The 144,179-nt window shown below is 37.4% G+C and overlaps 2 protein-coding genes and 1 long non-coding RNA gene across 5 annotated transcripts; 2 read left to right on the top strand and 1 right to left on the bottom strand.

The window, feature by feature from the left end:
• Positions 1 to 32,278: 32,278 nt before the first annotated feature.
• On the bottom strand, positions 32,279 to 84,448 carry LOC122739867. Its single transcript, XR_006354686.1, has 4 exons — positions 84,192 to 84,448; positions 54,076 to 54,204; positions 51,315 to 51,520; positions 32,279 to 33,026 (listed from the first exon to the last, which is right to left on the bottom strand). It is a non-coding gene; the product is annotated as an uncharacterized LOC122739867 (long non-coding RNA).
• LOC122739865 (plasma serine protease inhibitor-like) lies at positions 47,610 to 69,004 on the top strand. Its single transcript, XM_043981575.1, has 5 exons — positions 47,610 to 47,649; positions 51,327 to 52,026; positions 53,253 to 53,523; positions 62,178 to 62,343; positions 68,684 to 69,004. Exons 2-5 carry the CDS (start codon positions 51,378 to 51,380, stop codon positions 68,909 to 68,911), a joined length of 1,314 nt encoding a protein of 437 aa, XP_043837510.1. The 5' UTR covers positions 47,610 to 47,649; positions 51,327 to 51,377; the 3' UTR covers positions 68,912 to 69,004.
• LOC122739866 (alpha-1-antichymotrypsin-like) lies at positions 81,891 to 134,049 on the top strand. Of its 3 annotated transcripts, none has more exons than XM_043981577.1 (5): positions 81,891 to 81,934; positions 88,494 to 89,149; positions 99,749 to 100,022; positions 105,668 to 105,812; positions 133,538 to 134,049. In XM_043981577.1, exons 1-5 carry the CDS (start codon positions 81,906 to 81,908, stop codon positions 133,733 to 133,735), a joined length of 1,302 nt encoding a protein of 433 aa, XP_043837512.1. In that variant the 5' UTR covers positions 81,891 to 81,905; the 3' UTR covers positions 133,736 to 134,049. The 3 variants fall into 3 exon arrangements, with proteins under 3 accessions (XP_043837512.1, XP_043837511.1, XP_043837513.1); XM_043981576.1 differs by lacking the exon at positions 133,538 to 134,049 and adding an exon at positions 130,171 to 130,553; XM_043981578.1 differs by lacking the exon at positions 81,891 to 81,934 and adding an exon at positions 84,573 to 84,730.
• Positions 134,050 to 144,179: the final 10,130 nt, after the last annotated feature.

The following is a 144,179-nucleotide window of genomic DNA, read 5'->3' as shown; positions in this document are numbered from 1 at the left end:
ATACTCTGACATCAGTGCACTGCTCTGGACCACCCTCAAATCCAGTAAACCAATAGATTTGAATAATGCTGGCCAATTAGCTTTGAGAAACATGTAAGGGTGGGCTCTTCTCCAGCCCACAGGAAGCTTACATAGTCATGAATTCTCTTGGCCCTGGAACCCATTAGAGGAGGCAGATGCAGCCCACTATGGCTCCTCACTATCTCTCTTTCTTAACTTTCTGAGCCATGTGCTCTTTTTACTAATATTTAATATGCTTTAATAAATGCTTAATGCTCCCAAACTGGTGCAGTATCCTTTAATTTCTAAGTAGCAATACATTAGAACCCCAGCTAATTTTCCCTAAACTTGGGACACAGTAATAGGGCAATCCCATATAATTTTAATTGCCACAATACATATACATATGTGCATATACAATTTCTCTTTATGAGTTTCATTAGAATTGTTAAATTGAAAATTCAAGATCCAATTAATTGTACCCAACCTTAGTAATACTCTCTTGCATAATTCTTAACTTTCTTTGGACTGATATCAGAAGTTTGTGTGTATATATGTACATACACATATACACATATGCTCTCTGTATGTTTATATAGGAAGAGATAAATATTTGTATTACATTCACATAAAATAAAGACTTTAATGAAAAAATTTTCTACTGTTTCTGGGATATATACTAAATCATGCAATGTTCTACATTTGGCTGTCTTATTTATTACATCTCTCTTTTTTTCCTTTCTTTTTCTTCTCCCTCTTTTAAAGAAAAATTGAATTTTCAGTATTTGACAGTTTGCTTGAACAACTCTGAAAAAGCTAACTTATTTTTTAAACAGACTGGGACATATATTATTTTTTTCCTTTGAACAGAACTAGTAGTTTAGTTTTTAGCTCCCTCCCACCCCCTGCCACCCCCAAGATTCTGTTAAGAAGGGAAAAAGTAACATTTCTGTGGTCCTGCAGAGAGACGGGCTGGAAGTAGTCAATTCCTCTAAAAGATGGCTTTGTCTCAGATGGTTTGTAGAGATCATCTCTTAAGTGTTTATTTTGGGCAGTCAAGACAGCTAACTTATAGGTGAGCTTCAGTCAGCCTGAAGTACTAAAAAAAACACCCCTCAAATGTTGCTCTTCTTGTCTTTCTTGGTATTTTCCGTTTTTAACAAATGTGGAAAAAATGAAGTGAAAGTCACTTTGGCAGCTGAGTGGAGGATGGGTTAGAATGGGGAAGAGATGAGAGAGAGAGAGAGAGAGAGAGAGAGAGAGAGAGACAGAGAGACAGAGAGACAGAGAGAGAGAGAGAGACAGAGAGAGAGAGAGAGAGAGAGAGAGAGAGAGAGAGAGAGAGAGAGACACCAAAATGCTATTGCAATAGTCAAGGCATAAGGTAACGACAGCTTGTGTCCTAGCATTAGTTGTGTGAGTGGAGAGAAGCGAATATATACCCCATCTCCCCAATCCTCTCACTCTCCAATCTTATTTACTCATTTCTTTTGCTGAAGAAACCCCCTTTATATAGGTCACACACAGATGCATTTCAGATCAGATCAATTTGTTCAAGACCTCTGAAATATGCTGTTTGAATTAATGAGGTCTTTCTGTGTATATGCATTTGTACTCCTAAATGTGAAATATCCACCTCCTAAGAGAAATATGCCATTACTCCTAGAAAATGGTTAAGGCAATATATTTAATTCCTTGACCCCCTTGAGTTCAAACCCAAGGATACTTTGGAGTAAAAGAGACAACATGATATAGTGGAAAAAACACTGGACAGGAGACATTAAGTCAAGAGAGATTGGTTTTAGCCTCAGTTCTACTATTAACTAACTTTGACCTTTGAAAAGACATTTTTCTTTTCTATGCCCCAGTTCCCTTTTCTATAAAACAAGAGGAGGTGTTTAGACCAGATGTTCTCTTAGGTTCCTTCCATCTCTAATGTTTTATGCTGGTTGGTTTCCCTGCTTCAAGTCTCTCCCCACTCCAAGCCTTCCTCCATTCAACTAACCAATTAATCTTCCTAAAGTACAGATCTGACCATGTCATCTTCCTATTCATTAAACACTAGTGGCTTCCTATCCTCTCCAGGATCAATTATAAAATCATCTGTTTGGTATTCAAAGCCCTTCACAACCTGGCTTTCTCCTACCTTTCCAGTCTTTTTACACATTTCTCCCCTCCTTGTTCTCTGTGATCTGGTGACACCAGCCTGCTTGCTGTTCCTTACATAAGACATTCCATCTCCCAACTCTGGACATTTTCACAGGATGTTTCCCATGCCCGGAACACTTTTCTTCCTCATTTCTGTCTCCTGGCTTTGTTGGCTTCCTTCAAGTCCCTGCTAAGATCCTATTTTCTACAAGAAATCTTTCCTGACCCTCCTTAATGGTGGTTGGCTTTCTCCAATTTATCCTGTATGTATCTTGTTTGTACATAGTTATTTTCATGCTGTCTCCCCTAATAGACTGTGAGTTCCTTGAGAGCAAGGACTATCTTTTTCCTTTCTTTGTATCTGCAGCACTTAGCACCATGCCTAGGACATAGTAGGCACTTAATAAGTGTTTATTAACTGTCCTAAATTTTTAAGATTATATGTTCTAATGGCCCTTCCAAATCTATTACAATTTGGTGGTTCTTCATTGTACCATTCTATATTCTAAAGTTCCTCCCAACTCTAACATTCTACAGTTCTATGGTGTGATATTCTGCATTTTCATATCCCTTTCAATTCTAATATTGTGTAACTATAAAATAGCCTAATCTTTTTGTTTCAATGTGTGGCTTTTGATTCTGCCTAATCAAAAGTTGGCTCCAGTGCTATTTATATACTCCTTTGGTGTTGAGACAGTTGGTGAATAGGGACAGAATTTAATAAGAAACTCCATGCAGATCAAACATGGAAACAAAATCTTCATACCCTCCACAATATTCATGGCATCACTTTTTGTAGCAATAAAGAACAGAAATCAAGGTACACACAAATTGATTTGAGAATGGACAAATAAATGAAAGCACATGAGTGTAATGGAATACTACTACTCTGCAAGCAATCATGAATAGAAAGAAGACAGAGAAGAATCAGAAGGCTTAGGTGAACTGATACAAACTGAATTAAGTGAAACTAGGAAAACAACATATACAATAACCATAACAATGGAAAAAGAAAGAAAAAACAACAAAACAAAATGTTGTATAACTATATTATGACTTGGCCATGGAAAAGAGGTAAAAAAAGTATACCTCTCTACTTTTTTTGCAGAAATGGATGGATTATAGGTGCAGAAGATTGAATATAGTGTTAGATATTGATATATTGACTAATTTTGCAGAACTACTTTATGGCTCTTTTTTCCTTCACTATAGGGGATAGTTTTCTGAATAGGGAAGGGGAAGGAAGGAGACAAGCATTGATTAAGCACCTACTCTATTCCAGGCATTGCACTAAGTACTTTACAAATATTATTTCATTTGATCCTTGCAACAACCATAGGAGGACATTTCTATTATTATTTCCAATTTACTGTTGAGAAAGCCAGGGTCAATAAAGGTTAAATATCTTGTCCAGGGTCACACAGACAGAAAATGTTTTGAAGTCAGATTTGAACTCAGGTCTTCCTGATTCCAAGCTGAATATTCCATCAATTGTGCCACCTCTAAAGGAAACAGGAAGGGGTATACACATACATGCACACACACACATATATAAATGAAATTGATATAAAATTAAAAGCTATTCAATACACTTAGGAACTACTATTATATGTCCAATTAGCAAATTATAAGTTCCCTTTAAATAGGAGAGATGAGATCATGGTTAAACTATAACATTCAGTTTGAATCTGGAAAAATAAGATAAATCTCTCCCTCTCTCCATTTGGAAAAAAACTAACAAATGATACGAGTCTGACAATATATGCAATGCTCCCCATCCCTTGCTTTCCACCTGTCTTCTCTCTTCTTTCTAGATCTTAAATATAGTAGGAACTGAATAAAGAAATGATGACATCTTGACATGAATGAATTGATGGATAAATCCTGCTCCAATTATTTTTGTATAGCTTTGCTTGGTGGGGAATGTTTCCCCTTGAGGTAGATTAGGGTTACAATCCTTATTATCATCAACCTCTCCTACTCCCTCTGCTTTGTCAGGAGTCTGTGATACTATGGGGCTGCAAAGGGAAAAAGAGGTCATATATGTGTTCCATCTTAATTTTTTCCCTCCCCTTCTCATGCTGTGTTAGTGGTGGTTGTAGGTACTTGCAATTACCTGAGAAGTGGGGGTTGAGGATATTATTTAGGGGCATCAGGAAATAGCCTCTGATTTGGGGTATTAATGACTTGTGAATCAGCCAGTAATTTCATTGAGAATGTGTTCCTTCTATGTGTTTGGGTAAAATTATTCAGTGAGAAAGTGGTTTGCTTTGGGAGAGAGCTTGTGTAAAAGAAGAAAGAAGAGAGTTTTAGTAAAGAGTGGGAACCCAGCAGCACATTTGAAATTTAACATAAGAATAGTGGAAATGGCCTGAGAATAAATTTGAACAGAGTGAGTATTGGGATCATAGGCTTAGATCTGAATTGGATAGTAGAGGGTATCCTAGCCCCACCCAATAATTTTTCAAGTTAAGATCTGAGGCCAAGAGAGAAGTGAATAACCCTAGGTCACACAGGTACTAAGTGTCAGAGCTGGGGTTTTAACCCAAGTCTAAGTTTGGGTTTCCCAAGTAATTGCTAAATAAGTGCTCTCTCTCTCTCTCTCTCTCTCTCTCTCTCTCTCTCTCTCTCTCTCTCTCTCTCTCTCTCATCTATCTGTCGTTCAGTTGTGTATGACTCTTCATGACTCCATTCTTGGCAAAGATACTGGAATAGTTTGCCATTTCCTTCTTCAGTTGATTTTATAGATGAAGAAATAGGCAAACAAGGTTAAGTGACTTACCCAGGGTCACACAGCTAGTAAGTATCTGAGGCTATATTTGAACTCAGATCTTTTTTACTCCAGGCCCAGTGCTCAATTCACTGTACTACCTAGCCGTCATATCTACCTACCTGTCTGTCTGTCTATCTATCTATCATCTCTCTTCCTTTCTTCCTTCCTTTCTTTCTTTCTATTTATCATCTATCATTTATCAATTTGTCTATCTTTATCTATCATCTATCTGCTATCTTTCTATAGCAAATAAAACACAAGGGAGGGAAAAATAAGTTTAGCAAAACTGGCCATGACATTAACTGTCTATAATTCACCCATCCATCCACCTCTACAATGAAGAGGAGATAGGTTTTCTCTGCTATGGCCAAACTTTATAATTCTCATTGCACAGCAATCAGATTTTATTTTGTTTATTGTTGTTCTTTCCATTTGTCTTTTTGTAGTCACATTGTTTTCCCATTTTTTCTTATTCATTTTATATCATGTCATATAAGTATTCCTGTCCTTGTTTTTTCATAACTATCATTTCTTTATTATAACATAGTAGTATTCCATCACATTCATGTACCCACAAATTATTTAGCATTCCCCAATCAGTCACCATTCATTCGGTTTCTAGGTCTATGAAAAATGTTGCTATAAATATTTTGGTATGTATGTGGCCTTTTTTTTCTATCTTTGACCTTCTTTGAGGTACATGTCTAGGTTTAGGATTTTTGAGTCAAACGGTAGGGATATTTAAACTCTTTTGGGGGGCATCATTCTGAATTGCTTTCCAGAATAGTTGAACCAACACATAGTACATTAATGTACCTGTCTTTCTGCAAGCCCTACAACATTGACTATTTCAATATTTTATCATGTTTGCCAATTTATTAGTAGGAAAAACCTCAACTTTGTTTTGATGCACATTTCTTATAGTAAAGATTTAGAGAAATCTTTCATATGGTTGGTTATACTATTCAGCTCCTTTAAAAAAAAAAACTGTTCATACTCTTTGACCACTTATCTATTCTGCTCTCTCCCTCCTCATTTTAAAAGATAAATTAATAACAAAAGCTGTAGTCTTTATCCAAATAGATGTCACATCTCCATTTTCCTGAGAACTATTGTTCTGACTGCAGCTGAGTAGGGCAAGAAACAATTGCGGTTTCAGGCCTCTAAAAAGTAACAGCATTAGTTGATAATTTTGTTATTTCCAAGGATGCTTAGTTAGTCACATTTCTATTAGTCATCCCTCTCAGGGGAAGCCAGTCTGAGAAGTATCAAATAGATGTCTAAAATGACAAGTTGCAAGGCAGAGAAATAAGTCCTGAATTTACAGGTTCCTAGACAAGCAGTATGGAATGTGTTGGAAGCATATGGCAATAGGAAGAGTATTGATCCATAGAAATGATATGGATTCTGGTTCTGCCTCAGTTACAAAGCAATTTTCTGATGTTTGACGAGTCTCTTCTTCTGTGGCTGTGAAATCACAGTGATAACCATTATTCTATGTAACTCCCAGGACTATTTGTGAGAATCAAAGTGACCATAGATTTGGCAAAGCTTTGGGATCTGCTAAATGCATTTTTCACATGTCAGAAGTTTGTATGAGTTTGTTTTAGCTGTGCTCATGTTCCTCTATTTGTAGAAAATTCAGTATCAACCCTTTCAGTAAACTTCAATGAACTACCTTTTTGGTACCAGTGCTCAACAGCAGCCATTTGCTTTAGTCTCTTTAATAATTACCCTGCCTGAATGGCTAATATGACAAAAATGGAAAATACTGGTTGTTGGAGGGGATGTGGAAAAACTGGGACACTAATCCACTGTTGGTGGAGTTGTGAACTGATCCAACCATTCTGGAGAGCAATTTGGAACCATACCCAAAGGGCTATAAAACTGCATATCCTTTAATTCAGGAATACCACTGTTGGGTTTATACCCCAAAGGCATACAAAAATGGGGAAAGGGCCTATTTGTACAAAAATATTTATAGCAGTTCTTTTTGTGGTGGCTCAGAAATGGAAATCAAAGTGATGCTCATCAGTTAGGGAATGGCTAAACTAGCTGTGGCATATGATTGTAATGAAATATTATTGCACTATAAAACCTGGAAAGATTTACATGAAATGATGTATAATGAAGTCAACAGAACCAGGAGAATGTTGTACACAATAATAGTAATATTATTTGATTAAGAACTGTGAATGACTTAGTTATTCTCAGCAATACAATGATCCAAGACAATTCCAAAGGACTAATGATGAAACATACATACTATCTGCCTCCAGGGGAAGAACTGATTTTGACTGAATACATACTGAAGCATGCTATTTTTCACTTTCTTTCATTTTTTTCTTTTGAGATACAAAATGACTAATATGGAAATGCTTTACATAACTGTACATGTATAACATATCTCATTGCTTACTGCCTCAGTGAGGGGGGAGGGGAGAGAATGAAGGAGGGATAGAATTTGCAATTTGAAATTTTTATTAAAAAATAAAATAATAATTACTCTGCCTGTGAGAGGGGAAAAGAGAAAGAAAAAGAAAAAGATAGAGGAAAGTTAATGCAAAAGGCTCCCCCTTTCTAATATTCCTTAAACAGGTAAATAATTTAGCAAAGGAACATTGCTAATCTCTCAAAGGCAGCAACAGACAGATTCTTTAGGATCACACAAAAGAATAATTCATATAATTTCATTAATACTGAAATGTTTCAATCATGTCTGCCCTATCTCTCATTTATTTTGTAAAATCATAGAATGTTAGAATATAAAATATAGATTAATAGAATAAGAAATGACTTTATGACATAGTATTAGATATGGAAGTGACCTTGGAACATGATAAAATGTGGAACATAGACTTTAGGAAAGGACCCTAGCCCATAAATTTTTAGAAGATAGAATACATAATGTTAGAACCAGAAACAACCTTACAACATGTTAGAATATATAATGTTAAAACTGGAAGAATCTTTAGAAAGTAAATTAGAATTTTAGAGCTGAAAGGGACCTCAGACCATAAGATGTTCAATTACAGGACATTAAAATTTATAACTAGAAGGCACCTTAGAACCCAGGATAAAGGGGAATTTGGAAAGATGACTCATTGATTGGTCAGGATAAACTCTACTCTATTCCATGACTTTAAAACAACAAGTGGATCAAATAAATTGAAAGAACAATAGCAACAAAAAGAGAGGAAAGAATTCTTCCCAGAGAAAATTGTCTAAAGCAAAAATGAAGAGTAACTGAAGATATAACTAGCCCTACTACACCCCCCCTCATAAATGCAAAAAAGAAAAGGCTCCAATACAATGAATCAATATGGAATAGAAGGAATTAAGAAGAGGTCTCCTGAAAAAAGGAACAATACTCCTTAAAGTGAAAATGAATTTATGACCGAAATATTCAGAAAGATTATCAATTAGAGAATTTAGGAAATCTAGCATTTATGAAGATGGAAATAAAATCAGTTGAAGGTTAGTAAAAGACAAATACAAGACTCAGCTTGCAATAGTTAGTAAGAAATCTTAATGAATTGGTTTGTTCTCTACAGGAAATGATGCCACCATGGAACATGAGAATGAAGAGGTATCAGAACAAATAGCAAAACAAATTTCTAAAAGCATATATTTGGGGGCAGCTAGGTGGCGCAGTGGATAGGGCACCGGCCCTGGATTCAGGAGGATCTGAGTTCAAATCTGGCCTCAGACATTTGACACTTACTTAGCTGTGTGACCCTGGGCAAGTCACTTAACCCCAAATGCCTCACGCACACACACAAAAATAATTAAAAGCATATATTTGGCAAGGGATTCAGAAGACAAAACTCAGTGAGAAACTTAGAATTATTAAGGATAAATAATGAAAGACTCATAGGATCATAGATATAGAAGTGGAAGGGACCTGAGAGTCCATTTAGTCCAATCTCCTCATTTTATCGATGAGGAACTGAGACCAGGGGAGGTTGAATGACTTGTCATGAGTCATACAGCAAATAAATGTCTGATATAGGATTTGAACCCAGGTCTTCGAGACTCCAAATCCCACTTGTGGATTACACCAAGGATTGAAAGAGATACACCAAAAACAAACAAACAACAAAAAACAACATACACACACAGAAGGGAAAGCAGCCTGTATCCCAAAATTACCTATCTAGTAAAAACAACAGATGTCCTCCAAAAGAAGGCAGCTCTGGGCAGGTATTTTAATCTTGGCAGGTATGTCAATCATGAAGAAAAATCCTAACAATATGAATGGAACTTTAAAGTGAGGAGTGAATATATGATACCTCATAATATAAGGCCATTTTCACTCTGACAATGAAGACTGAATGGCTAGGGATTGAGGGGAACATCCCATAGTAGGAGAACAGGCAGAAGTAGATGACCCATAGAACTGTGCATACCCTTTGATTCAGCAATACCAGTGCTAGGTTTATACCCCCAAAGACATCCCCAAAAGAGAAAAAGACCTATTTGTACAAAAATATTTATAGCAGCTCTTTGTGGTGGCTAAGAATTGGAAATCAAAGGCATGTCCATCAATTGGGGAATGGCTAAACAAACTGTGGTATATTGTGGTGATGAAATATTATTGTATTATAAGAAATAACAAGAAGGATGACTTCAGAAAGGCCTGGAAAGACATGTATGAAATGATGTATAGTGATGTGAGCAGAACCAAAAGAACATTGTACACAGAGACAGCAATATTGTTTGATGAAGAACTGTGAATGACTTGACTATTCTCTACAATACAAAGATTCAAGACAATCCCAAAGGACTATTGATGAAACATACTCTCCACCTCCAAAGAAAACTGATATTGTTGGAACAGACTGAAGCATGCTATTTTTCACTCTCTTTCATTTTTTTCTTCTAATCGTTTGCTTGTACAAAATGACAAATTATGTTTTACATAATCATACCTGTATCACCCAAGTTTGATTGTTTGCTGCCTCAGGAAGGGGGGAGTGGAGGAAGGGAAAGAGGGATAAAAATTGGAATCCAAAACTATAAATAAAACAATTTATTATTTAAAAAAAAGAAGTAGATGACTCAGAATAGGAAGGGCAAATGGCAAAGGAGAGTGCCTTGCATTAGGTAGCACAGGTAAAGGACAAACTAATGAAAAAGAGGTGATGGATGCAAGAGTGTGTTTCCTAAACTGTACTCTATCTTAGGGGTAAGGAAGGGAAATTTGCAAGAGATTACATAATAAAACTAGAATTCCTGGAACTGTGTTTTGGGTGAGTATGGGAAAGGGAGGGTGTATATGTGCCTATTTAGCCCTCTTGGGACTAGGATTAGATTATTGCAGTGGAACAAGATGCATTGTACTTTGTATTGATAGGATCAAGAAATATTACAGGATATGATAGAGGGAAGCCCAAGCTTAGTAACCATAACCTTGAAAACATGAATTGAACTCATCTAAAATAAAAATGAATAGAGTTGTAGTACAGATTAGAAAACAAAATCTAACAATATGTTTCCTTCACTGAGATAACTAACACATTGGGACACATACAGATGTAAAATGAGACTGGAATAAAACAGTGTGCTTCAGCCAAATACCAAAAAACAAAGGGTGCAATTATGATTTTAGATAAAGCAGGAGTCCTAGTAGATAGTATTAAGAGAGAGGAACAGGGAAACTATGCAATGCTTAAATATTTCATAAATAATGAAATGGTATTGTTATAAACTATATATGGACTACCCTGAATAGGAAAAATCAACTGAAATTCAATGTGACCTACAAATAAAATATGCAAATACAAATGGAGAATATAAAAACTATATCCCAAATTATGAGTGGATAAACAATAAGACTTATACACGATAAAAATTATAATACACACAATAGTTATGCTAACATATCCCATAATTACAAAAGTGAAAAAATATAGAATTTTATGGGATTCAGTTAAAGCAGTCTTGAGAAGCAAATTAATATCCTTCAATATTTGTATTAATGAATGAGGAAAATAAAGGCCTGGAGATCTTATTATGTAGTTTAAAAATAAGAAAATTGACAAATTAATAATCCCTAAGTACATAAGGAGATATTTAATATGAAGTAAGCACAATTTAAAAAAGACAATTGAGCATATAATCAAAACAAAAAGCTAATTTAAAGAATCAATTGATATCTGTTAATTATATATGTATATATGTATCAGATTTATATAGTTAGACAAACCAAATAACCAAAATGAAAAAGAAATGGAAACAAAAAAGTAGAGGGGAAATAAAATTCTCAATATCTACTATATTCAATTATATTTCCAGAAAACTCAAAATTTAAATAAAGTTGATAAATATTTATAAGAATTTAAAATATACAGATGAATAAAACTGGAAATTGATAAAATATTTTCTCTCAGAAAAAGAAATTAAGTAATTTTAGATGAGTTCCTCACAGAGGTAGGGTCAATGGAACAAATCTCTACAATTAACTCATAATTAAATTCTTTTAAACTTCCCCCTCAAAATTTATTACTATTTTATTGTTATCTCTCTTTTTTTTTGGTGAGGCAATTGGGGGTTAAGTGACTTGCCCAAGGTCACACAGCTAGTAAGTGTCAAGTGTCTGAGGTCGGATTTGAACTCAGGTCCTCCTGACTCCAGGGCCAGTGCTCTATCCACTGTGACACCTAGCTGCTTCAATTTATTACTATTTTAAACATTCTTTTCTTTTTAAATTTTTAGGTCCAAATTCTGCCCTTCTCAACACTCCCACATACATTGTGAAAATGATCAAAATGATGTCAATTGTATATTTGAAATCAAACATATTACAAAAAAGCAAAAAAAAAAGTGAGAAGATTATACTTCAATTTGCACTTATAGTTTATCACTTTTCTCTCTGGAGATGGATAGCATTTTTCCCATTATGACTATTTTGGAATTGTCTTGGATTATTGTATTGATCTGAGTAGACAAGTTTTTTATAGCTTATCATTATTACGATATTGCTGTTTTTGTACACAATGATCTCCTGGTTCTTCTCATTTCACTTTGCATCAGTTCATATAGATCTTGAAATTTTATTTTTATGAAACCACCCCCTCATTATTTCTTATAGCATAATAGTAATCCATCACAATCATATTGATATGCCTCAACTTGTTTAGCCATTGCCCAATTAATGAGCATTTTTTAATGTCCAATTCTTTGCTATCACAAAAAAAGAATTACTATAAATATATTAGTACATGTAGGTTCTTTTTCTTTTTCTTTGATCTTTTTGGGATATAGACCACTAGTAGTGTTATTGCTGGGTCAAAGGATAGGCACAATTTTACAGCCCTTTGGACATAATTCCCAACTATTCTCCAGAATGATTAGAATGGAGTTTATACTTCTACCAAGAGTTTATTAGTATACCAATTTTTTCATCATCCCCCCAGCACTTTTCATTTCTGATATATGGTTATCTTAGAGTTGTTTTAATTCATATTCCTCCAGTCAATGATTTAGAGTATTTTTATTTGCTTATAGATAACTTTAATTTCTTCTTCTGAAAACTGCCTCTTCATATATTTTGACCATTTATCAATTGGGGAATGATTGTTATTTTTATGAATTTGACTCAGTTTCCTATATATTTGAGAAATGAGATCTTTACCAGAGGAACTTGCTGTAAAATTTTTTGATATTACTTTGTTGTATATGGTATCCTTTAGCAAAATGGAGTTTCCCTGATTATCTCTTTTAATTAGGTCTATTTTTATTTTTACTTACCTGAGATCATGATTGCTACCCTTACCTTTTTTTCTTCAGCTGAAACATAAATTCTGCTTTAGTCCTTTATTTTAACTCTGTATGTCTTTCTGTTTCAAGTATGTCTTTTTAAAAAACATTTTGAATTCTGGTTTCTAATCCGTTTTGCTATCCACTTTTGTTTTATGGGTGAGCACATCCCATTCTCATTCAGTTTTGATTACTAACTGTACTTCTTTCCATCATATTTTCTTCTGTTTATGCTGCTTTCTCTCTTTCTTATCCTGTCCCTCCTCAAAAGCTTGTTTTCCTTCTAATTACTGGCTTCCTTAATAACTGCCCTCCCTTTTATCATTCTCTTCCCCTTCCCCTCTTATTTCCCTATTAGGTAAGCCATATTTCTATACCCAACTGAGTATGCATATGTATTCTTCCCCATTTGAATCAATTCTAGTGAGAGTGAGGTTCAAACATTTCCCATTTCCTTCTCCACTATAAAAGCTCTTCTTTGCAAGCCTCTTTTATGTGAGAAAAATTTCCTCATTCTATCTACCCTTTCCCCCTTCTCCCAGTATATCCTTCTTTATCACTTTCATTTTTTTTGGCTGATCATCCTAACTTAATCAACTCACACTCATGCCCTCTGTCTATGTAGACACCTGCTAACTGCCCTTCCCCTCTTATTTCCCTGTTGGGTAAGATAGATTTCTATGCCCAACTGAGTGGATGTATGTATATATGAATGTGTGTATATATACATCTACATCTACATCTACACATACACATACACATACACATACACATACACATACACATACACATACATATACATATACACAGGCACACATATATGAAAAAATATATATATTCCCTCTTTGAACTAATTCTGATGCAATTGAGGTTCAAGTATTACCTGTAATCCTTCACTTTCATTTTCTCTCTACTGTAAAAACTTTCTTGAATTAATTTTATGTGAGACAATCTTCCCCATTCTACCCCTCCCTTACCTTTTCTCCCAGTGTACCCCTCTTTTTTACCTTTTAATTTTTTTGAGATCATCACAACATAATAAACTTACACCCAGTCCCACTATATATGTAGACTTCTCCCAATTGCCATAATAATGATAAAGTTCTTAGGAGTTGCATGTATCATCTTTCCACTTAGGAATGTAAATTGTTTAACTTTATTGAGTCCCTAATGATTTCTCTTACATGTTTACCTTTTTATGCTTCTCTTGAGTCTTGTATTTGAATATCAAATTTTCTATCCAGCTCTGGTTTTTTAATCAGGAATGTTTGAAAGCTCTGTATTTCATTAAATGTTGATTCCCTCCCCTGCCCCCCTGAAGGATTATACTCAGTTTTGCTGGGTAGGTGATTTTTGGCTGTAATCCTAGCTCCTTTGTCTTTTGGAATATCAAGTTCCAAGCCCTTTAACATGGAAACTGCTAAATCTTGTGTGATCCTGAGTGTGGCTCCCTGATATTTTAATTGTTTCTCTCTGGATGCTTGCAATATTTTCTCCTTGACTCAGGAGCTCTGAAATTTGGCTATAATATTACTGAGAGTGTTCTTCTTGGGATCTCTTTAAGGAGGCAATGGATGGATTCTTTTAATTTCTATTTTACCCTTTGGATCTCAACATATTAAGATATTAAGGCAGTTTTCCTTGATGATTTTTTGAAATATGATGTCCTGGGTCTTTTATTGATCATAGCTTTCATGTAGTCCAATATTTCTTAGATAATCTCTCCTTAATTTATTTTCCAGATGAGTTATTTTTCTGATAAGATATTTCACATTTTCTCCTACTTTTTTTCATTTTGACCTTGTTTAATTGTTTCTTATGTCTCATGGATTCATTAGCTTTCATTTGTCCAATTTTAATTTTTAAGGTATTATTCTCCTCAGTGAATTTTGGATCTCTTTTTATATTTTACAAATTGTTTTTTTTACAGTTATTTTCTTCAATATTTTTCATCTTTTTTAAAACCAAGCTGTTAATTCTCTTTACAATTTTCTTGCATCACTCCCATTTTCCTCTATTTTTCTCTACACTCATTTCTTTCCTTAATCCTCCCAGGAATTCTTGTTGGGCTTGGGCCCACTTATCATTTTCTTTGAGGTTTTGGTTGTAGCTGTTTTCACATTGTTGTCTTCTTTTGAGTTTATGTCTTGGTCTTCCCTGTCACAGTGGTAGCTTTTTATGATAAAGTTCTCTTTTGTTGTTTGCTTATTTTTCCATCCTATTTCTTGACTTTGAAGTTAAACTTTATGTTAAAGTTGATCTCTGCTCACCTTGGAGTGGGAGGCACTCCCCAAACTTCAAGCTTTTTTTGTGTTGCTGTTTTCAGAACAAGTTCTTGAGATCTGAAAGTTTTGGGTTCTTCCAAGATGGTGTGACCTAGGGAGAGGTATAGTCATTGCTCTCCTGGTCTGTGCTATGGTCTTTACCCATGAAGGGTCCTGCTCCCTTGCAGTTCCAAGCACTAAAGTTCTTGGTCCTGGAATTGTTATCAGGTCCCTTATTCCCTTGCAGCTGCAAGAGTTGGTGTTCCTCTATACCTTATATCTTCAACCAAGGCCTCTATTCCCTTTTGATCAACCACAAGTGCTCATCCTTGAACTGTGATTCAGGACTGTGTATGGGCAATAGAGTTGCCAATCAGTGACAGCTGTACCCAGTTGTCTGACCCTCTTTCTGTTATCTCTGGGTTGAATGCTCCTGAAGCTGCTGCTGCCATTTCCCCTGTCACAGCCACCTCCAAGGCCTACTGCTTTTTGCCACCTTTTGTGTTCTGGGCTGGCCCCCACACCCCCATCTTCCACCTCTCCCACCATCCCTCTAATTTGTCTTAGGTTGGAAAAAATGTCTCACCCTGACCTTTTGTTGACTCTGTCATTAAAAAATTTGATTTGAGTAGTTATTTTAAAGTTGTTTGGAGGGGAATGTTGAAAGAGTTCAGCTGGATTGCTAACTGTACTTCACTATCTTGACTCTGCTCAGCCAAATCCCATACTCTCCTATTTTTAATGGGAGTAGGTGGTGGTGCAATTTGGATCTTTGATTTCATTGGTGTTAGGAACTCTTAGCATGGAAAATTTTTGCACAAAGGTAAGAAACTTGTCTGTAACGTAGAGTCTTAGAGAGTTGACTATGGAACATTTACTAACTTGTTCATAGTCACACAATTAGTAAGTGGCAGAGAAAGCACTCGAATCCATGTCTTCCTGACTGAGCCTTTTAAGTACTATGCCAGGGTCCCTTACCAAAAATTTAACAATAAATAGCCATTACATATGAACTGATTTCAAAAATACAAAAATATAGCATTCCTATGAGACAAATATGGTCCTGATACACAAATCAGGGAAGGATTAAGCAGTGAAATATAACTACAGTTCAGTACCACTAATGAATATTGATGCAAAAAATGTTAAAGAAAATACTGGCAAAGAAACTATAGTGATATCCAAAATGTTATTATGATTACCTAAAATATGTATTAGGAGTGAAAAGATAGTTTTGTGCTAGAAAACAACAATATATAAAATTAATAATAAACCCAAACCATTGGCTTATAGAAATACATAAATTAAAGGCTTTCAATAAAATTAATTTGTTAAAAACTTTCAAAAACACCAGAATGAAAAGATTTTTCTTTAACATAATAAAACCAACAGCTAACATTGCTTGATGAAGAATAACCAGAAATTTTATTACTGAGATAAATAAGTGAACCTTGGGATAAACTAGTGAACCACATTATCATTACTATTTTATAAAAAGAAATGTTATCCAAAGATATATGAAAAGAAAAAAAAGAATTGAGACCAAAATTATCTCTTTGCAGATAATATAATTTGAAGGTTGGCAGAGAAAACCTAAGGAATCAACAAAAAATTTAGATAATAAGCAGGTTTAATAAAGTAGCTGGATAAACCTTATTCCTGTATGCATTTTATTTCTTCTGCTAGTCTTTATATTTTGAGAGCTTTTTAATTTCATGTTGATTAGAAATTATGAATATTTCGTATGGAAAGATCTATTTAAATAAAAACAATGTTCATAAAATTTTAACCCTCTTTGCCTTAGTTTCCTCATCTATAAGATGGTCTGGAGAAGGAAATGACAAACTACTTCAGTATTTTTGCCAAGAAAGCCCCAAATGGGTCTTTTTGCTTCTGCATGACGATTGCAGAATGAGAAGGAGTGCTAAAAAAAACAAAACCACATTTATTTGGCAACTTTGCTTCATGGCCACAGAATCCATCATTCAATAGGAAAAATAAAGGTGACAAACTTACATGTCTCTGGTCCCTGGGCAGAAGCTACAAATTCTCTACTCAGTGGAATTGGTCGATGCTCATAGTCCACTGGTATGGCCTTCCAGAACCCAATGTTATTTTTATGCCATATGCAAGAATTTGAGTAGGACCTTCTTGGATCAAATATCATGGAAATACTTCATAGAATTTTATAAAATTATAACAAAGTTGATACGGAAGAAGTATGAATTCATAAATACGAGAGAAAATATATAAAATGGTCAAAGTCACTTAGTGGATTAGATTACAAAAGCAACATTTTAAACAAAAATGCACATCAAAATGATCTCTCAGTTCAATTCAATTTCACAAGCATTTATTAAGGACCTACTAAGTACCAGGCATTGTTAGGATCTGGGGATATGAGAAGAAAAATGAACCAAACCTTTGCCCTCATTCTACTGGCAGAGGACACATGTATACTATATATATATATATATATATATGTATATATATATATATACAGGTAAGTACATAGAAAACTAATAAAAAATTATTTGGAAGAGAAGGTAACACTAACAACTGGGAAGATTAGGGTGAGTCTCATATAGAAGGTAGCTAGTTATCATTACAGCTTTATTCTATATTACCCCCTTTCACACTCTCTGAAGTCTAACTGACCTTCATATTTGGTTCACACCATCTGTTTTCTCTATGCCTTTGCCTAGGCTATTGACCATACCTAGGATAGACTCCCTTTCCTTACTCCTGCCTCCCAGAATCTCTAGTTTCATTCATAGCTCAGTTCTACCTCTACCTCTTACCTACAAGAGGCCTTATCTCATCTCCCTAGCTGGTAATGTCTCCATCCAAAGATGTTAGTTTGTATATAATTGTGTGTGTGTGTGTGTGTGTGTGTACATTATGTCTCCCTACAATGGAATGTAATCTTGAGAGGAAGGAATAGTTTCAGTAATACTTTTATGTGCGTAGCAGCTAACACAGTTGGCACTCTATAAATGCTTGTTTGATTGTTGCCCATTCTATAAACCAGTTGTCTCCAAATATTTTTATTTCCCTACAAGTAAAAAGTATGAACATGTTAACCAAATGCATATATATTTACTTTTGTAAATTATACATAAGTATTATTTTACTACTAATAATGATGTACTATGTAAATTAAAAAAGATGTGATTAAGGTGAAATAATATTTAATTCCAGAATCAATGGAGAGCATAGTATTGGAATAGGGAATTGATATGATACATGAATGTAATGAAATATTAATCTATTGAAATAAAGAATGAATATGATTAAACATAGAGGGAAGCATGGAAAGGCATATAAATATGTAAAAATAAGTAAATGAAACATTAAAAATATGCACAAAACAATAGTGTAATTGTAAAGACTAATAACAACAAAACAATTAAAACTAAATCCTATGAGATTACAGTGGTTAAGCTTAGTTCCAGAGTTATAGAAAGATCTTTCCCCCTACTTCTTTGCACAGGTTAGGCTCAAAGGGTGTGGAATACTGCATAACAAATCAGACTTTTTCAGCATGTTAGTTTTGCTGAACCTTTTCCCCTTTATTTTATATTCTTCATGATAATGGATAGCCTTCTGGGATGGGTAGGTAGGAGGGATACATTTGGTGATTTAAAAAATATATATTTTGATAAAAATTCAGTTTTTAAAGTTTGATGGACAGCCATTTTATGCTCTAAAAGTGCTCAAAGGATGTAAGTAGGCAGTTTTCAAAAGAAAAGGCTAGTGATGACCATCTGATAAAGTGCTTAAAGTTACTACTAGAGAAAAGATTAGTAGAACTACTATGAAGTATCAACTTATTCCCACTGATTAGGCAAAAAAAGGGTAAAATATGGGAAAAATTAGTGTTGACAGGGCTGTGTTAAAGTGTGAATGATAATTCACTGCTGGTAGAACTATAAATTGGTCTGTTTTGGAAAACAATAGAGAATTATCCAAGAAAAGTTACAAAATTGTTCACTCTTGACCCAAAGATCCACAGTGTACTTTATAGTAAGAAAGGTCCCATTTGTCCAGAAATATTTACAGCAGTATTATTATCAAAGGCAAAGGATTGTAAACAAATGATGTGCCCAATAATTGGGGAAACATTGAATAAAATGTGCTATATGAATGCAATGAAACATTATTATGGCATGAACAACAAAGATAAATGTAACCCATGCCTTGCCCTCATTTCTTTTATCACCTTTGGGCTGGAGGTGTTGATGATTTGAGGAGAAAGAGACTGGTAAAGCAATTTCTGATGCTTTTGGCATACACAAAAGAATGATTGTCCCTTCAACTCCTCATCCCCACCAGGTTTCTCAGGAAGCATGTATCTTTAGTGGGCAGGAAGCCACATGGTGGGAGAGAAAGGGGTACAAAAATCTATATACTGCTTCTTCTAGGAGGGGATAGGAATAGACATTTGTGTAGCACCTACTATGTATCAGATACTGTGCTAAGTACTTTTACAAATATTATCTCATTTGATCCTTACAACAACTCTACAAGATAGGTGCTATTATCACTTACATTTTGCAGTTGAGGAAACTGGGGCATGAAGAGCTTGAGTGACTTGCCCAGGGTAATAGAGGTAGTAAGTGTCAGTTTGAGGATGTATTTGAACTCAGGTCTTCCTGACTTCAGGCACCATGCTCTATCCATTACCCTACCAGCTGCCTCTGGTAGGCTGCTTTTCCCTTCCTTCCACTGCCCTTGAAAGTCATAAGAATCATTTGATCTCTATGAGAACTATGAGAATGAGCAGTCACTACCATTGGGTTGGAATTACTGGACCTTCACGGAAAAGACAGGAGTAGCTGAGAAAAATGTCTATGGCTACCACTAATGTAATTTCTGGGGCTTTATTGGATGGGGATCAGGCATGCCAGAGACCAGAGATGCAGATCTGGGAACTGGTAGAAAGACAGGAGCTGTAATCAGGGATGGCTCCAAATTCTAAGACATTCAGATATTAAGAATTCCATTGGGTGGGTGAGCTGGAAGAAAGGACTGCTTTCTCTTGTTTAGAGCCTACAATTTCAAGGCAAAGTCCTGAACAACCCTTTGTTTATAACTTTCCTTGAGCTATTGGTACCCATGGTATAAGAATCCCCTCCAATCATAACTAAAGTTCTGGAAGGGCAGTTAGAAGATTTAGGTGATGGCTGGAGATAGATAACTCCATACGAAGACTCAATCTGTTTCTTTTCATTTTTCTCTGTCTTCAGTAAATTGTGAATCAATAAGTCTTTATTCAGCACTCACTGTGTGCTAGGTACAATGCTATGCATTATTAGTATTACAGTGGGTACTATACAATCACATTATGAAATAGTTTGCATCTTTAAATGTTGGGGGTCATGAATAGAGAGAAGAGAACCAAGAAGAGATTGGAGGCTCACGAGTTAACTGAGAGCTACAGAGAGGAACAATCTCCAAGGTCACACAGATAGTAAAAACCAGAGCCAAGACTCAAACTTAGATTGAATATCAGGAGTTACTATAATGAATACAAATAACTCTAAGAGAAAGGACTATGTCTTATCTGTTTCTTCCACAGTGCCTAGCATTAGACCTTGAAAATAGTAGGTATTTTTCCTTACAAAGTATTATTGTTGCCTTTCATTTTTATACAATTGTCCTTTCTCTTTACTTTCCACCCATCCCCAAGAATCTTTTTTGTTACAGACCAACCCAAGTTTCTGACTGAGTACAGTGAGCATTCTATTTCACAAGGCTATCTCTATATTGTGAGAACTGAGAAAGCATGAGGTGACCTTTCTGAGGTTTCAAAGGTCAGATTGGCATCCTGGAAGTTGCCTCTATTCATAGACTGCCTTTAAGTCATGTCAATCAATATACTTGAATTTGACCAGCCAATTAGCTTGGAGCTGTGTGTGGGGACCGTCCCTCTTCCTGTTCGACCAGGGGCTACCAGGGAAACTAAGTAGGACTCTTTCTCTCTTTGGAAGCATGAGCGGCTAGGTGAAGGAGTGTTTTCTCTCTCTCTCTCCAATGTAGGTCTGAGATAGGTTTTTTTTTCTATTCTTTCAGAGACATGTGCTCTATCTATACTAACTTCTAATATACTTTAATAAAAGCTTAAAGCCTAAACTGTTGCTGAAGTTCCTGAATTTGTAAGTAATTCCTAGCTAGTTTCCCCACCCACCCACACACACACACACACTGCAGGAGCAGGAAAGGACACACAAATTAGATTTTAACCATCACAATATGAAATGATAGGAAATGATCAAAAATACTACATTCAATTTAGCCAATGTTAACTAAATGCTTCCTATTATATGCAATATACTGTGATTAGGTAATAGTTATACAGAATTGAAAAATGACACAATCTTTTCCTTTAAAGAGATTATAATCTAATTTCAGGGGTGAGACATATACAATAAGTGAATGGACCACACTGTGGACCTCATTATCATGATGCATTGGAAAAACTAGAAGTCAGGAGATCAAGGTTTTAGAAACAACTGAACACAGTAGTATTTTGTTCAATAAACCGAGGAACAGCATTGGGATAAGGACCCTTTATCTGATGGAAAGTTGTCTCATAGAAAATAGTTTTAGACCAAGACATGCCATATATCTCAATAAATTCAAAGTAAATATGTGATCTAAATATAAAAGATTACATTATTTATAAAGTAGGAGAACAAAGGAAGTAGCCACCTCACAACTATGGTTGGGGGAAAATTCTTACCCTCAAACAGGGATAGAGAAGATCAGAAAAGATGAAACGAACAATTTTGATTACATAAAATTAAAAAGCTTTTGCATGAGCAACATCAATGTAGTTAGAATACAAAGGGAAATAATTAATTTGGGGGGGGGAAGTCTTCACAGAGAATTTCCCTAATATTGGCCTACAATCCAAGATATAAAGAAGAACTCATGCAAATTTATATGAATAAGAATCATTCTCCAATAGGTAAGGGGTCAAAGAATATGATCAAGTGACTCTCAGATGAAGAAATGCAAGCTATCAACAAACATGGGAAAATGTGTCAAGTTGTAATAATAAAAATTCAAATCAAAATCATTTTGAAGTTCTATCTCATACTGTTCAGTATGGCAAAGATGACACAAAAGGAAAATAAGAATTATTAGAGGATTGATGAGAGGATAGGCTCATTAATGTGCTGTTGGTGGAGCCCTCACAACTCTAATTGGGAATTACCCTTCTTGAGTAAGAGGTAACATATGCACTAAAACTCAAAGGAAGCTAGTCATTCTCAGAAGTGGAATCGAGGGGGCAGCTAGGTGGCACAGTCGATAAAGCACTGGCCCTGGATTCAGGAGTACCTGAGTTCAAATCTGGCATCAGACACATGACACTTACTAGCTGTGTGACCTTGGGCAAATCACTTAACCCTCATGGCCTCCCCCCCCAAAAAAAAAGTGGAATTGAGGAGGGAGCACATTTTGCAAAAGATTTAGTAAGCATTCTTAAGCACCTACCGTGTCCCTATACTGGTGAAATCAGACATCCAGGCTCTATTCCTATCCCCATGTGCCAAGTACTAGAGAAGGCACTAGGGAACACAAAAACAAATGAACCAGACTGAGTACAAGGAGGCTGTGTTCTATAATAGGAGAAGCAATAGGCAGGCACTTAAGTATATATAAGAAACATAAACGCAGATACAAGGTAACCTTAGATGAGGAGGCCTTAGAAACTGAAGACATCAAGAAAGATCTCTTGTAGAAGACGACATTTAAACAGTCTTGAAGGAAGAAACAGATTTCTAAGAAGAAGAGGTGAGGAGGGAGAGAATTACCTGCCTCCAGCAAGGTCCAGAGGTGAGAGATGCATGTCATCTTCCAGAAACCACAAGTGTTCTAGTTTGACCGGAATGTAGAGTGTGTGAAGGAGAATAATATTCAATAATCATTTAGAAATAGACTGGAGCTCTATTGTGAAGTACTGCTCAGGGGCAGACCAAATGAGGGGATGTGAAGGAAAGCTAACTGTCCTGGAAATCATGGCTGTCCATTCCAATAGGCCCTCTAGGAGGGGTAAGAAGAAGGTCTGTCACCATGCTTGGTGATAATACCTCCTCCTTTTAAGAAGCTGGGGGTGTGGGGCAGCTAGGTGTCGCAGTGGATAGAGTACCAGCCCTGGATTCAGGGGAACCTGAGTTCAAATCTGGCCTCAGACATTTGACATTTGCTAGCTGTGTGACTCTGAGCAAGTAACTTACCCTCATTGCCCCACAAAAAGAAGAAGAAGAAGAAGAAGAAGAAGAAGAAGAAGAAGAAGAAGAAGAAGAAGAAGAAGAAGAAGAAGAAGAAGCAGCTGGGGGCATGGAGCCTGACATATGGGGTTAATAAAGAGACAACTGATCATCATTCTTTGTACTTGTAAAACTATGTCAGTACATTCAGCATTGAGAAAATCTTAAAAGCCCCACTCCCCCAACCCCCATTCCATCCAGATATAAAGGGTTGCTAGACATTGGTAGCCATGTTACTTATCATAACAAGGGACTACCAATAAGTCTATTTGAACCCACTCCATCCCCACAGGGGTCTTTTAAGGAACAGACTATGAAGGGAAGGGGCATCATCAATGACATCCATTGGAATCAGTAATTAATGATTATAGCCTTTTAAATCTTTTGTTTTAGGTACATTTATTTTTATTGCATTTTATAGTTCACAAGTATTTCAATGAGTTCCAATATGTGACTTGAATTACTGGACTGACCTAAGCTAGGCCTAGCCAAGAACAGTCATGTAATATAAACTAACAAGGAAATATTTGAGAGATGAAGTGATTACTAAATTGCAAAAGAACCTTCCCTTTCAATAGGTTTTCCACCTCACCCTCAAAACACATGCTCTCAAGGCTCTTTTAAATCACAATGATTCCCTAAGATTGATAAAATTTTGTGTATCACACATCTATATACACATAAAAAATATATATATATACATCTCTGTATATATATATATATACATGTATACATATACACACACATATACATAACTATATCTATCATCCATCTATCTATCTATCTATCTATCTATCTATCTATCTATCTATCTATCTATCTATCTATCTATCTATCTATCTACCAATCTATCCCTCACAGGATTATTGAGATGTCTGTTGATAGGTAGATAACACAAATACTATCAACCTATTTTATAGATAAAGAAATTAAGGCACAGAGAAGTTAAATGTCTAGGCCCATAGATTATTTATTTTCTTTTTTTTTTAAGTGAGGCAATTGGGGTTAAGTGACTTGCCCAGGGTCACACAGCTAGTAAGTGTCAAGGATCTGAGGCCGGATTTGAACTCAGGTCCTTCTGAATCCAGGGTCAGTGCTTTATCCACTGCACCACCTAGCTGCCCCAAGGCTCATAGATCATAATAACAGATTCCTCTAGGACTGTGAGGTTTATTTAGCTATGTTTAGTAGAAAGGGGATATGGAATCAGACAATTGAGTTTCAATCCTGAGACTGTGCGGCTTTGAGCAAATCTCTTCACCTCTCACCTACCTTCTAGTGAGGTTATTTTGAGAATCCAATGAGGTAATATTTGTAAATCACTGAGTACAGTGTTTAACACATAGTGGGTACTTCATAAAGGCTTGTTTCCTTCCTCTTTCCTCTCTTGGCCTTGCTTTTTCCTCATTTGTCAAATGAGGTGGTTGGACCAGATGATCTCTAAGACCTCTTTCTGGTCTAACTCCTCAGATCCTAATAAAAATCTCCCTACAGATTCTGTTTTGACAGAAAAATTGAATTTCATTTCCCAAAGTTCTCCATTTCTGGTAACTGGAAAAGCCCCTTCCCAAACAAGGCTTTGTTGACATATTCTCTGACCACACTAATTTCTCTGGCATCGAACAACCCCAAAATGTAAAAATTTCCAGTGTCAGTCAGCAATGAACAGGGATTCATTTTTTTTTCTCATGGATGTAGCATTAAGGTATTTACTCCTTGTTTTAATTATTTTTTTTATTTTTATTCCTGTTGCCCCAGAAAATCAAAGAATGGCAGAATTTGATTTACGGGCTTTGTCTAGTCTAATCTTCAATTTCTTGAAGGATTCCCCTCCCCAGCATACATGATGGGGATAAAAGGATAGGCCTTCAAGCCAGTCCATTCCATTGTGGGGTAGCACTCATTAGAAAATCTAGTTAGCTCTAATTAAAAATTTGGGGCAGCTAGGTGGTGCAGTGGATAGAGCACTGGCCCTGGAGTCAGGAGTACCTGAGTTCAAATCCTGCCTCAGACACTTAACACACACTTACTAGCTGTGTGACCCTGGGCAAGTCACTTAACCCCAATTGCCTCACTTAAAAAAAAAAAAAGAAAAGAAAAGAAAAGAAAAGAAAAATTTGACTCTGTGTAGCTTCTATGCATCCTTTCTAGTTCTGCTCTCCAGATCATTATTAAATTCAACAGAAACAGAAGCTACTAAACCAGAAGAATGGATCATTGCAGGCTGCTGCAAATTGACTTCGAAAACCACATATGAACATTATCCACATTTTTTGCATTTTTATTTATTTTGTTAAATATTTCCTAATTACATTTTAATCTGGTTCAGCTGGAGTGTGTTGGTGAGCTCCTGGGCCATCTCTGCTCTAAACCTATGGAGAATTAGTCTGATTTCTCTTTTACATGACAATCCAAAACATGTCTGAAGAAAACTCTAGTGAGAGACCTACCACCAGCTTGATGTGTAAACTTTCTCTGGAAAGTTTTTTCAGTCAGTTAATCTCAGTTCAACTCAGTTTCCTCAATGGAAAAATGGGGATAACAGCACCTACCTTGAATGGTTGCTGTGAAGATCAAATGACAACATTTGTAAAGCATTTACCTCAGTGTCTGGCACATAGCAGGCATTACTATCTTTTTAGTTACCTTGCTTTTCAACCTTGGAATCATCTGTGACTCTTCCAATTCCCACTCTCTCTCCTCCAATATCCATATCCAATCACTTACTAAGTCTTGTTGATTTTACCTCTAAAATGTCTTTTGCATCTCCTATTTCGGGTCCTTACTAACTCTTCCTTGGACTACAACAATGACTTACCAATTGTATTCCCAGATTCTAGTCTGGTCATTTTCAAATCTGTTTTTTGCCAAAGTAATCCAAAAAGAACAAGTGTGGTTATTAACAAGACTATTGTAAATACCCAAATTAACTACAAAGGACATATGAAAGAAGATGCCATTTGCATCCAGAAAAATAACTGATAAACAGAAATATGTATAGAATTATTTTTACATGCACAACTCTGTATGTATATGTTTGTGTGTGTATATATATGTATATGTATATATATATGTGTGTGTGTATATATACATATAAAATTTGTGCCTAATGGTAGTCTGGGGTAGAGGAGGACAATTGGAAAAATGTAAAAGACAAATTTATTATATATTTCATAAAAATGGCAAGGTGTACATAATAGATTTGCAGTTCCATGCGCAATTATATTTTATTATATGGAAATTATTATATTAAATTATATATTACATAATTTATATATCAAAGATATATAAATACACATCATATAATATATTTTATGATATACATTATATAACTTATGTATAATAATTCCATGATATAATTAAATTATATTATGGAAATTCTTGTTTTATTCCATACATTTTTTTTTTTTAATTTAAAAAGAAGTGTGATCATTCTTAGGAACCTTGAATGGCTTCTATTCCCTCTAGGCTGAAATACAAATTCCTCAGCTTAGCCTTTTTAGCCCTTCACATCTGACTCCAGCCTGCTTTTCTTTGTTCAATTAAAAAAAATAAACATTTTTATTTATAGTTTTGGGTTCTAATTTTTATCCCTCTTCCCCTCCCTCCTCTCCCCTCTCCCTGAGGTGGTAAGCAATCAGATATGGGTTATTCATTTGAAATTATGCAAAACATTACCATATTTGTCATTTTGGACAAGAAAACTTGAATTAAAAAAATGAAAGAAAGCGAAAAATAGCATGCTTCAGTCTGTGTTCAATCAATATCAGTTCTTTCTTTGGAAGTGGGTAGTATGTTTCATCATTAGTCTTTTCGGATGTCTTGGATAATTGTATTACTGAGAAAACTTTAGTCATTCACAGTTCTTCATCAAACAATATTGCTGTCTCTGTGCACAACATTCTCTTGGTTCTGCTCACTTCACTATACATCAGTTCATACAAGTCTTTCAAGGCCTTTCTGAAATCATCCTGCTTCTCATTTCTTAAAGCACAATAATATTCCATCACCATCATATACCACATCTTGTTTAGCCATTCCTCCAATTAGTGGGCATTCCTTTGATTTTCAATTCTTAGCCATCACAAAAAGAGGTACTATGAATATTTTTGTACAAATAGGTCTTTTTTCTCTTTTTTATGATGTCTTTGGGATATAAACCTAGCAGTGATATTGCTGGATCAAATGGTATACACAATTCTGTAGCTATTTGGGCATAGTTCCAAATTATTCTCAAGAATGGTTGATTCTTTTCACAACTCCACCAACAATGGATTAGCATCCCAGTTTTGCCCTCCAACATCCAATATTTTCCTTTTTTGATATATTTGTCACTCTGATAGGTGTGAGGTGATACCTCAGAGTTGTTTTAATTTGCAAGTCTCTGATCAATGGTGATGTAAAGCATTTTTTCAAATGATTATAGATAGCTTTGATTTCCTTGTCTGAAAACTGCCTGTTCAGACCTTTGAGCATTTATCAATTGGGAAATGACTTGTATTTTTATAAATTTGACTTCGTTTTTTGTATAATTGATAAATGAGGCCTTTATCAGAGATATTTGTTTCAAAAAAATTTCCCAGTTTTCTACTTCCCTTGTAATCTTGATTACATTAGTTTTGTTTGTGCAACCCCTTTTTAATTTTATATAATCAAAGTTATCTATTTTACATTTTGTTTTTCTTTCTGTATCTTCTGTGGTCCTAAATTCTTTTGCTACTCATAAATCTGACAGATAAAAAATTCTATGCTCTCTTAATTCGCCTATGCTATCATCCTTTATGTGTAAATCACGTACCCATTTGGACCTTATTTTAGTATATGGTGTGAGATGTTGGTCCATACTTAGTTTCAGCCATACTGTTATCTAGTTCCCCCTGCAGTTTTTGTCAAATAATGAGTTTTTGTTCCAAAAGCTTGGATCTTTGGGTTTATCATATGCTAGATTACTATAGTCATCTACTATAGTGTAATTTCTATGTATTCTATTCCATTGATCCACCTCTCTGTTTCTTAGCCAGTACCAGGTTGTTTTGAGAATTACCACTTTATAATATAGTCAGAGATCTGGTACTGGTAGAACACCTTCTTTCATATTTTTGTTTTCATTGATTCCCATGATATCCTTGAGCTTTTGTATTTCCAGATGAATTTTGTTATTGTTGTTTCTAGAGCTATAAAATAGTTTTTGATAGTTTGATTGGCATAGTACTAAATTAATAAATTAACTTAAGTAGGATTGTCATTTACATTATAATGTTTTGGCCTGCTCATGAACAATTAATATTTTTCCAATTCTTTAGATCTGACTTTATTTATGTGAAAAGCGTTTTATAGTTCTGGTCAAATAGTTTGGGTTTGTCTTGGCAGGTAGACACCCAAGTGTTTTATATCATGCACAGTTATTTTAAATGGAATTTCTCTTTCTATCTATTGTTGCTGGATTTTATTGGTAATATATAGAAATGCTGATGATTTATGTGTGTTTATTTTGTATCCTGCAACTTTGCTGAAGTTGCTAATAATTTCACGTAGTTTTTTAGTTGATTCTCTAGGATTTCTAAATATAACATGATATCATCTGCAAAGAGTGCTAATTTTGTTTCCTCATTACCTATTCTATTTTTTTTTTGGTGAGGCAATTGGGGTTAAGTGACTTGTCCAGGGTCACATAGCTAGTAAGTGTAAAGTGTCTGAGGTCGGATTTGAACTCAGGTCCTCCTGACTCCAGTGCCAGTGCTCTATCCACTGCACCACCTAGCCGCCCCCCTATTCTATTTTTAAAATTTCTTTTTCTTCTCTTACTGCTTTAGCTAATATTTCTAGTACAATATTAAATAATAGAGGTGATGATGGGCATCCTTGCTTCACCCCTGATGGTATTGGGAATACTTTTAACTTATCCCCATTACAAATAATGCTTGCTGATGGTTTTAGTTAAATATTACTTGTTATTTTAAGGTAAGCTCCTTTTATTCCTATTCTTTCTACTATTTTTAACAGGAATGGGTTCCAGCCTACTTTTCAAGATATTTCACATTATTATCCTTTATACAATTTATATTCCAGCCAAAATGTCCCTCTTGCTGTTTCCCCAATTTCATATCCTACCTCTTTCCTCAGCAACATTGTATTAGAATGCAGTTGCTCCCTATAGAATTCCTAGCTTTGTTCTAGGCTCAATTTCTGTGCTGTCTCTCAGAGGATGCCTTTGCTTATCTTCTGATCGTTAGTACTTTTTCCTCACTTATAATATGTTTACACTTATTTGTTTGATTTGATCATTTCAATGTTTTTCTTTTATCATTGTAAAACCAAGGATGATTTTATCACTTTTTTGTACATAGCTCTTACATGTAGGGCAATCTCTGTCTCTCAGTAGGGATAAATTACTATAGAGAAATTGATCCTAGATATTTTTCCCTTCAAGTCAAATATCTTGTTGTTTAAATAAACTTCTTGCCTAAAATAAAAAAGAGAGAGAGAAGGAAGAAGAACATCCTTCTTTACCTAGCAATTTCTTTCCTCCATCAATATCAATATCTTGTCCCTCCCACCAAAGTGACTCTCCTCATCCATCTCACCATCTTTGCTCTGATGTTGAGCCAGGAATTGGGGTCTTCAGGGAGGTAGGATAGTGATGGACGCTTATCATCAAGCAGTACCTCCATAGGGGGCTCCAGGGCATCTGTCTCCTTCACTACATTCCAGGAGACCAGTTGAAGGAGAACAGGAGTAGAAATAGCTGTAACAGTTTGCAAGTAGGTGATGGAAACTTGAGGCAGTTGAGTCTCAATGCTGATCAATTGCATACTTTTCTGCCCTGACCCTCAGTGGTCAGGAGCAAGAATTGCTGTTCTGAGGGTGCTACAGTCCTTATCCTTTCTTTTTTTTTCTAAGTCTCCCTTATCAGGTAAATTTAATGATTAGTAACCATTCCACCCTTCTCCCACTAGAACCTTAGTTCTCTTCAATCCACCTACACCATTTTCTCACCCTGTTCTTTCAGTTGAAGATCTTACTTCATATTTAACTAAGAATACTGAATCCATTTGCCATGAGCTCCTTCTTTTTCTTCTCTTCATCTCAAAACCTCTTGAAACCATACCCATTCTTTCCTCCTTTACCCTAGTGTCTGATGAAGAGATTGTTCCTCTCTTTATTAAGGCCAACCCCTTTCTATGTGCCCTTGATCGCAACCCCTTCTTCGTTCTCCTGCTGATTGTCCCTACTTCCCTTTCTATTGGCCCCTTCCCTGAAACTCCCCTTCGAAAAATACCCCAAAATACCCTTACAAGGCCCTACCCTCCCCACAAACTATGGTTCTTTATCTCACATCTTTTTCACAGCTAAACTCTAGAAAAACCATTTATATCCATTGCCTCCATTTCTTTTTTTCACTCAGTTCTCAAACTTATGCAATATGGCTTACAATCTTATCAATCAATTGAAATGACTCCTCAAAATTACTTTTCAGCTTTTAATCACCAATTCTGATGGACTTTTCTCTAATACTCAACCTTTTCAATATGTCTACAGTATTTAATAATGTTGATTATCCTCCTGCATACTCTTTCCACTCTGGTTTTTCATTGTAATGATCTCTTTTGGTTTTCCTCCTACCTGTCTTCAGATCAGACCTTCTCTGTCTTTTCTATTGATTTATCTTCCATACCAATTCCTTTAATTGTTGATACCCCAAAGTTCTTAATGGGACTGTCACTTGGTGATCTGATTAGCTTGCATGGATCTAGTTATCTTCTTTTACATATAACTACTAAATCTATATATCCAACCCTAGTCTTGTTTCCTGAGTTTCAGTTATATATCTTCATTAGCTTATTGGACATTTTAAACTGGGTGTTCCATAGGTAGCAGGCAGTCGGAATTTCCTGGAAGAGTAATTTTTGATAGTCCTAACCTGCCTAAAATCATTATCCTAGGTTTGGACCTGTATTATAGGGGAGAGTGACTTTGTATTTTGGCCCAAACCTCCTAGATTCAGTACCAATTTGATGTGGAAACACATAGGTCAAAGTCATTTTGATTTTCCCTCGCTAGAACTCTGGTCCATAAAATAACTACATTGAAAAGATTGTGGATCCATCAAAATATGAGGAATCTGCATTATTATGATGCATAAAATTAGGGCTCCATTCTTTTCCTCACTCAGTCAAGGTACACCCTCAGAGGAAGATGTTGTGAGATTTAAAATTGGATATACAAGCATTAAACTCCCCCTTTTAACTTTTCCCTTATATATCTCCCAGACCACTAAGAAAAAGAAGCCTCTGAGCTTTAATCAGTGAGGGATTAGTTTTTATTGTTTGGGAATTAATTAGACAACAAAAGGTGATACCAATTAGGGAAATAGGAAAGTAGAAATACAAATGAATAATCTTAGATCTAAGCTTAGTCTATATTCCTTTATAAAACTCACCGAATCCCAAACTGCCTGCCAGGTTGAGAACCAGCACAAGCGCGCCGCCACGGCTAAGTTTAAAAAACCAGAGAGAGAGCCCCACTTCCGTTCCTTCTCAGTTTTTAAACTGCCATCCCGAAAGTTGGTGCCCTCGGACACAGCATGCTTGGCCAGATCTCTGGGCAGCAGCAGGCGTAAGGCCGTTCATCGCGGTCTCCTCCCCAAAAGGATGGTCCTTCAAAAACCGCTTCAGTAGCATGCGCTCAACTCTCAAATGATTCAGCTAAAACTTCCATTTTTTACCACAATGTCAACATCAGGTACCCTAAATCTAAAGCTTCCAAGAAAAATATGAATTGGTCTCAGGCCATAGAGGCTCTCAAAAAGGACTTTGAAGAATAGTTGAAGAGAGGGCAGCTAGGTGGCATAGTGGATAAAGCACCGGCCCTGGATTCAGGAAGACCTGAGTTCAAATCCGGCCTCAGACACTTGACACTTACTAGCTGTGTGAGCCTGGACAAGTCACTTAACTCATTGCCCCTGCAAAAAAAAAAGAAAGAAAGAAAGAAAGAAAGAAAGAAAGAAAGAAAGAAAGAAAGAAAGAAAGAAAGAAAGAAGAATAGCTGAAGAAAACCAAAAGAATGGAGATTCTGCCTCAATGTACACTGAGTTCTGGCAACAATGCATGTTGTACATAGGATCTTTTCTGCCTATAGTGATGACTCAGAACTTTGAGCAGGAGCTCTGTCTTCCCTTCAGAGCCTGTAGCTAGGGAGGTTTCAGATTTGGTTTGTAAACACTTCAAGTAATTCTGGCAAAAACATTTTCATCAAGCTGAGTTCTGTTAGGTTTTTATAAACACATGAGTCAGCAGAAAGAAAAAGACAAGAACTGGTCTTGTCTTTTCTAGGGTCCTGTGCTCTGGTTTCTGGGTAGTCACACAAGGGAGAAGGACACAAGCTCTTGATGGTAATTGAAACAAAGACACTAATCAAAAAGGAGGGATTCAGGGTGGGGGTAGGTGGGAAGATGAGGAGTAGGGGAGGAGGGATTTGTATTTCACTTCCATAATCCCCACCCCAACTCCCACCAGAGAGAAGTCCTTCCTAAGAGTCAGGTTGTGCCCTAGGCTTTGACCCCATTGACCATGAAGTGTGGTATACAATGGAAAGAACCCTGAATTACAAGTAGGAAGACTTAGGATCAGGTCCCAGCTCTACCTCTTATTTGTTATGTAAACTTAAGAAAAATGACTTCTCCTTTTTGAGTCTTATTTTCCTCATTTGTAAAATGAAATAGTTGTTTACTTCCCTTCTCTGGGCTTCTGTGCCTTTCAGCTCTGTGAATTTCCAGAATGACCCAACTTTAGCCTTCATGTTCTAGAAAGTCAGGAGAAAGTAGAAAGGAGGTCAGGAGAAGTAGGTTATACTGAATATATACTTATACTTATTTTATATACAAATATATGTATGTATACACACACATATACATATATATATATATATATATATGTTTTTGCTTTTATTTTTTACCCAAATTTTTAAAAGTATGAATGAGTGGAATAATATTACAGATTTCTCTGAGCAGGACTGGGGGATCCTTGGGACAAGAAGTTGCTCACTAGAGGAGTTCTTCTAGGCTTCAATTTCCCCAAATGTAGGGAAAAAATAATGGACTATATTATATCTAAGAGCCCTTCTAGCTCTATCCCACTACTCTAGATTTCCAGAGTTTTCACAGTCCTTCTTGATAGGGAGGAGGGTTAATCTGAGGGGAGTGGGGGTGGGGAAGGTCCTGCTCAAGTAGCTAGGCACATCCATTTCAGGAACTTTCAACACCCTAATCTGAGAGTCAACAGCTATTTTTAAATGTCTCCTGGTCTTCATGTTCCTGTCTTCTGAAAAACAAGAGTTTAGGGTTGAACAAAAGGAGTAGAAACTGATGGTTGAGTCAATTGGTCAAAATGATTAGTGATTACCCAAGAGTCTTTAAACTAGAGGGAGAAGCATTTGGGGTGATATCATAGAATCATCAAATGTAAAGTTGGAAGGGATCTCAGGGTCTTGTCCAAATTGTACTTGAAAAGAATCCTCATTGCAGTCCTCACTGTACCTGACAAATAGGCAGTCATTAGCTGCTTGAATATATCCACAAAAGGGAACCTATTGTATTTCAAAGTTTCCCCCAACCCACTTTTGGATAGCTCTAAAAGACAGGACGTTTTTCCTGATATCAAGCTTAAGAGAACCTCTTTGAAACTTCCACTATGAGTATAAGAGGCCCAATTCCCCTTCCACATGAAAACTTTTCAAGAGATCATGTCTCCTGAGTCTTCGCTTCTCTGTCATTCAACTAGTATTTATCAAAAGCCTATTATGTTCCAGGAACTGTGTTAAGCCCTGGGGCAAAAAAATCAAAACCCCAAACCAAAGAAACAAACAAACAGACAGCCCCTACTATCAAGGAGCTCATAGTCTAAAGGGGAAGACAACATATAAATGATTATGCACAAACAAGATATAGACAGGACAAATTGGAAATAATATCAGAGGGAAGTAACTATGGTTAAGGAGGACTAGGAAAAGGCTTCTTGAAGAACATGGAATTCTAGCTGAAGGAAGTCAGGGAAGCTAGAAAGTGGAAATGAGAAAGAAGACTATTCCAGGCTGGGGGGTATGGGGTGAGGAGAGCCAGGAGTCTCAGGAATAGCAAGGAGGATAGATTCACTGGATCAAAGAGTACTTGAGGAAAGTACAGTGTAAAAAGACTGGAAAGGTAAGAAAGGGCCAGGTTATGAAGGGCTTTAAAAACCCAAACAGATTATATTTGGTCTTGGATGTAATAGGGAGCCATAGGAGATCATTGAATAATAGGGTTGGTGGTGGTGGTAGAGAATGCTATGGTCAGGAAGGCCACTTTGACAACTAAGTGGAGGATATACTGGAATGGGAAGAGATTTTAAACAGGGAGGCTGACCAGCAGACTATTGAGAAAGTCCAAGTTAAAAACATCCAGTTTTTTTTCAACTGATCCTCATATGGCATGTACTGAAGACCTTTAATTATCCTGGTCACTCCCCTCTTTATGCACTCGAGCTTATCAATGTCCTCCCTAAATGATTGTGCCCAGAAGTGAACACAATATTCCAAATGTGATCCATTGAGCAAAGAGCTTTGTAAACTTTGGGGGAAAAATATGAGGAGAACTAGTCCAACATATATTCAAAGAGAGAACTGTGGGATCATTACTTATTCAATACTTCAAAAAATACATGATTTAATGGGTGTGGATCTCCTCTTCTGATGAAATGGCATCCTTTCTACAACTTGGTAGATAATTTCACAAGTTGTACCACATATAGGTGTAAATACACATACATATACATATACACATGCATACATACATATATACATACTCCAGGTATGTGTGTGTGTATATATATATATTCATATTCACTATATCTCTTGTATGTACCTGGTTGTTTGCATATTTGTCTCCTCATTAGAATGAGTTCCTGACTTTCTTTGTATAATTTAACTTTTTAAGATTAAACATAAACTTCTCTGTGTTCAGAACTCCTTGGACCTTCTAGTGAAGGCTGTGGGCTCCTCAGAATAATATTTTTTTAAATGCAAAAAATAAAATACATACGAATCCAAAGGAAACAAATTATGTTGAAATAGGGTTATCAAGATTGAGGGAAAAAAATCCAATTCATGGGCTCCAGGTAAAGAACACTTGTCACATGCATACACACACTATAGATATAGACATGATTTCCATCTTCCACATATATGTATGTATGTGTATATATATGCTCTCTAAATGAGGAAACTCTGATGAAGGCTGATTGAATTGAATTTTTAAAAAATCAATAAGGAGGTAGTTATTATTGTTATTATTGTATAATAATACCTCACATTTATGTAGTTCTTTAAGATTTATGTATTGTGCACATGCATGTGTGCACATGTGTGTGTGTGTGTATGTAAGGAAAGAGAAGTCAGTACTTGATTCCCAGTCTCAATCTGTCTTTTCAGCCATGGGACTTTGGATTAGCCAGTTTTCCCATTTATATAACAGATAGAATGATATTTATACAATTGACCTCACAAGGTGGTTCTCAGGAAGGGATTTTAAAAAATGTAAATGACAATATAAATTTAGACCCTAATAAATGTTATTATAGCATTATTTTTGTTTCACTTTTCTCTCACCTTTCTTTTCTTTTTAGGGTAGCATATTTTATTGAGTGACATTTCTGATGTTTTCAACATTTATTTTCATAATATTTAGCATTCCAAATTTTTCTCCCTCCCTCCCTTTCCTCCCCACTCCATAAGACAGCAACCAATCTGATATAGGTTATATATGTACAATCCACAAGTGCTCTTTTTATCATTCCTTTCTATGGGAGTGGATAGTATGCTTCATCATTAGTCCCTTGGGATTGTCTTGGATCATTGTATTGCTGAGAATAGTTAAGTCATTCACAATTGCTCAACCAACAATACTGCTGTCACTATGCACAATGTCCTCCCAGTTCTGCTCCTTTCACTATACATCAGTTCATATGAGTCTTTCCAGGTTTTTCTGGGATTACCCTGTTTGTCATTTCCTATAGCACAATACCATTCCACTACAGTCATATATAACAGCTTCTTCGGTCATTACTCAATTGATGGACATTATCTTGGTTCCCAATTCTTAGCCACCACAAAGAATTGCTATAAATATTTTGTATAGAATTTCCCCCCTTTTCTCTTTTTCACAATTACTATTGTTAAATGTTTCCCTCCATCCTATTCCCTTCCCCATGATATTTACTCTATTCAAAAGGGATTTACTATTGCCTGTCCCCTCCCCCAATCTGCCCTCCCTTCTTTTCCCCCCCTCTCTTTATCCCCTTCCCCTTCTATTTTCCTGCAAGGTTAAATAGATTACTCCACCCAAATGAATGTGTATGTTATTCCTTCCTTGAGCCAATTCTGATGAGATTGAGGTCTTTGAGCCAATTCTGTTGAGTATTAGGCTCATTTAATGCCTATCTTAAATAGATTACTCCACCCTATTGGGTGGGTGTGTTAATCCCTCCTTGAGGCAACTCTGATGAGATTAAGAACTTTGAGCCTATTCTGGTGAGTTCATTTACTGCCCTGCTCCTCCTCATTCTCTTCCCCCACTCTAAAAGCCCTTTCCTTTTTCTTTCATGCGGGATTACACCCCATGCTACTTCTGCCCTTCCCCCTCCCCTAGTATATTACTCTCACCCCTCAATTTTTCCCTAAAGATGTCATCATGGGGAAGATAGGTGACACAGTGGACAAAGCATCCACCCCAGACCCAGAGGGACCCTAGCCAAAACCCGGCCTCAGACACAAGACAGTCACCCACTACATGACCCCAGGTATGTCCCCCAACTCCAATTTTTTATGATTCTCTAAGGGTCTTGTATTTGAAAGTCAAATTTTCCATTCATTTCAGGTCTTTTCATCATGAATACCTGAAAGTCCTCTTTTTCTTTGAAGTTCCATTTTATCCTCTGAAAGATTATACTCAGTTTTGGTGGATATGTGATTCTTGGTTGTAATCCCAATTCCTTTGCTCTCTGGAAAACCATATTCCATGCCCTCTGGTCCTTTAATGTAGAGGCTGCTAGATCTTGTGCTATCCTGACTGGGGCTCCACAGTACTTGAATTCTTTCTTTTTGGCAGCTTGCAATATTTTCTCCTTGACCTGGGAGCTCTGGAATTTGGTTATAATATTCCTGGGCGTTTTCCTTTTGGGATCTCTTTCAGGAGGTGATTGGTGGATTCTTTCAATTTCTATTTTACCTTCTGCTTCTAGAATATCAGGGCAATTTTACCTGACAATTTCTTGGAAGATGATGTCTAAGCTCTTTCCTTGATCATGGTTTTCAGGCAGACCAACAATTTTCAAATTATCTCTCCTGGACCAATTTTCCAGGTCAGCAGTTTTTCCAAGAAGATATTTCACATTTCCCTCTATATTTTCATGCATTTGGATTTGCTTTATTGTGCCTTGGTTTCTCATAAAGTCACTAGCTTCCATTTGTTCAATCCTCATTCTTAGGCAATTATTTTCTCCAGAGAGCTTTTCCATTTGGCTTTTCAAGCTGTTGACTTTTTTCTCATGTCTTTCCTGCAATCACCCTCATTTCTCTTTCCATTTTTCCCTCTACCTCTCTAACTTTATCTTCAAAGTCCTTTTTGAGCCCCTCTATGGCCTGAGACCAATTCATATTTTTCTTGGAAACTTTTGATATAGGGGTCCTGATGTTGACATCTTCCTCTGAGGGTGTACCTCAATCTTCCTTGTCACTAAAGAAACTTTTTATGGTCCTCACCTTTCTCTGTCTGCTTATCTTGCCTTTCTTTTACTGGACTTTTAGCTCCTTAAAGTGAGGCAATGTTTCTAGGCTGCACTATCCCAAGCTTCAGGAGGTCCTAGGTGGTGTGATTTAAGGAGGATCGGGTTCTTTACTCACTTGGTCTGTTCCCTGGTCCATAGATGACCCCAGACTAACTTGCTAATCAACCAGCTTTGTGTGCTGTGGTTGTCAGCTCTGATGAGCCTGTGCCCCTCCCCAACCTGGGCCACTGCTACTCAAGCCTACCTCCTGGTTCTCAGCAAGGGTTCAGCCTCAGTACCAGCTGAGACCTCTGTAATCTTCCCCTAGCCTTCTCACCAGATTGTGAGCTTAGTTCCAGATGACACTGAAACTACAGCTGATTCAGAGGTTCTCGGGGTCTCTTTTTCTGGTGAGGCCTTCCTGGGACTGGATCTGTCAGTGTGACTATGGGGTTGGCCTCCACTTCTGTCTCAGCACAGCAGATCCCTCCTTCTGCCCTTCCAAGCCATCCTTGGTTGGAAAATGATCTCAGCAATTCTTCTGTGGATTTTGCTTCTCTAGGAGTTGTCCTATGGCATTATTTCAATGTTTTTTGGAGCAATCATGTCATGAGTTCTAGAGCTCAATGCCTGTCCTCTGCCATCTTGGCTTTGCCCTGGAAGTCTCTATTATAGCATTATTATCACTTTCACTATCAACTATTCTTTATGTACGTAATACCACTTCCTTTTTATTGAGTACTGTAGGACAGTGGTATCAACCTCAAATACAAATGGATCCTGGAAGGTCATATATTGACTTTAGAGAACTACAAATTAACATTACCTGTGTTTTACTGTATTTTTATTTATTTTGCTAAACATTTGTCAATTGCATTTTAATCTGGTTGGGGTGGGGAATGTTTCTGCTTGATGCCTCTGCTGTCCCAAACTACAAAAAATGGTTAACACAATCATAAAATTCAGAAGTGTCCTTAAAGATTATCTAGTCAACCTTTCTCATTTGACAGATGAGGACACTGATTCCTAGGGAGATAAAGTGAATGTTCAAAGTCACACAACATTTTAGGAGTAGAACTTGGTCTTCCAATTTCTAATCTATTGCTCCTTCCCTTTATCACATTATATACCATCTGGTACCTTGCCTTCAAGGACAAAAAGTAGATCTGGGGAAGGAAACTAGTGCCTTATCTCTTCCCTCTTTTTCCTGTTATGCTTTGAAAATGAATACTTACAAAGCCACAGATCTAATTTAGGCAAAGTCCGGGAAGCAAATGTAGGCCAGGAGGTTTCAGGAGGGGACTTGGGACCCTGGACAACAAGTTCAAATCACCAGTCTAGGAAATCAATTTCTTCATTATTTGTACTGTCTCACTCCCACACAGCTACCTAAAATGAGTCAAATAAATATTTACACTTGTTTCTCCAATTTCAAAATTCCCTGAGTCATTTTCCCCACTATCCTAGAATCAAAGAATCTCAAAATATCAGAATGGAAAAGTCAGTTGTTTTGCCCAACTCCTTATGCTTTTTCATTTGACTTAGAGTCTGGAGACATTGATTTTGATTATGATTATGTCACTTAGTAGGTGGGTCAAGTGACTATACCTCTCTGAGATTTTTGTACCCCACCCCTGCCCCAATAAAAGGAAAATTATAGGCAAAGCTTGCATTCCCTAGATAACAAGACTCCTATAAGCCAATCACTTATAAGCTCTTCAAGGTACCATAGAAGTGTGATCAATTTTCCCTTCCTTGGCTTTGGGCCTCACTCAGATAATTTGGGAACATCACAGTCTGGTATCATCACTAACTTAGAAGTATATGGTTCACAAAACTCAAACCCTTTTATTCAAAGGTTTATGATTATGACTATTACTATTATTACAGTTCTACAAAAACAAATACTACTCACAGTAGAGCTCATGGAAAACAATGGCAGCCACCCACAAATAGCCCTTTCCCTGAAGTCTGTAAAGTCTCAGTTACTTAGGGATCTTGGGTTTCATTCTCAGAGAGTGTTGTCTATAGTTTGGATCATGGAAATGTGTTTCCTGTCCAAGGTATCTGCATTCCCAGAATCATCCTTTGAAAATTCCCTTTATTGGGACATGGACCTATCTATACAATATTTACATCAACTCTTTTTGTGGCAGCAAGGAATTGGACATTGAGGGAATGCCCATCAATTGGGGAATGGTTAAACAAGTTGTGGTATATGATTGTGATGGAATACTTCTGTGCAATAAAAAATGAAGAGGAGAAAAAAACGAAGAGGAGGATAGCTTCAGAAAACACTGGTAAGTCTTATGTGGACTAATACAAATTGAAGTGAGCAGAACCAGTAGTACATCATACACAGTAACAGCAATACTGCAAGGATGATCAACTGACTTAGTTACTTTGATCAAGACAATGATCCAAGACAATTCCGAAGGACCCATGATAAAAAATACTATTCACTTCCAGAGAGAGAACTGATGAACTCTGAGTGGAGATTGAAGTATACTTTGAAAACTTCCCTTACTTTTCTTGTTAGTTTTTTTCAGGTATTCTCTTTTGCAAGAGGATATGGAAATAAATTTTGCATGATTTTATTGCTTGCCTTCTCTAGTCACTTCTCATTCTCACTCACCCCACTTATCTAATTTGTTGCCAAATTTTGCATTTCTACTTCTACAAAATTTCTCATGTCTTCTCTGTGCTCACATCAGACCTCATCACTTCTCACCTCTATTGTTGCAATTATTCCCCTGCCTTGAGTCTCTCACCACTCTAGTCCATTACACACTGTTGCCAAAGTGATTTTCCTTAAGCACGGATCTAACTCATTCTCTAATTAACTCTAATAACTCCCTACTGAACTGGGCTGGAGGAAATTGTACAAGTGTGCTGGGTCCACTAGAAATCTAATGAAATAATATATGTACAGAACTTTACAAATCTTACCTCAAAGGGCTCAAAAATTTTACCTATTATTATCATCTAATTTCAACTGGGCCCTCCCTAATCTATTTGCTATCTTCCTCACCATAACAGCTATTCTAAACCTTTCTTATCTCCTCATACCTCCCATAAAACATTTCTCCAGCCCTCTCAAGTAAAGACTTTACTATTTTACTCAAAAAATTCGGCCATTTGTAACGAGTTTACTCTTTTCCCTTCTTCCTCCCAGAACCCTTCAAGAACAGTTCTCACTGTTTCCTTCTTTACTGTGGCCTTTGGTGATGGGATGTCCCTTCTCTTTACAAAGGCCATGTGCCAATACCCCATCCCTTCCCATCTCCTCTGGCAGATTGCCCCCATTATTATTCCTCTTCTAATATTCAAGATACTTTTTCCTTATCTTGTTGGTTCCTGACTTGCTGCCTACAAATATGTCCAAGTCTCTACTATCCTTAAAAAAATATATCATTCACTGGATCAAAAGATCTCCACTATCATTCTTTACCTCTCATCCTTTTTTCAGTCATACTCCTTTAAAAAGCATCTATACTTGGTGACTCCACTTTCTCTCTTCCTTTCATTCTTAATCCTTTGCAATCTGGTTCATGACTTCATCTCTTAAATGAAACTGCTTTCTTTAAAGTTACCAATGATGTCCTAATTGCTGGGTTCATTGACCTCTTATTAATCATCCTTCTGTATCTCCTCTTCTGATCATTCCATCCCAATCTTATTTGTTGATTCATGACATTCATGTTATGCCCACAAACTGTGGTTGTCTCCCCAAGGCTCTGTCTTTTATTTCTTCTGAAAGGGAATAGTCACTTCTCAATCTTTCCATGCTAACAACCAATTTTTTTCTTACTGATCAGAGTCAGGTCCAAAATATAAGTACCTCTCATTGGTTCTTGCACTTTTTGAATGATAAAATTATTATTAAAGCAACTGAAAAATTATTATATGGGGGTTTTTTTAGTAGAAAAAGAGCTATAACAGCCATCTATGTAATTGAAATCCTTTATCACTGCTATATTTGGTCTCTTTGCCAGACTTCAGATTTCCTCTTTCTATCAAATCATCTGTAAAATAATCCAGTGCTAATATCACTTAAATATCTGTGTCATTGTTATTTACATAAATCTTAACTGCCATGTTTATCCCTTTTGCTTCTTTGATTTGAATATTTCCTTAACTTGAGTATTATGGGTACTTGACAAATGGTACCAATCTAACCCCTCTCTTACCTATCCTTTTTCTTTTGAATAAGGTATACCCAGGAAATTCAGTCAGTTTGTTTTTCAAAGATCCCTTCCAACCTTGAAATTCCATTATATATTTTTTCCAACTAAGTCCTAGGAAGTGGTAGCTCTGTAAAGTCAATGACTCACTGTAGAGATATGGATATAGAATCTTGCCTTGGGTTTAGGAATCTTTAAATATTAAGGTCTGCATATCCTTTATCTGTGAGTCTGAATCTGAATTTAGGGTCCCCAAAATCAAGGTTAAAAGGGAGGCACAGAAGTTAGAGGCCAAGTTATACTCCCCTCTCTGTGGTATGATAGAGGTCCCAGTAACACTAAACAAAGGACTATAGAAAAGGAGAGTGAGAATTTTGCCTAGGGAACCAACTCCCTAACTCTAGCCTTAGATTCTTTTCTGGCTAAAACTTATCTTATCTCCTTCACATACACAGTGTGTGCCCCATTGGTCAAAATGTAACTACAGAGATTTTATGCCTAAGGCATTTCTTACAGTATATAAAGGAGATGCTAGCTAGATCATCAAGGGTGGGGTTGTGGCTGGAGTTTGCTTTGGTTGGGTCTGTTATTGTGCCTTTGAATAAGACCTGCTGTGGCCACAAACCAAAGACAAAAATCAACACTCTGCTGGGAGGTGGGGACAAGCTCCTCCTGGGCATCCAGGTTAACCCAGGGCCCAGAGAGAACTGGTGCTGTGGGATTTCTGGCATCAGGGTGCATCTCCACAATACCTCAAAACCATCAACCATCATCCAACTCCATCATCTACAAGGACTGTGTAAGTACAGATTCTTGATACTCATTCAAGGGACTGAAGTAGATTAATGGAATTTAAAAGGAGGGTCTGTGAGGTTTAGGTTTTCCTGCGTAAGTCTTCTTAAAAATGTATTAGCAGGGGCAGCTAGATGGCGCAGTGGATAGAGCACCGGCCCTGGATTCAGGAGTACCTGAGTTCAAATCCGGCCTCAGACACTTAACACTTAACACTTACTAGCTGTGTGACCCTGGGCAAGTCACTTAACCCCAATTGCCTTACTAAAAAAACAAAAAAAAATGTATTAGCAATTGACTTTGAATAGGTGGGAAGTGAGTACATTACAACTGGGCCAATAATTTCTGTCTTGCTCATGTCTCAGTACCTACCCCATGCCTAACAAACACATTATATAGCATAAAAGAGAAAATATCCAAGGCCTAAGTATACTAGTATATGTGTGAATGTGCATATTCCCCAACGATATCTGTAAGCATCTGTATTTCAAGATACTAGTTTCTGTTAGCCTTACATTCAACAGCTATTCCTATCAGATTAATTGATCTGTAAGTCTATGCAACTAACACTTTGCATCTTGAGAACGAAAATGAAGGCCAGACTGTTTTCTATGTGTAGGTACATTTCCAGGACATTGGATTTGATGGTGAACAGTAGAAAACCTAAACTTTTGTCTTGACTTTGGTATTTCTAGAGAAGCTCATTGACGAGGTTTTGATTCCTTTTTTTGCCTTTTCATCACACCAATTCACTATATAAATTCAAGCAAGTCACTCTTTACTCCTTGGGTTACTTATCTGTAAGATGAAGAAGGGTCTGAAGTAGACTGTCTCTAACATTCCATGTTCTGACATTCTATGCTGCAAAGACCCTTCCTGCTTTAACATTCTATGATCATGTGCACGCATTTGCAGTAAGACTAATCTTTGGTATTTGTGTGACTAAGCTTCTGGACAAAATCAATTTAATCAATTTAAATAATCATTTAAATAATTAATAATATTTGCACTGGTTCATATAACAATTAACAAATTCTGAATATCTGCTCTGTAGAAGCATCCAGATAGTGCTGTGGATGGATAGAGTGCTGGACTTGGAGTCAGAAAGGCCTGAGTTCAAATCCAGTCTCATAGACTTACTAGCTCCATGACATGGGGAAAATAACAACTTTCCTCATCTTCAGTTTCTTCATACTGGGTACATAAAAAAAGGTTAACACCTCGCCCCCCCTAAAAAAAACCCCAACATAGCCCCTACTCTCAAGTAACTTACATTCTAATGGATTATATATTTAATTTTTCTGGGTAAGTTATTATCAATTGTAATATATTTTGCCTTTTGTAATATAATCCTCCATGCTCTCCACTCTTTTATAGTAATAGTTGCTAAATCTTGTGCAATTCTTACTGTAGATCCATCTTCTTCTTTCCTTCCTTCCTGGCATATTAAGGTATTTCCTTTCCCTTTGGCTTGGGAGTTCTGGATTTTTACATTCCTAGGAGTTTTAATTTTGGGGTTCTTTCAGGTAACCAGTGGATTCCTTCTATTTTCATTTTGCCTTCTTGTTCTAAGAGATCTGAGCAGTTTTCTTTCATGATTTATTGAAATAAGAATCTTGAAAACGATCTATTTTTTTTGCCCATGGCTTTCACGTTGTCCAATGATTCTTAAGTTATCTCTCCTTGATCTATTTTCTAGGTTAGTTGTTTTTAGTATGAGATACTTCATATTTTCTTCTATTTTCCAATCTTTTGACTTAGTTTTAATATTTCTTGTATCATGGAATCATTAACTTCTGCATTCTAATTTTCAGGGAGTCTGTTATGTGGTTAATGTTTTGTACCTCTTTTGCCAAGCTGCTAATTTTCTTTCCAAGTCTCCCCTTCATAGCTTTCAACTGTTTTCCAATTATTTCCTTCATCATTTTAATTTCATTCATAATACCATTTAAATTTTTTAAAAAGCTTTCACATTACATAGTCCCTCCTCACTTAAACCCAAATCATTGAAAGTCATGACACTTATCGTGGTCCTCTTCAAGAAAGAAGGACAAACAACAACAGCTACATCTATACTTCTGCCTGAGTTTCTCTACTAGCTCTGAATTCTAGGCAAAGAGTCCCTGATCCCAGTCTATTCCTGTTATACATTAGAATCCTGGATCAGATACTAGTTATATTTAAATATTAGTATGATCTTTTCATCTCTCTGAGTCTTAGTTTATCCATCTGTCAAATGGGGATAATGATAGGACCCACCTCATAGATTTGCTATGAGAACCAAGCAACAATGTACACAAAGCGCTTTGAAAATATTACAGTGGTAATGTAAATGTAAGCTCTTTTGAATTGAAATCTCTTACCCTTCTCTATATATGTGTATGGTTAGTTACTGAACTGGTCCAGGATAGAATTTTCAATGATATTTATTGAATATGATCAGCATGTAAACCTTAACACAAGTGAAATTTGGCAAATTACACACCTAAAACAAGAAAACCTCTGACTTCTTGAACACTATCCTAATCCTGGGCAGTCCTAATGACATAAAAATTACTATACTACATGTGCTATACTCTGTGTCCAGTTTTATTCCTTGAATATAAGTAGATGCTATGTATAGGGATCATATTTCCCATCCAAAAACCAAGGCACATGGTCTTGAAAAAGGTTATCCTTTTATAAAGCCATGTTATTGGGGCAGCTAGGTGGTGCAGTGGATAAAGCACTGACCCTGGATTCAGGAGGACCTGAGTTCAAATCCAGCCTCAGACACTTGACGTTACCATCTTCTGGTGATTCATGTAAATAAGCCTTCACAAAGGGCCTGAGAGAGTTGCTAAAAATTATGAAGTTCTTGGGGGAAAATAATCCTAGAGACAGATGTAGTCAAGAGGAGTCAGCAAGCATTTGTTAAATATCTACTATGTGCTAGGCACTGTACTAAGTGCTGAGAATACAAAGAAAGGCTAAAAAAGGTCCTATTCTCAAGGCGATTAAAGAGGACTGGGAAAGGCTTCCTACAGAAGTCAAGATTTTGGCTAAGACTTAAAGGAATTCAGGAAAGCTAGGAAGAAGAGATGAAGAGGAAGAGTTCCAGGCATGAGAGACAGCCAGTGAAAAGCCATAAATGCAAAATATGGCATGTCATATAGAAAGAACAGAAAGGTCAGTGTCACTGCATAGTAGAATAAAGAAAATGAAAGTATTTATGTATCATTTCAACATTTATAAAATGCGTGGAATAAAGTGTAGGAAGACAAGAAGGAGCCATGTTGTGAAGGGCTTTAAAAGTCAAACCCTGGGGACAGCTAGGTGGCACAATGGATAAAGCACCAACCCTGGATTCAGGATGACCTGAGTTCAAATCTAGCCTCAGACACTTGACACTTCCTAGCTGTGTGACCCTAGGCAAGTCACTTAACCCTCATTGCCCCACCAAAAAAAAAAAGTCAAACCTGATATTTGATTCTGGAGGTAATAGGGAGATGCTAGAGTTAATTGAATAGAGTAGTTATGTGGTTACTGCACTTTAGGAAGATTACTTTAATAGCTGAGTAAGTATGGATTGGAGAGAGAGGAGACTTGAAGTAGGGAGGCCAATTTTAGAAGGCCATTCCAATAGCTCAAGTGTGAGGTGATGAGGACCTGCACTAGAGTGGGTGGTGGCACTATTAGAGAAGAGAAGGATGTCATAAAGGATTTAAACTTGACTGTGAGGCAAAGAGGATTCCAGGTGTCAGGGTATTGTGATACATTGGAAGTAGGGAAAGGACAGTTCATAGCCTGCTAGCACACATTGGACAGTAAGCCACAGATGTCTGTGGGGAGACTAGCTTGGGCCCCCCTTCCCCAGAAAAGAAAAGATATATTCTCTTTTAATCCACCTTCATCTGTGTCCTATTTTTTTACCCTTTTCCCAGTAGAGAATGAAGGGAAACCAAGCCACAATTCTCCTTCGCCTTCTGACATTGAGGATCAGGACCTCTTTAGAATTGTTGCCTCTTTAAATGATCTTTTTTGACTTTCATGTTCTAGTTATTACACTGTATTAAAGCCAGATATCTATTCAGATCAGTGTTAATTCTGTTTGCTTGCATGCATGCAGCAAAATTGGGAAGGAAAGGAGGAAACTTAAGTGTGGGTTCTAATTTATTGAAGATTTGTATATCCAACTTGGAGCTTCCCAGAGCAGTTCATTGGGGCCAGGGTTTGAGAGCTACACATTTAATAGGGAGAAGAGTGTGTGTGTGTGTGTGTGTGTGTGTGTGTGTGTGTGTGTGTGTGTGTGTGTGTGTGAGACAAAGACAGAGACAGGGAGACAGAGACAGGGAGACACAGAGAGAGAGATAGAAGGAGGCAGATAAAGAGACAGAGACATAGAGACAGAGACAATAGAGGCAGAGACAGAGACACATAAAGAGAGACACACAGAGAGATAGAGGCAGAATCAGAGTCAGAGAGACAAAGATAGGAGACAGACAGACAGAGACAGAGACAGAGACAAGAGTACAATTTTTGGGATCAGATACTTCTGCCACATGCTTACCAGTAACTTTGGTGGTTAAACAAGGAAGGGGTGGGGATATCAATTTCACATTTCCTGATAAGGACAAAATCTGCACTGGACTGGAAAAAATCATTCCAGAGAAGGTAATGTACTGCTAGGGATGTCCTCTGTCCACATAAAGGGAAGAGGAGTGAGTTCCTTGCACATACAGCCCCTATTGCCTTGCTGAGCAGCATAACCTAGTGGTTATATACAAATGTAGAAAGTGTGGGTAATAAACAAGATGATCTAAAAATCCTAATATGAAGAGGCAATTTTGACTTCATAGGTATCACTTAGACTTGATGGGATGGGATTTGTGACTGAAATGCGAAAAGGAAATTATAAGTTAAAAATTATGGTAGATTTGCATTATATATTAAATGGTATAATCACATAAGGAAAAGGAATAACCAGAGAGAATCTGGCATGGGGATAGTGATCAATGCAGGAAGAAGGAGAGGTGATATGTATACAGATTATCTGAACAAAATTAGATGGGAAGTTTGGGTGACCAAATAGAATTACAAAACTGGCAATGAAGTAAAATACTGTCATGAAAGGGAAATTCTGCTGCTGTTCTCTTTTCTGCCAAAAGCAGAGAAACTGAAAAAAAAAATGTGGCTTTCCTTAATTTTAACTTGATCCTTCAATGGTACAGAGAGCTTCTGACCAACAAAGAGGAATTTGTTGAAGTAGAAATGGCAGGAATCTTAGGGGATGTGCTCACTGTTAGAGCTGATGGTATAAAAGAACGGGAAACCTGGACATTGTGGGTCATGTACCCTAGATTCTGAAAGCTTAGATTTCCAAGAGCTCAGGGAAAGGACAAATAGGATCCAAAGGCTTCATGTATTGCAAGGGAAATTAGCTCAATTCTGAAAATAAAAGCAGAAATGGTTTCCATATGGAGGAAAAGGAGAGGTGCCTAAAGAGCTAGGTGGTGCAGTGGATTAGAGCACTAAACTTGGAGATAGGAAGATTCGAGTTCAAATCTTGCCTCAGATACTTACTAACTCTGTGACCTTGAGCAAGTCACTTAATCTTTGTTTGCCTCAGTTTCTTCAACCTACCTCCTGGGGTTATTATGAGGATGAAATGAGAAAACATTTGTAAAGTTCACAGCACAGTATCGGGCACACAGTTAATACTGTGCAAATATTATTGTTGCTGTTATTACATTGATCGAACAAATTGAATTTTTTAAAGGTGTGTGTAGAAGATGGAAGGAAGGGCAAGTAAATGAAGATGAATACAATGTTTTATAAGAATAGAGTCAGAAGTGTTAAAGTCCAGAGTGAACTTAAGTTAATGATAAATCCAAAGGAAAATAAAGAGGTGTTTGTTGTTGTTGCTGTTATATTGGGAACAGCATGAAGATCAAAGAAGGGCTGGGATGGCTATTCAGTATAGATGGGATAGTGATTATGGCTGACCTTGGAAAGATGAAGAAGTCAAGTATTATTTTGCTTCTGTTTTCTCTTTTTTCTCTGCTATCTTTTCTCTTTCTTTGTATGCCCAGCATTTAGCACAGTCCTTGGTGCATAGTAAGTATTTAATAAATGTTTATTGTCTGACTGATTTACTAGCTATGTAATTATCAGCATTCACTTCAAACTTTTGAACCTCAATTTCCTCATCTATAAAGTGAAGGTATTGAACAAGATGATCTATAAAATCCTTGCCAACTTTAAAATTCTGTGTTGTAACATTCCAGGTTAATAGATCCCTTTTAACTCTAATATTCAATGTTTTAAAGTCCCTAAAATGGTTTTATGATACCTTACAGCTGTTATTCTGTCCAACGCTTACTTCGATCTTTAAGAAATACTCAAAGAATATGTGGTCTCCCACCCAACCTCAGACTTCATTTGGTTTAGGATTCTATAGAGCTATTTTTGCTCTCTGTCACACTTTTCCTTTAAGCTGAATCCATTTACTGGGGGAAAGGGACCTCAAGGCAAAGTGAGAAGGAAGGACTAGGGGAGGAAGGATAATTGGAATAAAACTTCTTCTATTTGCCCTCCTTCCCTGGCCTAGAGAAGAACAAAGTTTTTGACAGAGATCAAATTGTTCCTCACAAGAGAAAGAGACAATTCTGCCTTGAGAATTATTTCCTTATCTCTAGCAGAAGTTCATTTTGGATGCTGCCATAAGACACTGTCCTGACCTCCTACACTCCAAAAAATCATCTCACCATTACAAAAAAAAAAAATCCTTCTGTTGATCTTGCTGCTCCTTCTGTCCATTCTCAATCAATGAAAAAATTTATTAAGCACCTACTATATGCTAGGCACTGTGTTAAGTGTGGATACAAAAAGAAGCAAAAGCTACATCCTGTCCTCATGGAGCTTACAATCTAATGGATTTTTCTCTCCTATTTTTCCACTTTACTTCACAGCCAAACTTTAAAATAATTAGTTGCTACCCACTGTTTCCACATCCTCGTTACTCACTGACTCCTTGAGATTATCTGTCCTGGTTTGCCAATGACCTCCTTACAGCCAAATCCATCAGATATTTCAGTTTTCATCTTCCCTAGAACCAGAGGTTCAAAAAACTTTTAGCCTGGAAGAGATCTTAGAATCAAAGAACAAAGATGTTTGTAGTAGAAAAGACCTAATCTGATGCCATCCTTTTCTCTTTCTTTGCTTGCTTTCTTTCTTTCCTTCTTCCTTCCTTCCTTCCTTTCTTTCTTCCTTCCTTCCTTCTATTTTATTTATTTATTTATTTATTTTTGTGGGGCAATGGGGGTTAAGTGACTTGCCCAGGGTCACACAGTTAGTAAGTGTCAAGTGTCTGAGGCTGGATTTGAACTCAGGTGCTCCTGAATCCAAGGCCAGTGCTTTACCCACTGTGCCACCTAGCTGCCCCCCTTCCTTTTATTTTTGAGGGAAATGAGGTATAGAAATGAGAAGTGACTTACCTCAGGTTATATAGTAAGGAACAAACCCAGAACTAAATTACACGTCTTCTGATACCAGGGCCAAGTCCATGGCATTTGATACTTTTATGTACTGCCTCCTTCTTGAGTATAGAACTTTAATGTTAATCCCTATTAAATAGAATTTTATTCAACTTGGTCCATGATTCTAGCCTTCTAAAACTTCTTGGCTTCTGGGATACTGCAAACTATTCACTGTCTGCTTCTTTCCTTACCTCCTCTTTCTCAACCCATCTCCCATATGTGAACCTCCCCCAGAAGTCAGTCACTGGCTACATGTTCTTTGATATCTCCTCCCTTCTCATGGCTTTGATTATTATTACTGCAGGAATGACTCTCACATCCCTGTTTCCAGCCCTAACCTTTCCCAGGGTGTCAAGTTCATTCATTTTTTTCTTATAAGGCTAATTTTCTGAGATGTCACACTGAAATCCATACTCAATTCAATTCATTGAATATATGATATATCTACATTGTAGAAGATATTATTGAAGGTGCTGGGAGAAATGTGAGTTTTATTTATTTTATAAGATATAAAGTTTAAATAAAGCATGTTCTTTGCCTCCATAAGGCTCATAGTCTAGTAGGATAATATTATACAATAGAATTTTAAAAATAAATTTGAATTCCTTCACTTCCAAATGCATTAGAGAAATGCAAAATAAAGTTTTAGATGAGATCTGAGAAGGAATTATCATTAGTATGGGGTGAGATTAGGGAAGGCTTTTGGGGGAAAGTGGTGTTTGGATTTTAAAGGGTGGGAATAAATCCAACATATAATGGGAGAGGTGGGGAAAGGTATTCTAGGAATTATCTCTCATTTACCTTCTCTCTCAGGTTTTTCTACTCTTCTGGTCCCTGTTCTTTACAGAATAAGAAAAAGAAGCAATGCGATTCAAGTTTTTCCTCTCTGTGTTGCTCATCAGCCTCCAGGCTGCTGGGACATGTCATGTTTCCCCGCATCGATTAGGGAAAAGTGGCTCTGATTTTGCTTTCCGAGGGACTCACAATGCCAAAGATGCCTCACTCAACTGCAAAATAATAGAAAAAAACACCGACTTTGCATTCACTCTGTATAAGCAGTTGGTCTCTCAAGCCCCTGACTTGAATGTTTTCTTTTCCCCATTGAGTGTCTCCATGATCCTGTCCCTGCTGACCCTTGGGGCCCACTCTACTACCCGCAGTCAGATCCTTGTGGGTTTGGGTTTCAATCTCAAGGAAATCCAGGAGGATGCAATCCACAAATTCTTCCAGAATCTTATTCTCAACCTCAACGTGCCTAATCCTGCACTCCAGCTAAGCATGGGGAGTGCACTGTTTGTTGAGGAGAGGCTCAGGCTGCTGGAAGAGTTCTCACAAAATGTGAAGACCATGTACCTGTCAGAAGCTCTCTCAATTGACTTCCAATACCCTGTCAGGGCTCAGAAGCGTATTAATGACTACATAACAGAGCAAAGCCAAAAGAAAATTGCGGGTTTGGTTAAAGATGTTGACACCAAAACTATGATGATTCTAGTGAATTACATCTTCTTTAAAGGTAAGAGCTTTGGGTCTGGGATGGTGGTTGGGTAGGTTGGGGGAAAGGATAGAGTGTTAATAACCTTAAAATTAATTGCTAAAGAAATTTAAAAAGAAAATTTGAATTTCTTCAAATCTATATGCATATGAATATGTTTTAATAGCTTGATACACATTTTTTTAAAAGGAAATTTGCTAGTCTTACACAATATTTATCCACATATTTTAGCATCTTATAGTAGAAAGAACATTGCAGTTTATTTCAAAAGACAAAGGTTAGAATCCATGCTCTGGCATTTATTAGTTCCCTAGCTATGTGACCATGGACAACTTACTTTACTTATATACACCTCAATCTCTTCATCTATTAAAGGAGAATGAATGACAGAGTTGTCCTGGGGAAGGTGCTTTGTAAAACTTACCTCTGGAAATAAATTGAGTTCTTTCATGCTATTTTTATGGATAAGTAGAAAGATAGGAACTAGCCAGTGACACAATTAGGTAGATTTAGAACTAGACTCAACATATGCATCATTAATTAGTCACATTGTAGGAATGTCCCTAATGGAGTGCCTCTGGGATATCCCCTTTGATCTGCTCTTTGTAATTATTTATCATTCTTGTCAAAATGGCAGATAAAACAAAGCATGGAGGTATAGCTAGTACACTGAATGGCAGACTTTGAATCCAAAGGGACTTCAGAAGGCTAGAACTGTGGACTAAGTTGAATAAAATTCTATTTGATAGGGATTAACATTAAAGTTCTTATACTCAAAATATGATGCCTATAAAAAATAGTCTCAAAATGCCCATTTTCCCAATACAGGGAAGGGGTGATATGTTTAGATAAGAGTTCCTATTTTAAAAAATGGCTTCATGGACTGTAAACTTAAGATGAGTCAACAATGTGACACAACAGTAAAAAAAGAGTTAATCCATCCTGAGCTTCTTTAGGAGAGTGATAACATCCAGAAAAAAGAGGAAGCAGGCCTGCAAAGCTCTGTACCCTGGTCAGGTCACATTTGAAGTACTATGTTCAGTGCTAGATGGCACATTTTAGGAAAGACTGTATGACAGCCTTAATGTATTAATGTTTTTGTAAAGATGTTGCTCAGATTAAAACAAAAACATAAACACCTTAATGAGAAACTCTGCTCTGACTCAGACTTTCTTTTTTACAGAAGAAAAATTTTTTGACTCTTGGCCAAAGTTCTCCCTTTTACTTTTTTGTGGTTTTATCTTTAGCTTCATGGGAGAGAAATTTTGATCCTAAAAGGACTAGAGAAGACAACTTCATTGTGTCAGAAAAGACAATGGTGAAGGTTCCCATGATGATCCATGAAGATATACACTATTACTTCCGGGATAGGAGCCTCTCCTGTAGTGTGCTGCAAATAGCTTATGCATCAAATGAGACAGCCTTGTTTGTTCTTCCTGACCAAGGACAGATGAAACGTGTGGAGGCTGCCCTAACTCAAAAAGTTATGAAACGGTGGCTCAAGGGACTCAAGAAGAGGTACTGTTCAGATCAATATCAAATCAGCAATTGCAAAATTCTACTTCAATTCATGCTTGTTCATTGAGTCTTTATTCCCTTGCTGACATCTATCACATGGAGGTTCAGCCATAAAATTATGAATGGGTTGGGAGGAACTTTAGGATGTAGAATGTTACAGTTATAAAAGAACTTAGAATATGAAATTCCACAAATCATAGAATATTAAATCTGTGGGATACATTAGACCATAGAATGTCAGATTACAGGTGGATAAGGTCCTAGAGATCATTTAGTCTCAAGCTTTGGTTTTGTGGGCAGGATATCTGATATTTCCCTGGCAGGAAGAGGAAAAGGATTTGCCAAAGTTTATGATTTTTACCAATGGATCAGACTTTGATGAAATAATCATGTTAATTTTTACTCATTTTTTGTCCAAAAAAATTAAGACTTCCCAAATACCTTCGTGTTTATGCCTCATTAAGATGAACTTTGATTTGAGAATCTCAAAACTCAGAGAGATAAGATGGGGTAATGGCAAAGAGAAAAGGATGAATATAGATGAAAACTTACATGATACATATGAAGTATTGCTAGTATTGTCATCATTGTAGTTTTTATTAATAATGTATCAGTAAACATGGGCCAACACCAATTTTGCCACCAGCGTCAAGTCATTTTACTTCTCTCAGTCTCAGTTATCTGCAAAATGAGGAGAAAAATACTGATGTATCTCAAATAATAATAATAATTATTGACCTTTATTTTACAGTTTGCAAAGCATTTTACATATATTATCTCATGTGAATCTCACAATAATCTCTCAGGTAATTAATGTAGATTTTATGCTGATGTTTAGTGGATGAGTAAACAGAGGCCTAGAGTGGTTAAATGAGTTGTCCTTCACCACCCAGATAGTGTCAGAGACAGAATTTGAAACCAGGATTTTCAGTCAATCACATTATCTACTACTACAGGCTGTTTCTCCAAGGGAAGTTGTGCTGAATAAAGGAGATAAAAGCTAATAGAAGTTTTAAACAATTATGAGTTAATATTATTATCATATCTTCCATCAATTTGTCATCAAAGATTTACTAAGTGCCTACTATGTGCAGGAGCTGTGCCAAGAGTTGAGAATACAAAGATAACAAATAACAAAAACAGTATCTGCTCTCTGGGAATTCACAAATGAAAATGTACAAAACACTTTAAAAAAGTATTTCATTTGGGGCAGCTAGGTGGCGCAGTGGATCTATCACAGGCCCTGGATTCATGAGGACCTGAGTTCAAATATGACCTCAGACACTTAACACTTACTAGCTGTGTGACCCTGGGCAAGTCACTTAACCCCAATTGCCTCACACACACACACAAAAAGTATTTCATTTGCCTTAGAATCTTTCATTCTTATTATCTTGCTAATAGATGCTAATTCTGAGGAAGACAGAATTCAGTACATATGAATGTAAAAAGAGTGAACAATGGCTGTGAAAGCTGAAATTTAATGACTTGCTGATTATTCATCCATTTCTTTTGGTCAATGAATATGAAGTTTTAGGTCTTCTGCTTTGCTATAAACATAGAAAGTGGAAAACTTGACCTCACACAAAGCCATTTGATCAGTACAGAGTTAGGTTCACAAGGGTATATAAGACTAAGTGAAGTGAAAGACAAATATGGCAAATTGGAGACTTTGGAGGGACCAGAGGCATTAAAAGTGGGAGAGAATAATCTGGGAAATCTTTTAGAGAATATGGGTCATTGATGAGTATGGATGAGAAGCAAATTTCTGGATACTCCTTTGGAAGTGGGGAAGAGAGATATGTGTAATGATCTGCCTGGAGTTAAAGAACCTCTTTACTGAGAAATAAGTAAATAAAAATGAATAGACTAGAATGATCATTCACCCAGACTTCACTAAGGCTCCCTATTCTTTTCAGTTTGATATTCATCCTTCCTTATTGATGAGAAATTCCTCTCATTGTTTACCTTTTGAATAATGAAATTATTATCAAGGCAGGTGAAAATTGTTTTAGCTATTCTACTTCTAGTGGAGAGAGAGAGTTCCAGCAGAAGTCTCTCTTTAATCCTATATGATACTTTCAATTCTTCATTACCACTTTTTTCTTGGTCTTTGCAATCTTAGGTCCTCCCAGTTTCCCACTAAAACCATGTTTTTGTCACCAATGACTTTATAACCAAACACAATAGCCTTTCTTTCAGTCTTTGTGTTCCTTGTCTTCTCTGTAGCTTTTGACATTTTTGAGCATCCCCTTCTACTGGATACTTTTCCTCCTGTGGACTCAGAGTGACCACACCATCATGTTTTGTTTTGTTTTTTCGGGGCAATGGGGGTTAAGTGACTTGCCCCGGGTCACACAACTAGTAAGTGTCAAGTGTCTGAGGCCGGATTTGAACTCAGGTACTCCTGAATCCAGGGCTGGTGCTTTATCTACTGCGCCACCTAGCCACCCCCACCATCCTGTTTTTAGTCTTGCCTCACTATATGGTCTTCATTGTCTCTCACTCTTTTTTTTTAATGTGGAAGCTACCCAAGTATTTATCCTTAGTTCACTTTTCTTCTCTTGAAATATGTTCTCTCAGTGATTTCATTGAAAAACTGGTAAGTTTCACTCCTTCAGGTACCACCATAGCTTCAGTGTTATTTTGCTTTCTGGATGGTGTATATGCATCCAGTCATCTTCTTTAGCAAGTATTATAAGCTGAATTTGTAATTAGCTAGTCCTACCACCCATCTGTTGAAAACACTATCCAATTTGGCACTGGCAAGAATGTAAATCAGTGGATTATTGTTAGCACATACATAAATTTCTCCAAACACATAGTCTAGATTTCTCAGTGACCTCTCACTTCAAACCTAGGAACTCCAGCTTGTGAATAGGATAATGCGTCTTGCTGTCACTAAGGCCTCTACTGGAAAATATGGCTGATTTCATGTGTTCATCACTTACCTGGTACAAGACTGTTCCCAATCGTACTAAGATGAAATCTATATGCAAGATAAGAGGCTTTGGGGGTCTGTGTTGCCCAATACTGATACATATAGGTGTAAAAAGATATTTAGTTTACCTTCTGCCTACATAAAAGACTTTTCAGTGATTTACAGGTGACCTAGTCCTATTTTGCTGGTAGAGTATCTCTGTTTACTATAGTGGAGTAATCTTTGGGCTTTCTACCTAAAGTCATACTACTATCTGAGTTGGTTGAAAATTCCTTCCATATTTATATAAGCATGGATAGAAGAAATATCCTTGACCTATAGAATGTGAACTCAGAATCACTCATGCATCATTTTGCTAGGAAAGGTCTTTCCCCAAATGTGTTTTCAGACCTAAATCTCATTTTATTCTGTTGAATCATCCTTTCTACTCATGAATGCCACAAATTTATTGCATAATTCCTCCTTTTCAGATCGAGGATTGTGAGCCAATTTCCTGGTAGTTCTCATTCTCTAGATTTTGTTCAGGTATTTTTGAATGCTTGAATAACTCTGGTAATTCACAGAATATATCCCAAATGGGATGCTATTGCCTTTGTTCCCATATCTATTTTTTCTATAGTCCCCAAACTTTCACTTTGATCTTCAAGAATGCTCCAATAGGGGCAGCTAGGTGGTGCAGTGGATAGAGCATCAGCCCTGGATTCAGGAGGACCTGAGTTCAAATTTGACCTCAGACACTTAACACTTAATAGCTGTGTGACCCTGGGCAACTCACTTAACTCCAATTGCCTCACCAAAAAAAAAAAATGCTCCAATAGCCTTCTTTTTACATGTAGGATCTACTGTATTTATCAGTAGTCCCTTATGAATATAAACTTTCATAATTTGACAATATTTTTCAAATACTGTACTCATGTTCAGTGTTGATCCATAATGCTAATATATACCCAATAACCAGAGGTGAATAATTTATTGACCAAATAAGCTGATCAACTTCAACAATGCAAATTAGAAACAATAATAACTGTGCTAGCACAGTTATCATCAAATTATCAGCAGCACAACATGAAAACAACAGCAAAAAAATGGTTATTATAAAGTAATTGCTATTCTCTTAGGCCTAGGTCAAAATTAAGATTCTTGTAATACTGTTAAAATAAATAAATACAAGAGTTCAAGAAATTCTGCTTGAACAAAATTGAGAACAAGAAGAAGTAAAACAGTAAACTCTGAATCAGAGAAAAGGCAAAATTAAAAAAAAAAAAGTTGTTCCAGATAAGACTACCATTTTTTTTAATACCAAAAAGTGTCTCTGTGGAGGGTGGAGTTAGCCTTCCAGTACTAAATCCCCTTTTATTCCCTCTTCCCTTCAGAAAAGAAATGGAGCTAAACTATTCCCAAGATCTGCCTATCTCCTCCCTAGGGTGTGGTTTACAGTATGATCTTTTATTCAGTCAGGACCTTCTCCTCCATACTCTCATCTCTGGAGATTTAACCAGCTATACCATTTTGAAAATTATCTTGCTTTTTAGCTGAAGGGCAATTTAATGGCCTTTGGGTCAATGTGGTACCTCTCTCTGCTATTTTATGTATTTAATAACAGACAGAAAGTTATCAACACAAGCACAATAACTCACAGCTCCTAGTTGGGAAAATCCCTAACCTTTAGACAAATGTCTTGCTCTGTTCTCATTTAAATTTTGCGTATTTTCAGCTAATCCCTGATTTCTATAAATTTGAAGTAAAATAAAGGAATAGGAACTACTTAGTTAAAAAAAAAAAAGTTAGCACGATATATTGTTGTGCCTATAACTAGCCAGATTTGGGGAGAGGATGTTAGAGAAGCAGTAGAATTTTTGGTCCTTTCAGAGGCCTTCAATCCTTGAAGAGGTGAGTACAAGTTGTAGCTTCAGTGTGAGTTCTCTGTTCCAAAAAAGAACTCAAATCCCTTGCCTGCTGGGATCTGTTGACCCACTTTAATAATTTCCTTCTAAGTCACAGCTCAATTCTCCTTTCAGTTTCTTCTTTCACTTATCACACTTTTGTTGTGACAGTATAGTTGAATATGGAGTGATATGAGATAATATTGGGAACGTAGGGTGGTACCATTTTATAAGAGGCTAGAATTGTGTTAAATATGTTTGCTTAACTTTATAAGCAACAGAGAACCAATGAACATTTTTGTTGTGTATTCTTTCCAGCTCAGCTTATGACTCCCAGCATAGGGCTGGCAGTACTGTCTTCCCTAATGTGGCTGCTGCTTAGCTCATGCAATCCCTGTACCTCCCTTTTATTCCACCCCACTGTGTGTGTCCCTTTAAAATTTCTTGGACATAACCTAAATCCACCTTCCAGTTCAGAGATTTCAATAATTCACATTGTTCTCCGGACTGAGAGGGAATGCTTGTTCCTGCGAACTACAAATCTCAAGATTCTAGTTAATTTCCAAGCCCCTTTTATGTTGTTCATTTCCATTGTTACAGCTACCAATAAAATTTTATCTGCATTCATGACCTCTCTTCTGAGCTCCAGACCTCAAGCTTCAATTGCCTTTAGAACATTTCTCCCCAGATATCTCACCCTCACCTTCAACTCAACATGTCCAAGATTGAACTCATTATTCCTCCCTCACTCCATCCTGCTTATGTTTTGCTACTTCTATTTATATTACCGTCACTCAGTCTTTTATATTTGTAACCTTGTAATCATCATCATCTTTCACTTATCCCCTCTCTTCTTCTCTCATATTCAATGTAATGAATTATCAAGTTCTATTGGATCCAACTCTACCATAGCTCTTAGATCCATCTCCTCCTTTCTATTCTTATTTCAATTCCTCTGGTATAGGTCCTCATTATTACCTATTCATACTATTATAATGGCCATTATCCTGGTCTTCTCACTGCTAGTCTCTTCCCTCTCTAATCTATCCTTCATATTACTTCCTGAATAATCTTTCATCAGCATAGATCTTATCATGTCACTTCTTTAAAAATTTTCATTGGTTCTCTGTTGCTTACAAAGTAAAGCAAACTTCTTTGACACATTCCTAGCTTCATATAAAATGGTAGCACCCTACCTTCCCAATATTATCTCATATAACTCCATTCTACACACTCTATATATCCAAACTAGATAACTCTCTACCTCCCTCCACTCCCGAAGAAACATTATGTATTCATGCCTTGTGGCTTTCCTCAGGTTATTTTTTTTTTTTTTGCGGGGCAATGGGGGTTAAGTGATTTGCCCAGGGTCACACAACTAGTAAGTGTGTAAGAGTACTAGTACTAGTAAGTAGTAAGAGGCCGGATTTGAACTCAGGTACTCCTGAATCCAGGGCCAGTGCTTTATACACTGTGCCACCTAGATGCCCCCAGGTTAATCTTTATGCCCAGAATATCCTCCCTCCTTATCCAACTGTTAGCCAGGTTCACAGATAACCATTTTGGTACACCTATAGGAAGCCCCTTTTTCTACTAAGTGGATGGCCTTTTTCTTTATGGCATCCCTGTATCCTCATCATTCCTTGGTAGAGAATCTGTGTCATTCTCCTTAGAGATGCCAGCTCCAACTGCACTACAAAAAATTTAAAATTATTACATAGCCCCATAAGCTCAGTGGTTCTTTTTAACCTTCCTCTTTATGTTGGATTCTTTCCTTCTCAAACCACCTGAGAAATGTTAATACTCTCATTCCCCCCTCAAGTTCTTTTCATGACATTCTGTTTTCTTTTATTCCTTCTGGTTGCTCTTGAAGCAAAATGCTGTAGAATTCTGTGTTATCCCTGTTTTCTGTACCAGGAACTCAGTTGCTGGGGACTCCTGCATGAGGCTTTATACCTATCTAGTAAGAAGCACTGCCTGGAGGTCTTGGACCAGGACACCAGGCCTACTTCCTTTCCCTCAAAGTGCCTTTTCTCACCATAGGAGGTGATTTGTTCCTTTGCTATCTATCTAAAATTAGGAGATTCTTGCATAAGTGAAATGAAAGCAGAAGTTTCCTTAATCTGCTGTGTGGAAGGAGGTCTTATGTAGAAATCTGCTGCCATCCACTTTTTTCATTTCACAGTTGATCACACTTCAGATACATTTAGCTTCTGTCATGCCTCTCTCCTGTCTCAGCACCTCCATTTCTCTGAGCCTCAGTTTTTCCATAGGAATAGGGAAATAACTATTTCTAATTATAAATTGATGGGATAAACTGAACTCATTATCCTTTCCCCCAAAACTCTCACATTTTCCTAACTTTCCTATTATGTGGAAGGTATTACTATCCTCAAAGTCACACAGCCTCTCAATTTAGGTGTCATTCTTAACTCCTCACTCTCTCTTACCTCCTTTTATCCATATACCTGGGCTATTACAATAGGATAATGGCTGGTCTCATCCTTTCAAGTCTCTCACCACTCTAGCTCATCCCCTTTTCAGCTGTCAAATTTATCTTCCTAAAGCACAAGTATGACCATGTCACCATCCCCCATTTAATTAATTCCAGTGGCTCCCTATTGCCTCCAGGATCAAATATAAAATCTTTGGTTTGGCTTTTAAAGTCTTTCATAACCTGTCTCCATCATACTTTTCTAGTCTACTTAAACCATATTCTCATACTCTCACCCCCAATTACTCTGTGATCCAGTGACACTGGTCTCCTCATTTTTCCTCACATATTATATCCCATCTCCCAAATCTGACCATTTTCCCTGGTTCTCCCCTTTGTTTTGACATCTCTCCCTCCTCATCTTGGCCTCCTGGGCTTCCTTCAAGTCTCAGCTAAAGACCCACTATCTAAAAGAAGACTTTCCCATTCATCCTTAATCTTAGTGCTTATGCTCTGAAAGGATCTCCAATTTACTACATATATAAATATATCTATTATAATTATATTAATAATGAATAAATTAAAATTAATATATCATTATATTAGGGAATCTAGCTATATCTTTAATGTTTTAACATAATTATTTGTCATTGTTTGTTGTCTCTTTTCTTAGACAGTGAGCTCCTTGAGAACAGGGAGTGTCTTTTGCTTTTCTTTGTATTACCAGAACTTAGCACAATGCCTGGCACAGAGTAAGCACTTAGGAGATGCTTCTTGACTTGACTTCCAGTTCTAACATTCTATGTCCCAAAGACCCCTCTGGTTTTCATGTTCTTTAGGTCTTGAAGTTAAGACTATGAAGTAGAATATTTGGAACATTTAGAAGGGACTGCTGTATTTAGGGAATTTTTTTTAAAAGAACAGGAGTGTCCAGTTGTGAAGCAATGAGAAGTAGAGTTTAGAGGGAGAGTTGACTGAGTCAAGACATTTAAGTCTTAGAAAACATGATTCCTAGGGCATAGTTTAAGGGAGAGATTTTGGTGAGAACACAATTGTAACAGTCAAGAGGGATTTATAAATGCTTTGTGAGTGTAATAAGGCAGACAAGGCCATTATATCATCCATAAACAAACAGTTACCTTATGCCAAGAATAGTGAACTAGAAGTTTAAAAACTTAGATTCTAATCTTTTATATGCCATCAATTGGTGGCACTAACTTTGAGCAAATTATTTAATCTTTCTGGGCCTTTGTTTGCACATGTGAAATGATAGGGTTGAATTGGAAGACCTCTAAGGCTCTTCTGGTTTTCAATTTTATGTATGAATATATATATATATATATATATATATATATATATATGTATGTATATTTGTATATGATTTCTCTCTTCCCAGAGCTATGGAATTACATATTCCAAAGTTGTACCTTTCTGGCAAGTATGAGCTGCAGAAGATACTTCCAGCACTGAAGATTACAAGTGTCTTCTCTAAAGAGTCTGATCTCTCTGGCATCATTGACCTAAGCAACAAACCCAGCCATCTGACCCCTCTGATTTCTCAAGTATGTTTATAATTGTTAAGATTTCCATAATCATGACAGAGTTTCCTTTTGACACCTGTGACTACAGGTAGGTTAAGCAATCACTTCAGACATGTAATGATTAGGTAATGATTAGGCAAAATTTGTGATCTATAAAAATAATAACAAAAATTCTAACATGACCATAGGCTTCATTAAAGGGAAGCCTGATGCCTTGGGTCAAAGCAAAGATTCTGAATATTATTACATAAAGTTGGGAGGATAACTAATATTTTGTGGATGACAGTCATAATGCAAAAGGTTCTTGGAAGGCTAGTGCTATGGACCTATATATGACATTTAATAGGAATGTAAAACCAAATGTAGGGGGAAATATTGTGGATGTGGAAAAGAATTAGAAGATTTAGTGGCATTTAATCTTTTTTTTTTTTTTTGGGGGGGGGGGCAATGAGGGTTAAGTGACTTGCCCAAGGTCACACAGCTAGTAAGTGTCAAGTGTCTGAGGCTGGATTTGAACTCAGGTCCTCCTGAATCCAAGGCCAGTGCTTTATCCACTGCGCCACCTAGCTGCCCCGGCATTTAATCTTAATATGAATCAGTAGTGCAACATGATGGCCCAAAAAAGCCACAATTATCTGAGTCTACAATGTATGTGGTGTATAGAAAGCAAGATATGATTATCCTGCTGTGTTTTATCCTGGGCAGACCACATCTGAAGTATTTTGCTCATTTCTGAATGACAAATTTTAGCCATTTGACAATGAGAAACTGAAATTCATCAAAAAGACAACAATGAGAGTGGTAAGGGGATTGAAGACCATTATCATATAAGTAAAAGGCAATTATTTAGCTTGAAGAAGAGAATGTATAATGAAATATGAAAATTGTACTCAAGTATTTGAAGGCTTACCAAATAGAATAAACATCAAACTTACTCTGGTTGGACCCAAAGGCAAGAACTGGAAACAAAGCATGGAAGTTACAAGGAGGTAGAAATAGCAATAACAACAACAACAACAACAACAACAATAATAATAATAAACAGCTAACACTTATATAGTGCTTTAAGGTTTGCAAAGCATTGTACATATGATATCTCATTGGATCCTAACAACAAACTTGTGAGGCAGGAGCTATTATTATCCCCATTATACAGATTAGAAAACTGTGGCTGAGAGAGGTTAAGTGACTTGCCCAGGTTCACACAATTAGTAAGTATCTGAGGTCAGATTTGAACTCAAGTCTTCCTGATGTCAAACCCAATGTCCTTACAGCACAATTTAGCTAAAAATTAGAGTTATTCAAAAGTTGAATGGATATTAAGCTCTCCATCACTAGAAGTCTTCGAAGAATGGCTAGATAGACATTTGTGTGTTATCTCATGGAGGGGATTGCTACCTAGATATGTGTTGAATTAAGTGACTTTTGAAGATACTTCCAGATGAGTCTGAATTTGTATGGAATGCATGTATTTGAGGACCAGAATGCCAGAAAATTCTACTTTCTGCTACATTTTTCTATTGTGATATGAAGTTGCCTCTGACACAGCGAAGGCTCAAAGCCTCTGGTGGACAGTAAAAATGAGGGGTGTAATTTTTAAACACCAGCTGGTTCCAGTTTTGCTTAGATCATTCCCTGACCACACTAGCCAAATGAATATTTCCAGTACTTTGGTTCTGTCATTTCAAGAGCTATGTGGTTACTTTTATTGTTGCAAAGGCACATGCAGGTAAATGTCACAATGAAAGCTGTGGCCACCTACATATTCTCTATAAGTGACAGACAAACTGCTCCTCAATCTATAAGTATCAATAATTAAGCCAAGTGATCCTTTAGGTCCCCGAGGAAGGCAATGTGGTGAAGTCAAAAGAGAACTAAAAGGGGCAGCTAGGTGGCACAGTGGATAGAGGACCGTCCCTGGGTTCAGAAAGACCTGAGTTCAAATCCGGCCTCAGACCCTTGACACTTACTAGCTGTGTGACCCTGGGCAAGTCACTTAACCCCAATTGCCTCACCAAAAAAAAAAAAAAAAAAAGAGAACTAAATCCCAAATCAGAAGACCTAATTCTAAATCCTGGTTTTGCCACTTACTGTGTGACCTTAAGCAAATATTTTTCCCTCTCCTGGGCTTCAATTTAAAATGACTGATTAGATTAGATGAAACTGAGGCTCAGATGAGGGAAAATGACTTTTATTTTTATAATGAACAAAAATCCATTTTTCTTTTCCTCCCACTCCCCATCTCATTGAAAAAAAGAAAAAGAAAAAATAAATTCCTTATAACATGCATAGTCAAGCAAAACAAATCACTTCATTGAGTATGTGTGAATATACACATATATATGAATATATACATTGTGTATATATGTGTGTGCAAACATTATATATGCTGAATCTCAGTGGCTATCAGGATGTCTTTTTCAATGCATATAGGACACTTAGGAAAAGGGGATGACTTGAGAGGAAACATAAACTCTGATTTGGACATTCATTTAATTGATTCATACAAATCCACATATATGTGTATATTTATACATACACACATACATAATTCATACATATGTATTTCTGTGCCCCGACTCTGTACAGGGCTAAAATTCTAGCTATACTATCTAAAATCTAATGAGTGGTCGCCAATAAATTATAAACTTTAGCACGAGTATTTAAGTGTTTAAGTATTTAGTAAAGAGCATTAGGATCAGAGAGAAAGGTAAAAATCTAACTATTTCTAAGAGACCCCATCATCCAACCCACCATGGTGAGGTCAGGAACCAAAAAGAGGAAAAAGCCCTCTGCCAGCGTCCACTTCCTACTTTGTGTCCTCCTCCCAGAAATGGGAGGCTCCTCAAGTTGATTGGCTGGTAGCCTTTATAGACAGTACCCATGAGCAAACGTCACTTCCTGATGCCAAGGACCTTGACCACATGGCTTGCCCTCAGATGCTGTCTCCTCATGGGGGAGCTTTCCTACAGTAGTTCTCCAGCAGGTGGCATCATTTCAATCGTTACAACTCTGTTGCCTCTCTTTCAGGAGGTGGATAGCATGCTTCATCACTGGTCTTCTAGAATTCTGGATGGTCATTGTATTATCAGACTTCTTACAGCTTTTAGAGTTGTTTTTACATTTTTTATTATATAAATTGTTCTTCTGGTTTGGTTTATTTCATTCTCCATCATTTTATACAATCCTTCAAAACTCTTAATTTTTATAATACTGATGTAATAGCATAAATTTTTTTCTGTTTCTTCTTACTTTACCCTTCATCAGTTTACACAAGTCTTTCTATGTCTCTTTGAAATTACCTATTTCCTCTTTTCCTATACATTCTACAAATAGTACATTCATATACCACAATTCACAGTGTCATACATTGAAATAGTAGCAAAACTGGAACTAGGATCTGAGTCTTCTTAGCAGTGATTTGCTTTTCTATTACAATACACTAGAAAGACAACTTCTTCCCTGATGTCCATATTCAAAAACGTTGGTTTAATATAAATTATTTTGTATAAAGAATTAGAGAACCTTATTGAAAAGGACCTTGGAAGCTATCTAATCCAAACCAAACTTCAACTAAAATAAGGGAATGAAGGCGAGCCTTAGTTCTCACAGAAGATTATGTCACCAGAGCATAAGCTCTGTGTGGTTTTCCAGAATATAAACCCAACAAAGATTGGATCTATTGTCTAAGGACCAATCTGGTTAAGCATGGAAAGAGTCATCTCCAGAATGCCAGCCACCAGGTGAGACTTTTTTTTTCATTCCCAGAAATTAATGAAATCATCTATTAAGGTAGGTAGAGATTTTCATTCATTTATTTATTCAGTATTGATTAAACACTTATTATGCTAGGTTCTGGGTACAAAGACAAATAATGAAACCATGTTCCCTGTCGAGACATACTATTGGGGTGAGAGAGAAAGAATATAGCACAGATAAGTAAATATAATATCATATAATTTCCTGGGGCAGGAGTAGGACATTAACAATAAGAGGGATCAGTAGAGACCTCCTGCAAGAGGTGACATTTGAAATAAGACTTCAAGGAGCTAGGAAATCTACCAGGTAGAAATGAAGAGGGAGTGAATTCCAGGATTCAGAAGTGGTCTAGGCATAGGCACAGAGATAAGAGATGGAATGAAATGTAGTGGTGGGGTTGTTGTAGCAAGTAGGACAGTTGGACTGGAACTTTAAGTAAATGAAGGAGAACAATACAGAATGAACTTGCAAAGCTTCCTGTTTGGAACCAGATAATGAAGAGACTTGAATGCCAAACTGTAAAGACTTTTTTATCCTAGAAGGAATTTGGAAACATTGGAGATTTTTGAGCAGAGTAATGGCATAGGATGATATTTTTAGTGCTAAAAGTGCCCCCTGAATCATAAAGTTCCAATACATTAACTTTACAGCTGAGGAAACTGAGCCCCCAGAGAGGTTAAGGCCCAGACTTGCACAGGTTTGCAGAGCCAGCAAGTGACTAATGTATTATTCAAACTAGAGTCTCCTTTAACTTCAAGACTTGGAATGTACTCACCATACCATGACTCCCCTTGTATTTTAGAAATATTGATTTGGCAGCTATGAGGAGAATGGATCAGAAAGGGGAGAGACTGGAGTCATAGTAACAAATTAGGAGAATATTACATTAGTCCAGGTGAAAGGTGAGGGCCTGAAGTGACTGGAATAGTGACCATGTGGAGAAAAGACGGTTGATATTTTGAAGGTAGAATTGACAACACTTGACAACTCATTGGCTATGGGGAGGGAAAAGGAAAGGGAGCAGTCAAGTATTATTCTTTGTAAATCTCAGTGGATGGCTCTTTAAGTTTCAATAGGATGATGGTTCTTTCAATTGCTATAAGATAATTAGAGGGAATAACTTGAAGGAAAGATAAACTCTGGTCTAGATATGTTCAGTTTGAGATCATAGGATCATAGATTTAGAGCCAGAAGGGGCTTCAGAGGCTATCCAGGTCCAACCTCTTTATTTGTCAGAGAGAACCTAGTCCAGGGAGCTTCCCAAAAATCACATAGATAGTGTCAGAAGTGAGATTTGAACTCAGGTCCTCTGACTCCAGACTTCTCCACTATCCCAAAATGTTTATGTGACATCCATTTGGAAAGATCCAATAGGTAGTTGATGATATGGGACTGGTACTTAGGAGATATAATAAATATTGACATATAAATATAATAGGGATAGCTAGAGCATTGGCCTGGAGTCAGAAAGACTCATCTTTATGAGCTCAAATCTGACCTCAGACATTTACTAGGTGTTTGACCCTATGAAAGTCACTTAACCTTGTTTGTCTCAGTTTCTTCATCTATAAAAGGAGCTGGAGAAGCAAATGGCAAACCACTGCAGTATCTTTGCCAATAAAACCCAAAATGTGGTCATGATGAGTCAGACACAACTGAAAAATGAACTGAACAATAGATATGGGAATCATTTGCAGAGAGATGATATTTGAATTCATTGATTTTGATGTTATCACTAGTTAGAAAGGGTAGAGAAGAGGGCCAAGCTATCCCTGATGTAAATCTATGCATAGAGGGCAAAACATGGGTGATGATCTCAGAAAGAAGACTTGGAAGCAGCCAGATAGGTGGGAAGGAAGCAGAGAAAAGCAGTGTCATGAGAGCCCAAAGAGCAGAAAGTTTCCCAAAAGGGGATCAATTGTGTCAAATGCTGAAGAGGGAAAAAACCGAAATGCTACAGAGGGAACAAAGAGGAAAACTAAGAAGAGCTCATGGGATTTGGCAATTAAGTGATCACTGGTCAACTTGGAGAAAGTAGTTGAGTGATGAGGTTGGAAGCCAGACTCAGAGACTGAGAGAGAATGAGAGGATTAAATGCATAGGCTAAATAGCCATTAGTTCCATGCACAAGTGTGTTTTTAACTAGCAAAACTGGGTTGAAAGGCAATATAATAACAGCAAAACAGTTGAGTTTTTTTCTTTCCAAACTGCTAATAAGAACTCACATTTTCATCATGATTTGTTGTTTCCCGATGGAAATAATTGTCAATAACCCTCTGAGTTAGATAATGTGGCTACTATTATCTCTATTTTACAGATATAGAAACTGATGATTATCCAAAGTTATGTAGCTTGTAAAGGATGGATCTAGATTTCAGAATTAGGTTCTTTGACTCCTCCATGTCTAATGAAATCTCATATACCATCTTGTCCTTTCTTTTGATCTATTTGTTTAAAAAAAGAAAAATCCATTTTTGATCCTATCTTTTGATGAGAGTTCTGCAATCTTCTGGCATTTTCTCTTCAAAGGGACATGACTTCCTTTGAAGGTTCTGTTGTTTTCTCTTCCATAATGTCATTACATGTGTGTTTCTCTTTGCAGATTGTCCACCAGACTGGATTCGAGATGGATGAGTCAGGCCCACAATCTCTTATGACTACCAAGAGCCACATCAAGATCAGGATGTCAACTGCTCGACACCACATGATGGAATTCAACAGATCTTTTCTGGTTATGATCCTTGCTCAACCTAACCAGAGCATCCTTTTGCTTGGCAAAGTGGTGAACCCCAGGGAAGCAGAAGGGCTATCTGCTTCCTCTGCATCTTAAGCCTTTCCTCTACAATGAAGGGGCAGCCACCTACTCACATCCACCTCCTGGGGGAAGGGGCAGCAAGGTAGCCTGAGGGTGGATCATTGTGTAGCTTGCTATAAATAAAGAGCAATGTGCAAATGCAAGATATTGGTGAATGACTGCTTTTCTATTAATCCATCAATTTCTTTTAACAATTGGTGTACTCTTTCTCAGCAACATGTGGGAAATAGCAACAGACCTCTTTTCTACATGTTTTTTAAGAACCATTAAACACTTCCTCATGACAACCCCATGAGGTAGGTGTTGCACAAATTATTATTCTCATCATCCAGATGAATGAAGAAATTCTAGATCAGAGAGGTGTAGGGGACTTGCCAGAGGTTGTGAGCCAAAATTCCTACAGATATTCTGATTGAGCTCTGATGCTCCTTCTGCTATACCCTATTACTTCTCTGAAGGTCACAGTTCATAGTTTCACAGACTAACAAATCTGGAAGGGACCTTAGAAAGGTTCTAGTGAAATCTACTCATTTGACAGATGAAGAAGTTGAGATTCAGAGGGGAAAAGTGACTTGCCCAAGGTTATATAATAAAACAGGGATGAGTTTCAAGTCATTCCATACTTACTGTGTCTCTATCATTTAATCACTAAAGGTTCCTTAAAGATAGAAATAAACACTCAGATGGAGAAGGTAAATTTTAAAGAAAAAGCATGTGTAGAAGATGGTCTAACAGCTTATTTTACACCTTGCAAAGCATTTTGCAAAAATTGTCTAATTTGATTTCCATAACAACCACTAGATTAAGTGGAGTAAGCAGGTATTGTGTTATCCATTTTACAGATAAGACAATTGAGGTTGTGACTAATTGAAAAAGACAAATCTAGTAAGTGGTAGTGTAAGGATTTGAACTCCAGGTCTTTTAACTCTTCTCTTATATCACAGTTGTCCCTTATCCTATTGAATTAAGAAGTTACCAATATTAAAAACTATCATCGTTCCTTAAGTACACAACACAACATCCTGTACCTAGTGGGCATGTTTTATTTTTTTAAGTTCAATAACCTGTGATACCTGGAATCACCTCTACAACCTCAAGAGGTAGGGGAGGATATTAAAAATAATGAAAAAGGGTAAGTTTTAGGAAAAAAATAGTTTAATATAAAAAATAATAACTCCTACAGCAAGCACTGAGCAAAAGTGTCTTTGTGGAATTAGTTCTTTCTAAGCAGGCAGTCTCCTCAGGGCCTGATTCTCTCATTTACCCTCTGAGTGTTAATCTGGCCATCTGCCCAGAAGTCAGCTCCCAAAGAGATCCTCTAGTACTGACACCTCATAGACTGGTGCTTCTGTCTATGGACTGTAGGGGTGTGGAGGGAAGCTATGTATCTCTAAAGGAGGTGCTAAGAATTTATTAGCAGCTTATTAAAAAAATTCCCTCTCTTCCTCAAGGCCAGTTTGCAGGGAAACCTTGGGGCCGTTTGCCAAGCAATTTTGAGAAATGAGACCCAATTTCCTCAGTGTAGGACTGACTAGGAATTCCATACAATGGAAGAAATAGAAAGGATCCAAAAGGACATTGTGCATGTGTGTGTGTGTGTGCTGTGCAGTGATGGTGGTGGTAGAGGGAAAGCTGAAAGAACAAAGTGTGTAGTACTTTGGTAATGGATGGTAATGTAAAAGGTGTCAGTCAAGTAGTCTCCTCTAAGAAATTCCTCAGAAAAGGTTACCAGCTGTAAAAAAAAAAGGGTTCCAGATGAAGTAATGATCTATAAAACCAAAGGGAATCACTAGTAAGTTCCTCCATTCTGTTCAGTACTGAACAATAAGACGTCTAGAAGCCTAAGGATGCTCTGGCTAGGGGCCAGAGAGAAGTTGAAGCAGTTGCCAAGCAACAGTTAGTAAGTCACAGCACAAGAAGATGTCCTAAAACTAGCATAGTCTTTATTATCCTGTGGGAGCCACAGGCAATGACACAGCAAGCTCTGAATGGGGAGATGAGATGTGGCAGAGACACTCAGAAAACCAGTGCTAGGAACGCCAATATTCACAGAAGAAGAAAATAATACTAGAAACTAAGATGATGATCCCTGAGGTCCTTGTGATTTCTAATATCCAACTGGAGGATAATAAAGGCTGAAACAGATAGGAAAGCCCAGTTGGTGATTAAAGTGAAGAGAGAGACAGGCCGTAGAGCAGTGCCTATACTGAGTCACTAGGAGGTTGAGAGGCAAAATCCAGGGATGGAAGTAGAAGGTAGGACCTGGCTTCAGGTTTGAGACCAGTTCCCCGTCTCAGGCCAGTGATCTGGAAGAGGTAAATTGAGACCAGAAACTTACTACTTACTACTCACTTGGAACTGAGACAAAACAATGGAAAGACTGCAGTGGGGACAAGACTGCCTCATCAAGAAGAAGTAAAATCTGTCCTGGGCATTAAATAATAGTACAGAAACTAAGTTGGGAGACATAAAGAAACATACTCAATTTACTCATTTCCCATGACCTACTCCTCCACTTTACCTCAATCACACACAAAGATGATCAGACCTTTGTCTTGTCATCATCTCATTCATAAACTTTTCAATCCCCTTATCTGATCACAATCATTCTGTCTTCTCCCTTTGCCTTGTTACCCTACATCATATTCTTCACCCTCACGAGACCCTCTGACCCCCTCCCAATTCTCTCTCAGATAATTATCCTTGCACTAGTTACACTCTCCTCCTTCAATTCTACACTGTTCTCTTCTCCTAAGTCCTTTGCCCCCTTACCACATTGCCAACCTTGCCCTGCTAAGCCTCAACCTTGGATCACTCCCACCAACCCCTGGCTTTCGCTCCTGACCAAAACTGGAGAAAATTGTGCTGACTAGGTCCACTATGAATTTACTTTACATAATCTCACTGGGGTCCTTATTGATTTAAGGACCTCCTTTTACATCCCCCTAATTAAATCACTGTCCCACTTATCACAGTGGTTCTTCCAAATCCTTTCTTCCCTGTTCAACACACTCCACCTCACCCCAACCCACCCTGCCCCCATGGATCCCTATCCCATATCTCTGAACTGAGAACTTTGCCTCATATTTTACTGAAATAATTGAGACCATTCTCTGAGAGCTTTCTCTTCATCTCAGTTCATGCCGCTCAAATGTCTTGTGCCACTGTCTCATCAACCTCTATTTCACATAATGACGTGGCCCTTCTCACCAAAGCAAGACCCTCCACATGCACAGCTGTGCAATCGCCATCCCCGGCCGCTCCCCATGCACTACCCCAAGGGTCCCTTTGGGCCTGAGTCTGTCAGTGGACACTGTCAGTGTTCCCAAAACCCGGGGGCTGTCCACGCCTCCATTGTCTCCTCTTGAGCTGTTGGAGCCAAGACCAAGTATGGCTGGCGCTAGTGGCCCAGCAAGGGGACGGCCATGCACACCTGCAGCTACATGGACTGCGGAAAAACATACCAAGAGCTCGCACTTCAAGGCTCACCCACACACGCACACAGGTGAGAAATCCTATCACTGTAATTGGGATGGCTGTGGTTGGAAATTTGCCCAATCAGATGAGCTAACCTGGCACCACAGAAAACCCATGGGGCACTGGCCCTTCAGTGTCGCCTCTGAGACAGGTTTCACCACCTGGTCCTGCAAATGAAGAGGCATATGTAACCGGGCTCCACCCCAGACAAGCCTGTAGCTACATGCTGAGCCTGGAGGCTGGCACCTCTCTGAACTCCTCCCAGAATATGACTGGTATTTACTGAACTTTTGTGAAAGGCTAGCGTTCAGCAGGACAGTCCTTGTACATAGGGCATTTCCCCTAATTGGCCCTTGAGCACAGACTTAACAAGAGGTTTCTGCATTAGAACGAACCCCTTACTCTTATGCCAGTGGGACTGAGTTACAGTCGAATCAGACAGTTTTGTTGCCAATATCACCTAAAAGGCACAGGAAGATTCCCTACTTCTTGATGAATTTTGTATTCAAGATGGTGCAATAGCATTCTCACACTCTCAGCCATGGTGTACACTAGTACAGGGCTTGATGGCCTGTAAGAAACATAGCCTTAACTTTATTGCCTAAGTTGTTAGATACCATAAATATTTGGTAAGTATTGTAATAATGTAAATATAAGGACAAATGGGAATTGTGCCTGTTTCTATTTTATATGAAATTAATTTCTCAATTAAAAAAAGAAAAACAAATGTTTTGCATCTTTTGGGGGGGGGGGCAATGGGGATTAAGTGACTTGCCCAGGGTCACACAGCCAGTAAGTATCAAGTGTCTGAGGCTGGACCTGAACTCAGGTCCTCCTGAATCCAGGGCCCATGCTTCATCCACTGCCCCAACTAGTTGCCCCTGTTTTGCATCTTTTTTTTTTTTTTTAAAGCAGCTAGGTTGCTTACTGGTTAGAACACCAGCCATGAAATTGAAGGACCTGATCTTTCCATTCCTTCTTAGCCTCCTTTGCTGAAGCTTCATCTATATCCCTTAACCACGAGTGTCTTCTCTCTAGGACCTACTTCCCTTCTCCCGATATACCTTTTCATTTGTTGATTCGTTAGCACCCATAGATTCTAATACCTCTATGTGGATGGGTTTCAAATCTACTTATCCAGCTCTAAACTTTCTGCTGACCTCCTTTTTCCCATCTCTAATTGCTTACTGAACTTCTCTAACTGGATATCCTGTAGATATCTTAAACTCATTATCCTTCCTCCTAAACCATCCCCCTTTCAGACTTCACTGTTACTGCTGAAAGTCCCACCACCCTCCCAGTCACTCATGCTCACAACCTAGATGTCATCCTTGACTCTACACTGTCTTGAGCCCCATATTCAATCTGTTATCAAGGCCTGTCAGTTTTGCCTTTACAAAATCTCTTGTATATGCCCCCTTCTCTCCTTTTGACACTTACCACCCTAGTGCGGGCCCTCATCATCTATTACCTGTACTATTTCAAAAGCCTGTGGGATGGTCTGCATGCCACAAATCTCTCCTCACTCCAGTCCACCCTTCAATCAGCGGTCAAAATGATCTTCCTAAAAGTCTTGACCTTGTCACTTAATAAATTCAAATGGCTCTCGGTCACTTCCAGGATCAAATGTAAAATCCTCTGTTTGAAGTTCAAAGCCTTTCAAAATCTACCCCTCCTTCCAGTCTGCTTACGCCTCACACCCTTCTCCCCAACACACATATTCTGCAATCTGATGACACTGACCTCCTTCCTATTTCTTAAAAAAGACACCCCAGGGGGAGCTAGGTGGTGCAGTGGATAGAGCAGTGGCCCTGGATTCAGGAGTACCTGAGTTCAAATTCAGCCTCAGACACTTAACACACAAGCTGTGTGACCTTGGGCAAGTCACTTAACCCTCATTGCCCAACCAAAAAAACCAAAAAAACAAAACCAAGACACCCCATCTCCAGACTTTGGGCATTTTCATTTGCCATTCCTCATGTTTGGAACACTCTCCTTCCTTGTCTCTGCCTCCTGGCTTCTTTCAAGTCTGCAGAAATCTCAGTTTCTATAGGAAGTCTCTCTATTCTAGTGCCTTCCCTCTGTTGATTATTTCCAATTTATCATGTTTATAGCTTGCTTGTAAATAGTTATTTGCATGTTGTTTGCCCCATAATTACTGTGACCTCCTTCAGGGCAGAGATTGTCTTTTTGTTGTTATTATCAACTTCACTCAATACAGTGCATGGTACATAGATGATTAGAAAATATTGATTGACTGTTCATAGTTGCACTGTGACAATATCATAAATTTATTTACATATTTAGAACTATTTTAATCATATTATCAAGGAACTCTTTTGTAGAACTAGACAAAATGATGTCAAAATTCATCTGGAGAAAGAAAAAGTCAAGAAAATCAAGCAAAAGGATGAAAAATGTAAGATTGAAGGGATCCTACCAACACTGTCTCAAAGAAAAGAAATAATTGAACTGAATAACTGAAAAGAAATAATCATTGAAATTATTTGATGTTGGTTAAAAAATAGAAAAGTTAAACAGTGACACAGTTTAAGTAAAGAAGAACCAGAAACAATTTATTGTAGCATAGTATTTGATAAACCCAAGGACACCAATTAGTGTGTTAAATACTCTATATTAGTCAAACTGCTGGGAAAACTGAAATGACATATAGAACAAATTTGTTTTACATCAATATCACCGTCTATACACCACTACATATACATACACACATGCATGAATACATACATACATACATATACACATACACATTCTCTCTCTCTTTCTTTCTGCATGATCAGTTAATGTAGGTCTTTCCAGGTTTTTCTGATAGCATCCTGCTCATTATTTTTTTGTTTGTTTCCAATAAGTAACAAAAAAATTATGTTTCAATCTGAATTCAGATACCATTAGTTCTCTCTCTGTAGATGGATTGCATTTTTTATAAGACCTTCAGAGTTGTCTTAGATCATTGCATTGCTGAAAATAACTGACTCATTCACAGCAGATCATCTCACAATATTGCTGTTATTTTGTATACAGTAGATTTCACTCTGCATCAGCTCATGCAGGTCCCTCCCGGTCTTTCTGATAGTATCCTGCTCATATTTTTTAAAATAGTAAACTACATTTATAGAGTACTTTAAAGAAATATTTCCTTACAATTAACCCATGAGGTTATTATAACAACAGTAATAGATAACTTTTATATAGTACCTTAAACTTGACAAAGAATTTTCTTCACAATAGCTCAGCAAAGTACCATGTTTTGCAATCATCATCTTTGATCAATCATCAAACATCACCAATAATCCTCATCATCATCTTCAGTCAATCCTCCTCCTCATCAATCAGTCCTTATCAATCAATCCTCATCTTCCTCCAGTCATCATCAGTCCATCAATCAATCAATCCACCATCAACCAATCAATCACCATCTTACATTACTCTTGCCTCTGCTTTAAAATTTGCTTCTGACTTCCCCCTCCTCTGCTCTGCCCTCCCTTCTTTCACCCCTCCCTTCTTATCCCCTTCCACTTTTACTTTCCTTCAGGGTTAGATACATTACTCCACCCAATTGAGTGTGTATGTTATTCCCTCCTTGATCCAACTTTGATGAGATTAAGGTCTTTGAGCTAATTCTGATAAGTGTAAGATTCATTCACTTCCCCACTCATCCCCCATCTTTCTCCCCACTCCATAAGCCCTTTCCTGTTTCTTTCATGTGGTATTTCACCCCTTGTACCTCTCCCTTTTTCCCCTCTCCCAGTGAATTTCTCTCCCCCCTCACTTTTACCCTAAAGAAGTCATCATGGGGCAGCTAGGTGACACAGTGGACAAAGTACCTGCCCTGGATCCAGGAGGACTGGAGCCCAAATCCAGCCTCAGACACAAGACACTCACCAACCCCAACTGCTCCCTCCCCCCCCCCCAAAAAAAAGATGAGCAAAAAATAAATGCTTTACAGATATCATCCCTTCATAATCAATTCCTACCTGTGCCCTCTGTCTAAATTTATTCCTATCATCTTCCCTAATAATCAGAAAGGTCTTATGATTTAGATATATCATCTTCCCATATAGGAATGTAAACGGTTTAACCTTTTAACATCTCTCATGAATTCTTTTTCCTGTTTACTTTTTATGCTTCTCTAGGGTCTTGCATTTGAAAGTCAAATTTTGTATGCAGTTTAGGTCTTTTCATCATAAATTCCTGAAAGCCCTCTTTTTCATTGAAGTCCCATTTTCTCCCCTGAAAGGTTATACACAGTTTTTCTGGGTAGGTGATTTTTGGTTGTAGTCCCAAATCCTTTGCCCTCCAGAATATCATATTCCATGCCCTCTGATCCTTTAATGTAGAAGTTGCTAGATCATATGCTATCCTGACTGTGGCTCCACAGTATTTGAATTGTTTCTTTCTGGCTGCTTGCAATATTTTCTCCTTGACCTGAGAGCTCTGAAATTTGGCTATAATATTCCTGGAAGTTTTCATTTTGGGATCTCTTTCAGGGGGTGATCAGTGGATTCTTTCAATTTCTATTTTACTTTCTGCTTCTAGAATATCAGGGCAATTTTCCCTGACAGTCTCTTGGAAGATGATATGCAAGCTCTTATTTTGACCACAGTTTTCAGGTAGTCCAATAATTTTCAAATTATCTCTCCTGGATCTATTTTCCAGGTCAACAGTTTTTCCAAGAAGATATTTCACATTGCTCTCTCTCTCTTTTTTATTCATTTGGATTTGCTTCATTGTGTCTTGATTTCTCATAACTTCACTACCTTCCATTTGTTCAATCCTAATTCTTAGGCAATTATTTTATTCAGAGAGCTTTTGTATCTCCTTTTCCATTTGGCTTTTCAAGCTGTTGACTTTTTTCTCATGACTTTCCTGCATCACTCTCATTTCTCTTTTTTCCTCTACCTCTCTTACTTTATCCTCAAAGTCCTTTTTGAGCACCTCTATGGCCTGAGACCAGTTCATATTTTTCTTGGAAGCTTTGGATACAGGAGCCCTGACCATTCTCATCCTTCCCTGAGGGTACACCTTGATCCTCCCTGTCGCCAAAGAAACTTTCTATGGTTCACAACTTTCTATGCTTGCTCATCTTGCCTGTCTTTAACTTGACTTCCAACTCCTTCCCAATGTGAGGCCCTGCTTCCAGGCTATACTGTCCCAAGCCTCAGGGGTTCCCAGGTGACTGGATGAAACCTGCAGACTGGATGAGGCTCAGAGGGATTAAGTGATTTGCCTAAGGTCACAAGTCTAGTAAATGTTGGAGCCACAAATATAGAGCTGGAAGGGACTTCAGAGACAAACTAATCAATCCCCCCTTATTTATGAGAAAACTGAGTCCCAGAGGAGTTAAGTGACTTGTCTCTGGATAGATAGTAAGAGATCTAGGATTTTAATCCAATTCCTCTAGCTCCAGAGTCACACTCTTTCTAGTGCACCATACTGCCTCATTAATCTCACTATATCAGGTGAAATTGATCAAGTTAATGGAGAATCTCTCTTTATCTCTGCCTGTCTCTCTGTCTCTGTGCCCCTCTGTCTCAGTTGAATCAGTAATGGGTCAACAGGTAACACTTACTAATAGTTAAAATTGGCTGTTTTATTGGGAAAAGTAATTTATAAGAGTCCCAGCAGTCATTACATTTGGGAAACACAGCAGCAGGGATATGATTCAGTGTCTACCAACTGGGAAATATTTGCACTTACAGGCCTAGGTTAATGCTTCCAAGAGGAGTTATTACAGGTACAAGCTTTTTACTCAGTAAGCATTCTGAGTCAGAACAAATATAATCAATCCCCAAATCAGGTATTAATTAATAAATCCCCAATAGAATTGAAAGGACATGGTTTAACCAATCATAGAAAAGGAATTAGTTACTAGTTTGTTGATATCATGTAAGCAAAGGAACTACAATGTAAATCACAAAATAGGATTAATTCCTTCTATTGAGATCTCCACAACCCTTTGAACCAGTGCAAAACCTTAGAGATGATCATGCATAAACCCTTCATTTTATCAAAGATGAAATATGGAAATCTAGAAGGAATGGAGCCAGGGTTCAAACCTATAGCAGTGCACCTGTGCCAGCTCACCTGAATTCATCAGGAACAACTAGATGCTCTCTTACTATTTCCTTTTTTAACCTGTGTGTCAACTACATCAGCCACTTTTGTTTGGTCATTTCCATTGCTAAGATTGTTTTTCATGTCAGAGAAATAAATCCAAAATAAGAATGGAAAGCACTTCTCTTTGTTGTCAGTTTTCATTATCCCAGCTACCCCAACATGTAAAGTGGCCTAGTCTTGGGGGGGGGAGTAATTCTGCTTTTTTGTTGCTACAGGGATTTTTTCTTTTTCTTTTTGTTTTTTGTTGCGGCAATTGGGGTTAAATGACTTGCCCAGGGTCACACATCTAGTAAGTGTCAAGTGTCTGAGGCCATATTTGAACTCAGCTCCTCCTGACTCCAGGGCCAGTGCTCTATTCACTGAACCACCTAGCTGCCCCTGTAGCTACAGTTTTAAACTCACTTCCCTCCCCATCCATTTTTTTGTCCTTCACTTCCCTCCTCATCCTCCACTCATTCTAAACTTTGACACTTGCTAACAATATTTTTATGGGACTCTGGCATGCTCTTATATCTATTTTGTGATATAGTGCCTTGTATATTTACAGTCTTTTCTCTCATAGTTTTCTTTAAAAAAAATAGCCCCTTTCCTTAGAATAACAAGACATCTGGCCATTAGATTTTTATGAGTTTTCGTTAGGTGTGATTCTTGGCCATCTGAGAGCATGAATCTGTCATCTCTATATTTTAAACCATAGTGTCCAGATATCCAAATTTCATTCTCAGATACCAACTTCTTAAACAGCTGTTCACCTCCCTGATCAATTCTTCTTTTCTTCATCCTTTGTGTTCAAAGGGGAACAATGAAGAAAACACAACTTACCTTGTTATGGTCTTTTGTTCATAATCTTTGATAATACAACTTAGTTTCCTTCTGCCAATACAGTTTATGCCCATATGAATCACCCAAAGTAGGGAGAAGACATTGGTTTTGATAAGTCTTAAGATATTCTCTTATATTTTGTACATATAATCCAGGAAGACAGTGGAGTTCTTTCTTGTTATTAAGTTAAAAAGTCACTGTCTTAGTATTTCAACCAACACCCCTGTTCTAATTATCCTCTGATCCAAATGGATAGTCTCTCACTTGGTAGTTTTTTTTGGTTCTACTACTTCATTCTTTGCAGAACTAGTAGCTTTCTTTCCCTCAAAGGATATATGTCCCTCAGCTCCAGGAAAAGAGAGCCTTCAGGCTTGTTTGTAAGTTTTAAGTGTATAGCTATCCTTGTCCTTGGTATCTTTTTCTGTATTACACTGGACGTGGTCAAGGGACCATAGATCAAATAGAATCTGAGTAAAAGAGATTTTTTGTCATTGCAGTTCATGCTCAATAGAAAAGAGACAGTAGAGATAGAACAGTTTGTAAAGACTCATTCTTTGGGGTGCTCCTTTAACTCTGGCTCATGTTCTATTTACAATACAAACTTATTTTAATGAAGAAATGTCCATTGCTACAAAGAACCTAAAACAGCTACAATGAGTACCTCTGCATTTCCCTCCATTTTAGGTGACTGTTGATATGGAGGGCACCACTGTTTAGTCTGGGTCATTACTCAATATGGAACACAGAGCACAGTCCAAGGAATGTTTGCAGAAGGAAAAGTCTTGCATAATATTCTCTAGCAGGACAAATACCAACAGAAAGGGCTGTGCAATCCTGCTGATGTCCAAAAATTCTTTTTGAAGCTAATGTAAATAATCACTTTTATTGCAAAAATGATGCCTTATGTTACCTCTATGTTTCACTGGAATGAAACTGCTCATTAATAGTTGAGAGACTAAAAATTAAAAGAAATAAACAAAAAACCTAAATCTAGTGACAAACATGAAATATTCATAATTTGCATTTAAATCTTTTCCTATGTTCCTAGGCCAATGATTGTACTTGTCCTGTGTTCTGTATCAATTCTGCTACCAAGTCATGGAAATTCCATAGTCGTAAGACTCCATAACTGGGAGGAAGCTAGGTGATATAGTGGATAGAATGGATAGAGTGCTAGAATCGGAAAGACCTGAGTTCAAATTCATTCTGAGACACTTCCTATCTGTGTGACTCTGGGCAAGTCACTTAACCTTGGTCTACCTTAGTTCCTTTAGCTATAAAAAAATAAGGACAATAAAAGTACCTTCCTCCTATGGTTGTGAAGATAAAATGAGATATTTTTAAGGTTTGTTTTACAAGCCATAAAACACTATTATAAATACTATTATTATTAATAATAAAATGTTAGAACACATAGTAAAAGAACCTGAAAAGAGTTTATGGATCATCTGTAACAAAAAAATGGAGCATTTATTGATGATGTGTATATTCCCTTTTATCACTAACTGCTATAATATCATGAAAAAAATGTGATGGAAGGTGAGATTGGGAGACAGTAGAAAAGGTCCTAGGATGGGAAGTGCAATGGAGTAGAAAGCAGTTGAATGGGAATTAATTCTTCAAAGCTGAAAAGTGTGACTTTTGGAAGTGAGGGAAAGGGAGGGAAGTTGGGAAATGAACAAAGAAAGGAGCCAGTAAACTTTGTAAGCATAGAGCTGGAAGAAACTTTAGAAAATAGAATTTTAGAACACAAAATCCTAGACTGCTAGACTTGGAAGGGACCTTAGAATCTAGAATGTAAGTGATAGAGGTATCACTTACCCCCAGCTTCATTTTAAGTGAAAAAATTCCATGGCAAGAAACATGAAACATAATTCTTTTGTAGCCCATATAATACCTGGTCCCAAGTAGGACTTTACTAAACACTAGTATTATTTGATGTCCTCTCTTGATTTGAATTTGGCCTCTCTACTTTGAGGTTTTCAAAAATTCATTCTTCCAATGGACCACTTTTGATGACTGTGGTACAATGGGAAAAGGACTCAGCTGAAGGATCAATCCCTGGAATGCCTACTCTGTGTATTATGCCTTCTTATTAATGTGATCATGCCTTTACTGGACAGAATCACCACATTGGGAAGCAGATAATGTCCCTGGAGCTATCATCTTAAAGTGACATTTATTTATATTATTGTAGCAGTTGAATTAGATTTGTCCTAACCCCAATGGGCAAAATGAAGAGTAGTGAGTGGAAGTTACAGAGAGGCAGAATTTGGCAGAATGCAAAGAAAAAAATAAACAAAAATCACCTCACAAATAGTGCTTTCTTTTTTTTTGTGAGGCAATTGGGGTTAAGTGACTTACCTAGGGTCACACAGCTAGTAAGTGTTAAGTGTTTGAGGACGGATTTAAACTCAGGTCCTTCTGACTTCGGGGCCAGTGCTCTATCCACTGTGCCACCTAGCTGCCCTACAAATAGTGCTTTCTAAAGGGTAAATTTACTGCAGCATCAGTATTTACATGTAGCAATGGACAAAGGAGGCCAGTGTCACCGGATTTCAGAGTACGTGGAATGGAGTACAGTATAAGAAGATTGGAAAGGTAAGAAGGGACCACTAGTCCTGAATGGCCAAACAGAGGATTTTATATTTGAACCTAGAATAATGGGAAATCATTGGAGTTTATTGAATGTCGTAGGAGTGACAGTGGTCAGACCTATAATTTAGAAAGACTGCTTTGTTAACAGTTAAGTTGAGGATGCACTGGTGTGGAGGAGAGACTTGGGTTAGGGAGAATAACAGAAGACGACTGCAATTATCCAGGGATGAGGTTATGATGGCTTGTACCCAATAGCTGCTGTGTCAGAGGAGATGAAATAAATAGGAGAAATGATGAGACTTGACCACAGACTGGATACATGAGGTGAATGCTGGTGAGGAGTTGAGGATAACACCAAGTTTGTGAGCCTGGATGACTGGGAGTAAGCTGGTAACCTTGACAGTGATAAGGAAATTGATATAGATGAAGTAATTTACCTTATATGGACAATTAAAGAGTGGCTTAATATGAATATTCGAATGAGCATATGAATACACGAATGTAATACAATAATGTTGTGTCATAAGGAATTATGAGAAGCAATTTCAGAGATTCCTGCATAATGTGAACTGATATAGAGTTAAATCCACAGAATTAGGAGAACAATTTTTAAAAAGATGGCAACTGTAAAGTAAAAGACTTTTGAAAGAATTAAGAAAGGGGCATAAAAAGGTTGTATATTTTAATTTTCTTTTGTATAGTCTTTTCAGTCATGTCTCATCATGACCCCATTTGGGGTTTTCTTGGCAAAGATACTGGAGTGGTTTGTCATTTCCTTCTCTAGTTCATTTTACAGATGAGGAAACTGAGGCAAATAGGACTAAGTGACTTGCCCAAGGCCACACAGCTAGTACGCATCTGAAGCTAGATTTGAACTCAGGAAGATGAGTCTCCCTAACTTCAGGCCTAGCATGCTATCCATTGTACCACCTAGCTGCCCCTTAGTTTTCTTTACATATATATATAAAAGAAATATATATATATATATATATATATATATATATACACACACATGCACACCTACATATATGTATATATATATATATGAGTGCATATAACATACTTTAAATATTATATACTTCATTTAAAAAGTAGTTTGAAGTAGAGATTCATGGTTTCCGATGGAGTCCTCTTGTGGGTTATTTCTTTTTGTATTTATTTCTTTTTAGTATTTATATTCAGAATAAAAAATATTTATAAAAATAGCTTACTATTAACCTGGTTGACTGTTAATGGGAAACAAACCATGTGGAGTTTTTAAGTACAGTGCTTGGAGATACAGACACACAGAATTAATGGCAGTAGCAGTTATCCTCTATGACAACATGTAAATGAATGAATGTTTGGGTTGTCCAAAGTAGGTATTACATTTACATTTACTTGAAAACTACCCTTCTGTTCCTTCCACCTCTCTGTTATCATTTATCCTTCTGATACCAATGAGAATAATTTTGAATTTCTTTCATAGAACATCTCTTCCAATATTTGGAGACACAAATTATGTTCTAGGTTAAACATTCATAGTTCTTTTAGCTGATCCACATTTGGTACCATCTTCTGTCCTCTCCTTATCTTAATTGCTGTCCTCTGCTTATGACCCAACTTATCAATGTTCTTTCCGAATCTTGGTACATAGAACTTGTTATACTATGTTAGATATCATATGATCAGAGCAAAGAATAGCGGGGTTAATTCTTCTCATGTCTTGGATACTATATCTAGTTGTCAGCGCACAGGGTTCTAAACTTAGATTCAGGAGACTTGAGTACAAATTCTAGTTCAGACAATTATTAGCTGTGTGACCCTGGGCAATTCACATAGTCTGTATCTGCCTCAGTTACTTCATCTATAAAATGGGGAAAATAGTAGTACCTACTTTTCAGGGTTGTTTTGAGGATCAAATGGAATGACATGTAAAGCCTATATAATACCAGCTAGCATTTATATAGTGATGGAAAGTTTGCAAGAGCAACTCAGTGTAACAGATAGAGTCCTGGATTTCTCAGGGGACAGAGGGCCTGGGTTTGAGTGTCATCTCTAACTCAGACAAGTCATTTCCCCTTTCTTGGTTTCGATTCCTTCATCTTTAAAATGAAAGAATTGAAGTAGGTGATTTCCAGTGTTCCTTTTGAGTCTGATTTTCTATGATTTTTTTAAAGTATTCTGATCCTGTTATCTCATAAATTTACTGTTAGACATTGAACACATCAAAATCAAACTTTAAAAAAATGAACTACAAAATCCTTTATGAATCAAATACCTTCACATAAATTCAATTAAGTCTTCACATGACCTCTTGATGTCATCTTCCTCTTGGAGAATGAAAGACAAACAATAACACTCCAATAATAGTAGCATAGTTTCAGTAATTTTCCTGGAAGCACTCTGTTGAGAAGTAAGCAGTCCTGAATGTTCAGCTACTCTGGCCAAGAAAACACACGTAACAATCTTAAGTTTATGATTGCCTATAGAGATTAGGTAACAACAGATTTCAGCATCCCACCTGTTGCTCTCTGACTAAAGTCTTCCTTCTGGCTGAGATCAAACACAGGAAAATGCATTAAGTAACACATGGTTTAAAAACATTGCCTTAATTTCTATGTGGGGAATAGTCAAGTAAATGGAAGAATCAAGTTATTGGAAATTGTCATTTTGCCTGTGTCAATCTGGGAAAACAGGGCCCTGGATTTTTCCATTTTCTGTTTACTGAACTGGGGGAGGAGCTCTTTCCAGGGGCAAATAAGAGTAAAGTTCGACAGTGAGCAAAGTGAGCAGCTCAGTGTACTTTGGGAGTGAGTGGTAAGTAATGTTTTTCTCTTCCAATGCTCTCTGCTCAGATAAATAAATCTCTTTGCTCTTTGAATCAGAGAAAAATAAGAGCTGAAAGGGACCTTAGTCCAACTCATATATTTTATAGATGAAGAAACTGAGGCCAAAAGCTGGAAAGTGACCTGCCTAAATTTACACAGATTTAAGCATCAGAGTCATGATTCAAATTCAAGGTCCTTTGATTAACTCCAGAGCTCTTTCCAGTACATCCCAGGAGTTCATTCAATAACAATAAAAACCCCATTTTCTCATTTCAGCTATGCCACTAATTGGAGAGAAGCCACTATGGCAGAAAAACAAGATCATTTTTTAGCTATGTGACTCTATGCCTCCATTTCCTCATCTGTAAAATGTGTGTACTAATCGTTGCTTTGCCTACCTCACAGGGTTGTGTTGAGGAAAATGCTTTGTAAACCACACAGTGATATGGAAATAAGAATAAGTATAATGATCTAAGGGCCTACCCAGCCCTAGCCATTTTGGTTCTGACATTATATAGAATACACACACACACACACACATATATGTGTGTGTGTGTGTGTGTGTGTGTATGTGGGTATATATATATATATATATATATACCCACATATACACATGTGGGTGTGGGTATGGGTGTGAATATATTTCTATCTATCTATCTATCTATCTATCTATCTATCTATCTATCTATCTATCTATCTATCTATACAGAGGGTATACTCCACCATCTTATCCAATTCTGACATTCTTTGTTTTAAGGTACCTTCAATTTCTAAGTCTGTGTTTAATTTTCTAACATTCTATATTCTAAAACTACTTCCTATTCTGACTTCTTTGGCATCTATGAATTACTGAAGGCTAGCCTATTACCAAAGTAACCTGATTTTGTAAGCACAGAATAGCAAAATGATTTTCAATAACTTGATTTTTTTTTTATTATAGCAGCCCCCTATAGATGACTTGGGAGGGGCTGGAAGGGGGGAACTGAAAGCTCTTTATGATATAAACAGGTTTATTTTTTTAATAAATGTTTCATGTTTAAGAGTTAATGGCGGGGCGGGGGGGGGGCGGCAGCAGCAAGGTGGTGCAGTAGATGGAGCACCAGCCCTGGATTCAGGAGGACCTGAGTTCAAATCCGGCCTCAGAAACTTGACGCTTACTAGCTGTGTGACCCTAGGCAAGTCACTTAACCCCAATTGCCTCACCAAAAAGAAAAAAAAAAAAGAATTTTCATTGTCATTAGCCTGGAGGTGAAGACAAGGTTTTCTCGTAGTTCCTTACAGCAGGTGCCTTACATTAATGATAACATAAGGATAGAATACTTTGCTGATATTTGAGAAGCAAAACAGTTGCATTTTTACTTTTTTCGTCCCCAGAAACTAACACAGTGCCTGAAACAGTAGGCATTTAATCCAGGTGTGCCATGAGTTTGGGAATACCAATTGTTAAATTTTCAGTATGAGCATTTACACCTTGGAAATCTGCACGAGCTACAAATCAGGGCTTGATTTATTGTTTTGTCAATTGTCTAAACTAAAGAAGGTGATAGAGAAAATGGTAATGATGCAGATTAAACTTAAAAGTGTGTCCTGAAAGCAAGTTTTATCTTTGGGGAGAGCTGGTTGTTAAAAACATTTACCAGCACACCCTTGTACTTAATAGATGCTTGTTGATTTATTGTTTCTTTGGATAGGGAGCTCTGAGTTGCATTGCCATGATCTTTGTTCTCATGGGAAATGATCATTTTCTTGGGAACAAATGGATCAAAGGCAATTTCCCAAGATGAGGGGGTATTTAAAAGAAATAACAAGTAATCCAAAGACCTGGGTTTTAATTCTTGCTCTTTCACTAACTGTGTGAACTTGGGTAAGTCTTCTCCTCTCTCTATGCCCTAGTTTTGTCTACTGTTAAATGAAAGGAATGGATTAGATCATATCTAAGATCCCTTTGTCCCTTTTAGGCAGCTGAGTGGCTCAGAGAAAGCACTGGGCCTGGAGTCAAGAAGACCTGAGTTCAAATTCAGTCTCAGGGACTTACTAGTTGTATGACCTTGGGCAAGTCACTTAACCTCTGTTTGCCTTAATCCACTGGAGAAGGAAATGCAAATTACTTCAGTATTTTTGCTAAGAAAATCCCTATGGTCCATGGGGTCACAAAGAGTCAGACATGACCAAGCAATAACAACAAGGTCCCTTTCAGGATTAAAGTAGAATTAAAGACTAAATTAGATTAAAGAGCCTTCTAGTCCTAGGTGTATAATGAAGTATCTGTGTGATCTAGGTCAAGTCATAACTTTCCTGAGCTTCAGTTTCCTTCTTATCCATAACATAAGAAGATGAGATGACCTTAGTTCTAAGGTCCCCTCTGGCTCTACACAATCTTCTATGTATTTTTAGGAATAGACCGTGATTTGAAATATTCCATCATTGTCCTAACCTACTCCATCAATCCTAAGGAATTATCAATTCCTTTGAGTCTGCAAAGGCTTTTGGTTTTTGAGTAACCCTTATTTAAATGGAAATATCCCAGTGGAGTAAGGTCATTCACTAAACCAAGTTTCAGTTATCAATTAATATCTTAGTAGATATTATCAGCAATAAGATATTCTATAGGGGAATGAGGGAGAGTTTCAGGTGTATGGGGAAATGAGAGGATTGAAAAGGGAATAAGGAAGGAGTATGGGGATTAAAATTTTCCAACCTACAATAAAAGAGACTGAGGCAGAGCTCTGAGCCAATAGCATTTTATTAAAGGGCCCATGGTCCCCTATAATGAAGTGGATCTCAGATCTTCCTTGTGATTTGAGATGCCCCCTTATTCCAGGACCTTGTTTTTTATAGGGTTCAATACCCAAATATGCAAAAGAGGCCTCATAAAATACAGAATCTCACTGGTTGATAGACCTTGCTCCTGAGGGCCAAAAATGACTTATCAGCAAGGGGCTCATAGATTGGGTGAAGCATGGGGCATCTCCACCTGACTTAGGGGTCATAAGATGGTCATTTGCTCATGTTGGACAAGAGAGAGAGGTCCAGAGGTACAAAAATGAGTGGCAGACTTTCTGTATAATTGAGTCACCTCTGTCATACTGGGCTTGGTCACCATGACAAGTCAAAACAAGAGTGGAGGACCTCTAATTAGCTTCCTATTATTAATCAAATGGACTTACAACCTGTAGTTCACAGCTCTAGGGCTGAATATACAGAGCTTATAATCATTACCCCTATGGAACCGTATCAAATTGATTAATACTTATTGGAATAGAATAGGGATCCAAATAAATTATTCTTCCCAGGAGGAAAAGGAGTTCGTGGGGAAGGACAAAAGACAAACTTCATAGTCTTTTCTACAGCTATCTCTGAACCTGAGAGTAAATAAAGGACTCATGATAGCAAGAGCCCCACAGTTTAAAAGTAAGAAGTCAAGGAAAGGTGTTGTTGTTGTTGTAGTTGTTGTTCAGTTGTGTCTGACTCTTCATGACCCCATTTGGGGTTTTCTTGGCAAAGGCATTTGGATGGTTTGCCATTTCCTTATCCAGATTATTTTACAGATGAAGAAACTGAGGCAAACAGTGTTAAATGACTTGCCTAAAGTCACACAGCTAGTAAGTATCTGAGGCCAGATTTGAACTCAGGAAGATGAGTTTTCCTGACTCCATGCTCAACATTCTATCCACTGTGCCACCTGGCTCCTCAAGTTTAGTCCTGCTTAGCATTTTACCTGCAATAATTTCAGTGACCTTTCCTTTCCACAGAGTAGAGGTTGGAAAAATGCAGTCTACCTACCTTCTGGGGTTGTTCATTGCTGTATTCTGTGCAACTGGACTGGGTCACCCCGACTCAGAGAAAGCTCCTACTGATGATCTGATCCAGGAGGAGCAACGAGATGTGATAAATCGAGCTTTCTCTGTAATGTCCACCAGCAATGCTGAGTTTGCATTCCATCTATACAAGAAGCTTGCTTCAGAAAACCCCATGGGAAATGTCCTTTTCTCTCCCCTGAGTTTATCAATTGCCTTTGCCCTCCTGTCTCTTGGGGCTGGAGGAACCACCAAAACTCAGATCTTAGAGGGTTTGAGATTCAACTTGACAGAGATCCCAGAGGCTGAAATTCACAGAGGCTTTCAGGAACTCATACAATCCTTCAATATCTCAAACAACGGGTTCAAACTAAACACAGGCAATGCTTTGTTCATCGGCAAAAATTTGGAATTACTAGAGAAGTTCCAGGGAGACAGCAAGTCTCTATATTCAACAGAAGCTTTCTCTACTGATTTCCTTAACCCTGAATTGGCAAAAAAGCAGATCAATGATTATGTAAAGAATCAAACCCAAGGGAAAATCCCACAATTGTTTGACAGTCTTGAGGAAAACACAGTAATGGTCCTTGTGAATTACATTTTCTTTAAAGGTAAGAATTGTGGGTACATCTGGATGGCTTACTCTATTCTCAAGGGAAAAAAATTCTTTTATAAGATTATTGGGCCCATGATCTCAGATTTTTTCTCACAGGCAGAGCCCCAAATTTTGTTCCACTATAGTCTCCTACTAGCTTCTTTTTTTTCCCTTTCCCCTCCACTTTTTTTCCTACTAGCTTCTTGCTTGTACCATCTTTCCTCTTGGCCTGGGGTCCTCATAATCAAAACTACTGGATTTGAATTTATAGGACCTGGATTTGAATCTATCAATGACTCTGGGCTAGTCACTTACCTCACTGAGCCTGTTTTTTTTTTCCTTTAAACCAAGTGAGTTGGACTACATGAGCTCTCAGAACTATGGTTGATTTGAAGGGAAAAAAAGAGGATTTAGACTTCCTTCCATTTCTGTGTTATGTTTTGACAATTAATATACAGCTATTCTTATAGATTCTCATTTTGGTTTTTTGTTATTGTAACCATGGGGTCATAGAATGTTAAATCTGAAAGAGGGGCAGCTAGGTAGTGAAGTGGATAGAGCACCCAGCTCTGGAGTCAGGAGGACCTGAGTTCAAATCCAGCCTCAGATACTTGATACTTACTAGCTGTGTGACCCTGGGCAAGTCACTTAACCCCAATTGCCTCACCAAAAAAAAAAAAATCTGAAAGAGACCTTATAGATAGACCATCTACAAATTCTCAGTAAGGTAAAGGGACTTGTCCAAGGTGACACATGAAATAAGTGCCAGAGTTGAGACTCAAACCTTCATTCAATGCTTCCTATTCCAGGCTATCAGTCAGTTGGTCAACAAGAGTTCATTAAACACTTATTATATTCTGAACATTGTGTTAAGCACTGGGGTTACAAAGGAAGTCCAAAATAATCCTTGTCCTCAAGGAACTTACCTTGGAATGGAGGAAATGGCATGAAAAAACCCCTATGTGCATAAAAGATTTATACAGAATAAATGAAAGATGAGCTGAGAGAGAAAGTCATTAACAGGAGGGAGAACTGAGAAAGGCCTCTTGCAAAAGGTGGAATTTGAGCTGAGTCTTGGAGGAAGACAGGGAAACTAAAAGAAAGAGGTGATGAGTGAGAGGATTCCATGAATGTGCAAAGACAATGCAAAGACATGGAATGGGTAATGAGAAATTAAATAAGAGACAGCAAGAAGGCCAGTAGAAATGGATTATAGCGTGCAGAAGGGAGTAAATTGCAGGAAGGGACCAGGTTGTGAAAAGCTTTAGATGCCAAACATAGGACTTTAGATTTGATTCTAGGAGTGAGAGGGAGTAAACACAGACAGGGTCATGCGAATGTTTGTTAGTTGTCCAGTTATGTGTTAGTTCTGGTTCTTGACAAAAATGTACAAAGAAATAGTCTTTCTTAGTTTGCTTCCCCTTAACATACTGAAGTCTTCTCCAGATCTTGTCCTCCCAGGCAGCTGGTTAAGTCCAATCTTTATTGGGTTTTGGATCAAGTTCTAGGTTCCCAGCGAATTTAGGCTCCATTTGGTAAGGCTAATCTGTGTTGCCAACCTGTGTTACAAGTATTGGAGACACAGAATTCTGTCAAGGCATTTTTTTTCTTTCCTCTCTCACTTTCCAGGAATTCAGGTCATTTGTAAAACGTTTGAAGTCATCTTCCTCAACCTTAAGCCTCTGTGACTATGAGTCCACAGAAGTCTTTATATCTCTCACTATCCAGCTTTAAAAGATTGGTCCTCTTTATTTTAGACTTCCTATACCACCCTGGAGTTTTGTGTGGCTCCAGTCTCTTCAAATTCTCTCTTGTTTTTGACCTGTCCTATTCCGGTGGGTTTTCTTGAAGTAAACCTATCACTTGTTGTTTAGGACAATTGGTTCTGTCCTATAAGTGAAGTTTTGACTTCTCCACCTACTGCCATAGAATGAAATCAGAACAACTTTCTGTCTGGAGGTGTATGACAAAAACCCATGAAGCCTAGACCACAATGATCATCTTCCATTAGCCAATGGTGCTTCCAGTAAAAGGCCAAATAGACTTTCTAATTCAAAATCCCTCCCACCAACTTCCTGTTTCACTGGAAGCATTGAGATGATTGGCCACTGGTATTTCACTTTTATTTACTTTCTTGGTAATAATTACAACTCACAATTATGTATAATTTTAAGTATTCAATTCATTTTTCACATTATAGTCCTATACCATAAATTCCACTTCTGGATTCAGGATGTAGGACATGGTACTTCCTCACTGGTACAGATCGCAACCCACCCAAATTTCTTCATCCTATGCAATTCGTGTTTATGTCTTTCCATAAATCTTCCATAAAGAAACCATTCTATTTTTCTATTGCTATACTGTGGCTATTAGAGTAATATTTGGCTTTTCCCTCTATTAATCCTCCCTCTCACAACATGACAATCTCACTTCCTTTTCTGGTAGTGCATGTACTCATTCAAGTATTTCATGTCCTCTCTCAGGTACAAATCATGCTGCAGCTTACTTCTGGTCTACTGTTTGGGTCACCTGAAATAGTGATTCTTGGGGATCATGATTATCCATTATTCATATGTGCTATCATCAGTATGATATAAGTGGGGTTTAAGAGTTGGGGTTTTAGGCCAAAGAGGGCTTTGGATCATTGGAAGCTTGGAAGAATTTCCCAAATGTGATTCAATAATATCTTCTATTCGATCTTGTTTTCAGCTCTTTGTCCATCTATAGTATCTGCTCAAGGTGTGTCTGTGTAGATATTATCACTCCCTTTTTTCTTGCAATTGAGGGTTTAAGTGACTTGTTTATTGTGACACTCAGACTCATATCTCCTTACATGAAATCCAGCAGCCTTTCTTTATACCATACCATTGATCTACAATGATTCCTCCTTGGGGTTTTCTAGAATCTGGATTCACAAAAGATAAATATTTTAACATTCAGTACATACTGCCAATTCCTCACCAATAATGGGTAGGGTCCAGTACCACAAGCTATTTGTATATTGGCTTAGCCAACCATATGATTATGCAAACCACTGTAAAGGCCAGTATGCCTTCTTCAGTTAGTTGTTAGAATTTGGGGATGGAAAAATGGACCACACCCAAATAGGAAGAATTGTTTTCTTTCTTGATTTAACAAATTATAGCTTGTTCTTCCTAGTTTAGTTTAATTCCAAGATTGTTCACAGTATAGCTACATTAGCATCAATCAGCATTTCTTAAGCATCTGTTCTGTCCTAGGAACTGTAGCTGCTAGCATACAAAGAGAAACAGTTGTTGTGCTCAAGAAACATATTCAATTAATGAAGATAGCATGGTCACATGCCTTGTTAGTCATAGGACTTTGGAAACACCTCCTATTTTGGTCAGTTGGAATCCACATAATGTTAGAGTCGGCAGGATCTTCAGAGTAATAGAACTGCAACATGTCCAAACTAGAAGGGACATTAGAACGTAGGATGTAAAATGTTAGAATTTAGAACCTATGTTATAGCTGGAAGGATTATAATAATCTTTCCATTCCATTATATTCTTATAATCATAGGAAATGAAATGTTAGAAGTAGAAGAAATCAATTGACCCATCCAAAAGCATTTATAAATGCCATTATACAAATAAAGATAAAAATGAAACAGTCCTTGAACTCAAGGAGCTTAAATTCTTTCAGGGAAAACAAAATGAATTTAAAGAAATGAATGAATTAATAAATATATATGGATGGATATATATATATATACACACACACACACACATATGGATGGAGATATATATGATACATGCAAAATAAATACAAGACCATTTTAGGAGGTAATGCTAGCAGCTAGAGGAATCAGAAAATTCCTCAAGCATAAGGTAGTACTTGAATTGAGTTTTTGAAAGAAAAAAGAGATTCTAAGATTTGGAAGTGAGGGAGGAGTGTATTCCAGGAATAAGTTAGTTTTGGCATAGTTGGAACTTAAAATCTTCTCTTGACTTCTAGGCCCAAAACTGTGCCTGGATATTTTCAGGCTTGTTTTACATCACCTATATTTTCTACTCTTTTCTCAGAGAGCATTTTCTCCAACTTTCATCCCCTCTTTTCACCCAAATTTCCTTCCCTGCTTTGCCCAGGTCATACCTATCATTGTTCTAATATTATTTCTCCTTCAACTTAGCCATAGAAATCTATATGTTTGTTTCATGAACTTTCTGCTGCCACCAATCTATTACTTTAATGGTTTGGGATGCACAGTATGGACAGGTTGGAAGAAGCCTTCCCAAAAGAAAAGAGTCAGGATTTAGGATTTAGGAGACTTGTGACTCATCCCTGATTCACTGTGTGATTCTAAGCTTTTCATTTGAATTTTTCCCTGATTTAATTTCCTCATCTGTAAAATGAGGATAATATCTGTTAATGAAAGACTGTCATTCTTTGTAGTTTTGAATTGCGCATCTTCCTCATTGTGTAGCATGTATTCCTAAGATTGCTAATGAATCTCAAGTGAAAGAGGATGATGTCTAACTCCCTTGATATGATCAGTCAAATTCTGATATTTATCTCTGCTCCAATTATTCATCCCTAGGCCATTCCTTAGTGTTGTGATTGGATTCATATATAAAGTCTTATTGTGTAAAAACTAAAAACCATTACTATTATATTTCTCAGATCCCCACAGCCATACAGTCAGCCTCCAAATGTGCCTGTGCATTCCTTGATGTCCACATAACAACTATAGCACTATGTTTCCCAAAGTGCTGAAGTTCTAGGACTTAGGTGTTAATGAACTGCAGAAGTAGCATCTATTTCTTCACATCTAATTCATTAGGAATTGGAAATGCTTGCTCTGGCTCAATTCCAATACTTAAAACTCATATCAATCCGGATAGGAAAGCCAGATTGAGAATAAAGAATGAGAATGGGCAGATAGAGACTAATAAGACTAATGACTATAAATAGTAAACTAATACTCTAGAACATTTAAAATCCTTCACAATCTGTTCCCTTCCCACCTTTTCATTCTTCTTACACTTGACTCCCCTCCATGCACTCTAAAATTCTGCTAATCCAGCCTACTTGGTGTTCCTCAGCCAAGATACTCCATTTCCCAATTGAAGCCTGTGCACTGGCTTATCCTGCATGGCTATGATGCTCTCCTTCCTCACTAATTACCTGGCTTCTCTGACTTTCTTCAAGACCCAGCTCAAAACCCACCTTCTTCAAAAGGCCTCTTCCAGTCTCTGCAGCTGCTTGTGACTTACCTTCTGAGATTACCATGCAACCATTCAGATACACCGTACTTTGTCCCTAAGGATGTAATGTCATTTTGGTCCTCTTCAATTGGGAAGGACAATGAATGACTTGCTTATTCCCATGTTGTCCTTCATATTATAATGTGAAGTCTTTGAGGACAGGGACTGTTTTTGGCTTTCTTTTTATCTTTAGTACCAGACACAGGACTTGGCAGTAAGTCCATTAATGATCCTCGACTGATTAGTGATTATAATAGTTTTCACATTACAGTAGACTTTATGGATTTAAAAGAGACTTCAAGTGCATTATATTATATGATCTTTCCAACAGTCTTGTGAGCCATGTGGTGGCTGTTACTGAATGTGTTAGGCCAGGAATTAGCCTTATTTTACAGATGAAGAAATTGAGACATGGAAAGGCCATTTGAGTGACCTAGAATCACACAGTGAGTCAAGAATGGCATCACAAGTCTCCTTACTCCCAGTTCATGGTATCCCAAAGCATTAAAGTGGCAGCAGAAAGTAAAGCATAGAGGAAGAAAAAGAGAAGAGACTGAGGGTAGCACTAGGCTTCCACAATCATTTAAAATTCCTCAGGGTCTGATCACAATTTCTTTAGGTTGACTCAGTCAGGAGAAACTAATCTCTGGGATGGTTGACTCATGTTACCCAAGCTCATATGAGAAAGAATGAATTAGATGAGAAGATCAAGACATTAATTTATTGTGGGAGTTGCAGTTGACCTATGAACCAGAGTATCTGGTTCTCATTACCTACCCAGGCTACTCCCTTCTTTCTGGGAAGATCCCAACTAGAAACCAAAATTACAGTTTGCCATTGCTTCTATGGGTTAGCCTCTTTGGTGAGGCCCACCAATAGTGACTATAGTTCTTCTGAAAGTAGAGTGACCAATGAACCCTGAATTTACTCCCTGAGCCTGTCTATCTATCTGTGTCTCAGTAGATAAGGTTGGTTCACCTTCTTGCTGATTAATTACATTGTGTGTGCTGGGATGACTATGGAAAAATATCTCTTAAAAATGTTTTGTAGGGGGCAGCTAGGTGGTGCAGTGGATAGAGCACTGGCCCTGGATTCAGGAGGACCTGAGTTCAAATCCAGCCTCGGACACTTGACACTTACTAGCTGTGTGACCTTGGGCAAGTCACTTAACCCCAATTGCCTCACTAAAAAAAAATTGTTGATACTCTTTAAAAAAAATCACTTATTCTACCCAATGATAGAATTGTCATCAATAGAATCTCCTTTGTAAAAAGAAGTTAAGCAATGCAAATTAATACATTGGCCATGACTGACAGACTGTGCCTCATGCCATGTCTACATGCCACCAGCCTCTTGAAGAGAGGAGGGAGGCCTATTTGTTGTCAGTGTTCTGAAGCCATGATTGATCGTGGGATTGATCAGATTCCAAAATATCATTCCACTGTATCCCTAGGATACACTTGGAGGTCTCCTGCTTTGGGTAGGGTTTTTGCTGTGGGGTCTGGCTGCATGGCCAGCAATTGTTCTGACAGAAGGAAGTTTGCTTTGGGCAGTATTGCCCCAGCCACAAAAGCCAGCCTATCCTGGCAAGCTGCTTCAGGTCAGCTCATCAGGGGTCCCCAGTTCTTTAGTCTTTACTATTGTTTTGTAAGGGCCAAATATAATATGGGGGAATTAATCGGGCAGCTCACCATAATATTGGGGTAAGAAAGGAGATTAACAGTCTCTTTCAGAAAAAACAAAACAGGATTTATTGATGGGAACAAATTTAAAATACAAGTAAGGTTAATAGGGACAAAGAAAAAAGCAATAGAAGGAAAATTATATGACCTGCAATCACTCAGCATTTCCCAAAGGGCACACAGCTATGTCCCATCTCTCTCCCTCTCTCATGCCAGAATGAATCTCTCTTCCCTTTTCCTTCCCAGAAAACCCCACTCCAAACAGGAAAAATCGGGCCATCTGCACATAGCCCCAAGCTAATTGGCTGGCAACCCTGATTGACAGAATTAACAGACTGCTGTAGAACTGCCAGCCTCCCAAGCTTCCACACACCAAAGGTCACCTGACTGCCCTCACCAGGCTTCTAATCATGGCAATTTGACCAGGCCCATGTAGGTGTCAGCACGTGGTGATGATGTGAGCTGCAGCGCCATGGGTACAGCCAGCATGGAGGCGGCACCTGAGGCTGGCTGGGGCTTCTAATTTTAGCCAAAGATGGGGTCATAGAAACCTCAAATCACAATTAATTCTTGACAGTTTAGAGATAGCAATTTAGTCAGTCACAGAGATCCTGAAAACATTGTGCCCAGAGAATTGCCAAAGACTGGTTATGGCTAATACTTGTTTTGGCTATAAGGTAATGTCAAGGAGAGTGTTGGTGGTAGGGTACAGATTTTCAAGGACTCAGGAAGTAATGGTAATAATAGCTAACATTTGTAGAGTAATTAGCTCTGCTGATACTAAAAAATGCTCATCCTAAAGAGACAGGATAGGGATTATCATTCCTGCATTACAGAAGAAACTGAAGCCCACTGAGGAGAAATGACTTGCTCAGTCACACAGTCAAGAAGTGGTGGTTTATGGACTTAGACACAGATCTTCTAACCAATGATCTTCCATTTAACCTCACTATTCCCCAAAATTATGATGGACCAGGATGGATGGGTGGTGGTATATAGAGGTCAACACTGAACTTGAAGAGCACCATGCTAAATGGAGAAATGAAGAATTAGGAGGCTTAGAGTTCCCTGAGTTCATCCTGTAACTGAAGCATGAATTCTCTGCATGACATTCAGAACAAGTAATCAATAAGCATATGCTTGAAGATTGCAGCTCATTACACTATTATATGCTTGATCATTAAAGAGATTTTGTTGTTGTTATTACTTCAAACCAAAACTGACCTCTATTACTTCTACCCATTGACCCTAGTTTTGGTATCTGGGGCCAAGTAAAACAAGCCTAATCCTTCTTCCACATTATAGTTCTTCATAGACTTGATCAAAGTTTTCACTTTCCTTCTTACTCCTGTTCTCCACTCTAAGCAGCCCTGGTTGTTTCTTTTTCTAAAAATTTCTTCATTTATATCTTTTGTTTATATCACCTTCATTTATGACTATATCCCTCCCAGTTCGCCTACCCAGCATGCCAACTCATGTGATAAAGAATAAAAAAAGAAAGGGAATGTAAATCAAAACAACCCCAAACTTTCACTTTACGCTGAACAAATTGGCAATGATGTCTCTGTAGTCTCACTGATGGTACAGTATCCAAAATCTATATGATCTTAGATCATAGCAACCCAGGGCTACATTTATATAAATAAGTGTTGGACTTTGTAGAAATTTTTCTCTCTGAATCTACTGATATTTGGGAAGCTTCTAATGTGATTATGTTGATTGTTTTTGTTGAAATTTTAAGTCATTCTTACATCTGTTATAAATCCAATATGATCTACATAAGAGATGTGAAACATGCCGCCCACATACCACATGTGGCCCACAATATTCTAGGATGCAGCCAGAGCCAGGTAAAATATAATTCAGAAATATTTAGCATAATGAATAAAATACAATACACATAATATTAATTTGTGGTTTTCTAAGGCAATATATAGCTGACAGGGACATGTTTTTACTTAAGTTTGACACCACCACTCCACATTGTCAGTTCTTTTGATTAGTTTCTCAACAACAGTATTGTCTCCAGTTTTCTCCCCAACCTGTTATCTGTTCCTTGGATTTTTATTCTGGCTTCCCACTGCTTTTCCAGAATTGAACAAAACATTCCACTTGTGGGCTATCAGGGGAAAGGACAATGAAACCCCCCACCTTTCTCTCAATACTATGCTTCTATTAGTCCTGCCAAAGTTTGAATCTGGGTTTTTTGAGTCACATCTCTAATATGTCTTATACTAGTTGGCTTTCCACCTCTAAACATTTTATTCTATCAAATTAACTTATCTTATAGTTGCCTTACAGAGGTGACATAATAGATAAAATGCTGCGCCTGGAATCAGGAAGACCTTCAAATCCAGCCTGTGTGATCCTAGGGAAGTTACATAATTTCTATTTGCCTCAGTTTTCTCAATTATAAAATGGGTTTAATAATAGCACCTACCTCACAGATTTTTTGCAAGAATTAAATGACAGAATATTTGTAAAGTGCTTAGCACAGTGCCTGGGATATGGTAGACACTTAATAAATACTTATTTTCCTTATCTTAGATCCACTTAGCCCTCTGGGTTCAATTACATTTCTGATTCTCATGTTCTACCTAGAGTCTTACTCTCTGTTCCTTTCTTTACACATCCTGTTACTTGATATTCCTCTGCCATTACAGGAAATTTCATTCAGTTGATTGACCTGTAATGGAAGTGATCTCTGACAAAATGTACCAGCTTTTGTAAACTGAGGTGGTTGAACTAGATGGCTTCTGAGGTCCCTTGGAGCTTCAAGTCTATGATAATTTGCTTCAATGTCTCCATATTCTTTTTTTTTTTTTTTTTTTTTTTTTTTAGTGAGGCAATTGGGGTTAAGTGACTTGCCCAGGGTCACATAGCTAGTAAGTGTTAAGTGTCTGAGGCCGGCTTTGAACTCAGGTACTCCTGACTCCAGGGCCAGTGCTCTATCCACTGCGCCACCTAGCTGCCCCAATGTTTCCATATTCTACAGAAGGGCAGCATGGCCAAGGGGAAAGAGCACTGGGTTTCTAGACAGAGGACTGAGGTTTAAATCCTGACTCTGCACTTTAATTCTTTGCTGAACTCAGAAAAATCATTTAACCTCTATGAAACTCATCTTCCTCATCAGTAAAAAGATGGTGCTGTACTAGAGTAATTCTAGGACACCTTCACTACCTAAATCCATGATCCCATGATACTTTGGTCAAGGATTTTGGGCTTTTTCTGTTTTTATTTTATTCCACGTCAAAACTTCTGTCCCATGCCAATGAGAACTATGTAGGAGAAAAACAATGCAATGAGGAAAAAGGAGGGAATGGTTGAAATAATTTTTTTCAGGCTCCTTTTAGCTTTAAAAATGTTGTGATTCTACAATTTAGAGCACGGGATTCTTAACCTGGAGTCCTGGGTTACTTGGAGAGATTTCAGTGACTCCATGAAATTTAGTGAGAAAAAAATGTGCACCATTATTTTCATTAGCTTCTAACTGAATTTTAGCATTTTCTTATATTATGGATGTAGGTAAAAAAAATATTATTCAGTCTTCACTGGGCTTTTGCCAGAGGGATCCATGACACACGAAAAGGTTAAAAGCCCATGATTTAGAAGTATCTAGTTCAGCTTGCCCTATCTGTAGATCGTACTATTAAAGGGCAGGTGTGTAACATTTTCCTGCATCTTTTTTTTTTATCTCTTAAGCTAAATGGGAAACACCATTCCATCCATCTGACACTCACACGAAGGAGTTTTATGTGAGTGAAGAAAAGGTCATTGAAGTTCCCATGATGTATAAAAATAAATTGTTCACCCGTGTTTTCCAAGACAAGGAGCTTTTCTGCACAGTTGTAGAGCTGAAGTATATAGGCAATGCTACTGCACTTTTCATTCTTCCTGATGAAAAGAAAATGAAGGATGTTGAAGATGCTCTCAGCTCAGAAGTACTGAACAAGTGGAAAAATTCACTCAAACAAAGGTAATTATCCATTGTTGATAATCTCTTGGCTCCCATCTAGCACCTATTCTATATTTTAATCTGTGTTCTAGTGTCCTTTCTATCCCAAATGACTATTATTTTCTAAAATCCCTTTATTGTAAATACTGTAATAGCCCTCAGTAAAATCTTAAGAATAAGTAAATCTAGGTGCTCTTTCCATTTTTGTTTGTTTGTTTGTTTGGAGGGGGAATTTTTGTGTCTCTTATGTGCCCAAGGCCTAATTATTTGCCAATGACCCCAGTTAAGGTGTTTATCAAAAACTGACATGTACCTTTCCAATCCTTCTTTTAAAAAAATAAGTAAAATTATAATATAGAGTAGAGCTGGAAAGGATTTTTAGAAGTCATCAAATAGAGGCAGCTAGATGGTGCAGTAGGTAGAGCACCAGCCCTGGATTCAGGAGGACCTGAGTTCAAATGCGGCATCAGACACTTAACACTTACTAGCTGTGTGACCCTGGACAAGTCACTTAACCCTCATTGCCTCACCAAAAAAAAAAAAGAAGTCATCAAATATATTCATTTTGCAGATGCAAAACTGAGGCTCAAAAAACAAAATGAATTAACCAAAATTACAACTAGCAGAGATTCAAACTCTCATTCCAAATTCAGGACTCTCTCTGATATACCACAGAAGTAAATTACATAAATACAAAAAAAAAAAACTGCATCAGGAAAGAACCTAATTATCTCATTGGAAGATTGGTAATAGATCTGATTAATAACCTCATCAATCTATAAAACTTTAATGTTTACAAAGTGCTTCCCCATAATAACCTTGAGAGGTAGATAGCATTTCCCTCATTGTGTAGATGAGGAAACTGAGGGCTTAAGTAATTGTCCAAAGTCAATTAGTAATTCAATACTAGAACCTGAATAAGACCCCAGGTTTCTTGCCTGTCAATCCAGGGCTCTTTCCACTTCACTGTGAAGTCAAATTGTGGCCTTTTCTGGAAAGTGAGATTAGTTTTTGCCTTCTATCCTAGGGCTATTTATATTTTTACTGGACTCTTAGAACCCCAAATATCCCTGACACCGAGGGGAGAGAAACCAACTCATCAATAACTCAATTGTACATCTATTATCACAATAATTAAAGAAAAAATGAGTTTTATTTGATTCAATTTAATTATTCCTTTCAATTTAATTCAATTGACTGTAGCAGAGCAAAGTATGCAGTGGCTTAATGTTCATAGGGCCTTTGTGAGAATCCAAGCTCAGCTACTACCAGCCTGACTTCACTGAGTCACTTCTTTCTGGAGCTATTTAACTTCTCCAGGAAAATGAGTGGATTTGACTAGATAGATGGGTTTACAATTTCTTTCCCCTCAGACATTCTAAAATGTTCAATTCAAGAAAAACCCATGAAGCACTTACTATGTATGGCATTTGGGGAGCAGGAGGCTAGGAGATCCATTTATAAGCCTTAGATAGAAACTTAGTTTCTGACTTAATGGAACATATGATTTAGCAGGGAGGCATGACAGATATTCCAGTATCTATTGATATTAAATAAAATGTGAAAGGCAATAAGAGAGAGAATAAATAAAAGGCTTTTTAAAGCCTGTGAAGTCAAAAAGACATTTCACAATATGGAAGTATAGGATATGGATCTTTCACAAATCAGTGAGGAAAAAAATTGAAGATACTGTCTAATTCAAAATTGAAGATACTGTCTAATTTAGATTAAATGGAAAACTTCGGGAATAGGGTTGGGGTAGAGGAGAAGAGAAGGCTCTGTTTAGATGGAAGTGGTGGGGGTGGGAGTAACTAAAGGTCAGTTTTAGATCCTTTTAATATTTTATAGTCTTTCTAAAATACATAAATTGGATCAATTTAACTATCTTGCTAAATACAATTGAGTGAGAATAACTGATTTTTTCTTACATTTCTATCATAAAGGCATTCCTTGACTGAAACTCAAAAGGTCTGGTCATTTGTACCACTCCCTGTACCATCCAAACAGAAGATTGTATACTAAGTTCATTTCTAGTGAAACCTGATTTCTAATTAATTAGAGATTAAGCTCCCCATTTTCACAATCCTGGGAAAATGCTAATTATAGTTTGAATTATGGCTTGTGTCTGGGTCTCCTAAATAGGAAAGCAAGAGACATACTCAATGAACAATATGAATAAGGTATGGGATGGGTCCCATTAATTGCCTCACAGAAAGAAATGTTAGAGCTAGAAGAATTATAGTATATATTATCATTATGATTTAAACAGGATTCAGGGATTTCTAATCCTAGCTACATTCTGCTTGGTAGTTAAACCTTATCATGAGATAAGACAATTTGAAAGGCTGCTAATTAGCCAGTTTACATATCACCTCATCATTGGGCAGTGTTTCCTCACTTGAATACTTGTCTGCTGGTAAAATTGACCAAGTTAAGGCCTTTTTCTAGTGGAGGATAAAATCTCCAATGCAAAAGTTTTCCCTGAAACCAGGCACTGTCACTCAGGGGACACTGCAGCCATCAGCTTCTGAGAACTTTTAGACCTTTCAGAGAACTTCCAATGTCACTTCCTGGATACCTGCATCTGGTGGTTTTTGCTCAGCTACTTATCCAGGGAAAGGAAGACAAAAAAGAGGCAGCCCTAACTTAGACTTAGATTTGCCTGGTGGGGATATGGCCATCTGGAGGGCAGGTTGAAGAAAGAGGCCAACTGTCTCCTTCCTACCTCACTCTTGGGAGGCAATTCAGAGAAATCCCATGCTTCAAAGTCAAAAAGAAGGAGAAAAAGTGGCAAATTACTCTTTCTGTGTATCTACTGAGTTCTGGCTTAGCAGCCAGTTAAAAACCTTTTTCTCATACTCCATTGGAAACCTCTGAGCCATCAGCTCTTCCAGCTCAATAGCCTTTGGGAACATGCCATCATCTCAGCCAGGTCAAGTCCTTTATGCCCCATAAACGTTTGTTGTATTTTTATGTAACAAAAGCATTTGTTGTCATATTCCATTCCATTATCATCTTGAGCACTGATATGCAAGGCATATTATCATACACTAAACTGATCTGATTGACCAGAGAATGTGGTGACTACTTCAGGGAAGGTGTCAGAATCAATGCTTTGCAGAGTCTCAGCCATCTCTGAGAACATAAGTGTCTGAAGTAAGATTGCATTGTTAGTTGGGGCAGCTAGGTGGCACCAGTGATAGAGCACTGACCCTGAAGTTGGGAGGACCTGAGTCCAAATTTCACCTCAGACACTTAATAGCTGTGTGACCTTGGACAAGTCACTTAAACCCAATTGCCTTAAAATATCTGGGGCCATCTCCAGTCTGGACCCAGATGGCTCTAGAGGAGATAGGGAGATTGGTAATTTTGCACAGCCCTCCTTCACTTAAATCCAATTCATTGAAATTCATGACATCACCCGGATGTCATGGTCTTCTTTGTGAACAAAGGAAAACAAACAATAGCACTGTTAGGTAGAAGGATGCTCTTTCCTCAGTGGTCTCCTAGTAAAGGAAAGGGAACTCTTCATTGTCTACTGTTTAAACCCCTTACTATTGACATATATAACTGGAGGCTTTACAGAACTCCCACATGGTTGACTGGAAACAGGCACAGATTCTCTTCATACATTCTGTACAAATCTACCTTTTACAGCCAAGCAGCTAGGTAGAACAGTGGATAGAGTACTGGAACTGGAATTAGGAAGATCTGAGTTCAAATCTAGCCTCATATGTATGACATTCAGCAAGTCACTTAACCTCTATTTGCCTTGGTTTCCTCAACTATAAAATGGATATGATAATAGCATCTCCCTCACAGAGTTGTAAGGATCAAATAAGATATTTGTAAAGGTTTAGCACAGTGCCTTGCACTTAGTACATGCTTAATAAATGTTTATGGACTGACAGACTGCCATTATTGAGGCTCTTGGACATTCTAATAGTCACCATTCTGAATATGAAAGTTGGTCAAATATGGAGATGAAAAAATTGTAGTAAGCTTAGAGCTAATGTTGGAGTGTTTTTTTTTCTTTTTAAAGAAAATCCCCATTACCAATTACTTTGCACCATTCTTCTAAAAGTGGAGACATTTTAAAAAATCTGATTTAGTAAGGACTATATGAAGGTAGCTTCTAGCAACCTGAGAATTTTAAAAAGATTATTAGACAAAAATTGAGACGTCAGAATTAGAGGATCTCTTGGAACATGCACTGTTAGAAGATGGAACATAATGTTAGATTTGGAAGAGATATTAGATCATAGAATGTTAGAGCAGAATTCTAGAGCTAGAAGGGAATTTAGAACAAGCAAATTATAAAGACCCAAGCAATGCAAGCATGACCACAAACCTCTCTTCTGTGTCTTTGGTAGTCTTGTAAAGTAGAAATTAATGAACACACACACACACACACACACACACATATTGATTTTCTGAAGTTCTAAATACCAACTTATCCCTTATTCTAATTAAGTCACCATTCAAGGCAACTTGAATGAAGGGGTCAACAATGTCAGTTCCCCTCTCCATTTTGAAGCCTACTTTAAATACTCCAAAGAATTCTTTCCTCTGAATCTCAATAACATATAGGTTAGTGTCACTCATTGGGTTCTTATCAAACAGTCTTCTAGCATTCACCCAAATTTTTATATATTGGTATCTTTTTTCCCCAAATAGATTCCTCAAGGGTAGTAATAATAATAATTATTATAGTTATAATTATTATTATCACTAGAATAATAGCTAGTTTTTATACATCACCTGCCATGTGCCAAGTACACTAAGCTTTATAGATATGATCTCTTTTGATCTTCACAACAACCATGGAAAGTTGTTGTGTTGTATTTATACTATTATCCTTATTTTACAGTTGAGGAAACTGAGGCATGCAGGGGTTAAGTGACTTGCCATGGGTCACACAGTTAGAAAGTATCTGAAGTCAGATATGAACTCAGATCTTCCTGATTCCCAGCCCATATCTCCATCCATTGTGTCACCCTAGCTGTCTGCCAAAAACTTTGACCTATGCAACTTCTGCATAATGCTGGGTGAACTAATGTGTGATCTTGGTCAAAAAAAAGAATCTCTCCATTCCATTTTCCCCATTTTTAAAATGAGGGAATGGAACAAAGTAACTGCTAAAAACCTGTTCAATTCTTATATTCTCTGTTCCAAATGCTCCATAATTGAAAGTACCTTATAACTTTAGTATTTCATATTATATGTTCTAACATTCAGTTACTATAAGGCCCTTTTCAATTCTGACATTCTTGTGGTCTAACGTTTTTGTAAATTTTTTATTAATTTTAAACTTAAATTCAAAATGAGAAAAGAAAAAAAAGAACATTTCCAGGGACACAGCAGAACATAGGAGAGGATTCAATATAAAACATGTCATCTAACATTCTATGATATGAAGATACTAGCTACCTAGCTCTAACTTTCAACATGCTAACATACTAGGCTTCAAAGAGCCCTTTTAGTTTTAACAAGAAGTTCACTGTCTAGCTCTAAGAGTCTCTGTCTAGGGTCCTAATGTGTTCAATAGATGTTAAACTGAATATCAAGATGGTTTCATAGGTTTACTAATTTCAAAAGTTCTAGAGAATAAAATGGTCACTGTGCTCTTTTCTCACCTTTTCATTCTTTATCTTTTTTTTTAATAGTGAGATCAAACTCTTCTTGCCAAGATTTTCAATCTCTCGTAATTATGAACTGCAGAAGATCCTTCCCACAATGGGCATTGAGGATGTTTTTACCAACCGTGCTAATCTTTCTGGAATAACTGAACAAAACATCAAAGTTTCCAAAGTAGGTTCAACAACTAAATAATTCCTTCTCAAGTTTTTAGGTGCAGAGATTGAGGTGGGCAGAATACTGAGTTCTGCTTCACTAAGGTAGGTAAACATGGTTATATTGGTAACATTGCAGTGGTATAAATAATGACAAAAATATATGCCTATGGGTTCCATTGGCCTCCCACAATTCTTGTAGGTTCCATAGAACCCAGTGTAAGATGGATTATTATTATTTCCCATGTTTTCAAATACAATCTGGATCCCTGAAAATATAGTAATAATCCATATTTCTATAAGGAATCAAGGTTAACAACGTGCCTTCGTTACAATAACTTCAACAAGTATCTTGTGAGAGAATTATTACTGTAAAGTGCCACTATTCATTACAGCTAAGATGTATCTGAGGTTAGATTTGAACTCAGGTCTTCCTGACCTAAATCAGGAAGACTTTGGCAAAGGGAGGCTTTAAGGGAAGTGATTTGCTCAAGGACACAAAACCAATAAATGGCATAGCCAAGATTCAAAATCAGATCTTTGGGCACCAAGACTAATCTTCTTTTTTACTATACCAAGATGCCTCCATCAATTAAAGGAAAATGAGGACTTTTATCTTGGAAAAAAGAAAACTTGATGAGAACATGCTAGTATCTGAAAGATTATCATATAGAAAAAAAGGTAACAGAGGTCAGAACTGGGAACAATGGGATAGAAGTTACAGAAAAATATACACACAGAGAAGTTACAGAGATTTAATATAAGGAAAAACTTCATAATAATATAAAAGGAGAATGGACTGCCTTGGGAACTAGTGATTTCCCCATCACTAGAGTTCTTTAAGCCAAAGCTTGCCATTAGGCAATGATGTATAAGTGATTTTTCTTCAGGTAGAGATTGGATTAAATGGCTTCTGCAGTTCTTTCTAACTTTGCAATTCTGTAAATTGAACATTTATTCATATTGAATTTCATTGTATTAATTTCTGTCCAATGTTATAGCCTATTGAAAACTTTTTGGATCCTCAATCTGTTGTACAACATTAGCTTCATGTTGTTTATTAAATAAGATACCATCTGTCTAACAGGAGTTGAACATAGTAATTGTTTGGTTGAAGAACAAGACTAGCGACTCCCTGTTTCTGTCCAAGTTGTGGTAGAACCTCAATCTATTTCTTTAGGCATCCCTATGGACATGACTTTTTGCTTACTTATCACCTTCAATTTTCACCGGCCCCAGGCACTATGACCCTTCCTCCTCCCAACAGAACACTTTAATTTGTGTCCAGTGGAAATCCAGGATGGTCCAAATTAATTTAATCTTTTCCATGTTTAGAGAAAGGTACAATTATATTTATTGGTAAAATCTCTTCAGTTGCACATCAAGTCTCCCCACGCTCCCCCCTTAAGCCAATGAAATATTTACAGATCACTAATAAATTGTTTAACTATAGTTTTATCTTTATACTGCCTTTTAGAGACAAGGATAGAAATTTGAAATAAACTTTAAAGAAATAGATTAGCAGTGGAATGCATGTATGCCCTGTAGGGGAAGAAAATGGAGAGATAGAAAGAGGAAGCAGAGCTAAATATGGAGTGAGAAGAGAAAAAATGAAATCACCACCTTCAGTTTACCCCTCCAGCAATTTCAGCAAATGGGCTTTACTAAAATGGTCCTCATGGCCCAGGGGTCAGTGCTAATCTGATCCCAGTAGCTCTGTTCCTTCTTCTTTGTCATCTGCTTTCTTTGATTTCTGTTGTTCTCATATTTTGCTCCTCTACTTGGTATCTGTTAGGGTTGTCGCCAGCTTTGGGCCCCCATTGTGTCTTACCTGTTAATCCTATGCATTAAAATCAACAGGACATAGGTAGTACCAAGTTTGGCTGAGGCCCAGGGCATAAAGAAAAGGTAGCATGACATAATGAAGACAACACTGGATATGGAAGACCTAGGTTTGAGCTAGGTCCAATACCTAATAAATAATAATCACAGCTAGCAAAATAAATCCCAAATGAGGTCACAAAAAGTTGTACATGACTAGAAAAATAGCATTTATGTAGTTCTTTAAGATTTGCAAAGTACTGTATATATTCTCTCATTTGATCCACAACAAGACTGAGAGGTAGAGTTGAGGAAACTAACGCAATAAAAGGTTGTGACTTATCATGGTCACACAGCTGGTAAGTATCTGAGGCTGAATTTCTACTCAGGTCTTCCTAATTCTAAGCTTGTTGCTCTATCTGCTATACCACTGATCTTAATGTATAAAGTACCTGAGGAAGAGCAAAAACAGAGAAAGGAGAAAGCAAAAAGAGAGAAAAAACTATAGAGCAAGTTCCCTAATGAATATTAACACAAAAATTTTAAATAAAATACTAGCAGAAAACCTAAAACAATATGTCACAAAGATCATACACTATGACCAAGCTGGATTTATACCAGATTTAGGCTGGTTCAAGTATTAGGAAAACAATAAGCATATTTGTCTAAATAACAAAAACAACAAAAACCACGTTTATAACAATAGATACAGAAGAAGCTTTTGACAAAATACAACAACTATTCATATTACATGCACTAGATTTTTCTTAAAATTATAAGTAGTATCTTTCTAAAACCAAGAACAAGTATTATCTTTAATGGGGATAAGATAGAAGTCTTCCCAATAAGATCAGAGGTTGAACAAGGATACCCATTATCACCATTATTATTCAGTATTGTACTAGAAAGACTAGTTATAACAATGAGACAAGAAAAATAAAGGAATAAAAAAGGAAGCAAGAAAATTATCGCTTTCTGCAAATGTTTTTGATGGTATACTTAGAAAACCCAAAATAATCATCAAAAAATTAGTTGAAACAACTTCAGCATTTTCAGAATATAAAATGAACCCGTACAAACCATTAGTATGTTTGTATATTACTGACAAAACCCAGCAGAAGAATTAGAAATAGAAATTACAGTTAAGATAACTGCAGAAAGTATAAAATACTTGGGAGTCTACCTGCTAAAACAAACTTGGGGACTATCTAAACACAATTACAAAACATTTCATACAAATAAAAGACAGATGCAAGAAGGGGAGAAATGTTACTTGCTCATGGGTAGGATGAGTCAATATCATAAAACTGACATTTCTCTCTCAATTAATTTACTTATTCAGTGCCATGCTAATCAAACTACCAAAGAGTTATTTTATAATGCTAATTTTATGACACAATTCATCTAGAGGAACAAAAGGTCAAGAATATCAAGGGAATCAATGGAAAAAAAGTGAAAGAATAATGTTGTAATCATCAAAAGAATCTTGTACTGGATAAGAAATAGAATAGTTGATCAATGATATAGTAAATTGACCCCATAACCCAGGGTCTGATAAGCCCAAAGATCCTAGCTTTTAAGGCAAGAACTCACTATTTGACAAAACTGTTGGGAATACTGGAAGGTAATCTGACAGAAACTAGGCAGAGACCAATATCTCACACTATATATCAAGATGAATTCAAAATGAGTACATGATTTATACATAAAGGGTGATTTGATATACAAGTTAGGAAGGCATGGAAAAAATTTCCTGTCAGATCTATGGATAAAGGAAGAGTTCATGACCAAATAAGGCATAGAGAAGATCAATCAAATATAGGTTATACATGTACAATTATGTAAAACATGACCATATTAGACATTTTGTATAAGAAAACTTGAATAAACGAAAAAAAATGAAAGAAAGTGAAGAATAGCATGCCTCAGTCTGTGTTCCATCAATATCAGTTCTTTCTTTGGAGGTGGATAGTATGCTTCATTATTAATAAGTACATCATTAGTTCTTTGGGATCTTGGATCATTGTATTGTATTGTTGAGAATAGTTAAGTCTTTCACAGTTCATCAAACAATATTGCTTGTCGCTGTGCACAATATTCTCTTGGTTCTGCTCTCTTCACTATACATCAGTTCATACAAGTTTTTCCAGGCCTTTCTGAAATCATCCTGCTTGTCATTTCTTATAGCACAATAATATTCCATCACCAGCATATATTTCCAGTTCTTAATCACTACAAAAAGAACTGCTAAAATATTTTTTGTACGAATAGGTCTTTTTCTCTTTTCAGGGATGTCTTTGGGAAATAAACCTAGCACTGGTATTCCTGGATCTATATTTGATTGCTTACTACCTCAGGGATGGGGGAGGGGAGGGAGGGAGGGAAGGAGGGATAAAAATTGGAACCCAAAACTACAAATAAAGATGTTTATTACTAGAAAAAAAATCAACAAATCACCCTACTTTCTGTTGCCCAAATTTAGCATTCACCTTCCCATTAGGTGCCTTTGTAGGGGTGTGTCTACCAAGCCTGGAACACATATTCTCTTCACCTCTCACTCTCTTCATCTCCACCTTTGCTTCCTTTAAGAGTGAACTAAAATTCTACCTTCTGCAACAAGGTTTTCCATATGCCCCCTAATGTTAGTGTACTAATGGGAGATAAACTTCAATTCACCCTGTCTATATTTTGAAAGTACATAGTTGTTTGCATGTTGTCTCCCCTGTGAGTTTCTTAAAGACAAGTACTGTGTTTGCCTTTCTTTGTATCCCCAGCACTTAACATAGTGCTTGGTATACAACAAGTGCTTAATAACTGTTGACTGAGAAAAAAAGATATAGAGAAGATCACAGAAAACAAAATTGATAACTTTAATTACATTAAATTATTATTTTTTGCACAAACAAAACTAATGCAGCCAACATTAGAAGGAAAGCAGGAAACTGTAGAACAATTACAAATTTCTCTGATAATGGTCTTCTTTTTCAAAAATATAGTGAGCTGAACTAAATTTATGAAGTGAGCCATTCCTCAATTGGTCTGAGGATATGAGCAGGTTGTTTTCAGAAAAAGTAAAAGCTATCTATAGGCATATAAAATGTTCTAAATCACTAATAATTAGAGAAATGCAAATTAAGGCAACTCTGAGGTTCCACCTCACACCTATTAAATTGGATAACATGAAAGAAAAGGAAAATGCTAATGTAGGAGGAAATGTAGCAAAAAAAATTTGGACACTATTGCACTATTGTTGAGCTATGGACTGACTCAACCGTTCTGGAGAACAATTTGAAACTATGTCCAATAGGCTATAAAACTGTACACACCCTTTAGCGCAGCAATTACCACTACTAGGTCTATATCCAAAGAAATCAGAGAAAAAAGAAATGCATCTATATGCACAAAAATATTTATGTCAGTTCTTTTTTGTGATGGCAAAGAATTGGAAAGTAAGGAGATGCCCATCAATTGTGGAACAACTGAACAAGTTATGATGGGATGGAATATTATTTTGTTGTAATAAAAGACAAAGGGGATAGATTTAGAAAAACCTGGGAAGACCTATTATTAACTGATGCAAAGTGAAATGAGTAGAACTGTAGAACACTGTACACAGTAAGGGCAATATTGTACTGATAATCAACTGTGAAAGACTTAATTATTTTGATCAATACAATGATCCACAGAAATTCCAAAAGGCTCATTATGAAAAAATGCTATCAACTTTCAGAGACTGATGAACTCTGAGTACAGTTTGAAGAATAGTTTTTCACTTCATTTTTCTTGCTTTTTTTTTGCAATACAGCTAGCTAATGTAGAAATATCTAGTGTATGATTTCTTATATACAATGGGTATCTTGCCTTCTCAGTGGGTGACAGAGGAAATGGAGGGAAGGAGAGAATCTGGAACTGAAAACAAAAATGAAAAAAATTACTTCACAGCTAGTGCTGGAAATGTTCTCAGAGGCCCTCCAGTAGAAATGTTCTCACTTTACAAATGAGGAAACTGAGACCTAGGGAAGCTAAGTGACTCATTCAGTTGCCACAATAACACTGTGAGATATATGCTATAATTTTTTAAAATAGTATTTTATTTTATTTTTCCCAATTACATGTCAAAACAATTTTTAGAATTTATTTTATAAGATTTTGAGTTCCAAATTTTTCTCCCTCCTTCCCCTCCCCTTTTCCAAAAACAGTAGATGATTTGATATAGGTTATACATGTGCTATCATGTAAAACACATTTCTATATTAGTCACTGTTGTGAAAGAAGAAACAGATCAAAATGGAAAGAAAACACAAAAAAAGAATATAGTAAGTAAAAAAAAAACCTTCAATTTGCATTGAGTTCTCCAGTTCTTTATCTGGATGCAGATAACATTTTCCTTAGGGAATCCTTTGTACTCATCTTGGATCATTGTGTTGCTGAGAACGTCTGAGTTCATAGTTGACCATCACACAATGTTGCTGGTACTGTGTACAATGTTCTGCTCATTTTGCATCAGTTCATGCAAATCTTTCCAGATTTTCCTGAAATCTGCCTGTTCATCATTTCTTATTGTACAATAGTATTCCATTATATTCATGTACCATGACTTGTTTACCCATTCTCCAGTGATGGTCATCCCCTCAATTTCCAACATTTTGTCACCACAAAAAGGGGTGCTATAAATATTTTTGCACAGGCAGGTCCTTTCCCCTTTTTCATGATCTCTTTGGGATACAGACCTAGTAGTGGTATTGTTGCATCAAAAGGTATGCCCAGTTTGATTGCTCTTTGGGTACAATTCAGATTGCTTTCCAGAATGGTCAGATCAGTTCACAACTCCACCAAGAGTTCATTAGTGTCCCAACTTCCTTTCCAACATTTATCATTTTCCTTTTTTGTCATATTAGTCAATTTGATAGGTATGAGATGGTACCTTAGAGTTGTTTTAATTTGCACTTCTCTAATCAATAGTGATTTAGAGCATTTTTCATATGACTATAGATAGCTTTGATTTCTTCATTTGAAACCTGCTTGTTTATAGTCTTTGACCATTTGTTAATTGGAGAACAGCTTGTATTCTTATAAATTTAACTCAGTTCTCTCTCTCTCTGTATATATATATGTATTTGAGAAATGAGGCCTTTATCAGAGATACTTACTATAAAATTGTTTCTCAGCTTTCTGCTTTCCCTCTAATCTTGTTTGAATTGATTTTATTTGTACAAAAGGTTTTTTTAATTTTTATTTTAATGTGACCAATTATAAATTTGACATTTTATGATGCTATCTCTTCTTTGGTCATGAATTCCATAGATCTGAGAGGTAGACTTTTTCTGGCTCTTCTAATTTGCTTATGGTGTCACCTTTTATGTCTACATTGTGTAATTTAAAATTCTAAGTGTGAGTTCTAATCTGTTCCCCCAGTTTTGGGGGAAACTGACTAAAATCACTGATAAAACAAGTTTAGGTTTTTTAAGGGTTTATTGAGAGATAGTAAAAGAAAGAGAAAGATTGAGAACAGAATTCCTACAATCTGGCAATCCTATCTTTCCTCAACTCCTCTGTGTAGTCCTCTGCCATCACCATGAATTCAGGAACCAAAAGAGACAGACCTCTCTGCGCAGGCTCTCCTTCCTCCTTCCTGTCCCCTCCCAGAAATGGGAGGTTCTTCAAGCTGGTTGGTTGGCTGGGCTGGAAGTTCAAAGTTTTTTTAGCTTCTGAGAACCATGCTTTCTTCTGTACTCTCACTATCAGCCAGATGTGCTTAGAATCTAGTCAACTAGTAATCCAGTCATATCAGCCAGTAATCCACTCAGGTGGGCTCCTGAGTATCTGCTAAATCTCATGTATCACATTCCATTATCTTTACAATATCATGCACTCATTTTGACCTTATCCTGGTATATGGTGTGAGATGTTGATCTATACCCAATTTATATCCCATTGTTTTCCAGATTTCCCATTGTTTTTGTCAAATAGTTCTTATCACAAAGGCAGGGGTCTTTGGGTTTATTAAACACTGGTTTGTATGGTAATTTATTACTATGTCTTATGTACCTAATCTATTCCACTGATCCACCACTCTATTTCTTAGCCAGTACCAGATAGTTTTGATGATTAATACTTTATAATATAGTTTGTGATCTGGTATTGCTAGGCCACCCTCCTTTGTATTTTTTTTTCACTAATTCCCTTGATATTCTTAACTTTTTGTTGCTTCAGATGATTTTGTTCTTTGTTTCTAGCTCTATCAAATAATTTTTGGTAGTTTGATTGGTATGGCACTGAATAAGTAAATCAGTTCAGGCAGAATTGTCATTTTTATTATACTGGCTTGGCCTACCTGTGAGCAATTCATATTTTTCAAATTGTTTAGACCTGACTTTATATGTGTGAAAAGTGTTTTGTAATTGTGTTCATATAGTTCCTGGGTTTGTCTTAGCAAGTAAACTCCCAAGTATTTTATATTATTTAGTTATTTCTTTCTTTCTTTTTTTTTAGTGAGGCAATTGGGGTTAAGTGACTTGCCCAGGGTCACACAGCTAGTAAGTGTTAAGTGTCTGAGGCCGGATTTGAACTCAGGTACTCCTGACTCCAGGGCCGGTGCTCTATCCTCTGCGCCACCTAGATGCCCCTTATTTAGTTATTTCTAATATTTTTAGTTGCATGCCCAATTTATTGATCTGTTTGCTTTCTATTTTGCTGATGTAAGAATCTAGAGAAATCATTTCCCCCTAAGTATTGCTTTTGGTATGTTGTCTCTTTGTTGTCATTCTCTTTAATGAAATTATTGATTGTTTCTATGATTTGTTCTGTGATCCACGTACTCTTTAGGATTTTATTATTTAGTTTCCAATTAATTTTTACTCTCTTTCCACTGCCCTTTGTTGAACGTAATCTTTATTGCATTATGATCTGAAAAGAATAAATTTAATATTTCTGCCTTTATACATTTGATTTTGAGATTGTTATGACCTAATACATGGTCAATTTTTGTATAGGTACCATGTGCTGCTGAGAAAAAAGTATATTCCTTTCTGTTACTCTTAGGTTTTCTTTGAAGGTCTGTCATATCCAAGTTTTCTAATATTCTATTTGCCTCAGTTTCTTTCTTGTTTATTTTTTGTTGGACTTACTGAGTTCGGGGATGGGATAGTTGAGGTCACCCAATAGTATAGTTTTGCTGTTTCTTCCTGTCACTCATTTAACTTCTCCTTTAAGAATTTGAATGCTGTATCACTTGGTACATATATATTTAGTATTGATATTGTTTCATTGTCTATGGTTCCTTTTAACAAGATATAATTTCCTTCCTCATCTCTTTTAATTAGGTCTATTTTTCTTTATTTTTTTCTGATATCAGGATTGCTACCACTCCTTTTTTTTACTTCAGGTGAAGTATAATGGATTCTGCTCCAGCCCCTTACCTTTACTCTGTGTGTCTCTCTGCTTCAAGTGTGTTTCTTGAAAACAACATATTGTATGATTCTGGTTTTTGATCCATTCTGCTATCCACTTCTGTTTTAGGGGAAGTTCAGAACATTCATATTCATAATGATAATTACTAACTGTTCATTTCCCTCCATTCTATTTTTCCTCCAGTTTGTCCTCTTTTCTTTCATCCTTTCCCTCCTCACCAATGTTTTGTTTCTGTCTACCACCTCCCCCAATCTGCCCTCCCTTCTGTCAGCCTGAGTGGGATGGGAAGTACACCCACTGACCCCTGTAATAGAGACTCGAGGAGAAAGGAGGCCAAAGCATTGATTTTATTTCTTTCGAAAGAAAGGTGCACCACACTCACTGGGACAACCAAGAGTTGTGACACACCGGGATTAGGAAACCAAGCAGTTTTTATACTCTTTACAGACATCTAATTTGAGCAAAATGCGGTAATTGGGTTCAGCAATAAATCATTCTCCTGGAATGTTCAGCGATAAGTCTCTCTCCTGGGTTGTTAGATTATTTTGTAAAATTTTCTGTTTCTGCAACAATGTATCATGTCTACATAATGTCTCGGTGCAGACTCTATGAAGCAATTTTTAAGTTGATAAGTCTATATTTAGAAAGGGGGATAGTAGCTTCCCATTATTGCCTCTCTCTAGAGAAAAAACAGAGAGAGAGAGAGAAATAGGGGGCTCTAAGGGGCTTTAAGACTTTGAGATCAGATCACTAGGCTGAAGGGGGGGGGCACTTTCCATCTCAGTGGAGGGTCATATCCCTATGTCCCTCTCAAGCCCCATCACCCTTTACTTAATTTCCTCCTCTCCTACTTCCCTGTTGGGTAAGATAGATTTCTGTATTCAACTGATTGTGTATATTATTCCCTCTTTGAGCCATTATTGTTGTGAGTAAAGTTCAAGCAATGCCCATCACTCATCCTCCCATCTTCCCCTCTATCATAACAGGTCTTTTGTGCCTCTTAATGTGAAATAATTTGCACCATTCCACCTCTCCCTTCCTTCTGTACCCAGTGTACTCCTCTTTCTCATCCCTTATTTTTATGTCATTCCCTCAAATTCACCTTATACCCATTACCCTCTGTCTATGTATATTCCTTCTAGTTGTACTATTAGTGATGCAATTTTTAAGAATTACAAGTATCATCTTCCCACATAAGTATGTAAATAGTTTAGCTCTATTGAATCTCTTATGTTTTCTTTTCCTTTTTTTTTTTTTTTACCACTTTATGCTTCTCTTGGGTCTTGATATTAGAGATCAAATTTTTGGTTTAATTCTGGTCTTTTCCTTATGAAAGCTTGAAATTCTTGTATTTCATTGAATGACCATTTTTTCCTTGATGCATTATGATTAATTTTTCTGGGTAAGTATTCTTGCTGTTAGTCCTATCTCCTTTGCCTTCTGGAATATCATGTTCCATGCTCTCTGATCTTTTAATGTTGTAGCTCCTAAGTGCTGTGTAATCCTGATGGGGGCTCCCTGATAATTGAATTGCTTCTTTTCTAGCCACTTGCAATTTTTCTTTGACCTGATAGTTCTGAATTTTAGCTATATTGTTCCTTGGAGTTTTTATTTTGGAATCTCTTTCCTGGAGTGATTGGTGGATTCTTTCAATGCTTATTTTGCCCTCTGGTTCGAGGATATCAGGGCAGTTTTCCTTGATAATTTCGTGAATGATGTTTTCCAGGTCCTCCTTTTGATTATGGCTTTCAGGTAGTCCAATTATTCTGACATTGTTTCTCCTGTATGTATTTTCTAGGTCTGTTCTTTTTCTCATGAGCCATTTTACATTTTATTCTATTATTTTCATTCTTTTGGATTTGTTTGATTGCCTTGATTTCTCATAGTCATCAGCTTCCACTTGCCCAATTATTATTAATTTTTTTTGGTGAGGCAATTGGGGTTAAGTGACTTGCCCAGGGTCACACAGCTAGTAAGTGTTAAGTGTCTGAGGCCGGATTTGAACTCAGGTACTCCTGGATCCAGGGCCGGTGCTTTATCCACTGTGCCATCTAGCTGCCCCTCTACTTGCCCAATTCTAACTTTTAAAGAGTTGTTTTCCTCAATTAGCTTTTATATTTTCTTTTCTATTTGGCTAATTGTACTTCTTAAGAAGTTGTTTTCTTCAGTGGATTTTTGTATCTCCTTTTCCATTTGACCAATTCTACTTTTTAAACACTTTTCTTTTTCCAAGCTGTTGACTCTTTTTCATGATTCTATTGCATTCTTCTCATTTCTTTTCCCAACTTTTCTTCTACCTCTCTTAAATGATTTTAAGTTCCTCTTTGAGCCTTTACATGAGGTTTCCCCTGGACTTGAGACCACTTCCTGTTTTTCTTTGGGAATTTGCCATGGGTGTTTTGATATTGTTGTCCTCTTCTGAGTTTGTGTCTTGATCTTCCCTGTCACCATAATAACTTTCTATGATCAGATTCTCTTTTGTTGTTTTTTTGCTCCTCTTTTTTTTTTTTGGCCTTTTATCCTTTCTTCTAAATTTGCACTATGCTCCTAGGACACTGTCTCAGGTTTCTTGGGCCAGTGGCTACAGTCCCTGGATGTTTACCAAGTACTGCACTAATGTTTCCCTGAGGCCCATGGGGTATCCTCATTTCTGATACTGCTCTGAGGGCATATGGTGGGAGGAGGCTGGTGCTGTTGAAGGCAGTAGAAGTCTGGCACTTTATCTGGTGCTGAGCTGGGGTCCTAGTGGTGGTGCCTGGTGTGCGCTTAGGCCTGTGGGGGTGTTTCTGCATTTACCTAAGAATACACTGAAGCATAGAGAGGTGTGGTTGCTGCAGGTTGCCTGTTTGCCTGGGTCTTCACTGAGATGGTTCTCAGAGCTGGTGTCTGCCAGTTCCCTGGCTATGCTGAAGCATGTGGGGGTCCTGGTGTTGGAGTTTGCCTGCTTCATCACACTGGGGTTCAGGATTTACTGCTGATGTTGGACTTGCTCCTGGCTTGCTGGGATACTTCCTGTCCTGGACTTCATTCCCCTTTTACCCAAATGGGACAGACCTTCCCTGCTGATCTTCCAAGCTTCTGGGTTCAAAGATTGTTTTACCTGATCTTTTTCCTGGTTCTGCTGCTCCAGGATTTGTTTTGGGATGCAATTATATGGTTAGTTGGAGGTGAATATGAGAGAGTTATGGTGATTTACAGCTTATTCACCCATCTTGGCTCCTGGAAGTTTCCTATTCTATTATTTTAATAGCATATAACTTTCAGCTAGATAGTGCAATGGGTAGAATACAGGACTTGGAGTCAGAAAAGAAGAGAGTTTGAATCCTGTCTCAGACATTCTCTAGTTGGGTAAGACTGGGCAAATCACTAAACCTTTCTATGCCTCAGTTTCCTCACTTATGAAACTGGGGATAACAATAGCACCTGTGTCATAAGATTATTGTAAAGATCAAATGACTTAACATAGGTAAAGAGCTTTGTAAACCTTAGACGACTATCTAAATGATAGCTGTTATTATTTTCAAGATGAGGAAATTGAGTCTGAGAGATTAATAGCTTACCTGGAGTAACAGAGCTATTAAATTTCTGAGACTGAATTCAAATGTAGAGTCTTCCTGACTCTAAATCCAGCCATGTATCTACTCTACTACAAGCTTCTCATATCCTAGGTATGTGACCATCCACAAGCTAGTTCACTTTTCTCATCTTCCTTTCTTTAAGCATTGTACTTACTGGATTGTTGTGAGGAAAAGGCCTTGCAAACCTGAAAGAAATAGATCAATTATTTGTTATTCTTCTATGTGTATAAGATAATGCTGGAAATTCAGAGTGATATCTGATTATAGAGGGTGTGGAATGCCGAGCTAAGGATTATGTTCATTTTTGAGGGAAATAATTTTCCCTGACAGCTATGTCAAAAAGAAGTCCCATAGTTCCTTGAGTCATGCCGAAGGATTTCAAATGAGTCTTGTGTTGCCTTAGGGCCACTACAAATAAGCTTACCCTGACCAATGGATTTTCAAAATAACATTATTAATACACAGCAATGTATTGTCTAAATATGCTGCTACAGTGGGTGATTGTCCTTTATAATTTAATTAAGTGCATCTTGTGGTTAGTGCTGCATTTTTGTACCATTGAAGATTTTGTTCCCTTCAAGCCTCACAGTTTCCTTAGAGATTAGGGAGGTGAGATCACTTGCTGAATTTTTCAGCCCCATCAGCCCACAAAAATGGGATTCTTGTCCTTTAAAATAGTTTTGTTCCTGCTATAGATGTATATTCCCTCCCAACCCCCAAAAGAGTCCAAAATGTTTGATTCCTTAGTTCTGTGAAGATTCAGCTTAAATGTTTGCAATACAGTCCTAAGAGTTAGTCAACAAACATTTCTTAAGTGCTTCCTATGTCCCACACAATTATGTGCTGCTGACAGAGGCCAGTAAGTACACTGACTTTCAGTCTTCTAAGTATCCTTAATTATAGCACATTATTAGTAAGGTTGGGGTTCTGGGGCCATAGATATTTCTATTTTCTATTGAAATGAACAAAATTCCCAAGCTTCTAAAATAGCCTCTGATTGAGCCAGTGTGGTGTGGAAAGAGCCCTGGCCTGATAGTCAGAAGAATTTGAGCTCATGGGTATATCACTTCATTTCTCTTTGAGTTAATGTCCTTTTTTTAAAAGTGATTATTGGGATTGAGAGGGGTAGTGTTAGACTAGAAAATTTCTGAGATTACTTCCACTTCAAATATCCTTTCTCTATGCCCCATTCTTTCAAACACAGTACACCCAATTGTCCTACCTTAACTTGGTTTAGGAAAAATGAAGGCATAATTCTATGATATTTTCAGGTGTCATTCTCGTCCTTTCTCCTGTTAATTAAGTAATTATTGGACAGCTAGAGCAGCTAAATGGCTCTGTGGATAGAGTGCCATTGCCTGAGGTCAGTAAGATGTAACTTCATGAGTTAAAATCTGGCCTAAGACACTTATTAGCTGTGTGACCCTAGGCAAGTCACTTAACCCTGTTTGCCTCAGTTCATCTGTAAAATGAGCTGGAGAAGGAAATGGAAAATCACTCCAATATTTCCTTTCCTTTCCTTTTTTTTTTTTTTTGATGAGGCAATGAGGGTTAAGTGACTTGCCCAGGGTCACACTGCTAGTAAGTGTCAAGTGTCTGACGCTAGATTTGAACTCAGATCCTCCTGAATCCAGGGCCAGTGCTTTATCCACTGTGCCACCTAGCTGCCCCACACTCCAGTATTTCTGCCAAGGAAACCCTAAGGGAGAGTCAGACGTGACTAAAAAATGACTGAACAAAAACAAAACAAAACTTGACAGCTGAGCAGTACTGTACTTTTTCTGTTGCTATAGTTTCCAAAGTTGATTTAATTTATTTTACATGAATTGAAGTCAGCTCGTTGGAGTCCTTTACCCAGCATTCCTGAATCTGAAAGTCTACTTTGACATCAGTGTATATGTACTGGAAAGGGAACTTGGAATTTAAAAAATTATCTAGGACCCAGAAGTAACTGTTTACATGGCAATAACCAGGCTTTAGCAAGGGTCATTCACAAAAGGGTAGTAATGGCTTAGTTTTTGGCCTTGTAATTTTATTATCTTTTATAATGATGGATGTGTCTGGGCTAAATTTAGTATGGGGAGTTAATTGGGCAGCTCGCCGTATTATTGGGGTTCAGAAAATAATGGGGGACCTCTAGGTCCAGAGTTTCCCCTTCTCCAAACTGCCTCTTTTCTAGTTATGTCTCCCAGACTAATAAGAAAGGAGATTAACAGCCTCTTTTTCACAAACAAATTAGGTTTTATTAATGGTTACAAAATTCACAACAAAAGTGGAGTTAATAAAGCTAGGGACAATGAGAAAGGGGATAGAGAAAGTTAGAATTTAATCTCTAGGGTAAAAAGGCCCTAGGTGCTTTGAGTAAGCTCTACTTCCTCAGCTACTCAGAACAGCTTATCTCAAACAAAAACTGACTCAAACACTAAACTTGTTTCCAGCTCAGCTAGCTTAATGAGCCAGCCTCCCTGGAAGGAACACAAACTCACCACCACCTGGAATCTGTTTTTCTAAGGAGAATCTGCTGTGCAGTCTCTCCTGGCTCAGTCCAAAGGTCAAAAAAACACCAGCTCCTCTCTCCCTCTGTCTACCTTCCTTCACCATCACTCTCTGGGAGTCTCCCTCCCCTTTCCTGCCTCTCTCACAGGAAGGGTGGTTCTATAGCAATGCTGAGTCTCCAATTGGTTAAATGTACCCCCTGAGCTGTCCCCATTATAATTTGGCCAGGCCCGTGTTGGTGTGGGGGAACTCCTAAGTGGGGCTTAGATACTTTAGTTTGATACTTTGATTCAATAAATGTTATTTGTGTTGTTTGTTCCATAATCTCTTAAAGTACATACCCATCTTCTCTTAGGCTTTTAAAGCTTGCATCTTTTCTGTCTGACCATGATGAAGCAAAGATGGGGTTATAAAAACTCCAAATCACAATTAATTCCTTACAGATGCATAGCAGGTGTAAAATAAATATTTGTCTAATGCACGAAAGAATGAACACTAGCTCAGACTGCCTTTAAAATGCTGCATTTATTCACCTAATTCATCCATTAGCCAAATTGTAGCAAAAGATAGAACCTAGATTAGAGTATCTCCACCAAGAAAGAACTAGAGGTGTAGTGGTTTAAACTCCAGCCTCTTTTGGAAAAAAACCAAACAAACAAACCCTCCTACCTGAATTGGATCTTCAGAGATCATGCCTCTCCTCCCTCCTCTGAGGGATTTAAATTACTTAGTTTTATTACTTATTCCTTGTAGGAATAAGTCCTGATTGGTGAGTGAGTGAACACTCACCTAACTCATTCTATCTAGCTTTACCATGCAAAGTACTACCATGCTTTATAATTCTTCTATCCAGCTATCCAGTAGTGTATGACCCCATATGTCAAGCTATGAGCTCTAGTTTTATTAATGCTCTGTGCTTTATTACAAGTTCTCTGAGATCCCTGGCTCTTTGCTTGGACCAATCAAGCTTGTTTTGTTTTCTTTCCTGTGTTTCCAACTATCTATCTACACATACGCACACACATACATATACAAATAAACATACATATACACATACACACACACACACACACATACACACAGAAATGCCCTGGGGAAAGGACACTCTCACATTCTAGATGAGAACTTTAAAAAATGCACACATTCATGCATACACAGGAAAAGTACAAATATGTTAAACTGTAATAGTGGGGGGAAATATTTTAAAAGTCAAGGAATACTAAAACTTATAGGATGAAGCCAAAGCAGTTCTTAGGGGAAATTTTATATCTCTAAATGCTTACATGAATAAAATATAGAAAGAGAAGATCAATGAATTGGGCATTCAGCTAAAAAAGCTAGAAAAAGAACAGATTAAAAATCCCCAATTAAATACTAAATAGAAAATCTGAAAATTAAAGGAGAGATTAATAAAATTGAAACTAAGAAAACTATAGAATTAATAATGTGGAGGCCAAATTTAATATATGAAGTGATAATTGGGTGACTCACCTAAATACTGGGGTCCCAGAGATAATGAGGGACCTCTAGGTTTAAAGCTCTGTCCCCTCAGAAACTGCCTGTTTAGGTATTTCTCCCAGGCCAATAAGAAAGGAGCCTTACAGCCTCTGTTCCACAGATGTTTTATTAGGGAGAATAAAGTAAACAGCAAAGGTGAAATTAATAAAAATCAAAGACAAGGAAATAGGGAAGAGGAAATATGGTTAATCCTCCTAGTTCTAACCTAAGTCTATTCAAAAGAGCATTGTACCTTACCACCTGGAGCTTGAAGCTTCAATAGAAAGCACAACTTACAACCAGGCTTGAGTGACTTGGCTGCTGCTACTCTTGCTCATGCCACAGCCAGGAAGGAAGAGGGAAGAAGAGAATGAGCTCTGGAAGAGACTCAGACTCCCCTCAATGAACATCTAATTTTCCTCCCCCAAAAAGGGAAGGTCCTTCAAAAACTGACAATGGAGAGATGCTTCTCCTTCTGACCTCAGTAGCATACGTAACTTCAGGGTAGGCCAAGTGTGGCCCCTCCCAAATGAGCCAGCCGAATCCTAATAAATAAATAAATAAATGAACAAACAAACAAACAAACAAACAAACAAATAAATAAATAAATAAATAAATAAATAAATAAATAGATAAATAAATGAATGAATGAATAAATGAATGAATGAATAAATAAATGAATCAATCAATCAATCAAAAAATGATCAATAATCAATCAATAAAACAATAAATAAAACTAAAACCTGATTTTATGAAAAAATCAATACAATAGATAAAATTTTGGTTAATTTGATTAAATAAAAAGAAAGATAAAAGCAAATTACCTATATTAAAAATGAAAGGGGTGAATTCAACACCAGTGAAATTAAAGCAATAATTGGGAGCTATTTTGCCCAACTGTATGCCAATAAATTCAACAATCTAAAGGAAATGAATGATTATTTACAAAAATATAAGTTGCCCAGATTAACAGAAGAGTAAATAAAAGACTTGAATAGCATCATTTTAGAGAAAGAAATTGAACAAGCCATCAATGAACCCCCTAAGAAAAAATCTCCAGGGGCAGATGGTTTTAAAAATGAATTCTGGGGCAGATAGGTGGTGCAGTGGATAGAGCACCGGCCCTGGATTCCGGAGGACCTGAGTTCAAATCTTTTATGACACAAATATGGTGTTGAAACCTAAACCAGGCAGAGCTAAAACAGAGAAAGAAAATTATAGACCAAATTCCCTAAATGAAGAAAAAATTTAAAATAAAATATTAGCAAGGAGATTATAGCAATTTATCACCAGATAGATCACACTATGACCAGGTGGTTATAATACAACATTAGGAAAACTATCAACATAATCCACCACATCAATAACAAAACTAACCAAAATCATATGATTATCTCAATAGATGAAGAGAAAACTTTTGACAAAATACAGTACTCATTCCTATTAAAAACACTAGATAAGGGGCAGCTAGGTTGCTCAGTGGATAGAGCACCAGCCCTGGATTCAGGAGGACCTGAGTTCAAATCCGACCTCAGACACTTGACACTTACTATCTGTGTGACCCTGGGCAAGTCACTTAACCCCAATTGACTCACCAAACAACAACAACAAGAACAACAACAACAAAAACACTAGATAACATAGGAATAGGTGGAGCTTTCCATAAAATAATAAGCTGTATCTACCTAAAACCCTCAGCAAACATCATATGTAAGGGGGATAAATTAGAGGCATTCTCAATAAAATCAGGGCTGAAACAAGGATGTCTATTATCACCTCTATTATTTATTATTGTACTAGAAATGTCAGCTTTAGCAATAAGAGAACAAAAAGGAATTGTAGGAATTAGAATAGGCAAGGAAGAAACAAAACTATCACTCTTTGCAGATGATATGATGGTATACTTAGAGAATCCTAGAGAATCAACTAAAAAACTACTTGAAACAATTAACAGCTTTAGCAAAGTTGCAGGATATGAAATAAATACATATAAATCATCAGTATTTCTATACATGACCAACAAAAGTCATCAGCAAGAGACAGAAAGATAAATTCCACTAAAAATAAATGTAGATGGGGCAGCTGGGTGGTACAGTGGATAAAGCACTGGCCCTGGATTCAGGAGGACCTGAGTTCAAATCCGGCCTCAGCAACTTGACACTTACTATCTGTGTGACACTGGGCAGGTCACTTAACCCTCATTGCCCCACAAAAAAGAATTCAGAGAATATAAAATATTTGGGAGTCTACCTGCCAAGAAAAACCAAGGAACCACATGAACACAATTACAAAACACTTTTTGCACAAATAAAATCAGATTTAACTAATTGGAAAAATATCAATTGCTCATGGATAGACTGAGTTAATATAATAAAAATGAAATTTCTACCTAAATTACTTTACTTATTCAGTGCCATAACCATCAAGTTACCTAAAAATTATTTTATAGAGCTAGAAAAAATAATAACAAAATTCATCTGGAAGAACAAAAGGTCAAGAATATCAAGGGAACTAATGGAAAAAAATGCACAGGAAGATGGGTTTGCTGTACCAAATCTGAAGCTATACTATAAAGTGGCAGTCATCAAAACTATTTGATACTGGCTAAGAAATAGAGTGGTGGATCAATGGAGTATATTAGGCATAGGGGACACAGTAGTAATTGACTATAGTAATCTACTGTCTCATAAGCACAAGGACTCCAGCTTCTGGGATAGGAATTAAGTATTTTGACAAAAACTGTTGGGAAAACTGGAATATAGTATGGCAGAAACTAGGAAGAGACCAACATCTTACACTATGCTAAAATATTGTCAAAATGGGCACATGATTTAGACATAAAGCGTGATACCATAGGCAAACTAGAAGAAGTAATAGTTTACCTCTTAGATTTATGGAGAGAAGAATTTATGATAAAATAAGAGATAGAGAATATTTTGAAATGCAAAAATGGATCATTTTGATTACATTAAATTAAAAAGGTTTTGCACAAACAGAAGCAATGCAGCCAAGATTAGAAGGAAAGCAGAAAGCTGGGAAACAAAATTTTACAGCCTGTGTTCCTGATAAAGGTCTCATTTCTAAAATATATTGGGAACTAAATCAAATTTATGACTACAAGTCATTGCCCAATTGACAAATGGTCAAAGGATATGAATAGGCAGTTTTCAGTTGAAAAAATCAAAGCTATCTATAGTCATATGAAAAAATGCTCTAAATCACTATTGATTAGAGAAATGCAAATTAAAACAACTCTGAGGTACCACCCCACACCTATAAAATAAAATAGAAACCCTATTTAAAGCCTATCACAATCTTCTTCCTACCCATCTTCCAGACAGGTTTAACATTACTCTGTTTCACTATGTTCCTATGAAACTGGCCTCCTTATGGTTCCATACATAAGACATTCCATCTTCCATTTCCATATCTTTGCATAGGCTATCTCCAATGCCTGAAATGTTCGCTTTTCTCACCTTTGCCTCTTGGAGTCCTTCCTCCCTTTACAAATCATCTCAAATTTCTCCTTTACAAGGTCTTCCCTGCTAAGCCCAGTTATTACTGTTTTCTTTGCTCTAAAGACTTTGCATTTACTTTGTATATAATTTGTATTGTTTCCATACTTCTTGTCCTACCCATTTCCTTCCCCTTTCCAAATTTACATACTATCTCATTTGATCCTGGAATGAATGTTTTGGGAAAGAAGTGTAATTATGGAAGTACCTATACACTTGTAACTTAGTAAAGGGAGTATCAGAGAGTGAATTCATTTCAAATTCCTCTTCTCCTAAATCCTTTATTCAAATTGTTACCTTTTAAAAAAAATTCCCTGCACCCTCTGTGGGATACCCTAGCAAGAAGAAAGCACTCAAACAGCAAGTAAGCAAAGAATAAGAGGAGATTAAAAAAATAAAGTGATCTTGAACTCTGAAAAACCTGAAAATTAACTCCTTAATAATAGAGTTGCCAAGGTAGGCAACATAGAATAGTGGGGAGAGTTTTAGTTCTGTGTCTGAATTTGAATACCTGTATGACTCTATATGCCAGTTAATTTTTAAAAAATATATTGACTTCCCCATAAGAATGTAAGCTGTTTGAGGACAGGGATTGTCTTTCTGTTTGTGCCTAATGGATTGTAAGGATTTAATAAATACTTGTTACCTTGATTTGACTGGGAAAGTCATCCAACCTCTCTGAGGCTTATCTCTAAAATGAGGAGGTCAGACTACATGACCTCTAAGGACCCTTCCATCTCTTCATACAACATTGTGAGACAATTACAATCATCTCTGCTTTATATATGAAGAAAATTAGCCTCAGAAAAACTACATGATTTGTCTGTGGTCATATATGAGAACAAAGGATGGACAACATAATATATAGCTAGTAAGGCAGAATTTAAAGGCCAACCTTCCTGATTATATGGTCAGGACTCTTTCCACTATACCATATTATATGGAGGATAAGGAGGTGGGAAAAAGAGATGAATGTGTGGGGCAAAAAGTTAGAGAAATCAGGGAAATGGGTACAGTCAGATGAGGAAGAATTGTTTCATTCATTGTCACATTTCAGTCATTTTTCAGTTGTGTCCAATTCTTCATGACCCCATCTGGGGATTTCTTGGCAAAGATAGTAGAATGGTTTCCCATTTTCTTCTCCAGCTCATTTTACAGATGAGGAACTAAGGCAAAAGGCTCTTGGGGTCACACAGCTAGTATCTGAGGCCAGATTTGAACTCAGGAAGATGAGTCTTCCTGACTCCAGGTCCAGCATACTATCCACTCCTCCACTTAGCTGCCCTTCATTAGCATATAGTAGATAGTTAATAAATACTTATTCATTTATTGATGAGGAGAATGGGAAAGAAAGAGGATGGAAGGATAGGGAGGTTGAGACTGAAGATTAGGATGGGAAGAGGAACAATGTAACAAGAAGACAAAGAGGATGTAAGGGAGAGAATGATGAGTATGGAAGTTGTGGGATGGCATAATGAGCAGTGTTGATTGTTCAACAACTCTTATATGCCCTTCACCCTACTATTGACTTACTGCCCAGATGGGTTTCTGGTATAAATATAACTTCCCATAGCAGAGAAGAAATATCAAATTATCTATAACTCTTTCCATCTTTTGTAGCTCATAGCCTGCAGCCTAGCAAAATATCTCAGTGTTAAATGTGAATCTCCCCCTTTTCTGAGGATTCTCCCATTGCAACTGCCTTCTTGTTCCCCATACATACACCCAGACTAGCAAAGGACTATGGTTAACATAGTTTATAAAGACAAAGAAAACATTCCAAACAAAGAAAGGAAACAGACTTTCCGATGCCTAGAAAGAAAAGCTTCAGGCTCACATGATGGAGCCTAAGAGAGGTAAAGAAATATAGGAGTAAAGCCTTGGGCTCTGTCATCTGGGAGAATATAGGTAATCCTTGTGTGTGATATGCCTAAGCAGCGTCACTCCCAGAGTCCTGGCTTCTTTCTTTCTTTTTTTGGCAATTGTCTCTGTCTACATATCTATTCTCTGACATCCCTTGACATCTCCCCCATTCTCTTTCCCAACATCCTAGCATGCCTCTCCTCAGAAAATAGAGTCCTTTTTGAGTCTCTCCTGAATTCATTGAACCATCCTTAAAAGATCCCATGGTGTGGTCCATCATTTTTTTATCTTATGGGGCTGTTTATATTCAGATTCATACAATCATAGATTAAAGAGCTGAAAAGGATCTTAGAGGTCATTCGGACCAACCTCCTTACTTGACAGAGGAGAAAATGGAGACACAGTGAGTTTAAGTGATAGACCCAGCTTCATGCCCTTAATAAGCAACCAAGGCAGGATTTGAACTCATATCTTCCTGGCTATAAGTGTAACTTTCTTTCCACTGTGGCACCATTTATACTTCATATGGCCCTTGGAATGGCAAAAAAAAAAATGTTAATCTAACATGACCCATCTAACAGCTTAATCTATGTCAGAGGATACAGATGGCCTATGGGCAGCAACTTAAACTGTGAACTAGGCCACATAGGGAGACACTGTCACAAAGAGTCAGACATGATCATAGCAACTGAAAAACAACAATTGCTTTCAGTGAAAAGAAAAAAAAAATTGCTTAGTCCTAAACTGATTCAATTCCATTGCATTCCAGAAATTTCCCATATCTCTTATGTAGAACATTGCTTTTGAATGGAGTTTTTTCAGCAAAATTTTTGAATATTTAAACTGGTTTCTTTTACTCTTTAAACTCTGAAGTGCAGAAGACCAATCAGCAGATCACTTGCAGACTGGCTATTAAGAGGAATTTCTTTAGATACCCAATCCTGTGATCAGGCCCATTCCATATCGAAAAGGAGATTGTGATTTCCACATTTGGGAGGAAGAAGAGAGCAATGTCTCTTTCACTATCCTCTCTACAAGAAGGGCATTAGGCTAGAAATATTTCTGTTTACTGAATATCACAGGGCAGTTAAGTGGCGCAGTGGAGAGAGTGTCAGACCTGGAATCAGAAGACATGAGTTCAAATCCAGGACTCAGATGCTATCTGTGGGACCCTGGGCAAATCACTTAACCTCTATGGGCCTCAATTTCCTCAACTGTAAAAATAAGACAGTAATAGAACCAACCTATCAGGGTGGTTATGAAGATAAAATGAGATAATATTAGTAAAAAGTACTTAGCATGGTGCCTGGCAGGAAGTAGGTCCTAAAAATGCTAATTCCTTTCCTCTTCCCTTCTGGGGAAAGAGGTACTGGGATAAAAGTTGCTGGCTTTCCTTACATAGCTGCAGTTCTAGGCCTGCTGTCTGCCATTCAAATGTCACCCTTACCTCTTGAACTCTGATGCTCTCTGCAGTCTCTCCACTATGCTGAAGCCAGATCTCCCACCACACATGCAGCAGGCAGTGTAAGAGGGCCAACCTTAAAAGAGCTGACCCATGCTCCCCTGGGAAGGGATGAGGCTCAATTAAAGCCAGTTTAAATCCCTTTGTGAGGTCCCTTTTCTGTGGTTAGGTCTGGGAAACACAAGCTTCCTTATAAAAGGAGGAAGGAATAGAGGGGAGGAAGATACTGGAGGATATGGGGATGTTGTAGGGAAAAGAGGGATGAGAGATCTAAAATGATAAGGAGGCTGGGGGAAGAACAGAGAAGGTGAAAACATGAATACAGAAGGAAGGAAAGGATAAGGAAGAGAGGCTAAGGAAGTTGGAAAGAAGAACAATGAAGTGCATGAGGAGAATTGGAGGATGTGAAAAGGATTCTAATGAGGATGGAAGAAGCTGTGGTGGCAATTGTCTGGAGCAGTTTACTTCTCTCAGAAATAGAGGAGAAATATTAAAGTTCATCTCCCTCACTCTCCTGTATTTCCCACCATTGACTTAAAGATAGTATTGATCCTAGGATCTCCTTTAGCAATGAGGCTGCCACTGGCAACCTCATTTGATTTGGCTATGAGATCCCTCAAGAGCTCCTGGGGCCCAATACCCAAGGACCACGTAGGATTTCTCCTAGCATCCTTCATGACATGGTTCCCAGTATCTCCATCTTTAGGCTCAGTAATGTTGTTTTTCCCCTTCCAGGTGGTCCACAAGGCTGTAATGGATGTAGATGAGGCTGGCACAGAGGCTTCAGCTGCAACAGGCATGCAGTTTGTGTTTACTTCACTAAGAATGATTATGCCTCCAGTTATTACTTTTAACAGGCCATTCTTAATCATTTTGTGTAATGAAAGAGATGTAATTTTTATGGGAAAAGTAAGAAATCCCTTAAAGGCATAGCCCTCTAGAAGAAAAAGAAGAAGAAGAAGAAGGGCCTGACAGGTCAGGAACTAAAAGACTTGGAATTGAAGAGAATGGGAGATGTACTTCCAGAGTAACCTATCAAGTGCTAGGTGTTCCTGGGGTAGTCCCATAGTCTCTGTAACATGATCTTCTGGATTTATTAAAGATAAAAGGCACCCTAACATGCCTTAAGTTGTGCATTGGTTGTGTAATAAGCTTTTGAAATAGTTGGGAAATTGTTGACAAATTTTATGCACCATTGCCTGAACAATAAAAGGTTATGGTTATTTTTCATTTTAATAAATCAATCATTGAAAAAATATTCTTTGATCACATTTTTCTCTTTGTTCATTCATTCATTTAATCATTCATTCATTCATTCCCTGTTCTAACACTCTGAGCTTTAGCTTCCTCATCTGTAAAATGGGGATAATGATAGTTGCATAGGTTTGTTGTGAAGAAAGGACTGAGTGATCCTGAAAGTGATATGTGAATTCTTTTTCATTCAACATTTACTAGGTACATACTAATAGCTGTACTTCTTTCCAACCTCCTGATCCTCTCTTCATCATTGTGTTGCAAGAGATAGGAAGATAAACCATGACCTCTTCCCTGAATGAGATTTATAGTAAAAGAGAAAAGGGAAATAATTAACTAGAATACAAATTAGAATGTCATAGGTAGGTATATAGCTTCAAAATGGGACTGGGGATAACAGTAGCTGGCTTTCCTCACATAGCTGCAGTTACAGGCCTGCTCTCTGCCATTCAAATGTCATCCTTACCTCTTGAACTCTGATGCTCTCTGCAGTCTCTCCACCAAGCTGAAGCTAGATCTCCCACCACACATGCAGCAGGCAGTGTAAGAGGGCCAACCTTCAGAGAACTGGACAAAGCTCAGCTGGGCAGGGATAAGGCTCCATTACAGTTAGTTTAAATCCCATTGTGAGGTCTCTTTTCTGTGGTCAGGTCTGGGAAGCACAAGCTTTATAAAAGGAAGAAGGAATAGAGGGGAGGGAGATTCTGGAGGATATGAGGATGTCATAGGGAAAAGAGGGATGAGAGATCTAAAATGATAAGGAGGTGGGGGGAAGACAGAGAGAGGTTAGAGGAAAGAACAGAGAAGGCAAGAATATGAAGAGGGAAGGAGGGAGAGGATAAGGAAGAGAGGAAAGAGAGGTTTGAAGGAACAACAATGAAGTGTATGAGGAGAGTAAAAGAATAGAAAAAGCGGGATAATGATCCTGCAGGTTGTTGTTTGTCCATTCTGAAAGAGAACTATAACACTGGGAGGTGATGTCATGACTAGCAATGAATTGGATTGAAGTGTGGGGAGGGCTGTGCAAAGTCACCAGCCTCACTCTTTCCTCCAGAGCCATTTGGGTCCTGTGGCAAGATATATATATATATCAGGACTACTAGAGTTGGCCCCGGATGTTGGAGGAAGTAGGGGTGAAGTGACTTGTCCAGGGTCACACAGTTAGTAAGTGTCAAGTATTTGAAGCCAAATTTGAATTCAGGTCCCCCTGACTTCAGGGCCAGTGCTCTCTCCACTGCACCACCTAGCTTCCCTTAACCTGCAGTAAAGTAGGAGAAAAAGGGGATAAGAGAGGGTGGGGTGGGTGATAGAAGGGAGGGCAGATTGAGGTAGGGGGTAGTTAGAAGCAAAACACTATTGAGGAGAGAAAGGTTGAAATAAGAGAGAAAGAAGCGATAGAATAATAGAATGGGGTGGGGGAGGGAAGAGGATGGAGGAAAATACAGTTAGCAATTGTAATTGTGAAAAAAATTGAAGCAAGTTTCTCTGGTAAAGGCCTCATTTCTTAAACATATAGAGAACTGAGTCAAGCTTATAAAAATAAGAGTCATTCTCCAAGTAAAAAATGATCAAAAGATATGAAGTTTTCAGATGAAGTAATCAAAGCCATCTATAGCCATACAAAAAATGCTCTAACTCACCATTAGGTGGAGAGATACAAATCAAAACAATTCTGGGGTACTGCCTCATACCTATTAAAATTGATTAATAGAACAGAAGAGGAAAATGGCAAATATTGGAGACGATGTGAGAAAAAATGAGGCATTAATGCACTGTTGGTAGAGTTGTGAATTGACTCAACCATTCTATACAGTAATTTGGAACTTTGCCCAAAGGGCTAAAAACCATGCCTACTCTTTGACCTAGCAATACCACTACTAGGTTTCTATCCAAAAAGAGATAAAAAGAACTGATAGTACAAAAATATTTATATCAGCTCTTTTCTGGAGGCAAAGAATTGGAAATTGAGGGGATACCCCTCAATTGGGGAATAGTTGAACAAATTATGGTATGTGATTATGATGGAATACCATTGTGCTATAAGAAATGAGGAGCACAGTGCTCTCAGAAAAACCCAGAAAGACTTACATGAACTGATACAAAGTGAATTGTACTGTGTACAAAGTAATAGCAACATTGTAAGATGATCAGCTGTGAATGACTTAGCTGTTCTCAGTAATACAATGATCCAAGAGAACTCTGAAGGACTTAGGTGAAAAATGCCATCCATCCCCAGAGAAAGAACTGATGGTGTCTGAATACAGATTGAAGCATAATTATTTTTTACTTTCTTTATTTTTCTTGTGGTTTTCTTGTCCATTTTCTTTCCCAACATGACTAATATGGAAATGTTTTGCTATATAGAATTGCTTGCCTTCTCAAAGGGGGCAGGGAGAGAGGGAGAGAATCTGGAATACAAAGTTTAAAAAACAGATGTTAAAAATAGTTTTTTGTGAGTAATTGGGGAAAAATAAAATACCAAATAAAAAGGAAAAACAAGAAAAGGGGGATAATGAGGATGGAAGAAGCTGTGGTTGCAACTGTCCAGAGCAATTACCAACTGTCTAGAGCAGTTTACTTCTCTCAGAAATAGAAGAGAAATATTAAAGTTAATGCAATTCACTCCCCTGTATTTCCCACCATGGATTTAAACATGGTAGTGGTCCTAGGATCTCCTTTACCAATGAAGCTACCATAGGCAACCTCATTTGACTGGGCCATAAGATCCCCTAAGAGCTCCTGGGGTCCAATATCCAAGGCCCATGCAGGACTTCTCCCAGCATCCTTCATGACATGGTTCCCTGTATCTCCACCTCCAGGTGCAGTAATGTTGTTTTTCCCCTTACAGGTGGTCCACAAAGCTGTGATGGATGTAGATGAGGCTGGCACAGAGGCTTCAGCTGCAACAGGCATTGAGATAGCACTTGTTTCTTCAATGTACGATTCAACTCCAGTCATTAAATTTAACAGGCCATTCTTACTCCTTTTGAGTAATGAAAGAGATATATTTTTCATGGGGAAAGTCAGAAACCCCCAAAATGAATAGCCCCTTTGAAAAAGAAGAAGGCGCTGACAGGTCAGGAACTAAAAGACTTAGAACTGAAAGGCCAAGGAGATCTACTTCCAGGACAACCTGTCATATGCTGAGTGACCCTGGACTAGTCCCATACTCTTTGTAAACCTGATCTTCTACATTTGTTAAGAAAAAAAAGTCATCCCGACATGCCTTAAATTGTGTATTGCCTGTGTAATAACTTTTTGAAAAAGTTGGGAAATTCTTGAAAACATTAAGCATCATTGCCTTAACAATAAAAGGTTAGTTATTTTTCATTACAATAAATCAATCATTGAGCAACAATATTCTTTTAGCACATTTTTCTCTTTGTTCATTCATTCATTCCTTCGTTTCTTGTTCAGACACTCTGAGATTTAGTTTCCTCATCTGTAAAATGGGGATAATAATAGTTGCATGGGGTTGTTGTGAAGAAAGTGCTTAGTGATCCTGAAAGTGTTATAGACATGTGAATTCTTATTCATTCAACATTTTTAGGCACCTACTAAATGTTTAGCTCTGATCATTGTGTTGTAAGGGATAAGAAGATAAACCATGACCTCTTCCCTGAATGAGGTTATAGTCTAAGAGAAGAGAATAGGGACATATTCAACTAGAATGCAATTTAGAATGTTATAGGTAGGTATATAGGTTGAAAGTGGAATAATAAATTGGAGGAGAAAGGAACTATTGTCACCTGGGAGGCTGATAACAAATAGTTTTGTGGGACTCGTGTGACTACCAAGATTGCAGAATAGATCATTTGTACAAACTCTTTCACACACAACAGTATAATCTTAGCTTTTAAAAATAAGAAACACATTTATACAAGTTTAAAAATACTCAAGAATTAATACTAAATAACTGTAATAGTCAGAGCTCTAATTCAGAATCTCTGAGAGGACTCGCCTATTGCAAAGTTTTAGCTTGACTGAAGTAATTTTTTATTTGATCACTGATTGATTCTCCAAAGTACTAAGAAGTTCATTTTTACCTAGTAATGGCTTGTTCAGCTACATTCAGGCAAAGAATTCAAAGCTCTACTGATTATTATCAGTTTAGTGAACTTCATCTTATCCAGATATTCAGGTTTAGCAAACTTTTTAGGGGCAACTAGGTGGTGCAGTGGATAGAACACTAGGATTGGCATCAGGAATATCAGAATTCAAATCCCACCTTGGACACTTATAGCTGATTTGCCTCAGTTCCTCATGTATAAAATGGGAACACACTGGAGAATGAAATGGCAAACCACTACAGTATCTTTACCAAGAAAACACCATGGGGGACACCTAGGTGGTACAGTGGATAGAGCACTGGGCCTGGATTCAGGAAAACCTGAGTTCAAATCTGGCCTCAGACCCTTGACACTTACTAACTGTGTTACCCTGGGAAAGTCACTTAACCCCAATTGCCTCACCAAAAAAAGGAGAGAAAAAACACCATGGACAAAAATCACAAGTTCACATACATGACTGAACAAGAACAACAACAAAAAACTTTCTTAATCACAAGTATGCATGCAAATAAACCCACAGAGAATATCCTAAAAGCAGAAGGAAGAATGAGTTAAACCTTAAAAAGACTCCAAAGTACTTTAAACCAATGCTACAATATGAAGGAAAGTTTACCAATGCTGCTTGATGCAAGACAGGTATAGGGACTTTGCTTGTGAATTTCCATAAAATAGCAAAAAGCTCCAGAATGGTTCAAAGTAAAAAATAAAATTCATATGTAACATACACTCTGGACTCTTTCAGGCTAGATATATCTCTCATAGTTTGGGGGATGGAGGGAAGAAGTTGGCTCGCTACCATTGGCTCAAGTCCTCACTATGTTCTTCCATTTTTTAGGGTGCCCAGTGCCTAACATCAATTGGCTTTATAAAAGGATATTCATAGATATAATAAGAACAAGAATATAAACATTTCCCTCAACACCTTGGGAGCATAATCCCCCCCAGAGCACCTTAGGTGGAGGATATAGGTTATGAATTAGATGCAAAATTTAGATCCATTTGAGCATAGCATTGGTCTCACCGAGATATGGTATGCATCTCACTTACCACTAGAATGAGTTCCCAAAGGCCACTCCTAAAAGTTCCTACTTGCTGCTTAGGGCATTGTACTATACTGGCTTTGTGAAACTCAAACTCTGTAATGACAGGATTCTGAGGGAGGATCCACTTTCTTCACACTATGGGTCATTGATGTTTTCTTTCCTGCAAACTCAAATTCAGATATAAGAGCTGCTAAGTAGTTCTCTGGAACATTCCAGTTCCAAGGTCATTGGCTCCACTCTCTTCAGTAAATGACCTCCCTCAAAAGTGCTGATACATAAAACAAAACAAAACAAAGTGCTGATACAAAGAAGAGAGGTGAACCTTGTCCTTAGCATCTCCCACACTGAGACTTCATCTGAGGAACTCTGGCCATGCCTCAAAACCCCATTACGTATAAAATAAAAAATTAGGAATTAATTTATATCAGAAATTAGATCTTTCAATATAAAAGAAACCAGAAGTTTCAAAATATATTAATCATTGATTTAGTCAACAAGTGTTTACTATATATTAGGTAGGCAGTGTGATAAACTGATACAAAGAAAGGCAAAAACATGATCCTTGCTCCACAAAAAGTTACATTCTAATAAGTGAGGCAACACGAAATTATAATAATATATACACACACAATAAAAGGTAATATCGATAGTATGACATGAGGGGAGAAGGTAGAAAAAAGGGGAGGACACTCAGAAACATCTATAGAAAGTGAGATTTGAACTAATTCTTGAGGGAAACCAAGGATGCTCTTAAGTGGAGGGAAGTAAGCATGGAGAATTAGTGTCAAGGCATAGAGACCACAGACTGTGCATCAATGTGTGAAGAATAGCAAAGAAGCCAGCATAGCTAGATCAGAAAAACGGAATATATTATCGATACTCTTTCCATAAGGATAGAAGTTGAGAGGGGGAGGCTGCGTGTGTGGTTTGGGGGGAGGGAAAAGATATGTATGAATATTGGCAGAAGAGAGACAAAAGCCAATAATGTTAAAAGAAGACATGAATTCTATTAAAATACAACCAAGTCATCTGACTTTGAAGATATGATGCACAGAATGATGTAAAGATTATAGTATTCTAGAATATGATAAATTAAAAAAACAAACTGTGTTATAAGATGCAAGAAATAACATAAAAAATCTATCTAAAACTTTTGAATTCAGATAACAGAAAATTAATAGAAAACCCAGATTGCTGCCAGGAAAAAGAAAAAAAAGTAACATCTGTACTTTTAATTCTAAGACATGAAATGGTTCAATCAAACCATTTCAATGACAACAAATTGTGGAAATACCCAGGATAAATATTTTCAAATGTGAAACAAAGCTGATTTGAATAAAAATTCCAGGGTTACATGAAATTGAAGAAGGGAATAGAATAATGTATTCCAAATATCAACAGATCTCAGGCTGCAAACCAGAATGAGGTATCTTGCAAACTTAAACCCAATCATAAATTAAAAAGATTGACATTCAACAAAAATGAGAAACATTTGAAGTATTCTTGAAAAAAACAGCACATAACTAGATTGACTTGAAAAACTCCCCAATTAATAGATAACCATGATAAACAATTACAACCATCAATTGAAAACCACCAAATAAGGATACTTCCCTAATTCTTACTTGTACTGGGATCTGGGTCTCCAGAAAGGGACTCCCTGAGAGATTAGGTTTCTGACAATCCCGTAGCATTTCATATCTCCTTATTAATTAGTCAGTAGGATTTAATTCACTTTGGCAAACTGCATTTTACTAAGGTAGTGTACAAAAAACAGTTGATGCAAAAAAAAAAAAAAAACAGCCAAAACCCACAAGTCTGGGGCACCTGAGAGTGGGTACAAACTCCAAAGGTAGTGAATCATGAATGTCAAGAACTCATGTGACAAAGAGGTAATTTGAAACTCCTGTTTACTGGATAGCCTTTTTATTTCTTCGTAGAGTCCTCATGAAGTTCACCTTAGGAGTAACTTTCTGTTGGTTGATATATATTGGTATTTTTCTAGAGCCCATAGTCAGCATTTGTCTCTCCAACAAGGGGTCATGTTCCCCAATATTGTTGCCTCTTTCAAGTGGATTTCTGCATCTGCGTCTATTCGGATTTGTCCTCCTGGTATCCTGTGAGAATCAGGGTGCCACCCCTGCTGAGAAAGACATTATGAGAACCAGGGCAGCAATATCCTGAGGAGAAAGCATGTGACTTGGTGTCTGGAAGTTGCCTGGCCTCCAAAAGTTTCATCTATAGAACCGCCTGTAAGTCATGTCAATCAATGGACCAGCCAATTAGCTTGGAGCTGTGTGTGGGGACCACCCCTCTTTGGGTCTGCAGAGAACTTCCACTGGAAACATGGGAGAATCAGCCTTTTTGTTCGGGAACTGGCTGTTGGTGGCAAGAGTAGAGAGAGTAGACAGATCTCTTTATTTCTCCATGTGTTTCTCTTTACTAACACCTAATATACTTTAATAAATGCTTAATGCCCAGAGACTGGTGCTAAAGCTTATAATTTAAGGTGACCACACATTAGATTTTTAGATATCACAGTTAGATTTTTAAACATCACAATCCACTATATGTTTCTCTTTGCTCCTGATTGGATGTCTTGTTTCCTACAGGTTCCATATCTCCAATAATGTGTATAAAGTTGGGGTTTGGGGGTGGGAAGGAGAAAGAAGGGAAGGAGAGAAGGAAAAACAAATAGTCTGTTCTCCCACTCACCCAGCAAAACCAAGTTTCTTCCATTATTAGACTAACTTTTGCCTTGACTAAACAATTGCTGAAACTTTCTCCATCATTTAAAGCCCCTTGAAGTGTGGTTAGCTTGTTTAGTTAGCCAAACATGCTGTTTTCTTCTTGATCCAATTAAGGAGAAATTTGTACAATATGGACACATAGTGTAGGCAACCTTGTTTACACATTTTTAGAAACTAATCATGTCTGTTGAATGATTGAAATTGAGGTGTAAGCAATAAAATCAATTAGCATATGTTTGTATGCTGTTGTTTTATTTATTAAAAAGAGAAAGACTGATCTATGGGTTAAAAAAAAAAATGACCACCAAGAGAGTAAAAAGGACCAAATGAAATAAAGATTTCAGGGGAACTTAAAGACAAGGGAGAAACAAAAGTCAATGAGTTGAGTTGATATGTCATTAACTAAATCCCTTGACTGTCCCACAGGTGATTCAATGTCCTTTGTGAAAAAAAAAATAGTGAAGTTGGCACAAAGGTGTGCCACACACTTTTTAAAAAAGAATTTAATTTGATTCATTAAGACTTCCTACATTATTTTCTTAAATCTAGACAATCAATGAAACAATCAATGAAGCTCTGATTTATAGCATTTGCTGATTTCTGAGGTGTAAATGCTGTCACTGAAAATTTAACTACCAATTCCAACATGAGCTAACTTCACCGCACCCTTGGTGAAATTTACATAAATAAGAAGAGGGGTAGGAGACAAAAGGGAATGGGTGATGCAACCATACCAAGTCCATGGTTGAACATTGAAGGAATGGTGAGTCCTATAATCTGTCAGCAAACTGGTAAGACTTGGGATCAAGGAGATGTAGAAGACAGACTGAGGCCACAGAGGTCCTATCCAGAGGGAGGGGAGAAGTGGTACTGCTCAAGAACATTCCAATGAGGAAGGAAGTGTGTGACTTCAGTGAAAGATAATGACCATAGAGTAAATTTAATCTAGGGGAAGATTGTATTTTTGAAGGCTGCCTTTTCTGAGACTGTTATGACCCCATGAGAAGTATTATGCCCATCATGAAAAGGAATGTGTGATTTCCTAGGTGAAGCAGGCACCCAGAGTGGTGGGACAAACATGGAACCAAAGATAGGATTACATAACCTTCAGGATTGAGAATCATCTTGGTGAGGACAGGGAGAGGGAATGGGCCTCACAATTTGGGACACAGGGTAAAGCCTTCAATACTACACTACTATTCAACATTCAACTACTATTCATCCCTAACCTCCTGTTTACCCTCCTGGCAAGAATTAAAATCTCCCTTGGATATGGGTAGGGGGAGAAGAGGCTAAAGATATCTGTTCTGCTTCCCTTTCCAGCAACACATGGGGGTTGCTGTATTACATAAAAAAGATGTTATCTGGGGCCCAGAGTCTGGCCAGCCTCACTGAAAGGACACCTAACTTCAGCCTACTTGACTCATTGTTATATATTTATTTTTTTAACTCTGTTTCCTATAGAAATCTTGGGAGAAGATTGGATGATTTATTCCTCATTAATAAATGTATAATCTCTTCTTATTAATCAAGCAAATCACTTGAAGCATCTACTCTAATTTTTTTAAATAGCAACTATTTAATTAACTAGAGAGATATATTTTCCCAATAATTATTACTCTTAGGTATCAATATTTTAAAAAAACAAAAGATATCTAAGTTATCTCTAGCTCATCTTGCCATGTGAGTACCATCCCTCTCTTCCATTTCTTGCTTACTAGTACCCCATTATAATGTAAATTCTTCCATATTAGAGACAGTTTTGTTTACTTATATTTGTGTCAGTACTTACCACAATACCTAGCATATACTAAACCCTTAAGAAATGCTCAACAATTGCTCAAAAAAACCTCCAAATAATGCCATAGGACAATTCTGGGAGCACCAGAACCCACAAAAGAATGGCTGAGATTATTTTCCTGTCAAAGATAGCTTAGAAGGTCAGCAGGAGGGGACTGCTGTGCTGGAGTGGGAGTGGAACCCAACCTTGAGGTCATGCTGGCACAGATCTAGTCCCAGACAGGCCTCACCAGAGAAGGAGACCCCAGAGCCTCTGAATCAGCTGCAGGGCCAGTATATTCTGGAAATAAGCTCATCATATGGTGAGAAGGTCAAGCAATTGGCCTGGGGAGGGGGGAATGTGTGAAGGGGGGAATGGGGGAAGGTGGAGTTTACAGGGGGTCTCTGTTGGTGCTGAGACAAAACTTGGGTTTTTCAACCCTGCTGAGAAGCAGGAAGTAGGCTTGAGTGGCAGTGGCCCAGGTGGGGGAGGGGAGCAAGCTCGTCAGAGTTAACAACCAAAAATGGAAAGAGAAATGAGAATGATGAAGGAGGGTTATGAAAAAAAAGTCAACAGCTTGAAAAGCCAAATTGGCCAAATGGAAAAGGAGTTCTAAAAGCTCTCTGAAGAAAATTGTTGCTTAAAAATTTGGATTGAGCAAATAGAAGCAAATGACTTTGTGAGAAATCAAGACACTATAAAGCACATCCAAATGAATAAAAAAAATAGAGTGCAATATGAAATATCTCCTTGGAAAAACAGCTGACCTGGAAAATAGATCCAGGAGAGATCATTTGAAAATTATTGGACTACCTGAAAACTATGATCAAGGAAAGAGCTTAGCCATCATCTTCCAGGAAATCGTCAGTGGAAATTGCCCTGATATTCTAGAAGCAGAAGGTAAAATTGAAATTGAAATAATTCACAGATCACCTCCTGAAAGAAATTCCAAAAGGAAAATTCCCAGGAATATCATAGCCAGATTCCAGAGCTCCCAGGTCAAGGAGAAAATATTTCAAGCAGCTATAAAGAAGGAATTCAAGTACTGTGGAGCCCCAGTCAGGATAGTACAAGATCTAGCAGCTTCTACACTAAAGGATCAGAGGGCAATGTGAGAAAATAATGGGATTTGGCAAATATTCAAAGGCCCCACCTAGAGATTAATCTAAACTGATTGAGTTAAGTGAGAGCTATTGACTTTGCTGATTAGCCTACTTAAAGTTAATTAGATTTGTGAGATTAAAATTGGATATTAGATCATAAATCTCCCCTACTTAACCTTTCCCTTAATTTATCTCCCAGACTAGTAAATAGAAGAAGCTTCTGGTTTTCTAGTTAGAGCTTTTATTGTATGGTAGTCACAAGGTGATGTTGATTAGAAGGATAGGAAAGTAGAAATACAATACAAATCATCTTAAGTCTAGGCTTAGTCTATGTTCCGTATAAAACTCACCAAAAGCTGAAGGCCACCTTTGGGGAGAGAGACCGAGTCAAGCGCGTGCTGTTAACCAAGAGCCGGGCCGAGTCAAACTCCAGTTAGCGTCTGTCTGTGCAGCGCAGCCAGGAGACCAGCAGAGCAGGAAAAAAAAAAGGCCACTTCCGTTCTCTCCTTGCCTTTTAAGCTCGCACCCCGGAAGTCGAGTGCTCAGCAGGCAATCTGGTGTGCGTCACAGGTGGACTGGTGTGCGTAGCTCATGCTGTTGGTCTCCTCCCCAAAAGGGTGGTCCTAAAAAATAACTGGTGTCTCTCCATTATCTAACCGACTATTAAAACTTTTTACCACAGATTGTAACCACACCAGGCCAGCCCTTAAGAAGGTATTGTTCTCAGAAGCTAAGGACTTTGAACTCAACAAGAGACCACCTTCAAGTCCAGTCAACCAATGGTTTTGGATGATGCTAACCAATCAGCTTGAAGCAGTGTGAAAAGACGGCCTCTCCTCCAGATCTATAAAAAGCTTCCACACTCAGTTTGCTCAGGGAGTTCGTGGTTGAAGCAGGCTTGTGGCAGAGGACTTGAGGAAGAACCAGACCAGGCTGGAACTCTAGGCTAGATAGGCCTTTTCTTAACTCTATGTGTTCTCTTTTTTCTAATACCTAGTATGCTTTTAATAAATGCTTAATGCCCAAAGACTGGTGCTAAAGCTTCTAATTTAAGGTGACCACACTTTTAGATTTTAAACATCACAGCATGGAATATGATATTCCAAAGGATAAAGGAATTGGGATTACAACCAAAAATCACCAACCCAGCAAAACTGAGTATAATCTTTTAGGGGGGAAAAATGGGACTTTAATGAAAAAGACTTTCAGGTATTCATGATGAAAAGATCTGGACTAAATGGAAAATTTGACTTTTGGATACAAGACCCTAGAGAAGCATAAAAAGGTAAACAGGAAAAAGAAATTAAGGGGGATGTTAAAAGGTTAAACTACTTACATTCCTATATGGGAAGATGATACATCTAACTCATAAGAAATTTCTCAGTATTAGGGCAGATGATAGAAATAAATTTAGACAGAGGGCACAGGTGGGAATTGATTATGAAGGGATGATATCTGCAAAGCATTTATTTTTTGTTTATCTTTGTGTGTGTGTGTGTGTGTGTGTGTGTATGTGTATGTGTGTGTTGGTCAGAGTTGGGTAACATGCCTGGGGAAGAGCAGTGGGTAAGTGTCTTGTGACTGGGGCCAGATTTGGGCTTGGGTCCTCCTGGGTCCAGGGTGGGTGATTTGTCCACCATGTCACCTAGCTGCCTCATGATGACATCTTTAGGGTAAAATTGAGGGGTGAGAGGACTACACTGGTGAAGGGGGAAAGGGAGAGGTAGAATGGGGGTAAAATCCCACATGAAAGAAACAGGAAAGGTCTTATGGAGTGGGGGGAGATATGGGGGAGGAGCAAGGCAGTGAATGAACCTCACACTCATCAGAATTGGCTCAAATACCTTAATTTCATTAGAGTTGGCTCAAATAGGGATTAATATATACACTTAATTGGGTGGAGTAATCTATCTAACCCTGCAGGAAAGTAGATGGGGAAGGGGATAAGTAGGGAGGGGTGAAAGAAGGGAGGGCAAAGTGGGGGAGGGGGCAATCAGAAGCAAATCCCTTTTGAGGAGGGATAGGGTGAAAGAAGATAGATAATAGAATAAATATCATGGGGAAGGGAATATGATGAGGGAAACAATTAACATTAGTAACTGTGAAAAAGAGAAAAGGAAAAAAATGTACAAAAAGTATTTATGGAAACTCTTTGTGGTGGCTAAGAATTGGAGATTGAGGGAATGCCCATCAGTTGGGGAATGATTGAAAAAGTTGTGGTGTTTGATTGTGGTGGAATACTATTGTGCTGTGGGAAATGACAAGCAGAATGATTTCAGAAAAACCTGGAAAGATCATATGAACTGATGTGTAGTGAAGTGAGCAGAACCAGAAGTACATTGTGCACAGTGACAGCATTAGTGTTCTATGAGCAATTGTGAATGATTTAACTACCTTCAGCAATACAATGATCCAAGACAATTCCAAAGAACTACTGATAAAGCATACTATCCACCACCAGAGAAAGAACTGATTTTGAATGAACATAGACTGAAGCATGCTACTTTTCATTTTCTTCTTTTTTTTTTAACTTGAGTCTTTTTATATAAAATGACTAATATGGTAATGTTTTACAGAATCAAAACTTTAAATAAATAAATAAGAAATGCTCTATCTCTTTATCTATCATCTATCTAACAAATAACAACATAGTATATGAAATTAACTAGTTTATTTGCTAATCATAATAGCTAGTAAGTACATGAAGCTGGATTTGAACTCACAAAGATAAATCTTCCTAACTC

This window comes from Dromiciops gliroides, chromosome 2 (genome assembly GCF_019393635.1).
Source record: "Dromiciops gliroides isolate mDroGli1 chromosome 2, mDroGli1.pri, whole genome shotgun sequence".
NCBI classification, from domain to species: domain Eukaryota; kingdom Metazoa; phylum Chordata; class Mammalia; order Microbiotheria; family Microbiotheriidae; genus Dromiciops; species Dromiciops gliroides.
Note: the sequence above shows the minus strand (reverse complement) of the source record. Positions and strands in the feature narration are given on the sequence as shown.

Bases quoted from the DNA above. Each gene is read 5' to 3' on its own strand.
- LOC122739865 (XM_043981575.1), top strand. From the start codon at position 51,378: ATGCGATTCAAGTTTTTCCTCTCTGTGTTGCTCATCAGCCTCCAGGCT. The intron at 52,027-53,252 runs GTAAGAGCTTTG...TTTTATCTTTAG, and splicing joins GAATTACATCTTCTTTAAAG to CTTCATGGGAGAGAAATTTT. The intron at 53,524-62,177 runs GTACTGTTCAGA...CTCTCTTCCCAG, and splicing joins CTCAAGGGACTCAAGAAGAG to AGCTATGGAATTACATATTC.
- LOC122739866 (XM_043981577.1), top strand. From the start codon at position 81,906: ATGGAGTACAGTATAAGAAGATTGGAAAG. The intron at 89,150-99,748 runs GTAAGAATTGTG...TTATCTCTTAAG, and splicing joins GAATTACATTTTCTTTAAAG to CTAAATGGGAAACACCATTC. The intron at 105,813-133,537 runs GTAGGTTCAACA...TTCCCCTTACAG, and splicing joins AAAACATCAAAGTTTCCAAA to GTGGTCCACAAAGCTGTGAT.